At 28.4% G+C, this 115,151-nt stretch overlaps 3 protein-coding genes across 8 annotated transcripts; 1 reads left to right on the top strand and 2 right to left on the bottom strand.

Moving 5' to 3' along the window:
- Positions 1-283: 283 nt before the first annotated feature.
- LOC113552844 (alkylglycerol monooxygenase-like) lies at positions 284-5,970 on the top strand. 3 transcript variants are annotated; one of them, XM_026955824.1, is made up of 9 exons: positions 284-935; positions 1,127-1,254; positions 1,324-1,475; positions 1,537-1,640; positions 1,714-1,876; positions 1,951-2,102; positions 2,176-2,308; positions 2,380-2,492; positions 5,501-5,970. In XM_026955824.1, exons 1-9 carry the CDS (start codon positions 822-824, stop codon positions 5,744-5,746), a joined length of 1,305 nt encoding a protein of 434 aa, XP_026811625.1. In that variant the 5' UTR covers positions 284-821; the 3' UTR covers positions 5,747-5,970. The 3 variants fall into 3 exon arrangements, with proteins under 3 accessions (XP_026811625.1, XP_026811623.1, XP_026811626.1); XM_026955822.1 differs by having other exon boundaries at positions 285-935; positions 2,176-2,310; positions 2,373-2,492; XM_026955825.1 differs by having other exon boundaries at positions 830-935; positions 1,080-1,254; positions 2,176-2,310; positions 2,373-2,492.
- A 291-nt stretch (positions 5,971-6,261) lies between these two features.
- Positions 6,262-66,064, bottom strand: LOC113554197. 3 transcript variants are annotated; one of them, XM_026957933.1, is made up of 7 exons: positions 65,750-66,064; positions 43,992-44,103; positions 13,771-13,925; positions 13,471-13,640; positions 11,667-11,900; positions 9,211-9,476; positions 6,262-6,595 (listed from the first exon to the last, which is right to left on the bottom strand). In XM_026957933.1, exons 3-7 carry the CDS (start codon positions 13,831-13,833, stop codon positions 6,507-6,509), a joined length of 822 nt encoding a protein of 273 aa, XP_026813734.1. In that variant the 5' UTR covers positions 13,834-13,925; positions 43,992-44,103; positions 65,750-66,064; the 3' UTR covers positions 6,262-6,506. The 3 variants fall into 3 exon arrangements, with proteins under 3 accessions (XP_026813734.1, XP_026813733.1, XP_026813732.1); XM_026957932.1 differs by having other exon boundaries at positions 6,459-6,595; positions 13,771-13,880; XM_026957931.1 differs by having other exon boundaries at positions 6,459-6,595; positions 13,771-13,883.
- A 14,825-nt stretch (positions 66,065-80,889) lies between these two features.
- On the bottom strand, positions 80,890-105,693 carry LOC113551483 (serine protease inhibitor 88Ea-like). Of its 2 annotated transcripts, XM_026953749.1 has the most exons (6): positions 105,404-105,693; positions 86,160-86,509; positions 83,826-84,125; positions 83,564-83,699; positions 83,024-83,259; positions 81,600-81,893 (listed from the first exon to the last, which is right to left on the bottom strand). In XM_026953749.1, the coding sequence occupies exons 2-6, from the start codon at positions 86,484-86,486 to the stop codon at positions 81,600-81,602; spliced, it is 1,293 nt and encodes a 430-aa protein (XP_026809550.1). In that variant the 5' UTR covers positions 86,487-86,509; positions 105,404-105,693. The 2 variants fall into 2 exon arrangements, with proteins under 2 accessions (XP_026809551.1, XP_026809550.1); XM_026953750.1 differs by lacking the exon at positions 105,404-105,693 and having other exon boundaries at positions 80,890-81,893; positions 86,160-86,486.
- Positions 105,694-115,151: the final 9,458 nt, after the last annotated feature.

Here is a 115,151-nt window from a genome sequence, read left to right on the forward strand (position 1 = left end):
CATATAATGGTTTATAATTTGCTTATTTAAAAATATTAATATTTTCCAAGAAACATATAGTTTGTATACAAAATTATTAGTTACACGCCTATTGTTTTTTTTTTTATTACAAATTGAATATTTCTTAAACAATTCAAAAGTTTCTTAGTTCTAAAATCATGCTTACAATTAATAATTGTTTTCGTTGTTTCTGTTATTTAATTTTAAACTAGAATTCATGTAACATTGCAAAATAATATCTATGGTGAGGCTCATAAATATTACCTTTATATTTCAAAATAATATAGTTTAAATAAATGCATGAATGTATATTTTAATATTAACATTATATTATTCCAATTTCTAACATCTTTAATATAATATGTGTAGCCGGATAATACGGTTACAATTGGAATATGCCTAACAGCGTAGTAGTACGTATAGTTACAAAACTATCAACTGTTACATAACTGTGTAGTTATTAAAAGAATATAGAAAAATGTTTAAGAAGCCATATATTTATAAAAAAAAACTGCCTCTAAATATTAAATTTCATTTAAGCTATGATTTCCATTATATCAGTTTCAATTTGTTTTGTTGTGCTAATAATACGGATTCCTACCATTTATTAAACATTTCAGCTACTTAACGTCCATCTTCAGAAATTTGTTCACGACTTATGTAGATAGTTCTGATATTTGTAACCGTTCTCTCTTCTATTGGTAACATTTTTGTACCAAAGATCATCTCGAATGTGATCACCATCCCTGTATATAACATATTTAATACAATTTTAATTATTACCATTATTTATTATTGTATCAAAGTAGTAAAGCAAAATAATGAATTTTGAAACTGCCAATACAACGGTTTTACTATGGGACATGTTCTACTTGGGTAATCCTCATCGACATATGTACAAGGACATCAAACACTTACCACATATATACGCACAGGTAAATTGGATCTATAAGAATCACGAACAAAAAATGGTATTAGTAATAGAAGATTAAATTGCACTCTAAATAAATTGAAAATATGTTGTTGTCAACAAAATATTTGTAATGAATGTATTTACAACTATTTTAATAATATTTTAGTATTGTCAATTAATGAAAACTATCATTAATACCCATACATTATTCAGGCTTGGCCATATTTCTTGACTTTATTGGTGTTAGAAAATGGATTGCGGCTATGGCAAAGAAAACAAATACTTAGACTTAACGACAGCATTACCTCGATGAGTCATGCCATCTTGCAAGAGTGTGCCAAGTATATATTTAAATATTTAAGACAATTACAATAAATAATATTATGTTTTGAATGCGTTTTTTTTTATAGACTGTTTTATAGAGGATCAGAACATTGTTTATACTTTTGGATTTATAACAATTATAAAATTTGTGAACTACCTTGGAATTCTATAGCTTTCTGGTATTTTTCGGCGATTGCGGTTGATTTTTGTTATTATTGGATGCACAGAGCCAGTCATGGTAGACAATTTCAATTTCTATGGAAAAAAATTACAGTTAATTATTAGTTTATGTGTTCTAGAAATTCATATTTTTTGGGCTCAACATCAGGTTCACCACAGTTCTGAGGAATTTAATGTTACTGTTGGAGTAAGACAATCGATATTTCAAAGTTTAGTGGGAATTGTACGTAAAAAATATTTGAAATAAAATACAAATAGGTTAATTTGAAATTTATACCACATTAAAACGTTGTTAGGTGTGCTATGCTCCTTTGGCTTTATTTGTTCCACCAGTCTTGTTAATGGTGCATCAACAATTGAGTCTCTTGTACCAGATTTGGATCCATACCGAAACAATATCAACTATTGGACCATTGGACTATGTTTTAAATACTCCTGCATACCATAGGGTGCATCACGGTATAAGCATAATATTTTAAGTCTAGTGAAAATATTTTTCGACAATAACATATTATGAAATGATACATTTTTAGGGAGCAATCTATACTGTTTAGATAAGAACTATGGAGGCGTTTTAATTATATGGGACAGAATATTCGGAACGTTCCAAGACTTTTATCCGGACAAACCCATTACGTATGGTTTAGTATATCAGAAAAATGCATTTAATCCTCTATCCTTGCAAGTAAATATTCTGTTAACAGTGGTTCATGTATATCTACTCATATTGATCATGCGTTTTATTATAAATAATATAGTTTTTCTACAATTTAAATTTATATTATAAATGGAATAGTATGAATGGTTGGAAGAACAAATTAAGGTCGGTCATCAGGGGACCAAGCTGGATACCAGGCCTGTCATGGACAGGTCACGACGGAAGGCGTGCTAGTGTAATGAATACCTAATCATCTCAAGTTAAGTTTTATTTTTAAATCTTGATAACCTGGTTTAGGTTGCAGGACGTAGAAAAAAATATGATGTGAAGATATCTTATGCACTTAAGTCATATTTACTGGTTCATTTCATTGCAGTTGTCAATGGATATTTTACGTTAACAACAATTCCTCATTCTGTAAGTTCATTGAAATAATTATTTTTAATACTTTGAATACTGTAAACAGTTATTTTTAAAATATTTTTATTGATAGTTTTTTTACAGATATAAATTCACAATTTAGGTTAAATAATAAATAACAAATTCAAATATTAATAATTCACTCAACAAAAAATTTTATTACAATAACAATTACAATGCTAACCATTTAAATAAATATTATGTCAACAACACACACAAATGTATATTATATGATTGTAATATAATTTAAGAATATCAGTTATAACAACACATCACAATAACGAAATCACATATACAATATTATTGAATAAATATTTTAAAACTTACAATAAAATACTAAATTTTATTTCATAATGACTTAATATTATACTACATATATCAATAAAAATCCACAATGATTAAATTACTTACCTAGTGAAAAATCAATTAAATGTATTCGGTTCACGAAAAAAATATGTTGATTTTATTAGGTAACATATTTTTTTTTTTAATTTTATACTTTTAAATTTAAATAAAACTATTTTAATACTTTTAATACTTTATCCACACATTTTATTTTTAAAAATAAGTTAAATGATAATTCCTATTTTTTTAGTTAATAATATTATAATATTTAGTTCAAGTTAGTTTCTATTTAAGATTTTATAAGTAATTAAATTAAAAAATAAATAATTGTATACATTTTTATTTAATACAAATTCTTTAGGCTATCTTAAAAACTATTCTACTAAGATTTCGAAACTATAAGGTAAAATAATATAATATTGTTATATTTAAAAAACAAATTATTGATCCTGCATGTATTCTATTTTAAAATTTCATCTGAATGTTCTGAGTAATACATTTTTTATTTTAATCAATTCAACCAACAAGAGCTCTTGCTAGTTTAAGTTGGATTGGATTCAGTTTAAAAATCATGATATACATTTAATTTATTACTATATTATAATATTATACTTAAATTCATAAGATTTCCAATGAAGGTTATTTTACCTACTATATTAAGGAAAATGTTTTTGCTAAGCACAACTACGTTCGCGTACCAATGATAAATTTGATTCAATTAAGTTTTAGTTTTGATTATTGGTTTCGTACTCAAATATCAGACAAATCAACATGTTTCATTTTGTTTGCTAGTGATATACTATAATAGTTTATTATAAAATATTAATTGTTTAAAGGTTAAACCGTTCATCAATATTTTTCATGAAGAACGTATTCTATAATACAATGAGTAATAAATGTTATTCAAGATACATTTATATTTTTACTTAATCAAATTATTATTATCACATAACTTAAAATAACAAAAATATATGTCTTATGTAAATATGTAATGACGTCAAACATATAATAACTTATTTTAATAAATATGAAGGACATAATTATAAATTTAGTTGGGTATATTTTCGAAACATTGAGCTGAAAATATTATTTTATCAATATTAAGCAATATCAAACAACAATTAAAAAAAAAATAATAATAATAATAATGATAATAAATTATATGTAAATGTTTTTGTTTACATATAGGTACTTACTTTACTATGAAAATTACATATATTAAAAAAATTATAAACTTGCAAAAAAAAAAAAAAACATAAATTAATTGCTCACTAAGAAAACATTCTAATATTAAATAATATTTTACCAACATTTTGTAATGCATTTTATATTTGTTTATAAATTATGGACCATAAGATTGGGTGTGAGAGAACTAAAACTAATAAAATTTGACTAAAATGACAAAAATTCCGTTATTTTAAATATTTTTACTTTTGTTAATCATGAACACAATATAATATAAACCATTGAAACCGTTTGAGATAATTAATCGTTTTATTTTGTACGTGAATTGTAACTATAGTAGTTGTTAAAATATTTTATTTGAATTTAATATTTCAAATATATAAAAATGTTATTATATAAAATACCAGTAAAATTACTTAGAAAAAAAATCGGAATTATTATCATAAAAATGTTATACATTATTGTTTAATAGTATAAAAACAAAAACTTGAGTCAATAATTCGGTGTCATCAGACTATTTTTGAAATATTTATTTAAATTAAAAAAAAAGTCTGTAAAAATATATTTTAATCATAACATAATTGGAAATAATTATAATAATAAAATTATTATTTATTAAGTCAGAAATGTCGGAAAAAAATGAATAACGCTGGTATATTAATGTATTGAATAACCACCAAGTATGAAATTTAAAATTTAAAAATGTTTAAATGTTTAAATAGATATAAATGTACTAATATCTATTTACAAATAAATAACATATAGATAAACATACTCCTATCATTAAAATGATAGTTTTTCACTTATTATTAGAATAATATATTGGTAAAGCTATCTATATGTATTCAAGTGGATATATAAATAAGATTAAAACTAAAAAAAAATATAAATAAACAAACAACAATGGCCTGAAACGATAGTGCATTATCTAGGTTTATACGTTTATACTTTTATCTTCTATGATTTGTTGTTAAAGTGTATAATTTTCAAAGAAATCATTGACAGAGCTGTGAATTTAATGCATTTAATAACAAGGTAATAGGCATTACAAATACGTTTCATAAAAATCCCAATATAATGTGTGAAATTATACGAAATAGATTTAATAAAAAATAAAAGAATAATAATAATAAAAATTAACAATACTATAGTTGTATTGAAAGATAATAGGTATCTATTATACATTATACCTATAGTATACGGTTAAATTCAATTGTACATACACAATCAACAAATGTATATTATAAAAAAAAATTTTTTTTAATAATTTACATATTATATTATAATCTTTTTTTATTCAGAGTGGTAAAATCTATTTAATCATTTTGTATTTGTATCATATTATTACTGATACGAAAAATCATTCACAGCTCTGGTCATAGAACTATAGAAGTGTAAAATATAGTGTTAATAGTATTGTATAGTTGGTAACCCGTAAACGGTGATGATTTAACATTTGTTAATATTTGTTCTAGGAAATTAATATTACGTGCATGGCAATTTCTACGTTTTATGTTGTCTGGTCACTGACGAGCATAGGCTTGATGTTCGAAAAGTCATCGTGGTCAAAATGCTTTGAATGTTCAAGATGCTTAACCATGTTCGTTCATCTAATATATTTGGAACCTCAATCGTTTTTGACCGCATTAACTATCGCCATATATCAGTTGTTAATGGGTACTTCAGTTGTTATTTGGACTATTACATGTTTAATACGTTAATTTTTCCTAACTTTGACTAAAACAATTTATTGTATATTTTTATCTTTGTGACGTGTTAAAAAAAAATCTTCACTAAATATACTAATATTATGTACAGTCGTCAGTCAAAAATAACGCATGCAATAGAATAACAATTGGAGATCGTTTTATTACAACTTTATAGAATAATCTATTTTACATTTTGTGATTAATAATATACGAACAAAAGGTCAATTTTACTTGTAGAAAATTATGAATTATTATTTATTTAAAAAAAATCTAAGTATTATAAATTTATAACTAATGTAAATTATAATTATATCATTGATTTCAACAAACGTTAAGTTAAAATTAGAATCTTAAAAATACATTTAAGTTATAACTTCAGTTTAACATTTAAATATATATAAATATAGTTTTTCGGCTTACCTACAATAAAAACACAACTATCAATAATCATGTACAAATATTATTATAATATTTCAAAAACAATCATAATAATTTACAGGTTTTATCCTCTATAGAAATTATATTATGTTAAACATTCAAAGTACAAAAATCAGAAATCAATGATTGCCATTTATTATTATTTAGAAATTAACTTTTGGACGATGATTTCTTTACGCAACAATATTTACAATTGTATATAACAAATTAACGTTTTAACATATTATAAAATTTACATTTACCACAATAATATTAGTAGATACCTTAATTAAATGTTGTTAAATATATTTATTATTATAATGTTTTTAGTAAAAATATTAGTTTATTGAAGGTGTTACCTATACATGTATTCAGTGTTATTGTCTGATGGTCCAAATTCTTCTCGATCTAGTGAATTCATTAACTCTTCGTTTTTATTTCTAACTGAAATCATAGTACATATTATTTTAGTTTAAAATCAGACATTTGTATAATAAGATTTAAATATTCTGATATTACAGTTTAAGAATTTAGTCGTTTAAATAGTTAAATAAATACAGGTAATTTTTATTTATTTAACAATTTATCTTAAAATAGCATATAATATATGTGTGTAGTATATTTATTTCAATAAGTTAACTCAAAATTGCAAATATTCTATCAATAATATCACTAGAAATAGTTATTAGTATGATACTTATTAAGAATATACGTTGTCTAAATTATGTTAATTTTAGAACTTATACAAAAAACAAGTGTTGTTAAAAAAATGTCACAACATTGATTGAAAGTGAATGACACGACTGTTCAAAAAATCACTCTAATGTATAAAAGTAAGTATCTGAGATACTTGATAATTGATCATATTGAAAAAAGGTTCGTAGGCGAAGGAATTAAAAAAAAAAATATCATGCCCCAACATTAACTTTCTGCAATGAATGACTTTTATGTAAGCTAAGTCATACATATTTATATATAATATTTTATTATTCGTGTACGTGCACTATTGCATTCGCAAATAATGTTTTTGTAACCTTGCCCACTGCAGTCTGCTGTAGTCAATATAAATGCAATTACTCAACAATACATATTGTTTAATAATGTATAGTTCTTTTAATTTTTGAATGATGTAATATCTTGAATAATCATAAATTATTAATATTATGATTCATTAAATATTTTTGCTGTACAATAATATCATACATTATATTAAAGATATAGGTATCACAATCGCACATATTCGACTATCAAAAATCAAAATAAATTCGTATAGTGAATCAATTTTTTTTTTGTATACTTGTATGGCTATTCTCATTTTCTTTAAATAATTACATCTACACACTCATTGTACTCGAACACTACAGCAGCAGACACAAGAACAACACAAGTATTATAGCGTATTATTGTGATACTAATATACAGGTGAAAACGGGCGAATAACATTTCTTTTCGTGAACGAAATTAGTTTTACTTATTTTTTTTTTTTTTTATAGATACGATAAACGACATATTATTATATAAATGCTGATTGGCGATTCATATATTATTATACATATAACAACGGGTCATGTCAATCACAACTGTTAAGTGAGATAATACAAAATCATTTTACTGTAACTAATTAATTCACATAAGAGGGAAGAGCCCAAAATGTTCAAGAGAAACAACTATTATTTATAATGTATTATTACATGATATCGCGAGCGAGTAAAAGTGAACAAAGTGTGATGGTAAAAGCGATTCAATATTATATATGTCTGTTTGTATGTATGTATGAAGAAGGTGAAATAATTTAATTTATCCGACGATATGATTTTGTTGGAGGAAGTTTACGAACGGACGTTTTGACATATACGTGCCACTAATAATGTCATCATCGTCACGAGTGACCAGTCCATAATAACAAATAATATCGTAATCGTGTGCACTATATACCTAATATATACTGTATAATAATTATAGTATAAGAGGGATGTTGGTGTATGAAGTTTCACTAGAAACTGTCGGACTAGAGCGTGTGCATATATGCAATATTATTACATAGTGTGAACTGCGGACGTTATAAATGTTAAATTAATTAATTTTGATTTAAATTTAAAATTGACCCCACTCCCCGCAAAATAGTCCCCCACCGTTTTTAGAAGAAAAATGCGAGAACCAGGAACTATTTTAGGAGGTAATATTATTGTTCTGATCGACTGTTACTTGTTGTGTTGTAAATCTGTATAATGCCTAATAATAATATTATTGTTTATGTAATCGAGCGCGCCCTAGATTTATGTCAAGGGAATTCTCTGATCGTTGGAATAGACCAAATATATATGAAACACCGTGGTCAGAATTAGAATCGACCGCGAATATCGTCTGAACACGAGTTAGTCATCGCAGAACAAGCATTGACAGATTTTTGTATTTACGATGTACTTTAATGACTTGGCTAAGCATCATGGGGTCTTAAATTGGCGGAACCGGATACGCTAAGTGCCACAATCGTTGTGGGGAGGGGGAAATGTACAATGTTGTAAAGATAAAGAATGTGTTAAAGGAAATGTGTTAACTTCAATAACAAATACATTTTTAAAGATATGGTTTAGGATCAAAAAGTAACATTTGATTAAAAAATTACCTTCAGGTTAAAATTCATAAATAGAATTTTGCTACACACGATTGATAAAATAGTCGATTTTTAGTACGACAGAAAAAATATGGAAATTATTGTTTATATTATATTATATATAGTTTCAAATAAAAACAAAGTTAAATAAAAAATTAATAGTTACGAATTTTTCAAATTTATAAGTCACTATAATTGCATAATATCATACTAATTAATTATCTTATTACTTTCTTTTATAAATTACTCTTGTATATTGATGGGATAATATTTAGTAGTCAAAGTAAAATGTATGAATATTATTATTATATTTCTTCTGGCCTTAGGATTAAAAATGGAATTTTGTATCTTAATTTGAACGGATTATTTTTTAAAGTTTTATCGAAGCAATGAGCACAATAACATTCATACGTATCGTTACATAATTGTATGAAACATTACCCACCGAGTTCGTCAATTACGGGTGCCATTCTTAGTGTTACGCCCACCAACAGCATACAAGTGATGAGTAACAGTCCGGCGGTGATGATAATTGTCCATCTCGCTCTTTGAGGCAAGTCGTCTGGATGTATAGTGGGAACGGGATGAGGTCTCATTACATTATGTTTATCTTCTCCGAATCTCGTTCTACGGATTTTTTTTTTCAACCGAGTCTTTGGGTTTTGAGTCTCTATATAATGACGATTTTCTTCTGACATCCCAGCAGTGGATCTATATTAGTGTAAAAATATATTTTTGTTTTTACGAATTTAATTATATTTTCAAATACATAGAAAGATTAAAAACATCTTGACGGATTAATTACTTTTGGATCCATTTAATAAATATTATTTAGCTTACGTATACCTAAATGTCAATTTAATTTATAAATTATCGTTATTTAATGCTTAGATTTTGAAGTGTTTAAAGAAAGTAATACCTGTAATATTATATGTTATTTTATCATAATATTATAATATGCTTCATATTAAAATTGAAGTGATACATAAATCATTTTTTTTATCATAATGTACAGTCAAGTTTACAGTTTAAAATATAGGTGTTAATTGCAAATTGTAATATAATACTATATGAGAAATAAAGTTATATTAAGTACCTGCTGTACATACAATAATTAAATAACGTGTAAATATAATATTCTTTTAACACGTATCTAGATTACATCCACCTACCTTCTAATATTTATAACCTACGAAGCTATTCAAGTGGAGCAGAAGTGTAGGTCGAGCCACCACCGAGTGATAGTCCCAACTGCAGGTCATTATTATGGACGACCAGCACCGACGCTACTGACCCACGTACTGAATTAACGTTCCGAGGGACGGTTGGGCTCAACTAGTGAACGTTAATTGCCTGATTATCTAACGAAAATTTACGAATCTGACTTAACAAGCATAAGATTTTTTGGAAGTTGCACTGTGATAGCAGAGCTAAATTTATATAGGTGGTTGGCCGTTCTTCCTTACTACCTTTCATAAGTCCATTAAAGTTTGAATTTAATTTAAGTTGTTACGTTAATTCTCCCCTGCCAACTTAAGAAGTGTGAAGTACTGATTTTGTAACCAGTATCTACGAGTCCTCGGAGACGCGTGACTGATACTGGAACGCGAGACAGAGAATAACTATAACTTCTGGAATGATATCAGTAATTTTATTTTCATAAATTGTTCTGGTATTCTTAAAACTCAAAATTGCAAATGTGAAGTTCCACTCCATCTTGAATTGTTATTATTTATTTATTTTTAAATATAGTTAAACTTTGTTATTATTACTTAAACTATTTTGCCATATACCCTTATCGATGGTAAATTAAAGTCAATCGATCGATCGATATTTTCGCTTGATGATATTTTCAACAAAGAACAAATATTCGTTGACTCAAAAAGTATTTAAGTTTTTAAGTGTAATTGTTTTTAAAAATTTTAAGTTATTATACAACAACATTTAAAAAATGATCCAAATTTGTGTTATGGTTTCTTAAAATTTTACAATTTTGAACGATATCATACATTTTTGGTCTATATTCTTTTAAGCAGAATATTTTTTTAATAATTTTAATCTATATACATCGAATTTCAAACGAATTTTTATTCAGTTATACTATTTATAAGTTTTAACAAAAAGTATTTAATGTTTATTTAGGTGGAATAGTAGATCAAATTTTTTCAAGATACACTTATTGCTCTACTCCACTTTGCTCGTATAAACTTTAAATACTTAAATCTAATTCGTTCAAAATTTTTTTTTTTATAAAAATTCTCGGAAAAATATTTTTTTCGGAGATTATAATAATAAAAACATATTTAAAAAAAAGTTATTTCTTAATAACTTCAAATAAAATATATATATATATAAAGAACGAAAAATATATATATTAAGTACTTAAAAAGTTGATACTTTTTGAGATAATGAGTGTTTACTGTTAAAATAATCACTTTGTATGTAACTATTACCTTTACATATTATAACTTATTAAACTTTCGTAACTTTTTCTCATTAATTTGGTTGTTTCTTTTGAATACTAAATTATTTTAATCTTATAAGTAATGGAATTTTTAATTGTATAAAAGTAATATTCGTTTAGTTTATTAAGAAAGTTGGAATTATAATGTCTGTACCCAAGTTGACCTTTGATTTATCACATTTTGAACAATACGCTAGAAATGGTGTAGGGTTTATATAGTTGATTACCCTCAGTTATTGAACATGTTATCGTGTTTATCCTTCGAATAATAAGTAATAATACTAACAATATTAATAATAATAAAATATAATTAACATTAATTCTATGAATATTATAATTTTATCAATCTGTTAATCCCATTTAAATAGTTTAAAACAAATTATTTTTTATTCACTATTATTTATTTAAGTGCTTATGTTTGATAGTTTGTAAGATACCTTTGTAAGGCGGCGGTAAGGATGTGTCCACCTAAATAGGGTACAGTAGGTCTCTGAGTCTGAGGCCATTCTTCAACTTGGACAGGTTCTTCTTGTCTAACGATCCCATCACAATGGTGGTGATGATGGTGAAATAATTGGTGATCTAGATCATGTCGATGCTGATGATGATGGTGGTGATGGTGGTGATGATGTTTTTGACATGAATGCATGCAGCGACCCTTTCGGCGTCGGCTTTTTTTTCAAAATAAAAAAAAAAATATTATAAATTAAATATTAATTTTACACATATCTATATTTCGTAATTTCATTAATCTTTTTATTGTAGTAATTAAGTACCTATAGTAGTATAATATATTAAAATAATAGGCTACTGTAAAGGCCCTGGAGTAGTAAGGAGGATAATTAGGATAATTCTAGTTTTTTACTATAAATCTCACAAAATAGTTATAAATACAGTTATATTAATGATATAACAGATTTCAACTGTATCTATTGCCATTAAAAACTGCAATGGATGCAATAAATTTAAATTAATTTGTGTACAAAAAACGATTCTGAACGAAGACAGATTACCAGTTTAAATTTCTAAATATTTCTAATGCTATTCTGAAATAATACACAAATAATATTGGTATATTTATATAATGTATTGGTAATTTAGTTTTAGATTAGTATATGATAAGTATTAATACGGAGGTTAAACTCATTTTTGTACAAAAAATATTATAGTATCATATCATATGCATTGCATTAATATTAACCTATAAGTATATAAGTTAAATAAAATATTAAAACGAATTATATTGAGCTATATAGCAATATAATTCATTGCTGGTTTAATTAAGATTGTTATTTTTATATTTAATATATTTTATTCAATAAAAAAATGTTTTGGCTTGTCAATTGTATTTATTTTCGGTAGAAATATTTCTATAAACGTTTATTTTATCATAAAATATCTGGTATGTCAAATGTTTGTACAAAACGTGGATTTTTCTGTTTGGCGTTTTTTTTTTTTTTTTTTTTATCCAAAAGGAGATATGTCGATGTTTTTTGCAGTTCAACTGATAGATAAATAGTTTTGATTAATACATCAGAGGTTTCAGTAGCGAGCATAAGAAAAATAAAAATGTATTGATTTTCTTGAGTGGAAAAACAAAGTGAAACATTTTTTTTCTGACGGATGATTTTTTTTTAATAGGTGCTAGAAACCCCACACATAGTGTATACAAATGTGACATTTGTTACTTTATATTGAATGAAAAAAAAAAAACAAAATGAATTAAAACAAATAATTTCATACTAACTTATAAAGTAGGTCAAACAAATAAAATTTTTAATATTTTCTTCCGTTCATTATATTTTATTGGCTTTGTTGTGAATAATAATTTGTTAACTTTTTACTAAATTTATATTTATTTAGGTAATGACTATAAATAATTGCTTATAATTTTTAACGATTGAAAATTAATAACTTAAATTGTGAAAAAGTTAAAATTATTTTTGAATATGGTATTAATGTATTTTAATATTTCTACTTAAATATAGTAAAAATATCATGGTTACAAAAGTTCAACGAAGAACAATGCGTTAATATTATTTGCTCAAATAATATGAATATCGTATATTTATTATGTTGAAATAAACGTATCAATTGAAATTTGTAAATTTATGACTTTAGATTTTTAAGCGTCGAGCAACTTTTAAAAATCAATGATAAGGTCTGTAAACTTTTCAATGTCGGCTATTAATAACACTTGTTTCTCAAGTTTCTCCCTGGAGTATATAAATATATAGGTACCCTAGTTTGCGTTTGTTTTTTGAATTTTTCTCTGCCAATCTTTGCACCAATAACTTTGGTTGTATTCTCCATTTGAGTTTGGCCTCACAGATATCCGCCTTGATGGATATGACTTTTCGGTTGACTAGTGCCGCCAGGATGTGATGCACTCGGTAGTCTTCGTGGTCTAGCTAATAAAGTACGGAATCGATTAAAAAATAATAAACCATAATGATATATTATACATTTATATAAAAATATTAACGCTTCATTGAAAACTACAATACAATTAATTGTTTCACAATATTATATGGCACTCACATCGTCCAATTGCTCGGGGTCTGTGGAAACTGACTTCTCCTGTACCCGAATAATCGTACTCATTACTTAAGCTTTCGATTAATTATTACTGCCGACAGTCATATTGTAACCTGCTGTCATAGGAAATAACGCATTTAATAAAACGTAAGTGACTTCTGAAAAATAGAGTGTGAAATGTTAAAATACTAAAACTGAAAACACACATAATAATATGTACAACTATATTATAATATTAATTGTATGTTTAGTAATTTTATTCTTGTTCGATCTGGACATTTCTGAACAATTCAATTAATGATATAAAAAAGGTCTAAATAAAATATTGAAGGATTTATGTGTACGTCAAATAGCAACGATAACGATAAACGAGATTGATTTAACATTTAAAGCAGACATAGGATCATTTACAATAATTCTAGGGCGCCTTATAGTTAGTATTATTAATTTATTTTGCATATATAAATACCACTATTCATAAACTGTAATTAATAGATTATTATAAATATATAATTAATAAGTTTAACTTAAAAATTTAAAACCGTCTCATACTCATAATTATATTATAATATGTACTATGGTAATTTACTTTAAGTCGAATATATTATTAACATCATTATTATTATTATTATTATTATTATATGTGTTTGTATAGTGTCGTAATGATCATGTTTTATTTCTATATAAATAAAGTTATTCTAATTATCTAGGTATAACAGGCTATTTAATTAAAATAAATATCAAACATTTTTATAAAAATTATTTTAAATTATTTTTATAAATAAATGTGTTCTAAATAAATAACAATAAATTAACACTTAAAAAATGAAGGAAACGATAAAAGTTTAAATTAAGGTTATATTTTCAATCATATTTTGATTTTTTTTTTTATTTAAACTTGTTTATTTACAATTAGTTTTAACAGTTTCAACAAGCAAGATTAAAACACTGAGTAATAATATAAGAATTATTTACATAATTATTTTGATTTATTTCAATATTATTTGTTATTTGTATATTTTAAAAATTTTGGACTATATTGATGCATTTATATAATACAGTAAGATGATATTTTGATCATAATTACATTATTATTTTTTGTTTATAATTCATAAAGTATAAATTATTTTCGATTCTATTTACTTATTTTTTTTCTTTATAAATTAAAATAAATATTATAAATATTTTCTTATCGTGAGTTAACGAGTAAGTTTAAATTGTATTAACATTCGATTTCCGAATATTAACATCATTTTGTGTATTTTTTGTTTATAAGTTATTAATACTTACATAATAATAAATATACATTTGATTATCATAGATATAGCTTTTTATGTAAACGTTAGAGAAAAAGTAGGCTAGAGCTTTATTACTGTACAATTTATTTATGATAGCAGTTGCTGCAAGATGCACTAAATTGTACATTTGTATAGTTTATTGCATAACAAAATAATTAATAAGCACCTAATAAAACCATAGGTTTATCACTTTATCATATTTGATTTGAATTACTTAGTTATTTTAAAAATATATTGCTGTGAGTTACAGAGTACACATTGTACACGTGCATGGCAATTTAATTTACTTCAATTAACCTAATATGATTCGTGTAGATAACAATCATTAATATTAATTTGATTTGTTTTAACTTTAAATCATTTTAAAATTTCTTTGATTATAAAAGTATTCGATGATTAATTTCATAAGTACATAATATGTATGATACATATTTTTATCGACTTAATAGTTTATAACGATATAGTATGAAAGTAATAGGCGAAAATAGAAATTTAATACATAAATAATTTCTCTTTTTGTAGTAGCTTAATGATGGTTAATGGTTTCAGTAATTTTATAAAAATAACCAATAGAAATATTTACACACTTCACAGTAAGTTGCATTTAGATTAATTATTATTATTCATCAGTAGGCTATTATGTACGGTTTTATTTTATGTCTCATTTCCGAGTTCTACAAAGTCATAATATTTTATTATAGTATCATTATACGTACATATAAAAAATGGTGAACCAAGCTGACAACAGACTTAGGCACACACTACCAAGTTAAAATAAAAATAATAAATGGTTTACAATATCGGAGAAATATTATATTGTATTGGTAGTATGAATTTTAAGGACGCTTAAATATAAAACGTTCAGCGTACACACATAAAAGTCAACATGCGTTAATCAGACGTTATAAATCAATTATAGGAACTCAGTATCGGACCTAATATGGCAATATGTACAAGTCTATGCAGTATAAAAACAAACATACAAATGTTATGTACTCGACTATTGTAAACATTTTCCGTTTCTATGAATTTTAAATGTCATCAATCTATAATATTCCGTATGCGTATTGACAAGACAACAGCTAGAATCACTTACTTAACACAAATAGCAAAGAACAATTTGCCAAGAGATAGACACTAACGAATTGCTTCAGTACTTTTTTTGTCAGCTTATCATACTCGAATGATTCATCAGCTTTTTATTTGCAACTAACCGTTATCTAAACAATTATCTAAAAACCATTATGTTTTATCGGAATAATATGTAAGCCATAATCTGCAGGTTATGGCCTTTGGGTTTTGTACCATAGTTCACAATGAATCACAAGATTTTAATCCTAACGCAAATTAACACGGACAACAGAAACTGTACAAAATCCAAATATTTACCAAAGCTATATAATTGCACAAGATAATATAATATTCATATTCCATGCATACTAAATTATGGATTTTTGAAAAGCCGGACAGGATAACATAAAGACCGGGTGCAGGGCATTCGTCTCGCTTTGCACACTTTGGCACAGAATATATAGTGGTGTATCGTTATTATTATTACTAAAAATAATTCTAAGCGGAGCTTGGTTCACTATAAACATACAAAAAACATATAATAAGTGCACGATTATATGTGTGTATGTGTGTGTGTTTTAAATTTTTTCAGAAAAAATATAAACCTAAATAAATAATACAAATATTTAGATATTATTATTATTGAATAAGTAGTATTGTATTTGAGTCAAGTGTTGAAAAATATTTATTCAATAGTATTATTTTTTCTCTATTAAAATAATAACAAATTTAATGAATAATGTTTATGCAATTTGTGTTAATAATTTCATGGACTTATGTTTTTTATAGATCACATTATTAAAATGACAAGAACATTTAAATTGTATGTTAGAACAAATATGGGTATTAACTATGGGGTTATTAATGTAGTTTTGTCACTATTGTTGATTTAAAAATCAATATATACGGTATACGCTATCTAATGATAAATTATTACAATACTATTCGATGATAATGCACGATTGCTTGTGGTAAACTGTTGAAAAAGACGGCTAATTTTTCCACTTGACTGCATCATTTTCATGCTGCATTAGATATTGTCGATTTAATCAATTCAATACAGGTAGCTATTGGAATTTTTCCAGAAACTGTACTGAAAGGTCGGCAATTTCTTATAAATAAAAATTGAAAAGTAAAGTATTTAAAATAAATAGACAAACGAGAATGTGTTTTGTGTTATTAAAATATAAATATTAACAATGTGCCTATATTAGTAGTTATCAGATGACACTTCATTTGAAAAAATATTATTAAAAATTGTTGCATAAGATAAAGTTATAGAGAAAATTAAACACATAAATACTGAAGTTTAATAAATTAAACAGATAATTATATGTATAAAATTATGAAATATAAATTGTATAGTGTAGGCAACAATTCACTCAGCACAAAGTGATTGTAGCAGAAGATTGTGAATGTTGAATAATGAAACTTTCCCGTTGATAGAAAAAAATGAACTGAAGGATTGAGTAGATAAAAGAAAAATAAATAATTTATAATCCACCATGAAGTTAAGTATGAAGAATTACTTCAAAATTCATGCATTAAATTTAATCCTCATCTCACTTTGTGTTTTGTGTTTATTTATAAACACGATCTATTAATAAATACCCTACTTATTAAAGTTGTACATTTTAAATCAATTTAATACTGAGGAATTACGAGTAACCAAAGTGAAATTACTGTCCGTTATAATAGTGTCTTGATAATGCTTATCGAATTGAAGTTTTTACTATAGATATTCTATTATTTATAGAAATTACAGACGGAATTTTTATTGATTTTATAGTGGTGTTTTTTTATTAAGTATTTTGAGATACGCTATTTCCTTGTATAGATTGAGAATTCTACACCAATAGTTTATTTTCGGATTTTTATAGTAAAACGTGACATTTTATTAAAAGACCAAAGCTATATCAACATTATTGAGAATTTATTACACATAATAATATCGTTTTTTTTAAATGTAACTCGATTTGAAATTACCATTAAAAAACAAAAATTATAACACATTAATGAATGAACCGATGAACTCTATTCAAAATCATTTTTCCAAGTGATAATTTATCATTACCTTAAAAATATAATACCAGCTTGTGCTGAAGTGAGTGAAATGAGACGAGTTCCAACAGCCGTTTTTTTTTTTTTTTTATTCCGTCCGTAATTTTTAGTAATATATCATTTGACTTCATGCATGTTTTAAACGTTTGGATGAATTTTTCGGTACGATATACTAAGATAAACAAGGGATATCAGGATGATTTATGGCGTTGTGAATGCACTTTAGTGGTTATATGTTTATGTAAGAAATTTTGAGGCTATTGTTTATGCTTTCAATGGTCACGTTTCTGGAACAGACATTATTAGTTCGGGGCAAATAGATTAGATTGATTATAGTGTGTTGCTGCTGCGCAGTATCTATAAGTTATAACGTTCGAGAAAAAAACCTAAATCTATTCAGCATAAAATATAAATTATAATATTTTAAAAATTAATTCTCAGTACAAACTTAAATATGTCCTTTTTGTACTAAATGATATGAATTATTCAAATTGAATGTGTGTCTTACTTACTTCTTGTATTATTGTTGTCAATATTTATTGAAATATGTAAACATTAAACTAAAGTGTTATAATATTATAAACGTATATAGAAAGAGAAAAGGCTATTATCATTATTTTTTTAGAACTCCTTTTATTATATTGATGACAAAATATATTTTTGATAGAATTAACATATGACTTGAACATTTTAAATAATATCTTGTTATATTAATTTATGTTGGTTTCATTGATTATTATGATGAAGATTTAATTCTCATAAGTCAAATCATAATCTTTGGATCAGGAGTGGCCACAGTAAATTTTATATTTTATTTTATAAATAAGACGCAAGCCGCATCTGACAATGACAAGAGCCACATGGCTCACGAGTCGCAAGTTGGTCACTCCCGCTTTAGATAATATACATCGTATATCTACAAATAGGTTAATCAATAGGTTAATTATTTGAAAAAGTTGTATCGTCTAGTGACTAGGTGAATACTATGTTTTAGAAAAGATTTTGCTCTAGCAATAACTTCAAATAAGAAGGTGGGTACTCTTTAATCTTTATGCTTCTAAAATTTGTGTAAATTATTAGTAAATACAAATACAAATAAGGGATATTATAATACTAAGAATATTATTGTATTCTTATGACACATTAATTACTAACTAATTTATATTCAGTGCTCATGAGTGACATTGAAATTTAACACGATAATATCATAAAAAGGTTTTCTAAACAAACTACAATTATACTAACTAAATATTTATAAAAATATGAAAATTTATTTTAAATTTTTTGTTATTAAAATTTATAACATATCGATTTTTTGCGGAAGATTGGGGAGGGCCGGGATGGGGTAGCTACGCCTTGGTGGGCATTTACTTTTTATGTTTTAGAAGACCTTTAAGATAGTTGTCACTGTAAGTAACTATATAATTATAAAACATGTTCTTAAATATCTCTGTTACTTGTGCAATTTTAGAAATCAATTTTAGTTTTATACAAACTATAAAGTTTGTATAATCTTCAATTTGTAAAGAATAATAATTAAGTATTATTATTAATTCATATACAATGTACCTATTATTAGTTATAACAAAATTAACTAGTGCAAGTGTTGTTAACTATGTAGTTGTTTAAAATAAACATTATTTTGAGGTATAAAACTATAGTTAAGTACTTATTCCAAATGGATAATACTATTAAAGATTCAAGATTATGAAAGTTATAATTATATATTAATTTAGTAATAACGAAAAAAACTGCTAAGTGTTGATCATGTATTAAAAAACATATAAAAACATATCTTTATGGCTACGTCATATCTTAATGATACTATAGATAGTATAGTAACCAAACACGTAAACCGTTTAAAGTTTGGACCAATAATAATAAATATAAAAATTAGTGTTCTTCTAGAGAATCATACAAATTGGTTAGTTCGATGTTCAAATCAAATTTAGGTATTCAATATTGCAGTTAAATCTATTATCAAATCGAAATCGTACAATTTAATAGTTGATAGTTGAATTTATGGAATAAATGTAAATTATAAAATAAGCACCAAAATCATGTAAACAAAAATTTACATGTATAAGTAGTTATTGAATTTAAAAGGAAATCATAAAATGTAAAGAAATCGTAAAGAAATAAATTTATAATCTCAGTAACGTTCGTTGCACGTTTTTGAATATTAGATGAGTGGATTTATTTCTTCATCCATAAAAAAATATACTTATGAAATAAGAATATTTTTAAAAATAAATACTTTTCACGGCTTTAAACCAAAACAAATATAATATGTAAATACAAACATCTATTATAATATCATAATATATTATACTTGAACATATCAAAACATAGAATATTATGTCTGTATTTAAATTTAAATACTGAATAGATTATATTATACATATTTCTAATAAATTTAATAGACGCTTGGAATTTTTAAAATGTTATGTTAAGTTATTTTTAGTTATCTATTAAGACCAAAAACCAATTTTTATAAAAAAATAAAAGTATGCGTATGGCCGTATGGGTATACGTATTTGTGACAGTGTTGCTATCTTCAGTACAAAACATTGACTACAGTAAAAGAGAATAGTCGAAATTTTTAACTGAAGATGGCAATATTGTCATCAAAATAAACATTTTTCTTTATTCTTAATAAGATTAATACGAGTATTCAAAAATCGGATAACTAATATGTTTTGTTATTATACAATTGTAGACATACATATTTTTTTACTATTTTAGAAATAAAATGTTTAACGAGTTTCATATTATATTAATTTATTTAAAGTTATTGTAAATTAAAATAAATTTCATAAGAGCGTATTTTAGTATTGAATATTACTATTTTGAAGATTGTAAGTTGTAATGATAACGTTTTGAATTGAATGAGAATATAACTTTATCTAATATGTCATACTCTTAACGTATAGTTATTTTCCCGATTGATTTGTGTTATTTTGAATAATTTTGGAAGAATTGATTGTTGTATAGTTTAAAAATAACTTATTTAAATATATTATTTTTATTTGTTATTCACTATGTAAATTGTATATTATTTGATAATTCTAAGCTTAATGTGTGATATATTCTACCCAAATTTGTATTGTAAGTATTAAAATATTAAGATTGTAAGTCAAATCGATTTACATACATATTTAGTGCGAAATAATATTCAAACATAGTAATTCATTTTTAACAACGATTAAATATCAATATAAAAAAATAGTAATTGTCATTTGGGTTTGTAAAATTTATCGAAGAATATAATTTTAGAATTCACATTTACTGAAAATGTGGTAGTGACTACTGAAAGCATATTCGTGTTCAATGTACGATAAAACTAGTATTCAAACAATATGTATATACACATTATACATTAAATAAATGAATAATGGTTGAATAACTTAGATTTATGTTTCTTTTTTAAAAAATGTTCATATTTTTTTACACCTGATGTCAGTGCCATAGCTAGGATTTTTTTCAGTGGTAGGGTGGTTTAATTTTTGATGTCCAATTATAACAACAAATTAAGTTTGCCTGTATTTCTGACAAAATATAATTCATATAATTATACATATTATCGAATCAAGATCAAGTAAGTGTGATAAGAGAGGCGTTGCTTTATCACCACAAACGATAATTAAATTAATAAAATTATTGTCGTGTCTGACATTTTTGGGGGAGGGGGGGGCTTGAGCCTGGAAGCCCCTCTCTGGCTACAGTAATGCGTTATATTTATTATGTTTATATAAACAACAAAAATATTTTTGAGAGTATAAGTACTCTTTGTATAATATGAATAAAGAAAAAGAAAATTAAGAATATTTTACCTAAATATACGTCAATAAACTCTGTACCATTTTTAAAATGTCTCAATGGAGTTAATTTTTCAACAGTTTTATGATTAGATTATATATTGGGATTTAACAGTAAAATTATATAAGCCTTTTATTAATATATTAGATTATAACTTATAATTTATATATGAAAAAATAGAACTTTTTTTTCTTTAAATATTTAGACAAAACTTACATATGTACATAAAGCTCAAATGTATTTTTTTAAATAGGAAATTTTATAATTAAATACAATTGTAATTAGTTTTACGATAGAAACTGATTTTAAGTTATTATTATTACACATAAAAATAGAAAGAATTTATACACAGAAATAAAATACTAAAAAATACAAAGTTAGGATATAAATCAGAGATGAAATTATTTTATATCATAATAAATCTAGAGGTCAGAGATGATGATGTATAAACTAATTTATAAAATGAAATAATAGCCTCACATTAACTTTAGATCTTATCGTACAACAAAAGATGTACAATTGAGATTAATATCAAACCATAGTTTATTTGTCATCGACTTAATGGTATTTAATTTAAAATAATTAAGGTTTTATATTTCTGACAAGATAAGTTCCTAATTTACGTATTGTGTATGCATTAGGAATTTGGAGAGAAAAAGTCAGTAAATGGATTATTATCATTTATTGTTATAAGTGTATAAAGTGAATAGCGTCGTAATATTTAAAAAATATTATACGGATAGTTAATTAAAATATAGTAACGTTGATAATTGAGAAAAAAAATTGAATGTAAATAAAATTACGATATTAAAATACGTTTATATAGAAATATCACACTGTAATAGTAGAATATTCCATGATTATCGATTATTTTACGTACCTTTTTTAATCCTTATGTATTATATATTTTTTTTTTCAAAGCGACTCGAGAGTATAAAGATAAAACGAGAACGAAAGATGAATCATATCTATTATTAACTAAGGCTTTTATCGCCACATTGTTGTGGGCGCATAAGTTTGGAAAGGCATAAAATATATCGTTACTTAATCCACGAGAACAGGACATAAACGATCCATTGACTCGGACGGGTGGAGGTTAATCTGACGATGCTCGACGCGTAGACGGACATCAGATGAATATTATTATCGATTCAAGACGTGGCATATTGTAACGATGGCTGTGATGGTGGTAATGTAGGACGTGTGTGGGCACTAGATACGTGTGATGGCCAGTTGCAGTTTTCGTTCGAAACCGCCCGCGTCATCGTGTCGTCGAAGAGGGTGTGGGAGAAGGAGTCAAGTAAAAGGTGGAAGTGGAACATAAACTGAAGTAGGAATATGGTGTGCCACTTTCAGTGCTTACCCTGAGCGACCATCCCCAATCCCCATCACCTTCCTGGAACTTTTCCGAAGGGTTTCAAATAAATTGTCATTACGAGCTTACAGTTCACCCTCTCCGCCAGGTGCGTTTATATAATATGTTAAATATTATATTAAAATTAATTTTGCAACAAACAACACATACACATGTGCAAAACTCTTCAAATAAAACATATTTTGTTCCGAGTGCCTTACACCGGTACACTATTTGAGGTTAAAAAAATTAAAACATCGCATGCACACCGACTGGTTGCATTATGACGACGAACACGTCCGTTCACCTCTTTTGTGTTGCTCTTTTGAATTTAACTTTGTTCGAGGAGTTGCGATGCGTATAGCATATTATATTGTTTTGTATTTTCTCACGAGACTCATATAAAATATGGAGTAAATACTAAATGTATACAAAACATAGGAAACGTTAACATCTCGAAACTGTTCTGACGAATTATGTCCTCTCGGGTCCAAGTACACATCGTTCTAAGAATTTTATAAATATGCTATGCCTTTTTTTTATTCTCACGATTCCGCGATTTCTAAAAAATGATCAGCATTATTTATTTCACTGTAGGTATAATATTGGCACGTTTGTACATAATATAGTACAATAATAATCGTACGCTTATTTTTTATACGTATGATTTTAATACAACAAGTATATGCGATGCATTATATTGAGTTTTTAATTTTGTGTATTTTTATATCTGTAGATACTACGTAAGAGAAAGAATTAATTTCCGTTGGTCATTATTGAAAAAAGAAAAGCTAAGTACATTTAAACGAAATGTATTGTTTTAAGGACTATATTGAATAAAACGCGCGTAGGTAAACAGACTACACATCGCCATACAATATCACGATATATCATCTCGGTCGACGTTTATCTATTATTATACTGTATTATACAGGAAATGATAAAAAAAAAATAAACTTATATAATAATAAAATAAACATATTTCGAGAATCATCTTATGTAATGTAATTTATCCGTTTCGACCCGGTGCACCCGAATCGATTAATCTGCGTCTAAAAAATACCATTTGTTTTGGGCTAAAAGTTTTCAACGTGTCAGCGGGTTTGAGCGAGGTGTTTCGAACCGTAAAAAATTGTGACCTTTTTATAATCTACCGCGATTAAAGGATTATGTTCCGAATTTTACGCGGAGCATAAACGAAACTCGAGAGATCTTTAGGGTTCCCTAAGTATATTTTAAACGAAACATCGCCAACTGCGCCAGTCCACGAGGAGCACGCCGACTGTGTTTTTGTGATAAATAATCTACCTACTTTGCAGGAGTGATTTTTATTTTTTTCTGATTCGCTTGCTATAAAATCAACACCGAGACCGTTAAAATCTCATATTATTTTTTTTCCTCGAAAACATAAACAATATCCTAAGGCGATTACAATATTATATACACAGGCATCTTCTCTATATCGCGTTACGCGTGGAATACTCGAGACGGCGTTGAGACTTCGGTGTGCTAGTTTCCAGCAAAGGCAGACGATAGAATAATAATTTTTCGTGTACATAAACGAGAAACAAAAGTCTGTTTACGTTTATGCACACGCGCTTGTATATAACCGTTTTGGTGCCTTTGAACGGTCGTGTATATTTTGATTGCAATTATTCATAGTGTTCTAATACTGTACTCTAATATATGTATAGTAATTTACAGGTAAGTAATTAATAGTGCCGTATAGCCCGCACACGCGTATTCTGCAGACAGCGCGAATTGAAGTCGTTTCGTCGTGTCCGGGCGCGCTTTTAACAATGAAAAAATTTTTTCTTTTTTTTTTTACGACACAACATTTCACCGACCGGAGACTAAGTGCCGGTGTTGTGGCATTTTGATATCGGCAATAAATTTCACTAATAACCGCGGGGGTAAATATGGCCTGTTACACCGCCGTGTAAAACGATTTGTGCGGTGGGCGATACATTTATAGACGACGCCTTACCACTCCGACTAAAGCGCGGAGATATATTATGTAGGTATTTCCCTGGTCATTGGCGTCGTGGAATGGGGGAAACGTAAATCGAAAATCGATCGAATATTGATTAGATCAGCGATCGACTCCCACAAACGACCAGAAGTATAATATTATACGTTACGCCACGACTCTGGTGTGTACCACGTAGTACCACAACGTGATGGCTGGTATACCTTTTATAAAAGATTACATTTAAAATTTAAAACTACACAGAACTTTATAAGTGTGTAATGTATATATTATAACTATTAAATAAAATACTTTAACGTTGTCCGTGAACTATTTACGTATGACTACGCAGACTGCGGTGTTAATACTTGGAATAGAACGAATTTTTTTTTATAGAGGCCCTTTTAAGATTGTGTCACTTCTATATAGACCGACCACAAATGTATTTGATCTTAAAATAAATCTGCATAGTTGCGTAATGCGTACAAACAATATTATGAACATTTAATCAAAAAAAAATATATATATATATATATAAACAGTAGATACGACAAAGCGATTACATTATAGATTAGTCTTCATTGATAAAGACATTTTATAAATTAAACGATGTTTTATAAAAATGGAAGCCAAACTATATTTAACCGAAAAATAAATTTGAATAGAAATATTCTGAAAATACATTCGCGTACTGTAAAATATTATAAAAACTAATAATTAATTTGTTAACATTTTTAATTAACATATATTAATACTATAAATTCACTAAACAAATAAATTCAAGTAGAACTCGTGAACATAATATTTTTTCACGAGTGCTTCCAATTGTGTAAATTGTAGTGTTGTATAGATGCGCTTTTGTCAATTTTATCATTAGTTACCATTCTTTATTGTTCATACTTTATAAAAACGAGAATAAATTCAGAAAATCGATGTGAAACAACTAGCAAACTTAGTATTGTTATTGATATTTTCCTTTTTTATGGTACGCCTGAATGTAGAATAACGAATATATAATATTATTTTAAGTATAATGAATTTGTTAATAACAATGATATTATTGCATACCTCATCGCCACTGATTATAATTTAAAATTTTAATACACTTTTATTTATTTATACTATTTTTTTTACTATACTTTAATTATTATTAAAATTAATAATAAATCATTTCTGTTGTGAATTGGGAAATATGATTTCGAAAAAAAAATATATAACTTTTTGGAAAAATGGAATTGAGAAAAAACTTAACATTTTATGTAATTATTTCAATTTAATTGACATACGGAGTTATTCTTAATAAGTTATATATTCAATTTTTTGAGCTAAATTTGTATAAATATTTTATATATAAATTATAACTCATAATAATCTATTATTGTGTTGTTTATATAAACGTGATATGGGTAGGCAACGTTTGAAATTAAATTATAAATGCGTAATCCCACTCAAGATGAAGTATTGTTACAGAAAACAGAATAGAATATGACAATAAACCGGCTAATTAACCTTAAGTTGTACAATATTTAATAATAATCAAAAAACATTATGAAAAATATTATGAATACTTTTTTTTTAAACTCTATATACAATAAAAGTGAAAGGTATTGTGCTTTTAGGAAGAAAACTTTTTGTGTCTATACACAGTTAGAAATTCGTTTTGTGCGAATGGTGATTTCATATATGAAGTAATCAAAAGTTGCTGAAAAATCATCTGTAATCAATTTCTTTTATTCACAGTACAAATCAAGAAAAGAAAAACACTTTGTAGGGACTTCTGCTTTTCTTTGGGGTTTAATCTAAAAATGTCCCAAGTTGAGAATAAGTTAACCTTACGAACGTTATATTTTGTTCAAAAGAGCGTGTTTTATCGTCAAACACCGGATCAAACACTATATTTTAATATATAATTAACACTAACTATTTGGTTTAATAGACTCACCTACAGACACCTGCAGGTTTTTCGCGAGGAGCATAATGCAGAATGTACGATATTTTCTATCATCCTTTACGTAAAATAAATACTCACATAATGCGATGTATACCACAGAGCAAAGAATAAAAATAAAATATTCGACGAAATTCGAAGCCCTAGGGTGTTTTATCTCCTTCCTACAGGAGTTGGGATTAAACAAATTAATTTAATATAATATAAATACTTGTAAATTATATAGCTATTATTACTATATAATAATTTATTTCATAAAATACAGTAAGTTATGCGTCGTCGTATAATAAGATATACATTTTTCATTAACCCGATTGGCGACCCGTCGCACCAACGTAACAATTGTCCGTAAAAGATTAAATGGTTTTGCCTGCACAATATCAAATAGCTTCCGACAGATTTTTCGTGCGACAAGAATATTGAAATTGCTTCCAGAGATACAATTAGCTGAGCACTGAGCACCTATATTATAATAGTATAATAATAATAATATGTACTTCCACCTGCAGTTAAACCCAAACACAATAATATACACGGTCGTGCGTTTATTAGGCGCCTTGTTAACGGATTACATGTTATACAATATACATCATTCATTCATTCGAGTAACCCAAGTGAATAATATTATGAATTTAATGCTATTATACGTACACATTAGATACACTGCAGTATAATATATATATAATAAATTATATAAGGTGTAGTGTATAAAGTTCAGCGTCGTACCGAAATAACCAAAAAACAATCTACATAAAGATAAAAGAATATTTTTTAAATAATGTATAGGTACACTGTCCATACAAGTAAACATTAAAATTTGAATAATGATCTAGATTAATATAAACAGTAAAGAATCATTGTCTATAACAAATGTATTTATATATTTTAATTAACACAAAAATAAATAAACTCCAAATGTTTATAATAACGAAGAGTATGCAGTGTTTATAGGTGGTGTGATGTGCGCATTTAATTTTACATTAATATACTATATTATATATTATATTTTTATTTAATTATTACTCTACACTGTTATAATTGAGCTTGAAAAAAATATTGATGTTATTCTACAAAATTACATTATATACGCATATTAATTATTAGTATTGAACAATTAACATTTATATTATCATAAATAAATATTTGGTAATTTGATTAGGATACCTAATACCTTCTATACGGTTTTTTTTCTAGTTATCATAACATAACAATTTTAGTGTGTTGTTAAAAATATTTTTCACGAGTTTAAAAAAGTGCGTTTTGTGTGTTTAAAGTGGTTACAATAATAACGTAATATTGATTAAAATATTTCAAAAATATAATCTTTAATTTATTCTAGTTCCCTTTTTTAGATATTGCTTGAGCATTTTTTAATTTTTAATAATAATTAATTTGTTTTTTGAATAATAATGAGTTATACAAGTAATAATTATTATTCATTTTCAAAATTATGGCTTCCTAATTTGAATGATACTTTTTGGGGACTCATTAAACTCAGCACACAAGTTGGTATATTACTTTTATAAATGAGACCACACACACACACACACACACAAACTATATTAAATAAAACATTCCGCAAACGAAGCCTATAATAATTTCACTATCTAAATCGTTTTTAATTAAAACACAAGACTTAGATTTCATCCTTAAACATTTTTTTTTAATGACCATACGCTATATTTTGTTAGTACATAAAAATTTTTTAAAAGCAGAACATTTGTTGTTTTTTAAACTTTTAACTTGCCTCAACCCTTTATAACCTTAATTAACAGACTATTATCATTAATGGAAAGAAATACTAATCAGGATAGTTTTTCATCGATAGTAAAACATGTTTATTGCCTATATAAAAGTAAATAATTCACATTGAAATAAAAGTATTTGCTTTTTTTTTTAAATCTTACATGAAAAGTTTAGTAATTTAGTAACACATGTTTACAAAAATAAAAAATATCTTTATATAATGAATATTTTAATATTTTAAATAAGTGATGATAACTGTTATATTTAAAATGTTTACATTAAAAAATCCAAGAAATAAAATAAAAATGCAATCATCATAAATTTTATAACGTCAATCGAGTTTATCAGGATCAATTTACTTGTCCAAGATAAATTGAATACTCGCAAAAAATTATGAGTTAAGTTTTATCGTATCTGATAAATATTCTTATATAGTTCAACGTGATTTCTCTATTGTGACAAAAAGTTCAATTTATTTTACCATTTCAAGAAATGTATTCTTCATTTGAGTCTATGTTTTAAATTGGATTATTATTTTGGTGTGCAAACCTTTTGAAAATATATTATCTATTCTACGGAAATGTTTTAACTATAATTTGATAGTTTTTCATAGAGTTTGAACTATTTTTAAATTCCATTATATAGAACTAAAGAACCGTCTCGAAAATGTATCGTGCAAAGCTTTTATATAATTTCAATAAGGGGGTTTGGGTCAAAATCTATTTTTTACAATAAACTTCTTTAGAAAACGAATGATTAAAAAAGTTTAAATTTAAAATTAAACTACTGAAATTAGGTAACATACCTATTATTTCTCTTTTCCATTTTCCACGTTCACTTTAAATATAAGCTCAAAATTATTTTGTTCGAGTGATTATGATGTGTGCTTTTATACTATATGCACCATACGGCCTAGTATTACATACACACATTAATGATTATTATATTTAAATACACAGATAGATTCATTTCATGCAAAAGTTTTTAATATTTGTTGATTTGCTTATCCTGAATCTCTAACATAAGAAGAAAGATAAATTCTTGACCGCTATTATCATATTTTAATCAGATTTTGTCAAAAAATTACAACCGTAATCTAAATGAGCTTTAAGAATATTAATCGTGAGTTTATGTACAATATTATGATTTCCTCCTTATACTACTATTGTAATAAACCATTAAATAGATTATACTATTTATACACACTATTGCTATACCAAATTGACTGAACGGTTCTATTCATGTACGATTTTGAGATAAATGTTGATAAAAGTACCAATAAATCGAGTAGCTTTTGTTGTAAAATTATTGTTTTATAGTTATTATATGTATATAATAACAAATGGGACTATATAGGAAGAAAACATAAATAATTTTGATACCAACCCTCCGATAATTCCATTGTTGTGGGATATAAGCACGTGGTTAACATTTTGTTTAATATTTTAATGACTTGTTTGAAGACAAACCGTTTTTATATTAATTAAAATCACCGTAAAATTATGTGCTAAAAGAATAATAATAATAATAATAATAATATTGATTTTTGTTGTTTTTTTCGATTGGTAAACATTTAGTCACTTTTTTAAAATTACAAAATAAAAATTAATTAACAAATTATTAAGTAAGAATATTTTAAAATTGTATATAATAAATAATAGTTGTGAAAACTATTTAATTTTGTTGTACCTAACATCGGTTTATATTATACTACGACAATTTTATTATTAGGTTTGCATGAAATATGGTGGTCATTTATTAGAACTAACTTTTTTTTTTTAAGCAGTTTAATGTGCTCAAAGTGGTTTATAACTACTTAGTTTCGAAAAAGAAAAATGCAATTTTACTTCAAATTATACTTCAGTTTTTCGAGATCAAATTTTTATTTGGTAGGTAATACTCGAAGGTACCGTAAATTACTAAAGATTTGATATATTGAATTGCAGACCAATTTTTCCATGAACAATTTGTTATGATCTATTATGTCACACTTCACATTAGATGCTTGTTTTTAGTTAAATTTTCGTGTAATTAATTGTAAATCCCGATGAAAATTATACACCGAACAAAAAAAAATGGTTAATCTCTCAAAGATGTATTATGTTAAATTCTATAAATCGTAGATATGAACAATACATATACTGGCATGAATACAAACGCATTGCAATCAACAGAAATGAGTCGTATCGTACCACAACGAATGAGCCTCCTCTCGTAGTATATAAAGAAGCACACACATACACACATACACACACACCTACACATGTGTATATGTGTATGTGTTCTTTAACAGACATACTTGAAATCCCTGTGAAGCTCAAAACACGGCCAAGTGTTTATAGACTTACAACAACAATGACGTAACCGACAGGTGTGGTGCATGTGCGCGTGTCGCTTTTGTGTGCCGAGTGCAAATGATGAAAGTGATTTTATAGTTTTTTTTTTATCTTTAAATTACTTTTAAGTTTATAATGATCATTACCATTAAATTGAACTATGGTAACTATACTATGATTGTGATAATACTTTAATAGTATTTAGTTTATGCGGTCCAATCTCACTTGGGACATTATAGGGGTCTTGCTTCTTGAAAAAAAAAAAAATAATGTTTTGTCAAAAATGGTTAAAATACAGAAGACTATGATTACTGTGAACAATATTGTAATTAAATTAAAATAATGGAACACATACAGTACCTAGTTATGTTGTGGTACGTCGTTTTAAGTCAAAAGTACAGTGACCTGCACAATTGATTGTATATGTTGCAAAATATTGGTTTAAGTTTTGTAAAATTATTATGACATGAAAAGAGGACTTAACAAACATAGTCATGGGTAAATTGAAACGTGTACAATGCGTCAATGCACTAAAAAAATTCATATTCTACTTATGTTTGATGGTCAGTTATATGCATCTAATACTTAAGTAAGCGTATTTTCTTGTATAATTATCATTTTATCATGTTTTTACAGTAAATATTGATAAAAAAAGTGATTAATTTATTGCGATGGAAGGTCTGAAAATTATTCTTTATAATAACGTATGACTCGCAATATTTATATATTCCCTTTTAACTACTTATATGCAATATTTATATCAATAGTAAGATATTGGCTTACATATGAGCCGGGAGACACAGTGGAACATAATACGCTGTTCAATTTATCCGTTCTGGGTGTATGATATATGCTCGAGATGGAACAACGCATCGGTTGGCGACTATAATTTGAAAATGTTCCTGATATCATCCTGCGTACGCAACAAGAGCTCCACCCAGATGATACATCGACGAAGCGGCGGGTAGAGGCGTCCACAGAAATGCAGAGGTTGACGTTTGGAAAGATGGTGGAGATGATATTCGGGCAAAAGGAGGCAGCAGAGCGTGACAAGCAGCCAAGAGGTGGGAGGTTAGGTTAAATGTGGTTTAATTCTGTGGACTGAAGGCCATCTATTCACGGCAATTAAAGGCCCCCATCCATGTAAACGCATTTAAAAGTTGGTTTATAAACGATACGGGTCCGGGTGGCAGTATTGTGGTAAACGGTTCTCACTCGTTCGTGATTTTAAAAAGATAAATATTTTATTTTAGATTTTATATGTTAATTCATGTAGTATTATATTTATTGGCGATCAACTATCACTGATAATATATTGTTGCATCAAACTGATACAATAATTTATCCTAAATGATAAATTGGTACTTTTTTGTCGTCATTTTAGGTATCTCGTATAAGTCATGAGATATATTTTATAATTTATAATAACATTGTTCAAACCTGATCATCCATAATAATATAGTTGTTCTAAAATTCTCAAGTGTACCGGAATCCTTTTGTATACTTTTATAGATATCCTAAATTTTAGTTATTAAATCATTTTCACTACATTTTATGCAACGCTATGTATTTTATATTTTATATGAACACACCTATTTTAATTAAAAACCTAATTTTTAATGCACCTTTGTAATTATGTCACCGATATAATGCTCTGACTCGTATTTGATTTAAACGTTTAATTAAAACGTTCAGAAACCACATCGTTTGTAATGTGTTAGTACTTTAGTAGGTACTGAAATTTCGCATAACATTAAATATTATCATAGTATAATTATAATATACTATTACGCATAATTTTTAAATACTATCAAATTAACATGTAATAATTAATATTGATGTTAGGTTAATTAAATGCTTCAAATCTATAATATTGCCTACATATTAATGTATATTATTGTAAATTACATGGAACTAAATAAATTATATTTAAAACCAATAAAGATGACATTTTTTATTTTTTTTTTAGAAATCGTACTAAAGCATCTTTTTTTAAACCACTAGAGGTATTTAATACATATATATATATATATATAAAGAGTGTATACTGTATAAATTCTAGTCAATAAATAATATATACTATAATATATATAATATATGTTTATGATAATAATATAATAGTTTATAGTTATTTAACTATACAGGCTAATATACTATACATTAATATGTTTGGAATTATATCCTCAATGTTGTGAAGTCAAATAAGTAGGTACAAGTTCTATACAAGTAGTAAACAATTTACAAATATTTAAAGTGAAAAAAAAATTACAAAAATAAATTGTATTATATTTTTACTAAAAACATGATTTATAATTTTTTTTAAACTATACCGAATGAAAAATTATTGTTTATGCTTAGTGAAACAAATTGTTTATAACAAAGAAAAATAATACATTTTTATAACTTTATAATTTTAGGTAATATCACTTATAGTTTTACATTGTGATTAATTATTGATACATTTATGAACATTAACCGTATATAAATATAAGATGAATAAGTACATTAGTTTTTTATTGCTGGTTGAAGAATATTAAATATTGCAACCCATTTCCTATTAAGTAATAATTTTTGCGGTCAAATAAATTCCGGTAAAATCTATAATTTCCGCTAATAAACGTTTTACTAAAACAATAAAAACGCAGTGAAAAATCATACAATTGATTTTAATTTTGTATTTAACAGATAGCAATAACTAGTAACGTGTACCATCAGAATAGTTGGTTAATAAATCTGAATAATATAATCAATATAATATATATTTATTAATACAGGTGTGTTTATCACTTTTTTTTAATTACATCATGTAGTCTTTCACATGATGTATATTGCTACCAGGACATTGGTTAAGTCAAATTTACTATGATAATTACATTATATTTTAATTTATGTTAAACGTACTGTATCAGGTAAATCTAAGTGTCTATTCAAATTTAATATTAAAACTTAATGAGTCAATACGTCACTGATACGCCGTATCAAACAAATCAGAAATAGACGACAACTTCTAGTTACGGCCATGCAATAATAACGTCGGAACAAATTTTAAATTGAACTTAAATTTTATATTCATAAAGAATATAATATAATAATATGCACATATTTTTTTAGTATCGTATTTTTAGTTTGATAATTTTCTATTTAATTATATACTTAAATAAAGTAGATAAGTGTCTTCATTTTTAGAAAGCTTAAAAAGAAAATTAATTTATTCTTCAGGGTGATAATGTGTACACTGAACATGTTCACGTAGAGACTGGAGGCCTATCAGTCTAATTTAAAAAAAATATGAAAATCAGTTGATAATAATATATGTTAATGTTGCAGAGTACACACACACATTACCATAAGTTACAAAATGATTATCTTATCTGAAATAATTAATTCAAAGAAGGCACCGGATTGATAGTCTATATTATTTATTACAAATTTCCGTGATTTATTATACATAATTACATAGATGATGGAGATTCCATAGTCTAGCAATCATATTACTTCCATCATAATCATATTTAACATTCGAATAAAAATATTGTATTCTAATTAAAATTTAGTTAGTGATAGTTATTTTGTGAATAAAATATTTATTTAAAAATTAATTTGTTAATTGTATATAATTTATAAAAAGAAATCATACTTTGTAACGTTATACATCTACCTAACTTGAAAACTCAAATGACCATAAATTAACTAGTTACAGAATCGTTCTCAAACTGGTGGTAGAACTACTTCAGGTTTTAAACCTTGTTTTTAACGACCATGATCAATCGATTATAGATCAGACTTGGAATAAGACTATTGTAGCTATACAAAATAAAATGATAAATCGCACTAAGTACTGAAACTACTTTATTACAACAAACATACAAAATACGGGTCTCTCGGAAACGCAGCACACATACGTGTCTCGATCGAAACCCTGCATTGCTTCTTTACTGTGGTGCTCATATCCTTAAATATTATTCACAATGTGCTGCCTCAACTCATTTGCTCCATTGGCCTATAAATATTACTAATCTACGAGTATGATACTGTCTTTTTCTCAATATTGTTGTTTTATTTTATTTTGTATGTATTAAATTAGTTGGCGCATATAATACTAACCACATAAGTATCTATAAATATTTTTTTAAATTTATTTTAATAAAATAAAAATATTAACAATTTTTTTAAGCTTTAATTTCAATACAAAAAAATAAGTTTTGGAAACAATATAATACATTAGTATACTTAAATAAAATAATTAAAATAAATCATAATTTTTTTTTTTTTATCGTGTTTACTCGGAATGGAAAAAATTGTTTTGCTCGTTATTATACCAGCATATTACGTACCCAATAATGTTCATATATAATGGTCCTTTGAAGTTTTATATTAAATATTTCTTAAGTTGTTTAAATAATAATTTAACCTAATATACTTTCATATTATATAATATCATAACAAAAGATGACTATTTTCTAAATGTTCTGATTGTATAAAACACATAATCTTGATAATATAAAATATTGGATTAATGCACCATTATGGCAGAAAAAATGATCATTAAAATACTATACTTGAGTAAATTAATAAAATATAATTAAAAATTAAGTATCATACATGGTGCTATACATTTATTAATGCTATCTATTATAATATAAATTTGTTGAATGAATAGTAAATAAAATATGCGAATGAAATATCGCATAATATTTCTTTATTTTATATATTTTAACTAATCTAAATAATATCACATGCGTTATTCAAATATCTACTATTATTAGAAAATCCTATGACATATATTTTTTGCCTATATTTTGAGAAAAGTAAGGAATGTATTGATTTTAAAATAATGTTTTTTTTTAAATCTTTCTTTTTACGAACTTCATTTTATACAATATCAGAAGTACTGAAAAAGTTTCAGGTGTCAATTTGTATATTGAATAGAAATTGAGACTTGTTGGTACTTTCAAAAGGTTTCTCTATTTTACAATAATATTTTCTAAATGTATACTAGAACTTTAGAACAATCGACATTTACTTAAGAAATTGTGATTTACGTTTTGAATCGTTTTTCAAAAACATTGATTTAATGATTTACTATTGCTTTAAAATTTAATATGATAGAGTTGTATTTTGCACAAATGTGGAATGAACAAGACAGGTTCTCAAAATATGGGATATCTATTCTGTTAATATATTTATATTATTGATATTAATAATCTAATTTGTAAGAGGCCAAAATGTGTAGGCAATATAGGTACATTGGCCAATCTTTAAAATGTTTCAATAAATTGAATAATAATACTTTTGTGGTTTATCTACCTATACTATATTCTTTTTTCATAAAAATAGCTCATATTTAATCTTGATATAATTTGTGAACTACTGACATTATATTAATCCAAAATCTTAGTATAAATACCGGAATTTGGATTTCTTTAATTTGCATGATAATTTACATTTTTACATTTTTTATCATAATATTATAAAATATAATTTTTATATTATATTTTAAAATCGTTAACCTTAATTTTTTATAAGTGTTTAAAATTTAAATTTTAGGTATTGTACTTTATTATATAATCTTCATTGAGTATTTTAAATACTTTAAAAATGTTTAATCGTGAATTATTAATTTTAAAAGCACTTGTTCAAGCTTAAAATTGATTTATAAATGTAAACATTTTTGCTGAATTCAAATTTACAATAAATAATATTCCACTTTTATGATATGATGATGCAAATGAAGAGTAAATATCCATTAAGTCTGTGTATCAATTTTTAATTTCGATTTGGTTGTTTTGTTAAAATTTTTACTCAACAAAGAATTAATATGAGTTATGATAAACCATGCTATTAAGATCTTTTTAATGATGGGAATTTATTCCTAGATGTGATTTAAAATTAAATCGCAACTTTAGAAAATAGCATTTTGGAGTAATATAAATCTATAATAATTGGCAATTATAAAATGAGTTATAACATTAAACGTGGAATGGTTACAGCCGTTTCGTAGTAATAATATAACAGGTAAAAGATCAGAAACAAAAACTAGTGAAAATAAAAAAAGTTAAATAAAACCACTCTAAAGCGTTTCATGGGACATGGTCTCTGTTCTTTAGTGATATTGATCACGTCAAGTACATACGTTATTTTCATTGCTAATGTTGTTGTTTAAATATTTTGAGTCGTCAAACAAACGGCCACTGAATGTTAACAATATAAACGAGACCAAATATTATTATGTAAGATTACATATTTGTTCATACTGTATATTTGTGCAATTGGGCGTTTTATCAAGTAACTCACACCTAATTTAATCTTCTAACTATTTGTTCAATAGAATACAGATTCTTAGGATATTTAATATTTATGTTTACCATTAGACTTGGTTTTGGGTACTAAGATTTTTAAATTGTCCATGTCTGTTTTTGGTAATGACTCTTAGAACGAGGGGGGAAGTATTTAAAAATACGGTCTTAAGCATACTTAAATTTTACAAAAATCCAAATTTTAATATAGGATAAAATAAGAAAAAGTTTGCTTAGATAATCACTCTGTATTAATAATACAGCGTTGATACGTGTTCAGAAATTTAACAACCACTCGTGCCTATATTTATATATGACCACATTAGAATCAAGTCAAATTACATCAAAGGCGCTGTTGGAAAGTTTTCGACGTCCAGCGACTACAGCTAGCTCTACTACCATTAATAAAAGTAGTACGAAAACATTTATAGATGAGAATGTTTGTGGTTGGACCCAACCAGCGGTGGCCAATAGCCATATGTCGTTTCGGGCCATTCACAGGGTGATTTAGTATTTCCGAGAGTGCATTTACGGACAATTATACCATTTAGAAAATTAATTTTTTTAAACTTACGTCCGTTTCACTGTAAAATAACGCTGTGAGATATACTTATATCGTTGCTAATTATATTTAAGATTTTATATAATTATACGCATTTATTGTTTGCTCCAAATTTAGTATCAGTTTGGCAATAGATTGGATTATAAATTAAATTATATGAAAAGAAAATAATATAAAGTTACTGATGGTCATCATAAATTGTTGTTAATCATCAGTATGATATTATATATTTATATAGGTACATATAAATTAAGTAATATTATAGTTATTAAAGGTTATACGCATGAAAATATATAATAATATGTATAACAAAAACATAAATGTGTTATATACATATATATATGTACTGTTTCAGTGACAATCAGTTGAGATATGATTTTCTAATTGCGTTTTGATAAATATATACATTATACACAAGATCGTACATAAGAAATAATTTTTGTAATAGTATTAATAGTATAGTATTTAGACTTTCTGATACCTATAACATAATATGATTAATGTAAATAATTACTTTAAATAGGAAGAGAACAAAATATACCGACTTGGAAACCGTTAAGCATTTGGTTAAAAATAAGACTAAAAACATATAAAAAGATATATATATATATATATATTGTGACGGAAAATAGGAACATTATCGGTCAAAAATAAAGTATTTGAATTAAAATAATGTTAAATTATTAATATAATAATACACATAATATATGAAATAAAAACGTACCTTTGGAAGCTTAGAAAAATAATTAAACAGTACATTTTTGTTATCTCGTTTACTCCATTATGACAAAGTATTTAATAAAATAATTCGATGTGTTTGCAATAGTCTGGCGGACGACGGTATATTATTATAATAATATTTTTAATTTACATAAATTGATAATATATTATATAATAAAGTAATTAATCGTCGCCGAACTTCGAGCCGTCAACCGACACCGATAGTGGTCGTTGTCAATCAATAACAATCTATTATTTAATGCTATAATAATTTGCATATTATGATATAAAACAGCCAATAGCACAGATACAAATAATAATACATCTATGGTCAATAGCCAATTTAATAAATTGGAGTTTAGCCATTTATGACTGAAAATATTTATGTTGGTTTTAAAAATAGCTTTTTAAACATTTATAGACTATTTGAGAAATTCTAGGGGGGTTTCAGACCCCTCGGGTCCCCCCCTCAGATACGGCATTGAGTGTGTTATTCCCTTAACTATATTATCTATACGGCGTATTGTTCACACATTTTGCTATTATGTTATTGCGTCAAATATACTCGAGATCGATATATTATTCGGCACGCTACTCACGAGTGGACGTTTTCACAATTAACGAGTAATCTCGATAGTGGCCGGAAAATGTGTGCGCTCGATAACCAATACGCGTGCGACGTATGACAAGTCGTTGGGCCAAAGTGGAAATCTTGCATCTGACATCCGGAGACGCATACTGGCGAGAAACCTTACCCTTTTCCAGTGTGTGACAAGTCGTTCGTTCATAAAGTGATAATCTATACTATAGATTGCTATGGATTCCATAGCATCAGACATCCGCTCGCCAACGGGCTAGAAAACGTCACGACGACGCTGTTTGTCGTGTGGGTTAAAGTGTTTGAATGAGATAGTTTTTGTCTTCGGCAGTTGAGACAATAATAAAATATCAAATGTAAAACATAATAAAAACTGTTTCACTCGGGCAAAAACCTCTAGGGCCATAATACAAATTAAACGACCCAATTTTTACGTTATTATGCATTATTATTATAAAAAGGAAATGGATTGTGCAACATCGTTTTTAATTTTTAGATAACACTATTATACGAAAATGGTTCTTGTTGTTTCAAAATCCATTATTTTTGTTTATTTTTTAAACTCGAATAACTTTTTTTGTAGTTCTTATGTCGAAACAAAAAATGTTTTGACAAGTCTAGAAATATCGTCTTGGCGAGCGAATAGTCGGTCGACTGCCCGACGAGCGGGAACCGGAATTACGTTTTGTGTTTGATTGGCTACGATAATAAGTCCGAAATCATAGCAACTGGACGCGCACTAAAGTATTTGTATTTGTTTAGCAAAGGACGCTATTCATCACCACCACCACCACCACCACCACCACTTCATCACACGTACGCAGCAGCAGCAGCAGCCAATCGATGCTTATTTCCTCGCGAAAAACGATGATTCTTATAATTAATTACATTCGCCGATATGTGTACGATTTTAGAATAAAAAAAAACACCGTATTTCTATAATATATTTTTTTCGCACGCGTTATACGCCCGATCGTACGTTTCTTCCGTATTAGGGATAATGACATTTCTAATCCCCTCCCGACATCTTCTGACTCGTCAAATTCCGTCGAAGTAGTATACACATAAATGTTTACAATTTTAAATAAGTTGTAACACACGTACGAACCGCGTCAATGATGTGAATTCATTTTATTTTATGTAGCGTTATAACTCGGAAATCGTGTACTTATATATAAGAACTCGATACGATGACGCAGCGTTCGAGTTCGTCGGAAATAAGTCGTAGTTGTTAATATTATATAGTATAGTAGTCGTTACTTATTTTTTTCTATACATCTATATTACCCTTATTGGACGAGAGATGTTTGGGAATCGATCGTTACTTGCAGTAATTACCTACGCACCGCGGGTACGTTTTAAGAAACAATTGTGCACTAAAGAAACGTGTTTGTAGTCTAACCAGCTACTAAACAACTATTGTAAGGTACTGTAAAAGTTTTCCGGAAAATTATTGTAATGGTTTTTTTTTTTTAGTTTTATATTATCGTAACAACCAAGTGATTAAAGATCTACTGAATTTTACAAAATAATTTTGACTTTTTTTTTAAATTACATTTTATTACAACTTTATATTTTTTTCATTCGTTTCATGTCTTACTTTAAAAAGAATTATTTTAATCTTAAAAAAGTAATGTTATTCGTGAAGAATAAATAATTTTTGTTTTAAAGTGCATTCCAATCTATATACATATATAACTCTCATAATATACATATTATTATGTTTTAATCTAAATATATTATATCCATTTTATATTGTATCCACATACCACACAACACTTTTAAATAAATCGTCATCATACTGATAAGCCGTATTTAACAAGGAGAAAGTTGATAATAATTATTGCTTTAATTTATTAATTTTCATTTTTATCACTGTATAGTACCGATAAATCAAAAGAGTTCACGGAATTGTTCTACCATTAGACATATTTATCACGATTCGTTAGACAATGGAACTTTTTATCGCAGTTTTTGGTTGCAGACAAACAATTTCGAATTCAAAAGCGCTGTTTAACTGTCAGCTAAAAACTTATTTGATTTACAGAAATTAACTTATAAATTGCTTGCTTGAATCCATTTATTTTATTTAATAAATCCTTTTTTGCATTAAAATACGCTTTTCTCCCGTTTCATTTGTAAACGACAACATTTTACCACACAAACTTCATTCCTCTACATAAATTAAATGTAATAGAATTTAAAATTGAACATAGCATTTTGGATAACTGTTTGTGGTGAAAAATCGTTTTTTATTTTCTTAATTTAAAGTTTTGAATTTAACGAAAAGATAATAGGTGCTAAAATATATACTATCAGTGCAATGTATTCTAGTATGAATACTACGACTATCGACAAAATGTTAATACATTATAATTATAGACGAAGTGAAATTCAGACTTTTCGATTTGAATATATATATATATATATATTATTTAGCTTTTGATCTATAATTATATTATCTACATTACAATGTATAATAATTAAATTATATATTATTCTAAACCTTTAATTCAGCTTGACCGGACAAATTATCATTGAACGTTACACTTCAAAACCAGGTGTCTGGCCGACTACAGCAACATTTCAAAACGGTTGTCAACATTTATAAGCTACAACATATTTTACTTATTTAAGAAAAATATAACGTTTACAGTTGGCACAACTATTTAATGTCTAAATTATAAAATGTTAACATTTTAAGGTCAATGTCATACAATATTACTGTAAAATCACGTATTTTAAGTTTTATTATGCGTCGGAGCAATGAAATACCAATACATCACGGGTGTTAACGAAGAAGTGTCACAAGAAAGCGATTTATCACTTGATCCTTACAATTTATGTACACGCAGTTGCTGACATCTTAAAAAGCAATAACGCATTATTACCAACATTCGCCTATTCGTGCTCGTTCTCAGTGAATGTCGAAATGTAGCCGTTCGGGTATACTTAAAAATCACGTGGCACAAATAATAATATTATCAACTGAGGGTTTCGGCAACGGAGAATGATAAATTATAATTTATTAATGTCATCTAAAATACGTAAATAAATAAATTACGTGTGGTGTCTTTTAAAATATACAAAGCATTGCAAGGTCGTTAACAAGTTTGCGAAATATATTATCGACTGTACATTTGCATAGCTATGTGATAATAATTATAAATATAATTTTTAAATATTTATTGGTTGGACACAGGGGGGTAGACCGGTCCATTGACCTACTGTTCTGTAGGAGACAGTAGGTCCTATTGTGTTATGGGGCCCATCATCAATAAGCGCCGAGAGACCATGATTACCGCAGTTTCTGAATTTGATTATAGAGAACTATAAATCAATAATTCTTGATAGATGATAATATATGTACAGGTATTGTATAGTTTGTATGTTTTTAAAGTTGGTATTATGAATTAGACACAATTAAATGATATTTATTATAACTGTACCTTATTAACTGTATCACCGATTATATTAATTTATATTTTATTATTTCACAACATCATACACTGACATCATCGAAAGCTTTGTTTGATTGATTTAAATCACGATCATAGATTGAATATTTATCATTGTTCAACGTTATTTCATAAACTATACCAACTGTCAACGTAAAGTTTTTTTATTCAACTATCATTAGTCTAAAAAGTTCAATTCATATTTATTTGTTATGTATACTATATTTTAGTAAATTTAGTTTTAATTTTATGGTGCAGTACTGTATTGACTTATAATCATCAAAATGCATATTTTAAAAAGTTGTTAAATGTAATAGAATATCGTCGATATTAATGAAAAAATATAGAGAAGTAAAGAAAATAGTTTAATATAATTGTACATAAATATTGAATACTAATGTATAAAATAAATAGATTAGGGTTATTTATTAACTATAATAGGCCAACAATAAAAAATATTCAAAACAGGTATTTAAAATTTCAATTATGAAAAAGATGTTCTGTAGCGTTATATGGCCCTATATAGGTACAGATAAACAAGCGTTATAGATATTCATTTAATAATATATTAGAAATTTTTTTAGTTTACTTTAGAGTTATATTTTTAAATATTTTTATTCTCATATTATTAAAGAAATATCCTCTACCGATACAAGCTTTATTATTTTAAATATGAACCATCCTTTTTTTTTACTATAAATTATAATTAATTGATTTTTTTATTGATGTTAGAGGTTTTGATATATCCAAATGAGAATTTGTACGATTAGTTTTTGAGTTATTAAAATGTATATAATAAGGATATACTAATAATAGTTTTTAAAAATAGTTCAATGGAAATATTACATACATTTTTATTTATCACTAGTAATATCTTACGAGTTTTAAAAAAATAGGTTGTAATAAACTAGAAGTAGGTACTGACTGTAAAGTTAATGGTAAAACGTGATTTAAAAATGTACAGAATAGATTGAAAAATATAGCATACCTAGTGATTTTCCAAATGAACGGTTTCCTCCTCACATCTACATTATATATAGCGTATAATAGTGTATCCAAATGGTGTTATCGTCACGTAATTTACTTCTTTGACTGATTATCTGTAAATAGTACATTTTTAAATTAAATTAAATCAATGTTAAATCATTATTTAACAGTAAACAATTTTTAAATTTATTAATGAATACTGAATAAATATTTATTTATAATAGGTACATTTAATTATAATACTATGTACTTTTAAGTCGATATAGAAAAAAAAAAAATAATAATCTATTTCTGTATCATATTTTTTGTTGATGGATTATTTTATTTAACGAGAGTTATATGTAAATATTAAAACAGTACATGCAATCGTTACATTAACGTAATCGTATTTTAATAGTATAAAATATAAAAATATATCGTTTGGTAATACGGCGTTAAAAATATGTATTTCAGGTATACCACTATACAAAAGACGTTTTTCAGGTATCTCATATAGGATTGACCTCGAACATGTAGGAAAACATTCAAAACACTAATGACAAAATATTATGAATAAAATCAGAAAATTTATGTTAAATTGTTGAATGATAATCGCGGAAATCATAAATGTTGACCAAACTGATCATAAGTATTTATTATATCATTTATTATGTGATGTGTGTTTAAATAACGTGACCTTTTTATGTTTTTTTATACATATAATTAATGTAATATTTAACGAAAAAATTTGTTTTGTATACGTTTTCATTGTTGTTATATATAAAAAAAAATTAATACTGGTTTTTAAGCTCCTGATTTTTTACCGAAACAATACTAAATACATATTATAAGGTTATTCCATTTATTATATCTATATGAAACAAAACCGAATCGGTATTTAATATAATATAGTAACCGTTCGTTAGGCAGGCATTATATTATTTTAAAATTGAATCACATAATTAATTTCCGACAAACTAAATACCATATAAATGAAAAAGCTTCATTATCGCTCATACATAATCCGATTTGTCAGCCATTATATTATATCGTACACATATATCCATCGTAGCATCGTCCAATATAATATGATGCACGAGAATGTAATAACGTATAAAAAAGTATTGGTATTTTACTTGAAAAAAAGCGAGAAAAAGAGGTATCACACATGACGCGCTGTTGTCGCGAATCGAATATTATATATTACGAAATATGCTCATAATATACGGTGCACGCATGTAAATACGTAAATACAATATATGCGATTTCACATGGAGAACTCGGTTTTTTTACTTTGAATACAAAACACGCATATCTCGACGGATCATAAGACATCAGAGATGTCTGTTCATCAACCGTGCTGTACACGTGGGGAAAGTTTTTATTTGGATCAGAGCAACTGATAAAAACACACGAGCGCATTGAAATCCAACGGATCGAAACGCGGCGTGAAACATGTACTTCATCGCCGTCTTCGGCGGGACGTTTATCATATCGTAAAGTTTTCTCCGATCCAGTGAACACACACCCGTTGTCTTGAATTATGAGAATCTCGATTGCACAGCTGTTGTTTGACGCTACGCGGATATTGTGACGTATGCGCATAAATATACGTGTATAATAATATGAACACCAAATAAGAACGTCGTTGAATATGTGCGTTTTGTGTCGCACGTGGAGTGAATACCTATGCAATCGTCGCGAATATTTTGTTATCAGCATCACCGAGTGTTATCATATACAGTGTTCGAATCAGTGCTCGAATTGGGAAAAATTAAGTAGAGGTGCACAATCCAACGATTTAAAAACTTCGTTCCAAGTGCTCAATTACTTAACACAGACCCGTGGGGGGCTTTTTAAAAAGAAAATAAGTAGTGGGGGAGCTCCGTCCCCCTGCGCACCCCACCCATCAATTCGAGCACTGGTTCGAGTATGAAAAATGTATACAAAACGGATATGAACAGCAAAAAGTAGAAAACTGATGCTTTCCGAAAAATTATTATATTTTTAGTTCCCCTTAATATGTACCGACGACTGAGCTGGGCCAGAAGAGGAAACAAATCATGATAATGCGGAATGTAGTTGCAAGGAAAACATATTATAATCAGCCTATATCGCTGATAACGTTAAATTTGAGGACAAAAATACTATAACTAGAAATGATTATAAAACGTAAGGAACATTAAGTGCGCATTCAGAATCACTTCGTAATTATTGTTGTACGTTTTTCAGTGCTCGTTATTTTTTTTTTTTTTTGCAACGACCTTTCCCGCGCGTATCACGTAATTTATTTAGTACAAAAGAAAGAGTGGAAATTATTTGGTGTAAATACAGATCTATTCGTAAGCTCGATGATCAATTTGGAATCGGAATAACGCAATTTGCCGGATTTGTGAAAAATATATAATATATTTCGAGGTGGTGCAATGAAAACGTCACAAACGAAAAATATCACCGATATCAGAGAATGGGTGAATTGATAAAATCGTTTTAAAGTGATCCAACCACGTTAGAAATAAGAATATTACTGTGTCTGCACCAATGATTCAAGCAAAAGTATTAGTAGTTGCCAATGAATCCAAACACGACGGCTTAAACTTTTTTAATGGCTAGCTAGAGTGCTTCAAATAACGATATAAAATTGTTTTTAAATCGATCGCGGATAATCGGATTGCACGAATGTAACAGTCACGAATCGTGGAAAATATTTCATGCTGACATAACTAAACTTTTTTCTTAGCATTAACAGTCGGAACTGTGTTCTACAAAAGACAGTCATGCTTTGACGTAAAAGTAACTAAGTTTCGCTCTGAATTAAATACCGCGGAAGCAGGTGATGAGCAATAAGACGATGATCAACCAGAACACTAGAACTGTGACGTTTGGAAACTATTCAGCAGTTTTTAGACAGCTTATTTGTTTGAAAGAGTTTTAATTGAAGAAAGGCCAGGAAAAAGTTTTCACGTGTAAGTGAATTAATTACCTATTACGAACTGGAAATGACAAAATATAAATTAAAAAACAAAAACCCATTCCATTTTATTTTTTTTTTTGAAAAACAATAAAATTTGTAATCATAATATTATGTAATATGTATAATATTATATTACCGAATATTTTTAATGAAGCATGATGTATAATTCACTTTATGTGTGTACTATTAATACGTATTAACCTCTGACATTTTTTTTCTTAAAAATACAATAATAATTTCATTAGATGGTAACGTAAATTATTAAATAAATACTAAAGCCTATTTTAATAATGGTCGTTTTTAATGGTCCCTAAACAGATTTGTACTTAGCCATATAGGTTCTACTGAAATAATAATTGAGAGGTAAATTTCAGCGTTATTATAACGATTAACAACATCCAACATAACTACCATATACTACTAATCAAATATTATTTTTATACCTCTATAAATGAATTGTATAGTAAATAATGTAAACGCATTTTTTTTTCATTTCCAATAATTAAAAAATAACACAAGTGTAAAATAGAGATAACAAGAGCTACACCACTACACCGCCACCTCTGCCCTCTCGTAGGTTTAATAATAATATTACTAATTTACAATGTCCATACACATATTAACCGTACGGATTTTTGTGAGTACAGAGTACAACCATAGTTCGAACATAAAATTATATCTATTATGATTAATATCGTGTAAAATCTACATAGTCGTTGAAATAATAATGTGATAACTAGATTGAATGTTTATGCTATGTTTTATTAGTTTCCGTCAATTAAATCGATTTTAATTATTATAATAGTGTTTTCGGTAATTAAAAAAAAAAAAACAGTTCAGAAAGTATATCGGAAATAGGTCCTATCGGAAATGTGTGTGTCTAACATAGAAGTTGCTAGCATACCTAGTACAAAACTTCCAAAAGTCACGAATTGAATAATATGTGAGTACCCGGGTGCGTTTAATTGCAGGTACTGGTAGCTATTGTGCCACTTTTGACATTTTAAATCCAAAATGCGCGCGCACGCTCAACTTTTTCGTTCAAGTAATTTTATTACAACAATACCGTTCGATAAACTTTCTCTCCAGTTTAATTTCTTTTCAAAAAGACGAAAAACTTACTTGTTTTATATGGCAGTCTAAACGGATAAAAATAAAGGCACGTAATTAACTACTTAGCAAAAAAAAACGAATTTTCAATAGGTTCGTTAATTTCTCTCTTCGAGATGGTTAATAATTTAATAGATAGTATTTCAACGGCATGTTTGTGTATTATATACAGTTATACGAATACAGTTTTCGATACACGAAACATATAATAATGGATACGTCCCATCTGCCGTTTTCACATAGAAGACGGTTCACCATATTTTATGGTCATACCTTTTTTGTCCTTATATTATGTAATTATTCAAATTCTGATAATTAACATTTTTATGCGTGCTTAAAAATCATAATACTTAGATTTTTTTATGCCAAGACAAGTGGCGATACCAAATTATTTTATTTCAATCAAAACCATCACAACATTTTACTGTAAATTGTTACGCCAATGATTTTTTTTTTTTACATATATTTACATTAAAACTGTAGACGAAATTCTATGATATTAGGATTAGATGTTTTGAGGGCCATGATTTTAATATAACACATAACATACAAAATAAATGTAATTAGTCTATTACTCATAAATGAACATTTATTGGTTGTATTTTTTTGGAAGAAGGTGCATTATTCGGAGTAAAGTTGACACATTCTGGTTCTTATTATTTACCAACGTTAACGGTAAACAATCATACATACATTTGGGTAATTATATTGACATTTTTGGAGAAGCTGAGTTCCTAAAAGAAACCCTCTATAAGATGTATATGTTGATACTTAATGTGTCCAGGCAGAGAATTTTCATAAGTATAGTGGATAAATAAGTATTTGATATTACGGTTTTTATTTGCGTACTCAAAACATTCAAAACAAGAACTCGAACAAATGCATAAATAACGAATAAAACGGTGGCAAGCATGTCGGCGAATCACCCTGTACATAATATAAACATGGCTGCAGGAAATAAAAACGAAATTCAATTTTGACGTACATTTTTTACCGTATGAAAAACGTACCGTCCCGTAGCAGCTGCAGTCTGCAGTACGTGACTAACCGCTGGAATGGAGTAACGAGGAAAGGAGCAAAAGCTTTCGCGCATTATTATGTCAAAAAAAAAAAAAAAAAAAAATGAAAAATAAAGGGGAAATAAAAACAACGAAAACGAAATGTGAAATGATCTCTCTTCGGGGGTTGACAACATGACATTTCGAGCAAGTCGACTGTTTTACGAATTCGTCATATTATTGTTATTTTATTGTTTTGTCTATATACTACACATACACGTGCGCCCATTACGTGTTCGAATGTAAATATGGCACTACCGTCGACTGTTTCTTTTATACGTTTATACGACGAATCGCCCGGAAAAATAATAAAGGAAAAATAGTCCGATCGACGACATTTTTAACGTGTCGAACGCCGCGGAAAACGTGACAATACTACCGGACGAAAAGATTTATTTCGTTCGGTCTTCTAACGCACGTCGGCACTCTAATAGCGTCACGTGGCTACTGACGTCGTGCGGTATTTTAGCGTAATGCGACCTATACGCACCAGACATAAATAAATGTAATAATAATACATTTACGTTCTGGAGGAGTAACGCGGCGCACGGACTTATATATACATACGAAATATAATCATTAAATAATGTGGACTATCGCATACCGCAGTTATAAAACGCTCTATGAATTCCAAACGGTTTAATGTGTGTAGTAAATGTACAAATAAAGTATGCGCACAGTCGTGGGCGGCGTCCAGTTTTCTACGGATACTGTACGGAATCCCCGAGCACAAAAATATGTTGCATATATTCTGATATACTATATATATATATATATATATATTTGATTTATAATCCGACACATATATAAACATGACGTAATATATATTTATTGCGTATATTTCAGGCTCGAACGGCCCAAATACTCAGAGCCCGCGCGTGTACGCCTTTAACGTACATACCTATGTTTATATTATAATGAAATATTTTCAGTATCGACCGGAAAAAAAATAAATTCATCGAATAGAGATACCTTATACTCGTTTATACGACAACAATATACCGTCACAAAATGTCGCGAAAAAAAGTCGCGTCGTTATGCATATTATTGTCTCGTCTTCTGTGGCTATCAGAGTGATCTATAACACGTTTGTATTATTATAACGGCTAAAGTATGGATTTAAACGATAATGATATATTATATTATCGTAAAATACGTCGGCCGATAATTGTAGATTGAATTTATTTTCCGAAACTTATATATCTACCAACTGCGCAATCTATCATAATGTACGCGTCGGTAACGGCGAGATCGTTGTACCTCGGGGAAACGGTTGGAATTGCTGTAAAATGTCGTACTGAGTGCATTAATTAATATATTGTTTTGTACTATTTACTGTTTTCGACGGGAACGGAATATCTACTTTCAAAAAGTGTAGTTTATACGATGTCGTAATTGGACAGGCGCAATCGACGTTCTTTTAGCAGTAATGGCGCTGGAAATCAAGTATAATATAAGTTTTAGTAACAAAACGACGAAACTTTCGTAATTATCCGTACGTCTGGTGCAGCGACATGGTAAAAATATGAACGGCATACTCTTGAACGAAATATTATTATGACGATAATTTTTCACCCGCCGCGCACACGGAAATACGGCTGAACGGATCCAATGGAACACGCATTTTTAACCGGTACCTACCGCTTTTATTTATTTCTAAGTATCTGTATAAGATCGGAATAAAATAATTATGGTTATTGATCGTCTCTTTCAATTTTGATTTGTACTGTACTGCAGATGTATTATATTATATAGATGAGAATTGAGAATACCTAGAAGATTCCAGTTTTTACGAGACTTCTCAGTCAAAATGTTTTTGATTTTCATATCATTGAAATTGTCTACCGATCGATGCAAATAACACAAATTGTTATTATTCGAATAAATATTCAGCTATCAAATATTATAATTATCGTTGAATGTAAAATGAATAAATTGCAGACTAAAATACTTGATGAGCTGATTAATCAGCTCCAATAAATAAGTCTCTAAAGAAAAGACAATTTTTCATTATTTATGAAACATTTTTTTATTTTTATGAAAATAAATTTAAATAAAAAATTCATTGGTGGGAAACCAAAATTTTATTTGAGAAATTTAATAAATTATCAAACGAATGATTTTGAAATACGATCAATAGACTAAGTGTATTTTAAAAACCCGAATTTTCAAAAACGTGATACGAAATAAATAGAATATTATAAGATACAAAAGAGTATTCCAAAAATAATGATTTATGTTTTAAAATTTGTACCCACACTAAATTATTATTAGTGTCACAGAACATTAATAATACTTTTTGTCAGTTTCTATAGATATTATTATAGTTTAGTAGAAAAATACGGTTTATAGGTTAATTTTAATAATATACATTTAAATATATATATATTATCTTGGAATGATTGATCGTCTTCATATTATTATACTGGCAATCGATTTTTATTATTATTATTATTGCGATAGACTTAAGAAAGTTTTCTTTATATAATATGCTATACTATAAAATTGATTACAGCGACTTTACAAGTAAAAACGTGTACAAAAGGGTATATGTAATAGTACTAAGATTGATTACACGAATAAACTCGGGTGATCATGCATAATTCAAAAGAGAATGCGTAATGACATTTGAACAGTATATTATAGAAGTATATAATATTTTTCTCGTATTTCGTGTTCTATAAATAGAAATATACTATGAGTACTGTAAGAATAATAAGTTAAGATTTATCATTTACATAATAATATAACTTTATACGAAAGTATGATGTATATATGTAAATATAATGGTTAAGTCTTTAAATCTTTTAAATATTATTACAAACAATTTGTTTACAGTGAATTATAATATTTTATACCTAGAAAAAAGATACGTATAAATAGTTATGCAGAATTATATCTTTATAAGTTATATTAAGTTGCATAAAAAGTACACCATGTTGCCATTAAAAAGACTATAGAAAACCTCCATTACAAATTAACCGTGTTTACAGAGTCCTTTGATGAAAAAATGTTAGTTCTAGCTTTTGTTGGGTTTTTTTTTTTTATCAAGTTCTAAATAGTGTAGATAATATGACAAAGAAAAGTTACAAACATTTCAACATAATTAGAACTGAATGTGTATAAAGTCTAATAACAATCGTCAATTTAATATATATGTATGTAATATTAATTAATATAATAATATATGTGAGCAGATATGATATGTGTAATTCATTGTAATGAACGAAAATATGTATTATTATTATTAACAATCAATAATATTATAGACAGATGGAAGTTGCCAGAAAACAAAAATTAATCTCCCTTCATTATGCATTAAGGAAATATCTCAAAAAGCAATTTTTAAAACTCTTAAAAAATATATTCCTTTACTTACATAATTCATTAAAACATGTACCGTAATTATATATTTAAAACTATTATTATCCTTAAATTGGGTCACCAATATTATTGTTATTCTATAGGGTAATTCCTCAAGTGTTTTAATTTTTATTCAATAATTAATTAATTTAAATTCCATTGTTTCTCGATTTCTTCAGATTTGTTTGTACTACTTAAGGAGTGTCCTGTGCCGATATAAACTTTTGTTTTTCAAATGAGAACCTTACCTGTTTAATGAAAATTATTAAGTGAATAATATATTTCTTATTAATTTGATGTACGTAATTCTTAATTTAAACGAGAATTTTTCCGGTTATTAAAATGTATAAGTACGCTAAAAATAGAAATCCTATAGAAAAATAAAAATATATATAATATTGGATCCAATATACTTTAAATATTATACTTTTACAAATTATAAAGAATAATAAATTGATTGATATTCTTTTTCGTTTCAAAGATTATAAGTATATGAGCTACGCCACTACTAAATAATGCTATTTTTAAAACATTAAAATAAGTATACAATTATGGTTATAAAAATATGATGAAATTTAGAATTAATATTACAACTGTATACATACGCGTGTGATATGATACCAATATTACATTATTTTGATTTTCTTTGTAGAATGAATAACAAAACACAAAAAAAAAAACAATGGAGGGACGTAAAATTTTATTTTCGATTGATAACAATACAAAATTATAATTATTTATAAGAAATATAATCTACGTTAAAAGGTAGTTTTTTTTTTTTTTTTAATTTAAAAATTAAGTAATTTAAAACGATTACGGTGGTTATTTCGATGAGAATTAGAAATAACTATGATATGTGCGATGCATAATTCATATATTCATTATTCACCGTTTGCTTTATATGTATACATAATTGTTAAATCGCGATAGTCGTTCTATCGATCATCGTCAAATATTTCAACGATGACAATACAACACACAGGGCGTAATATTATATAAATCATATCATGTGATATAATAGTAATACATATTATTATAATATAATCACATACCTATACGGATTGTTACAGCCCGCGACAATAAATTATTACTTGAGGAGTTTGTATCGAATTGCGTATAATGCATGTAGGACGGTCGACTGCGGTGTTTTCTTACGGGTTTATTATTGTTTTATAATATTAGCAAAATATAAAGTCGAAAAACGAGAAATCATTTAATCCGGGCGGATTAAACAAGAAATCGACCGAGTATACGGGGTGTATCGCCGTCTATTTCTTATTCTGCCCTAATATATATCACGTGAAGTGTACGTGAAATAGCGGGCCGTAACTAAAACACTAAAAGTAACTGCTATTAAAATAATACATACACCGATATATATATATATATGTATATATATGTATGTTATACATATTATAAAGTATACAAGCATTCACCTACACACATTACGAACTGGGTCGTTATAATTATTATCCATATAGCCACTGCTGTTACCTCCACCGCGGCCCGTGCAAAGGTTTCGCAATAAGTCCGGACAAAAGCGTCCGTCCGAATGTCACTGCAGCCAGCCGGCAACCAACCCGTCGTATCCATTATTAAACAACTCGTGTTTTATATTATACACTGCGGGGACGTTCGTCTGTATAACGGTCGTATATTATTATACATCAGCACGGTTTACGGGCGCGTTGGTCTGATTTGCCATTTACGCACGTCTGTGGTGAGAACGACGGAAGATGATGATATTGTGTGCACGTATGAATGTGCGATAAGTCCATACTACCGTAATAGTTACATTCCGAAAACTTTGATTTATAATATCATCTTATCTGTGTGTGCCCGCGCATACTTGTAGGTATTTCAGTAAAAATCGTGTTGGTAATAATCGTATTTCGATCGGTTTATCCGAACGGTGATAAATATTATTTCGCCCCGTTGATTTAAATCAAATATTGAAATGAAAATTCCTTATAGCTAATAAATAATATCCTTACGATATTTATGTACGTATACGGGTAGATGAGATTATTTTTTCCGAATTTTTGATTTAAGAACCACATACTTCAATGTAACTTTTGTTTTTAATATGAATAGTTGAGTGATTTATTTATACGAGTAGAAAAAAATATGCGTATGTAGGGTATACGACCGAAATGAAAGAGTTTGGGCTTAAAAAATGTCTTAACATATTATATATTACCAATACAAAATCCACCACATACATATTAATAATATAATATAACGTATTTGTATACATAATATCTATGAGAAAAAAATGCGTACATAAAATATGTTAAATATTATATTAACATAATGTTTCATTGGAAGAGAACTGAATCATCGTACCTACCTTTATGATTCAAAATTGTATAAGTGGAATGTTTGAGCATATCCATATTGACGTCGTTTGCCATATATAATATAGCTTAACGGTAAACAGAATTTGCATTCAAAAGACTAATTTTTGAATAAAAATATCTTACGATTTTAAACCTATACCAGTGCGAGTGGTGCGGTTCAAAGGAAGGCAATCGAAAAAAAAAATAGCAAACATGCTAAAAGCTGAAACACAATACATTTTATTCGATCGATTGTTATGCCGTAAATGCATCGTTGTAAGCGTATAATAATAATGATAATCTATGGCCGATGAGACGAACATCCCATAAATAGTGTAAATAAAATAATTAAGTTGAATTGCCCAAAAAAAAAACTGTGAAGTGTATATAGTGATATTTTACATTGTGGCAATTCAATATTTCACTTGCATAACATACGAGTATATTGTAATATATAGATTACCTATAAGGTAATATATATTTAGGATATATATAGGATATATTATATTATGTGAGTATATTTTTTACGAGATTACTTTGTATTACATTACACTGCGATGAGCTGTAAGGTATAAGTTACAATACTAAATTACCATGATGTGTATCAAAAATATTTAGTCAATATTATCGTTCTTTATAAAAAGTAACATTTTTTGCGTCGGTATATTAATTAATTAACTTATATGATATAACTCGAGTACGATATCGGCATAATTTATGGGTATTTCCCGATCTCATTAAAACTTTATCGATTTTGAAAGATTATTCAGATAATGATATGTATTGTAATGTTTTATTATTCAACCAAGAGGAAAAAGTTAAAAGGCGTCATTTAATGAAAAGCAAAATATATATTCAAATTATCTATCAAGTATGATTTTTTCAAAGCTAAATAATTATTTTCTTGAAATGTATAACATTTTTGGAAATTAATTTAATTTATTAAATTAAAAGACAAGGATTAGAAGAAAAAAAAACTAAATTTCACAATTCTTGTTGTAATTGTATATTATTGTCTTTTTGAAATGATGCTTACATTTTTTTATTTACAATTTGAAACAGAATCTTGAGAATTTCAATGTGTAAGAATCGATTTTAATTTTTTAATTAGTTTTAAGTATTTAAATATCTAGTGGATAAGATTGCCAACATTGTGTGGTGTAATACTGTGCTGCGTCAACATCAAAGCTTAAAATACTATTAGTATTTTTAATTAATTAAACATTCGTTTTAAATTCAAATTTTATTTGTTGAAATTCACAAAAAAATATTTTCATTGAAATTAGAAATATATAATTTCATGCAAAAAAGAAAAGAATTACTAAGTAATAAGTAATAACGTTAAAAAATAATGTAAAATGTTGTTTTGTAATAACTTCAAACCACAGAAAAAAAAATATTTCGTAAAACATTATTAATATTTTTCGAGATAACGAGTGTCTACTGTCAAAATAACCACCCTGTATACTTGATTGGTACCATGCTATATACATAATGCATTATGATTATTGATTACGAACACGAACGTTTTGAGACAAAGAACGCATTTGTGGAGTACGATCACGATGGCATTTTATTAATACATTTGGAGAGTATTTTTGGATTTTAAAGGTTCCAACTTCTCTAAGGAACAATGATATATCCTTATTTCGAGTGTACAACAACAAACGTGTTCATTTTTTTGCGTTGATATATTATTTTATCCATTAAGTTCGTACGCCTTACACTGTAGAATACAGCTAGTACACGTACCTGCATGTACTATATATTTAGCATTCGTCTGAACGAAACATAATAATGGTGTTGTGTACGCAACGTGAGCGTGAACAGTTGTTTTACTTACTTTTTTTTCTCATTATTTATATATTATGTTGGCTTAAAATATCCTGTAGGTACATACAGATAATCGTTGTGGGTAGTATATTATTTTCATAATTTTTATTTGTATAATATCTCGATGAAATGTTTTTTATTTTAATATTATTAATAGTTTATAGATCATCGGATAAAAATCATATTAAGTGCTTATCGTTACGATTGTTATCAATTCAATTATTTAGATTATAATAACAATTTAATGGCATTCAGAACTACGGAAGTCTTAAATATATTTTATTATAACACGATCCAATGACCACTGAATGTTTCGAAGATTTTTAGATTAATTACCAGATTGATAATTATTGTTAATTGTACATAATTTTCCACGAGATACATAAAAGGATACGTAAATGCTCAAATCATTAATTAATAATTATGTACAGTACGTGGGTGGATAAAAATACGGTTTATACGCACCTATATAATACTATATCAGTGTAATACAAGAGGTAACTTTATATAGGAGGACCAAAGTTTAATTTTAAAATTGTACATTTAATATGCACCAGCTGAGACTTTATAATATATATACCTACTTCGGTGGGCTATTGTGTATCTGTTTTTCTAAATAATATTCGCTTTTTCCCTGCTGAAACTAAAATGAGCCTTTCTGCGCATCGCACCTGATGCGCGACTACGAAAGAAATACTTGCATTGATGTTGTTGTTGTTATTAAACGAAATATATAGGTAATAGGTATATTCTTCGGTTCATGCTGTCAAACAGGGTAAACGCTGTTATTACTACAGTTAAATGCCAACAGACGACGGAATGTTCACGAATTCCGATTTAAAAGGGAAAAAAGTTCCACGGTATTGTCGTGAACGTCGATATTCGGATTCGAATAAAATCGACGACAATATATTACTATTTTATACAACAAAACTTTTACATTTTTATTGAATATCGACTATGAGTTAATACATAGTAAACATCGGTAATATATAATTTCTGTCTTCTGATAGTACGCCTATTCGAGGCGACAGTCCATAGTCGGATTTAAAATGGTAATGGAAATACATACACACATGCAGTGGGTGCAAGATTTTTAAAACGCATATAATTGTACAATATTACCTATATAATATGCGTATGTCTTATATAGTTAAGACCAGTAGTTCTCAACCGTTGGTGCATATTGTATTAGAAACAGTTTCCATTTTAGTGTAGTGTTTAGCAAAAATTTTCGATTTTTCAAACCAAAACCTAAAAGGTCCGCTACAGTTCGGTTACACACGATCACAGTGTATACGCGAATGCTTTAGTATTTATCTACCAGGCATATTATAATATACAATAATATCCGTATAATATTATAAAATCAACAACAACAACAACAACAACAACAACAACAGCACCGGCTAGAATAGCGTATTTGCCGGCAGGGCTAAATTAATCCCGGACATTTAAAATTCGCGTGAGTCGTGTGACAACGAAATAGCAAACACGAACGGCAACCGCAGTACCGCACTATTAATTATTATTATTATTATTATTATTGTATATAAAGCATCTGTGTGCACTGTGTCTACATTGCGATAGTATTATTATTTTTATTATTATTATTATTATTATTATTGGATTTAGCGGTGCACTGGCACAACAGGTACTAAACTCGAGGCAATTGTATTTTTTTATTCGAGTTCGCTCGTTGTATAAATAAAAAAAACAAACAAAATTATATGTACATATTTATAATTACGGCTGAAATATGTTGAAAAAATACCACTCTTGTGCATAAGTGTAAGTAAAAAATATACAATTCCTGTAGTCTTCAGTGATGTGTTGATTGTTGTCTGATTATTCGAATGCATTAATAAATCGAATTTATAGTAAATTATATAAAGGTATATATAATCTTATTTGATAAGTGTTGAGAAATTATAATTTTTAAATCTCAATATTCAGGAAATATTAAATTATTCGTGATATTCTAAGTTCTAACTAGTGTTAAACTGAAATGCTGTGGCTTGAAATACGATCGCAAGTATTACATATTATTCATCATTAATTATTATATTTCATATTACGTCGATGAAAATTGATTTCTGACTGTTTGATAATATGTGCCATCACTCGTTAATCAAGAATAATGTGTTTGCATTTTTTTTTTTTTTTTGCGTATCCCTGTTAAACAACTCCATTATATTTTATGGATTTAATGCACGGATTTTATTGTTACTGCGGGTACTATATCATAATGTTCAAATATTTATGTATAAATATAATGTTAAAGTATAATAAATCAGTGACATTTTAAGCTTATTACCAATTGAACACTTTAAACATTAATGTTTCCCTAAACAGTAATGTACCTATTTTGCCTACACATTACGCCGTGTTTAAAAATGTGTGGTGCACTTGACCGCGTTGACTGCTGGTAACACGACTGAACGTACTATAATAATAAATAAGCGGTGATTATACTAAAACATTTTAAAATATTGACAAATTTGATGTTTTTTTCAAAATACGCGCGCACGCGCCCGTCAAAATAAAATACACGCACCGCGCTCAGTGGAACCTCCCCGGGTGTTTTTTATGTATGTATATTATAGGTTTATATATGTATACGTACGTTTACTTTTCCTCGCACAACGGCACTCAAACAATACCGAGTTCACCGAATATACACGATAAAATATATATATTTTGGTTCGTCGCCAAAAACAGTGACTGCAGATTTTCATCGATCGTCTTGGAAAAAGTTCCACCGTTTTCCTATCGAATTACGCGTTTCTCCGTAAATAAATAAATTTTTCCACCACAACGTTTCGATGAATTCACCTGCGGTTCTATTCAATATCGAATGAATATTATTATTCAATATACACAAAAAAAAAAAAAAAATGTAAGGCAAACAGCATCTTTATTATTATAATACCCGAAATGGCCTCCGGCAAGAGCTCATGCAAGCCACGTCGATAAAAGCAATGCCAGCATACGAACCTTTCTTCCCTCGAAAAATAGAAAAAATAAATCTGAACAAGATACCAACCACTCAAATTGGGGGAAATCTTATCGTTTCGCTTTCCTCAGCTCGTAATGTTAATATAATAGACTGGTATCGTATTTTACATAACACATTTAAAAGACGGCATTATATGGCATGCGGATATTTCAAAAATGCATTGAATTCCGATTAATGCATTATCCATTAAAATAAATCGAAAAATTGAATCGTGATCGTGTGTTTTTAGTGACTGTACATATAATGTACATAATATAACTAAGATCACTTGGGCAAAGATCTGCCGTTTTATGTCGAACTAAGAGGTTAGTTTTTGTCTCAGAGCATTGGAGAAACTCTACGGCAAATTTTTCCGCATTAAAAAAAAAAAAAAACTATTCCCAGACGTTTTCGATAGTTTTTACGAAACGACCGAATCCCTCCGATCGTCACTCCGTCAACTCATGTGCGTATACCTGCGTAAAATAATATAATATAGATCATTATATTATATCGTATATTCTTCTATATTCGGCACACGCCCTGAGGAAAAAAAAATCGTAATATGATGGATAAAGGACAAGGGAAAGGTTCTTACCTTATTCCAACTCTAAGTTGTCGTGACATAAGCCCTTAAGGAGCATTTACTCATATACGGACACGCACCAACCATATAATATACGATACATATTATATAATTTATTATATGGTCTTATATTTCGCACGTGTCGCGTACATATGTGACAGTGTGACATATACAGGGTCGTGTGTGGAAGTCATGACGACATATTTAAATGTAAATTTTCATTGGAAAATGAAGTATAGTCAAATCCTCTAAATACCACGCCTTACTATACATTTACTAAACTTACCGGGGGGTGTATTATATAAATATTCAATGTGTTTAAGTACTTGGTACCTATATATACATCAATTATCTACAAGCGTCTCTTATGTTATTTGAATAGAGTCAAACTGACGGTATATATATTGTTGATGCGTTTGCCATATTAGAATATCCATTGGCATTTGTAACGGTCGTTCGAGGCGTTCGTGCCAAAACAATAGTATAAAACCACACTGTCCGAACAATCGAACGGAAACTGCAGTATACAATATAATATAATATAAGTTTACTGTTAGTTCCGTTTTAAGGAATATGCCGCCTCTTACTTTAATTTTATTATAGCACAAAAAAATTCTGAGAAGAGACCACTTAATTGTATTCCCTTTTTTATATTTAAATAAAAACAAAAATTGTAAGTAATATTAAAAAAAAAACACCTTTAGCATTAAACTAAATTTACTGTTTCCAGTGATTGTGATTTTTTTTTTTTGCATTGTTTCGACAAATTCTTTATTCTATGGACGAGATTGTACTAAAATAATTAATAAGTACAAACAAAACATTTAAAACTGGAAATATGAAATGCAATAATATTAACATAATTCAATAGTCACAAGTTAGGTTTTATTTTAAATATGAAGGGAAACATATCATTTGGTATACGCGTATATATTCAAAATTTTAAAATAATACGAGCACAATGGTAATATAGTCGTGCACTGCATAACCGATATCGGTATATTGGTATTTATTGTTGGGATAAATGATTTAATTGTGCATGCATCATCATTCATCATCACTGCGGAAATAATATCATTGAAAATGCTTATGTATTATTAATAATATTAAAAAATTATAAGTGCTTCTTAAAAAGTATTATAAGTTAGAAAATTATAAAACTTTTGTTTCGCTTTCAAAAAATTACCACTTTAAAAGTGTTCCGCGGAAACTGTCTCTTTTTGTCACTCTCCGGTATTACGATACAGAGCTATTTAGTGTGTAATGTATGGGTGTAAGATATATATATATATATATATATAAATATTTACAATTCTGTTTAAAAATCAACAAATTTAAAATGTAAATCATTTTTATTTACACGTATATTTTTGTCACGTGGTTATTAAAATGCGTCCTGTGGTGTAAATCCGATTAGATTAAAATATTAAAAGTAAAAGAATATTCTCATTCTTTACATTTTATATTTATTTAATAAATAATATATACTAAATAAATATTCTAAATATTATACTAAATATATATTAAATTAATGAACTAGAGTTGTAGAGTCAATAGTCAGAATATATATATTTATATAGGTAAAAAACTTGACTTTTTTCATTGTTTGTTTAAAAGTACACATAAAATGTAGTAATAAAAAATATTAATATGTATATATTTATAAAAAAAAAATGACTAAACTAACTTGACGTTAGTGATAATAATATAAAAAGTAATTTAATTTATTTTGTTCTCTTCAAAACTAGCTCTTCAAAAACGTTTTGTAAACTGATATCCACCGTACAATGTGAAAGTTCAATAAATAATATTATTAAATTTGAAGTGTTCGAGAGAAAAAAATAATATTTGTACGGTTTTTATAAAATTAATAAATGTAAACATTTATAGTGAATATGACAAGGACTTTCAAAACTTTACGGATATTATCTTAAGAAAACTCACTTTTCGTGTTTCGAGGTAAATGAAATTGAGTTTATCTATGGAAAAATAATTAGTCGACAAACATAAATAATTGAATCTTCTATATTTTGTGTAAAACGTGATTAAAGCCCATCGAAACGGGTAATACACTAATCCATGCGCAACGATAATAATGTTACGTCATAAATCAGAATATAATTTATTGTAAATCGGTAACAGTAAAACAAAAAGGTTTCGATAAACTCGCACATTACAAGTTTTCACCTTCCACGGAACTCCCTAAGGTGTTATTAATCATCTAACCTCGTAATATTATAATATATTTTTAATTAGGCACCCGTTGCACAGTCCTAACTAAAATCGTGCGTTTTCCCGAATCCCCGTGTTATGCAATATTTATTTTCTTTCGTAAAAATAAAAACTCATTACACTTCGAAAACTCCCGTTCAACGAAAAGAAAAAAAACCCATTAAAATGATCGAAATTATAATACACAATATCACTGCACAAATCAGCGATAAATGCGCGCACCGCTGATCTTCATCGAGTCTGCGGTGTTGCTTTCGACGGCGCACAAACGTTTCAAACTTTCAATTATTTCGGTGACTACGTGTTATATAATACATAGGCGCGCACGCGTTATTATTAACACGCTTATGGTAAGCGGTGGCGATCAAAGGAATTCTAAGCGGGACGAACACATAGTATAATGTATTATAATGTGTATATATATTGTTATACAGGTGCGACGTACTAATCCAATATCGTTTCAATAATAATAAACCGTCAGAACGCAGTTCGAAATATTTTATAATTACGTGATATGACGTGCCGGAATGTGGTTACGAGTGGTGGAGGTGGCGGCGGCGGTGGTGAGCTTTTGCGTTGCATAACGTAATAAATAATTATATATCGATGGGTCCTTGCCCGTTCGCCGCCGCTTATTGTGTACAACGTAAATGTATAATTATATTAATATTACGTATAAATAATACCCACCCGGTGCAGCAGCAGCAGTTCACCACCGTGGTACATGGAAGAACCCGTGCCCGGGCCTCGGCACAAAACGTGAGATTTAAATGATTATTAGGGAAACCTTAAAAACGGGAAATCGGAAAACGCACGACTATAAATATCTATAATTTATTATTACGTCGATTTACTGCATAATAATGTACCGCGATATAAAATAACGAGAAACGGCGAATGACAAACGGAATATGTAAGCTTGTTTCTTGTTATTACGCGAAGCCGTTTTTCTACGAAGTGTTATTATTTTCGTCGTCGAAAACATCACTATACCGTAATAATGCTAAAAACGTACCGATAATAATACACCTTCGCGCGCACACTTATTACAATGCACGCGTGTGATCGTAGTTTCCTTTTACAGTACGAAAAAAAGAAATAATATTATTTATTTTATCGACTCGGAGACAAAAATAAAATAACACATTGCAACACACAATACACTAGTACGCTCTTGCACGTAGATATTGAACATAAATCTTATTTATTTGACATTAGCTTTGTATAAACATACTTCGTATAGTATAATTATATTATTTTATGGCCTCTCTCTCGAACGAGTTATATATTCGTATTATGTATTTGCACGTCATTCTGATATAAAGAACCTCGTTCGAATCTCACGATACACATAATACAAATCCACGTACACTGTTGGCATACAACGTTCAACTAAATATATTAATTATTTCGCTTTTGTTGACCCCAATTTTTTTAAGTCAAGTGGGCATTTAACAATTTAATCGATTTTCACGTCGTGATGTTTTGGAGAAATTAATCAAATTTTACTCGGCGCGTTAGAAAAACGAAATTGATATTGACAGTAACTATAAATAAAATAACAATGTAGGTATATGTTTATGTATCATCGTTGTACGTTTTACTTTCGGCTATAATTTTTTAATAGGATTATTTTTTGCGAGATGACAAACCCTAACAGTGGAAATATTCAGATTATTTTCAAAACAAAACTGCTTAGCATGCGCATAATTAACTAAAACACCCTCAAAAGTATAAATATAATTTCTGTTGTCAATTACTTATATTACGTACAAATAATACGACATTTGTTTATTACAAATAATGAGTTTCTTTACAAAAAAGTGAAAAATCTAAATCTAAATTGAAAGTATAATTTATAAATTCTAACAGTTTCCAATTATTTATTTTGCTGAAAATTCCTCATTTGTATCAGATTGTAATGTTTGTATGTCATTGTGTACAATTGATAAATAATCTTATAATATAATCAACATTTTTAAACATTTAAAATTGTATTTTTGAGGAATCTCAAACATTTTTAATAGTTAATATTTTTAAGTAAATGCACTGTATTCTTAAAAATATACGAGATATAATGAGTCAACCAGTTGAAAAATATATGGTATGTCCATTTTTACATTAATATTTACAAATATACACACGTATTTTTCTTATTTAAAAAAACCATTAGTCTTGAAATGTATACATTATATTTTTATAGTTTTTAATTCATAAAATCAACTATGCAAGCGATTTAATTACGTAAAATGTTTCATTAATAATATTTTTTACTTATCCAGAGGTATATTGCAAATGTATATTCGATTTTAACGAGAAAAAAATGTTCTTCTTATACGTAATTAATTAGTGTATAATATTGAATGAGCGATATGTATGTACGATTCTTTAAAATTGAAAAATATTTTTTGTATAAATTGAAGAAACGTAGTATATTATTGGCAATGGCCAATGAGTATTGTTTATAAAAACTGATAATATGATATGAAGAGAATTGAAAAAATTGTATGTGTTTAAGAAAATTCAATAAATTTTTAATAACGTTAAGTTTTGTTAGCCTAAAATATCACGAGTAGAAAACAACTGTAAATACATAACCTTTAAAGATTTAAAAATACTAATTGTATCACCATTGGACACTGATGTCAATATTTTTTTTTTATTGAGTGAATTTATTGATTAATTTTTTTTATATCGGTTAAATAATATCTATTGTAAAAACCACCTTACAATTCGACAATAGATATAGCACTTTCCACTCTTGTATTTATATACCCACGCCATGATCGCGCCAAAAATAACTTTTCTTTAATCTGTAGGGGTTAAATTTCAACAGATAAACGATGGATTAGTGTTGTAATGATCGTGCGTATTGGACGATTATATTGCACTTCATAACTTGTTTTGGGTTGCACTATTGCAAGCCCCGAAAATTCCTACGTGATGGTGGGACAAGAAAACATGATAATACATGCCATCGATCCACGTATGATGAAACTCGCAAATCATCGTCCACAGGAGTGTGCGTCACAGAATGAATACACGATTTTATAATATATTATACACGATAAATATGCGTGTATTTAAGATGTTCTAAAAATCGACGAGTCATTTGCAAGGAAAGGGCGCCAAAAAAAAAACATGTTTGAAATCATAATATGTTAATGATTATTTAAAAACATTATCGACTTTTAATACGTTTAATTACGATAATATTGTAACACAGTTCACGATATTTCTGTCGAATTACATGAATAATTGTAATAATTTTAAAAAAGTGCACTCACCGAAACGGACGCTGACCGCGTGTGGCAGTGGGTTTCGGACGGTGAAAACAACAAGTGGCGTTTGCAACTATGCGTTGCGGGGCGAAAAGTGACCGTGATAGCAGTCGTCGGGTTCAAAAGCATCACCAGCACCAATGGCGCACTGAAGACTCACCATTGGTACAAATAATATCAATTATTATTTTGTTCGACTGCACTCAAATGCCGAAGACGCTTTGTCGACGTGCACAGCTCAATAATATGTATATATATATATCGAAAACCAAGACGACGACGACGACGACGAACACGACGACAATGGTGCAGAGTCCTGTCTGTCCGTCCTGCCGCCGACAATGGTCCGCCAAAACTGATTCCCTGGCACACGACAACGGCGACGGTTCGTGCAGTGAGCACCGGCGGCGAGACCATCGGCATCAACCCCGTCCGCCCCGTCCAGCCACCATCCACCAACCCTCCCGCCGACACGCGGTCCGCGTCAGCCTCGACTTTACGTATATACACTACCATGCGCCCTCGCGCAGCTCCAATCCAGCCACCCCCAGCCACAAACATCCCCCCGCTAACGCCACGCGAGTGATGCTGAGCGCCCGGCGCGCTGCACGTCGTCCGCGAATAGGAGGCGGCTATGTTTAGAATTTTCCATTCGTTGCACACCCTCTCTCGTCATCCGAGCGCCGACATCGCGCCGCCGTCCGGTTATTATAAATATATGCGGTAATAACTCGGCAGAGTAATATTAATACCGGAAACTTCTTCCGCGTGTTCATACATTTTTTTCTTCGTATTTTCCGGTTTTTTCGTCGTTGTGTCACTTTTTTTTTTTTTTTGAACAGGTCCTCTGCTCCGGATTCAGTGCTGACGGTTGGATGATACAAATAAACCTATGTTTGTGGTAGTACCGTAGATATTTTAGAGAAGCGCCTCAGTTTGTAAGCGTGTAAAGACGTAGAAATGACGGGAAAGTGTGCTTTGTGAGAAATATATTATTATGGTTTTGATAACACATTTTAATCTTTGATAGAAAATTCTATAAATTATTAATTAGGATTATACATACATACGTATATGTGTGTGACAGGTGGTCGACAATGTAATTGGATATATAATATGTAAATGTCCGGATCGGATAGATTTCGTATTTGACCAAATGCATCGAATAAAGGCTTCAGCTATATACGACCGTTATGGCGTATTTACGTGATCTAAATGTCTGTAACCGACTATGCCAAACAATAATAAAAAGTATATGAATGTGCAAAAAAGAGTATTTCGAATAATAAATTTATTTTTATACCCATTCAGAAATGATTTAAAAATATACAAATGCATCAGCCTTCTCCCCTATTCATTCCATTTTTCATCCGGAAATACAACGCGTATACTGCAATGCTGTTATATATGTTTTATGATTATCTTGCATGCTATATTATTAACAACGTTTTCCAGACAAACCATCACGCTGTATCCGGGACCGAAAAGCATCAAATAGGACGTGCCAATAATATTTAATGCACGTGCTGTATAATTGTTTAGATTTTGAAACAGTGTCCTATAAACATACATGTGCTGTGGTGTTATAAACGCGCTGCCGTCATCGTGTACACAAAATATAATGTATTTTTGTAATCGCAATAATAAATTATTTATTAATGTTAGTTATTTCCAATAAATTGGTTTGTTTTATTTTATTTTCGACATAACACGTTGGTCATTATTATCACTATAATAAGGAACACAAATATATTAAATTGGCTGTAAGTTTGGTGCCCATAAATATATTGAAACCCCGATGTGTATTATTAGCAAGCTTTACACATCCAATTTATCTGGATACTAAGCCACTTTTTTAACCCTTATACACTACAATTGGTCTATAAATCATAAAATAATTAGTCATAAATATAAATATACCCATCCACTTTACAAGTGTACTTAATAGAGTAATATGAGATACCAACGTGTATTGCTCTATTGTGAATACGACAAAAGCAATCTCGATTAGAGTAATTGTAAACGTAGCATCATTAAAATATTTTTAAAAGAAAGTGCTGGATATTGAAGTTGTTGATCCGCCAGACACTGGGAATTTTTTCTATTAAAAGCAATTAAATAATATCATAACATTAGAAAAAAAAAACGATTTTGTGTGGAGCTTAGTTTGGCCATAAATTATCGTCAATTTTTCTACAATTATTTTGGAAATAATTCAAGAAAATTGAAAAATTATCTTTTACTAACTTAATATTTTATTTAAAATCAATAATCCCATGATATTAAATTTTCTGAATAACTATATTACCTTATATAAGACCCTTAATAAAATATCATTATAAAATACAGTCTATAGTCAACAGTTCTATCTAATTTATATGACTAACTACTAATTAGCCTTGTCAATAATATATCAACAATAAACGATTCACTAGAAAAAAAAAACTCTAATTATCCTTTAATAGTTCAGTTCAGATTCTGATTTTTGCAAAGTACACGTCATATGCAAACTAAATTAGATTATATTTTAAAATACTTGAGTAATTTATCATCTAAGAAGTATCCTAATTTATTTTTTATAAATTAAATCTATCCTCTTTACTGAAAATTATTTACATATTATTATTGTTTTGAGAACACTGTTACTTTTAAATTTAAATTTAAATAAGTCAGTTTTGAGTATGGAGGATAATTAAAAACCATTAATAATATGGTTTTTACATCAAACATCAAATGTATGAAATAGCCAATCTAGTATTTATTGTACTCATACAAATTTTTCAATCATAAAATGAAAATGTTAAAATATTTATGCTAATAAGCAAATAACATAATGTTTCAATCATGATTGTTATTATATCTTTAAACATATTATCATGGATTATGATTATCCTTAGTACATTAAATTTAAAACTTCAGAGACTAAACGTTTGAACGAAGATTTACATTTATTAATTTTATATCAAAAAGATTAAATCACTGAGTAAAAAATATATGTGAAACCCTAGAAATTATCTTATTTAAAACATGTTGTTACACACAGAAATTCAAAAACATAAGTAAAAGAAGAAATTTAAATAGTAAGTTAAATAGTAGTAGAAAATTACAATTTAGGTATTTTGACATGATACATATATATATATATATTTTGTTACATCGTATACAAGCTATTAGGTAATGTATTCTTTGAACAGACATAGAATAAACATAAATATATTTTAAAAATAATCTGTTTAAAAATCTACAGTAAAAGCAGTTAGGTTTTCTTTTAGAAAAAATATGTTTGTCTAGACATAAATCAATTCTTAAATAGTATTAAAAACCTAAATACGTATTTAAAAAAATAGTATTGATCGTACTCATAAATTCCAAAAATAAGAATTTTTATAAGTGCATTATTAAAGATAAAAATGGGATGGACGGGTAATCATGCATGGTGAATTACTTTGTACAACATGTAACATGTATCTTGTAGTGTATCTTAATGTTAAAATACACATGTTAAATCATTCGACATTTACACTAAGCCGTAGAAGTAGACACATGTTCTGACTGTTCATCGCTGTTATAGGTATTGTATTTGGTTTTTTTAGATAAATCGGTTTTAATATTTTTTAGCATATGCGTGTAATATTTTTGTACAAAATTATTCTATTTTTTTTTCTAAATTGATTCTACTATATAAAACATTTAAAATATGGCACCATTAATATATCAATATGTATTAAATAAAAATAAGCAATGTGTTTTGATAAAAGACAATTAATTAATTGATGCATTTCCTACAACATACAATATTATTGTAAGATACTAATTTCATATGTTAATAATTATTCTTATTACTCATATACTAAAACTACAAAAAAAAACCGAGTATTGAAAAATGTATTTTTCGAGCAAAAAATGTTTGAAAATGTCAATAAAATCGGTGATAAATAAATACATCGACACTCAGCAGCAGTGGAATTTGTTATCGTTTTCATACAAATTCAGTTCGCTAATCCATTGAACATAATCGTTCGGTTCCAACGAGCACGTTATATCGACTATTATTAATTTAATTACTGTTAAAACAGTATTCGCTTTTAACATACTTTACTAAACAAATATTATTTCTAGAACACAAATATTGAAAAACAAATTGTAATAGAAACATTCAAATGCGTTTTCATAATGTACATTCCATAGAGTTTGGCAGTTAGTAATTACGATATTATGTGTATTATGTGTGTATCACTCACACACAGAAACCTATAATCGATTAAAAGCGTAAAATTTTCTAATTTAATCGGAAAAATGGTATTTTTTTTTTATAATCATTGGTTTCCATCTTTTAATAAAATATCGTACGTACATATTAGTTTTTATTATTATTATAACCTAGATTCGTATATTCCAATAATAGTGATATTCTTTTCATCGTATTTTTTGTAATTAATTCCAATATCGATTCATTATCTTGAGTTTTATTTTTTAATTATAAATGTAGTAGTTTTTGCACAGTCAACACACACACACACACCGTGAGATGATAAAAATATGCGTACTATCATACAGTCTTGTAGATCGTCGAGGATTTAACTATTATATTTTGTACTTTTAGTGTAAAAATAATTACAAATTGTTTTTACATGTAGGAAATTTGGTTTTAAAAAATGATTCAAAGTAACGAAAACTCTGTACAGTAGCATGTGGATAATACTTTTAAAATAATGTATACTACTGCTGATCATCGTCGATCAGCTAACTTATTAGAGTGTTGAGTCTTAGCATTTGAATGCATTTGAAATATTAGATATATGACTATACAATTATTATCATATAAAAATAAAATCAATACGTTTATTAACGTGAGTCGACAAAGACAAACTCTTTGCGTATCAATATTTGTAATTGAAAATACTTGATCACTCTTTCGTCTCTTGATCAAACATCAGATATACCGCTGCTTTCTGTCTAAAACAATTATGATGTATATAATATTACCTATGTAGTGTGTAATTGATATCAGTTGTTGACGCCTACGAATGCATCACACAATAACATTATAACGCAGAAGTCTCTAAAGTTTCAAACGGAATGATAGAACCTTTGGAATATACGCTTTCAAAACCTTGAGCGTAAAATAACGTTCGAGACGCTTTTCGGGTCTTGTATTTCGTTGTACAATTTAAAACAAAAATAAGTTTACCAGTGGAAGTAAAGTGCATCGTTAGAGAACGTCACTTCAATACGGCACGCGCAGGTATAAAAAATTTTGTAACAGTGTAGACGGACACGCGTCGTAAATAATAAATTCTTAAATCGAAACGACCGCGACGATGAACAATGTTTTTTTTAACGTCCGCCATTTATAAAATAATATGCTGTATATAAATAAATAAATAAATAAATATATATATATTTTTTTTTTTGTATTATAGATACTTAGGTACATATTAGTATATAACGTAAAGTTTTTTATCGTTTTGTCATTCGAAAACGACCACAATATTTTTTTAGTTATTTCAACTATAATCTGAATTATTACATAAGTATATAAATTATATATTTAAAATAAAATACATGCTACTTTAGTATAGCACTACTTAAGCTATAAACAACATTTTCCTTAAAAGTAAAAATAGAAAAATTCTGACCATGTATATTATTGTTTTTTTTTTATTTATTTAAATGATTATTAAGCATTTTGAATTTTTATAATAAAATATATTTGACATGTTCAATTTCTGATTTTTTTTTTATAAATCTCGATAAAAAAAATGTTTTTCGATCAAAAAGTTTGAAAATTGAATACATGGTTCTTCGAATGTTTTATTTAGTAAATTAAACAAATTTAAAATCCCTTAAATACATATATAGGTATGATTTTTTTCTCTTTATAAGCATATGAAGTTCCAGCTTTGATAAAATTAGTCAATCAAAAATATTTACAAATTATTTGTATTTAAAAACTGTACGTCTATTCAGTTTTTATACCTAAAGCTTGAAAATAAATATAAAATAGTGAAAATTCCAGATAAATAACTCATAATAGAACCAACAAATTTTAAAAGTTTAAAAACGTGATTTTTATGGGTTTTATATTAAAATTTTGACAAAACTCAATTTATAAACGAAAAATAATAATTTTTAAAATAAATAACTATATAATAATAATTAATAGCAATATATGATAATAGACTGATAGAACCGTCTTCGCTCAGAATCATTCTATATTTGTAACAATTTATCATTGATTTCAAATTTAACACATAAATTACCTACACTGATCTACTCAATACTCAATGAAGAGATAAATTCAACTCATACTGTATGGGAGAACAGTTACTTACTTTCCACCCATTTAATATACTTATATAACTCAAAAAAACTTGAAATTAGTAAGAAAAAGTCTATAATATTACAAATAATGTGAAACTATTTACTTATTATTTTTCAAATGAAAAAAATTCGACACATCATAATATAATAATCATAATCATAAAACGGGCAGTATTTGTTTGTATTTAAAATATTATTACCTATTACTATACCATCACTGTAATGGACAATAATTTGTGGGGAAAAAAATTATTATTATTATTGATAAATAATATATTTGTATTCATAAAATTTTGATGTTTGTCTTTCGCTATATTACTATATACAAACAAGTAATAACAATTTGCGAGTAATGACAACATCGTTAATAATAAAAATAATGTCTTCACTAAATACACATATAACATTGCTATCACATACCCTATCTATATAATATGACCATGTTTGCATTCTATTTACACAAAACGACTATTAAATTATTTCATCACTGGCACACACTATAATGCTCTCTTCGTACATGGAACTACTAAAATTCACGTGTTTTCTTTTCAGGCTGATTCGTTTGCGACGTGTACTATGACCCATTTACGCGGATGAATGTGTTCTTTTGAAATGCAATTTCCACGGATAGCTGAAAAATGTTAAGCAATAAATTGTTTAACGTTTAAGTATTCAAAAAACTATTAATATTACAGCATTGCATATATTATTACCGTAACCAAACAAAAGTTTAAAAAGCAAATGACATGTGTACATGAACATACGCATTTCGTAAAAGAGTAAACATTGAATATGCGTCGACCTAAAAGGACGCAATGAAGTCTTTTTGCACGGCACCGATTCAAATATTCAAATAGGAGAGTATAAGATATAAGTGCATTTTTTGCACTGCGTACTGTTTTCGCATTATTTACATCTACAATCTGCATACAATACACGTTTGTTTGAACATTTAAGTATAACTTGTGATTACATTCAGAAACTTTGTTTGATAACATTGTAATATGAAAATGCTTTTAGCATATTATATACAGTGTTGTCTAATATGATTTAATAATACATAGACACATAGTATACTATTTTTCAGTCAAAACCCACAACTTATGTATTATTATTGTTAGAAATGCATACAGCAATTTAACAATTTATAGAAACTAAATAATTGTTTAATAACTCCTGACTTCTGGAAAGCTTAAAACAATAAAATTTAAACAGTTTTAAATGTTTTTTTTTTTTAATTTTAACTCATTCTATTTTCTTTGAGATCTTTTTCCTAATCATTTAAATATCATGTAGGTACTTAACTCAGACGTGAATCAAAACAATTTTTAACGAAGAATAATAACAAACAGTATACATCTTAAAATGATTAATATAATAGACTATAAGTACGGCAAAGACGTGTAAAGTGTTCTATGTGTAACGACCAAACAATTCATATTATCAAGACTAGGTTCATAATATCATTATTATTGTTATTGATGGTGATTCTAACTTTTACCAACTATACTGTAGTAGTTTTGTATAATCATCACTATACCCATTGTTTTAGTTTCTAGAACAACTGAAATTCACATTTGTTTGAAAACTTTTACTAGACGTATTCAAACTGAATTTAAATGTGTGATATTACTGATATTATTCAGTAAAAACAATAGGTCACGGTCGCTTATTATTCACGTCGAAAACTGTAAAACGTAATTACCTTAAATTATCAGCTTATCGAATTAAACATCAAACATCTCGTCCTAATTTGAATACGCAACGATCACTATCGTTTCTGTATAGGATAGTAATTAGTAAGTATTCGTTTGTACAGTTGAACATTTTATATGTTATGTTATTTGGACGGCTATTTAAATACAGTTTTTACGGTTGAAATAGTATAATTATTGCGAAAAATCTATGCAAGGTTGTGAAATTATTTAAAAAAAATTTCAAAAATCCAATAAAGTATTATATTATATTGCTTCAAAAAAAATATTTTCATACTATTTTATATTCGTTAAATTGATTCAAATTATTGCACACCGTGTGTATTCTATTTAGGAACCAAATGTTTGTTCAATACATTAACCTAACATTACTATCTACTTGATTTTCGTTAAGATCTCGACATCGCCGCTTTAAAATAGGGCACAATAAAGTAGGTTTTTATTCGAAACCATATATTTAAAGTACATTCAATTCTTTATTTGCTTGCTGCTTTTTTTAGATTTCTACGAAAACACATTTACTAGAAACGTTAAGTGATATACTTTTGAACTTTATGCTATTGTGTATAAACCATAATATTGATTAGTTCAGTGATATTTTTCAGTACCGTAACTTGAACTGTAGACCTGATTCAAGATGATATAAATAATTATTTCATAGATATTCAATCTACATTTATATTGTTGATAAAAAAAAAAAATCATAATTATAATTATAATTATAATATGATGTACCCACCTACTCCGTATTAATTATTAATGCACTATAAAGTAGAAATGTATAAATCACCTCTTAACATTATAAAAAAAATTTACCAATTAATAAACTATGACACACCTACATATAAAATGCACAAAATGTTATAATAAATAATGAAATCCTATCAACAACGCTGTCTTTACTTTTTACAATAAAAACAAAAATTTACTAATTAACTATACAATTACTGTCTAGTATATTCGCAAACTGTTCTCAACATTAAAATAAACAATTATTACTTATCATCACGCTTGCAGGGTCGTGCTAACAAAACAAGAAATACTATAGAACAAAAACCTTGTACTTGCATCTTAATAAAAGCCTCTAATATACAATACAAATGTGGCATATAATAATAAGAACACATTTTACTTAGGACGGTTCACGTCCACGCCATCCAAAGGCTAATCATATAATAGTAATTATAAAATAAAGTAGAACTGTTAAATGTAATTATTAAATGAACTTATAGGTTGTCTTTACACGTAGGCTAAAAATATAAATAGGTGTACCCGGTAGTTCAGCATTACGCATAATATCTTCCAAATAATTTAGTTTTGAATTTACAATATTGTTTGAGCAGTGCACAATATATAAAAACCGAGGAAGGTGAGTAATTTGTTGAGCGCTTTGTCACCGCAATGTATAATATAATTTGAATTGTTAATTAAGTAACCAATGATGATTGCGGTTGAAATGTATTCAGTTATCAGTGATTTTTATCACAGATTTCACTGAAGGATTGGAAAGTATCTATGATATAATCTCAGCGTGTTTTTCATCACTTAATTTAATGGGTACATACTTTCAAACCGCTTTTAAATTATCCGTAAGTGTGGCGCGCATATGGCGAAGCTGGTTGATTTGCTTGAGCCTTGAAGTAATGTAAAACTGCAGTAAATAGTAATACACGCAGCTATGGACAAAAATACTCAATAAGTCTTATTAAATGTTTTAAGCATTGCTTTTATCACATAAAATATTAATACATTTCAATAAAAAAAAATATAAATTTTTTTAATAGTTAAAAATAAATTGTATAAACTATAAATATTAAAAATAAGACTAAACAGATTATTTTCGCCATTAGTTTTGAAAATGTATTGTCAATGTATTTCTTTAAATTATAGATTTAACTATAATAAAATCTAATCTAAACTTATTTTTCAACAATAATAATGTACATACAAGACTACTTGAAATGTCGATTTTTCTTCACAATCACCGTCTGACTTATTTACTTCGTGAAAACAAAGTAGTTTTTATTTTCATTAAAAATATTTTTACTTACAAAATACTGCATTACTGCACAGTGTACATAGTACCGCCTTACCTAAAGTTCTTAATAAAAATAAAAAACTATTATGCGCGATTTATTGAAAACGTGTTTAAATATTCACGTATTATGTATACTGATCAACCAATCCTATTTCGGTACTGGCTATCAACCATAACTAACCAAAAGTGCTTGCTAAGTTGTAATCATATAAGTTGTTCGATTATATTGCTCATTATCGTCAAGTCTCAACGCTATCGTAATGTTATAACATATAACAACTGAAATAGTCAAAGTTCTGACTACATTAAATCAATAAACAATTACTGGCTATAATTGTTTTATCAAAGGCGCCTCTTATATAATAAATAATAATAATAATAATAATAATTAGGAGTTATATTAAATTCGTATAGAAAGCCAATTGGCGCAGTAGTTATTTCAATCGAAAAACTTTTTTGTTTTTGGCATGATTTTTTCATATGAAAACCGTCACTCAACAGTAAGTTATAACAATATAACACCGCTAGTAGCGATTAAAGATAGTATACTATACAATTTTTCGCGCGTGACAATCAGACGCGACGTGCATTAAATCAGTAACATTTAACTGCTGACGGACGTTACCGGTGTACAATTCAAACTATTTTATTTGTAGGTAACAGCTAACAAAACTATGAACGAAAATACGAACTCGGCAACGTTCTTTTTCTCTTTAAAATAATACCGACATGCATGGGCGCAACTAGGGGGGAGCTTGGGAGTGCTTAGTACTCCCAATATCAAAATTAGCACTCCCAAATTTTCCATACTAGTTTTTTACAATATTTGTAAAACTTTTAATTTGATAATTAATAATTTACGAGTATTGACCAGTAATATTGAATAATTTATCAAAAAATTATAAATGGAAACTTCAAATGCGTTTATTATTGTAGGCGGTACAGTATAGGTAGGTACATAAATACGTAGAACCAGTAGGTTTTATTTTTAAGAGGACGTAGTCCCGCATGTGTTGTTTCCTTCTCACACACGTACGACATAGCAAATTTTCGTTCACCAGTTTCAGTATTGTACTGTTAGTTTTGATATTAAAGTGAATATTGACTTATTATAAAATTTAAAAGTAAGATTATTATCCAGGGCCTCACGTAGCTTTTTAACTGTACATTTTAAAATGATCATAAATTCATAACTACTGTTAGATCCTTGCAGTTAACGGTTACTTGTGAAAGATCTTTTTCTGTAATGCAAAGAGTGAAGAAATGGCTTCGAACAAGCATGCAACAAAATCGTTTTAAAAATCTAGCTTTAATATATATTGAAGGAGAAATTACCAATAACATAAAATATAACATAAATACTGAAAACATTTTAAACAAGTTTGCGTATAATAATTTTGAATACTATAAATAATGGGGGGGGGGTGCTCTTATGTTGTACTATAAGGTTTACTGTTTTAGCACTCCCATACATTTTACCCTAGTTGCGCCCATGCCGAATTCGTACGAAACAATCGATTTCGTGATTAAATAAGTCTCAGCTTGTTCATATTATTTGAGTGTGATATGTATATTTTTAAAATTCATGCGCAGTGTTTAATCACATTATAAACTATACACTAGAACAAAAGCACATTAAAATATATACCTCGTCGTCTGTATGTAAAAGTTTTCAATTTTTACTTCATTCTATTATTATTTTTTTTTTAATAAAAATATGTTTAATATTATGTTCCAGAACTGAGTACGGTATGTGATATTGTGATGTGATATAATTTATAAAAGGATATAACGGACTTTATCAAACACTGCAATATCAAATACATGCATAATATATAATATATTATATACATACAATTGCACCAGTGAAATTTTAAAATCCATTCTGTTCGGATATTTATGGTGATGGGTTTCGTGATTCTATAAATCAAACGAGGAGTATTTCAGGTGTCGTTTGTAAATTATAATTATACACGTCATAATATATGTCTACGAATTCCTGATGAGAAATTTTTCGAAAACGAGTGACTTTGGAATAATTTTCAACATCGTGAAAAATATAATCTAAGGAGGTATTAATTACATTTATTAAATCTAAGAACTTACGTATATTATTAATTGATAATATTATTTGCAAATCGATAAAATATTAGAAGTAATAATATAGTGTTACGAAATCGTGAAACCTAAATATTTATATTGTATTTATTTTTTGAACGAATATTAATAAAAAATAAGTTATTGAAAATAAACATTTTAAATCAGTAAAATAATAGATTATCCACATATACGTATTATTAGCATAAAATACCCATTCAAGTATAATATTTATAGCTAGCTTTTATTATTTAGTGTATCATATTGGTAAATAGGTATATTGCTATTATATATCATTGTAATAATATTATCTTGGAAATGTTTATCGTGAAATTGTTTTTAAAGCCTTTGTTATGTAAAATAAAAACGCTTGAAAGAAATAAAATATTTAACTATTCACCATAATATATAGCTATGGGTATGGAGATTGAAAAAAAATATCTCTGGATGACGAGAAATAATAAATGACAATATATTATTATATATTATACGATCTACAAGGTCTGTACGAATAAACTAATATATTATAAAAACCATATTAATTTTATAAGTTTGTCAATAAAAATTTAGGTGACTAATTTTAAACTAAAAATAGTTTTAACATTAAAAACGAAAGAATATAATAAATCTGAATTATTAAATGAATTTAAAACTTTAAAAAGTTTACATGGTAAAATAATTAAAATATATATATATATATATGTGTATATTATACACCGTACATTAAAATCAATAACATATTAATATAAAATTATATTTAATTTAACTGGAATACTCTTTTTTTCTTATCAAAAATTTAAATTAATTTTTAAAAACAAGTGAATATTATTTTTCGATTGAAAATGTATGGAATCTTTATGATTTTATAGTAATAGATCGACGATTTCAATTAGTTTACTTTGTGTAAAGATCATGGTAAAAATTGGTCTTTTAAAATTGTTTTTCAATAATTTAAAATAATCAAACTTTAAATAAAGAACGACTATTAATTATTATAATAAACCAATGTTGCATATTATATTTCTTGGTAAGTACGTTGGATTTAAATAGTGTTTTTTCAGTTGGTTTTTAATTTTTTTTATTACACACATTTCTAAAAAAAAAAAGAAATAGAATACACAACATGACGATGAATTTCAAAAAAGTCTTATTGGATTCCGATTGTCAACGAAACGTAATATGCATATCGTATAAAATATACACACATACCGTTCTGTCACAAAAAGACTAATTTTTTTTTTTTTAATTCTTCAACAAAACATCTAATTTATAATTGTATTGATGGTCGAGCAATATTTGAGTGTACATTTTTTTATATAGTGAGCCTTGTTTACGTAGACGTCTATTGGGTAGTGGCTTCTGAAATATGTGTGGGCACAAAATTGTTATTTCGTATAGCTTATGTTCTATATATTATGTTAGTATACGGTGTTTGTGCACGATAAACCATCGGACGAGGGCCAGGGGCGGTTGATAGGGGATTTAACAACGTTCTAAAATCTATAATTTTATATTATCGCGCTTTTTAGGCACTTACACACAATGAACGGTCACTCGCATCGAACTTACCTGCAGTAAACTGTGGCGGCGTTCGTTCCGGAACTCCTTTTCGGTCACTTATCGAAAAAAATCGTGTCGGACGACGATATAGTTTATTATACTCGTACAACGCTCACCGCCGGCCGTAGTGTTGTCGGGTCGGAATGGTTTTGTACATTATTTGGCACGCGTTCGGCCGTACATAATAGCATAATAATATACGTATATCACAGTATTACCATAAACAAGCTTCGGCCGGCCGGTCGGTACAGTTTTACCGCGGTCGGTGGAAATTTAAATTTTACGCGCCGCAGTGCGTTTTTTGCAACAATAACACACGTACATACGTATATATATATATATACATAGGAACACGTATAAATATAACAACGCGGCCGGGCAGCAGCCGTTGTTTCCGGGACACAATAGGGTTTTAACTTTTCGAAATTCGTTTTTTAATTATGCTAATTACCGCCGAGAGCGGACGACGACAAGCCCATTGTGTGGAATCCACACGAGTATATTTTATAATTGGTCCGGACGATATCTTACACTCCGCAGAACACGCCGACTGTCTACGCGACGCGGACGATATTATGGTCATGGCGAATATTTTTATCTCGATATCGTCCGCGACCGAGTCGCACACAGTGACGGCGAATCCTCTCGTCCGCGGAATATCATGCGTACCGCTCTTATTACTCGGTATATTAAAAACAAACCCGGCACGCGATGCTGTGCAGCCGCGACGAGGACACCGATCAGTCCGGCTCAGTTTGGCCGGTCGCAATACGAAATCGTTTGCAAACGCAGTCGCACGAGTAGTGTTCTCTCTCAAGCACGTATACGAGGCGGTGTCGTCTTCGTGACGCGCGTAATTGTTTTTTTTTTTTTTTTTTTTTTTATCGCATCGACACGCGATACGGTTTTTCGAACATTTCATGTATAGCCGTCGCCATCGGGTGGTAGACAGCTAAGAAAAACTTTAGTTCGTTCGACTTTTAAACAACCAGTCGACTCCCCAAACAATATACGTAATTTTATCCGACGTATACCGTTCAACTCGAAACACCTCACGACGTAAATTATAACTATGTGTATATACTTTACCTATACGAACGCCGTGTTATATCGTGTGCACGTCATCTGCACGCGCACACGTTATTGTGCATTAAATGTGTAAATTATCATAGCGGCGTTTTCAATTAAATTCAGACGTTCGTATTTGAAACCCATCAGACTCAGCCGTTCTCTCTCTCTCCGTCTCTCTGTGTGTATCTTTCCATCACACTCTCACTCACTGAATACGAGTGTTAATAATAACACGTGCAATTATACTGTACATCATCATCATCATCATCATTATCGTGTAATTTATTTCACTTATTTCACTTAACGGTTAACACGCGTACAAAACATTATTGTCTAACGAATACATTGCCGTGTAATATAATATATTTGTTCACACGTATTAATGTATAATTATACAAATTACAAGTATAAATTATAACTACACTTGCATTATCTTCCGATGAACGCCATACATGAGAGAAATGTGACGTTTTATTATTAAATTGACAAAATGTTTGACTGAACAATATCGATTCGACATCTGTAAACTACGGTGCTTATCTCATAATATAAATATATTTTTTTTATCATAGTACATAAGTATATAAATAATATATTTTACAATAAAAAAAAAAAAAAAATCCAAAACATAGATTTATGAAAATATTCTCCCACTTACGATGTAATCCTGTGGGATCTCCCTCAACCTAAATCTTGGAAACTACCTTCGCGTGCCATATTTGACATGATTATATGTGTAATATAGTGTATAGGTACAGTCGCGAACGTCTCTACGTTCTTCGTTTTACAGGACAATATACCGACATCCAATTAAAAGCAATTGGCGTAAAATTAGAATACAACATAATAATATATATACAAATAATAATAATAATGATAGTAAACCTAAAACGTGTATGAATATTTACATCTTAAAAGTACGTTATAATAAGCCAACGATCATAATATATAGGTTGTCTTTTACAATTCTACACCGTGTCTCGTATTAATCGTATCCCTTAGTGCACGACACGTCTACACAACTCGTCTGACGACGTACATAACCTATAACCTAATTAGATTTCGGGGAATTGTAAACGCCCATAAACAGTACCGACCCGGTGACCTTATCAAATATGAAGTAGATAAACGGATGATTACACCGGAACTTGAAAGGCTCCACTGGCCTGGATGATCGGGACATTATGAACGCCGTTGCTGCCGCAGCAATCGTACCTTCTTCGTCTACGGATATTTTTGCCTTGTGTACAGCATCGTCGATGGTCACGTCGTTTGCGTTACCGGTTAACGCCGACAAGTCAACGTTGCCTTTGAACATGTTTCCGATTCCCATTTGCTCCAGTATCTAAAAACAATGTTCACCATACGGTAATCATAATGTACTGCGGGTTTAAAACAAAATATAATATGCTATCTAGATTTTTCTCATATGCAGGACTGTGATTTTATAAGGTTTAGATAGCCTCACAAAAAAGTTAATTTTCTCAAAAACGCTTTTGGTACTATTTTTTTTATGAAATGTATAAAACAATTTCATTCAATGCTGTGAACATTAGGATTCTACATATTAATTTAAACTTATCATGGAAGCATCAATAAATGTATTAAGATTAGAACTAAAATCGATTCTGAGATTTATTTTAAATAAAAATAGTTCAATAGATAATATTATTAATTTATAGTAGGTATATAGTAAATCGAGTTGGTTGATTAGAACTTTTTCTTTCCATCGTGATTAAAATATTCCGTCGGTTAGGTGAAAAATATTATCAATACACTCATTGTAATATACGATTTATTGATGTACTATATTATAATAAATACGATACGCAGTATAGCAAGGATAAGCATAAACAATAAATATATTTTTGAAGGATCACTTTAGAAATTCAGAGAGTTTTCGTAAACCATCAAAATTTAATATACATGTCTATTTAAAGAGAGTAAAGACAAAATTAAAAGATTTAATTCACCATAAAAAATATAAATTTCTTATCTGTAGGCTTCATAAAGTTTCAACAATTAATGATAAAGTATTAATAAAAATATTGTGTCTTAAGGATTTCGAGTAGGCTTAGTAATTTATTAATGGGCAAACAAATTAGGCAATTTGTATTACGTGGCACGATTTTCATAGAATATAGGCGATATTGCAATAAGGAAAAATTAAATCAAACTATTTCAACAACTAAAAACAAATTTATAGGAAAACGATCAAGTGATTCGTATAATCATCAAAATATATTAATCGTTTTTTTTTTTATTATTCGAGAGAAGTAATTTTTTCAGGTTGTATTGGTTTCTAATCTTTGTATTAATTTTGAATAACATTTTAAATACACATTTTAAAATATTCAAAAGTTTGCACACATAAACAAAGACGTTTATCACAATTTTTAAAAATAGAGTTTTAAAACCAATGTCCAATAAGACCTACATAAAGTCTTTATATTTTTAATTATAAACTCCACTCACCGGCACAAGGTTGTCCATACTCTGTTCGATGTTAAATTTGGGCAGAGACACCTCTACGGGCCGCGTTGTCCATTCACCTGACGAAACAATGTTTTGCAAAATTTTCGTATTGAGCCTCTTACTAAGCTGACTAATTCCACGCTGTTTGTTGAAAGGTGGTAGGATCACAAACAAACTGACATCGCCGCCTTTATATGGGAGTTCCAGTACATGTGCACCCAACTCGTCAGAGCTCACTACACATACCCAATTAAATACATTATGTAGATTATTATGAGAGGTTTAAAATATCGTTATTTAATGGTAGATTTGATATATATGTATATATATTATAATTAAAGTTGTATCAATCATAATATAAGATTCAAATCAATATTATACTATTAAAAAATCATGTGTAACGACATGGAAGGCCCTCCATGTCGATAGTTTTTTTTTTTATAAACATTTGAATTACTTGTCACTATTACCCCTCCCACATATGTTGAGTTTCAGGAATATTAAACAAATTTATTTTATTTTTTAAAATGGTATACTTACGTAAATTGAAAACGCCAGATTGCCACATCATCGGAACATACGCATTTTCGGTTGGTGACGTATAAAATACCTCATCTTTCGTACTTTCGGAGGAAAATTTCGAGCTCCAAAAGCCTTTGAAGTACGCTGCGTTTGCCTGTAAGAATACACATAGGACACTATTAATTATAATACTATAGTACCCTACTTTACACCGAACTCGTTTTTATTCAGATTCGCTCGCATATAATAATAATTCATATTGTAATACGATGATGCTTACCAGCACAAGTCTTGTCTCATACGAGATTTTTCCTTCGGGTAACAGGTCCTTGATTTGCTGGTTGGTCTGGTTGGTCACCCAGTTATTTATGTACATCCGAGCAAGTTCGGGATCGACGACGAAATCCATTTTGTGAACCTCATCTTTGAATACGTCAGCAATGCACTTTTGTATCGGAAGTCTCTGAGAAACGAACAGACGATCCACCGAGCTGAAATCGTAATCAGCGCTGGTGTTCAGGACCCTCATCGAGTGGAACAATTTCTCCATACGGTATGCTTGCATCACGCTCAGTTTGCCCTATACCAATAAATTACGTCAGTCGACATTAAAATCAGTCAAATGCAGTCTTCTAAAGTAAATTTTTTTTATATTATATTCGTATATATTCTACACAATTTAACAAAGTTTTATAAATGATTTTGAAGAGTTGCAGCATTTTAGAAAATTTCCAAAACACATTGTACTTGACGAGTTGTGTCTTTAAAACAAACTCTGTGTATGTCACAAAAAATCCCGATTCTTTGCAAAATACTAAAAACTTATTAAAAGTTCTATACCGAGATAAAATTAATCTGGTTTAAAAGCTGAAAACTAGTAAAAAGAAAAATAAAAATAATCAAAGAAGCATACTTTTTCAATGAATAGTATACGAGTTAGTATTTACTGTTACTCCAAATTTAAAGGTTATTTTAACTTTTAAGTTTATTTATCGCGTCTACTTATATTTATTACAACAGTTACAATATTTGTATTAAAAATAAAATGCTGAAAAATTAAACATACTATATTAATTATTGTAATGGTTTTAAAAGTTATAATTATAATTATATAATACTTAGTTGTGTATATAATAATCAACAAATAAGATAGGCAAATGGGTACCGCTCTATTGTACATTAGGTATCAAGTGAGTCATTGTTATGGTTGTGTTAAATTTAAATTTAATATATATGATATGATATATTCAATCATATTATTAGTATTTAATTATTATAATAATAGATTATGTTTATACCAAATTATAAAAAATTATATAACTCAAAATGTAATAACATCTTTCTGTAAATATCGTTAAATAGTTAACGTAGGTAATGTAATATAAAAAGATAATATTTTAAAATATATCAAAAATATTCTGTATAGTAAAACTCATAACAATAACAATATAATTAACATAAAAGTTCTAAGTTCCTACGAATATTGTTTTTTCATTTTAACAAAATACGATTAATTATTATCATTATCATATTATCATAATAACATTACTTATTTATATACTAAATAAATGGTTTCGTCCAAATTTGAAATTAAAATGCCTGTAAAGTATTATTATCTATACATATTTTAGGTTAAAGTACAATTGTTCAATACCTTTATCCATATCATAACTATAATCAATATATTATATAAAAAATATATATTGAAAAAAGTTTTCTTAGTTATATAATAATTATTTATGAGCTAAAACATTCCGTATCATTATTCAAATAAACTTAGGTCAGGATTTATATATTGATAGTATTTAATTCGTATCACGAAATTCACTTTTTGGTTTTACCAAATTCTTACTACAATATTAATATTATAATTGTACCTGTATAATTCATGACATTGCATTGAAAATAATTATAGACATGACAAAAAGTTGTGATAATAAATTCTTAAAACATATCGTATTGAACTAAGTATGCATTTTTATGCAATAAAAAAGGTTATCATTCATTAAATAAACGTCAAGATATAGTTCCTCCAATTATAAATATGCATAATCTCAGTATAAACATAGAAATTCCGTCTCTACACATGACTAATGAATCTGAAAACTTTGTTCAAATACTTTCTTCTATAAATTAAATTCAAACTTTTAAACTTAATTTACGATTTTAAATTGTCACTATATATATATATATATTATATATACTTGTTTTTAAAGTCATAACTTATATAATCTAATTAATTATTAAAGGCCTTTATATAGTCGTATATACCTTTAGAGGCCTGAAATTTGACATACTCCTTATTATTTATTTATATCCTTACCTATATATTTTTAACCACACAAAATGAGTGCTGTACCTAATATTTATTTTAGAATTATAGTTATAGTCAAGAGTACGTTTGAAACATGCTACTACTTTTATCCCATATTTCACATTTCTTGCAAAATTATTTTATTGTCTACAAATGGAACCCGTGGGTCTTGTTGTAATCAAATGTTGTCATTATTTTTCAACAAATTAATCTACACTTCAACTTCTTTAATAAGGTAATAGACGAGCTAAACATTTTTACGGGGCGACGAGAAACTTTCGATCACAATCATATAAATACCTGTTCTGGTGGTAGATTGAGGAAACGCTTTAAGGTCTCTTCCGTTTCATTGTTACTTAAGAAATAAGTGATCAAAAGAGCCGTGTATATGCTATGAGGCGAGAATATCAAGTTCTGCTTCGGCGAAGCAGTCACGGCGGTTTGCAAGAGCTTGATGCTGAATTCCTGTTGCCTTTCGAACAGATAAAACTTCCCGGAAAGGAAGTCGTTCAGTGACAGCCCCGGTCCGGGGGGCACACATTTCTGTGCTACGCTCGGCAGTGACGCTGACCAGGTAGTGGTGGCCAATACCGCCAAGCCGATAACACACTTACACAGCCAATGCATTTTCACAACGATCGATAGGTTCCCTGGAACAGAAGAATATGTGTGTTTTACATTTTGTTCGATACATACAGTACAATGGTTTTCATAATAATGATGATAATATTGCATCAAATGAACATAACAATTGAAACATATACATATAAGAAAAATATTGTTTATTATTATCATTACATATTATATACGTAAATATTATCAGCCCTATTTTTATTATTATAATTTTTATTTTATAACAATACCGTTTTCACGCGGATATCATATTTTAATTTCAGAATTCAACAACAACTAATAGTAACGTAGTTTCGCATTACGTATTGTATATAAGGCGTGTAGAGATTTGATTTTTAAATTCGTCGGAGTAGTCGTGTAGTACGTTAACATCCGACTCCATTACACTGTAATTTTAAATTAATAAATCTTCGTAATTCGCCCCGTATAGTGCGTATAATAAAATGTCATTATTATAATAATACAACATGGTACTTTATTACATTTTTTTTTTTTATATATCGTAACGAGTTTTTGTTTACTCTTTCTGCTTCTTAAACTTTCCATTATAAGGATGCGTTGCATTTTTCCACGGAGTTAAATATTATTAAAATATAATATAGTGGCAAAGGCCAAAAACGTTTAACGTAAATTTGCCGCGAAAAACCCAACGCAGGTAATTTAAAATCAACTTAGTAACCCGCTGTTTAATGTCCATTGTACATTTATGCACAAGAACTTCTTATCTGTTAAATACAGCACACTCGGTTGTGCATAAAGGTGTCTACTGCCTACATATTATGCATTATACGTTACCGACACTATTGCAGTAGTTTTTACAAGACTCGCGCGCGCCGGACCCTTTTAATTTGAAGCAATTTACCTGTTTGACTTTAATTACTGCGATAAAGAACAAAAAAGTCGAAATACGTTGAACGTATAATTAAAAATCTCATTATTGCGAGCAGTAGGACATTACAGCAGAGTGTATAGCTAGATTTTTCGATAAATTTAAATAACAATATTTAAATGAGTAATATTGTCAAATCATCCAGACATTTAAATACGTATAATTATATGCACGCAATAATGTGTATAATAGAAAACGGCAATATAATGACCGAACTAATTGTGATGATTTGTAAATAATTTTTACACTTTTATTGTAAAAACTGCGTAATTGTACAGTATTTCATGTGTGTTCTAGTGCATATTTTTATGAGCTGCAGTAAACGATGCGCCGTTTGTCGTGTAAACTACGATTTTGCTTATCGATTAACTTTAGTCTAAATTCTAAGTATTAGATCATTACACAAAACGATTTATTTTATAATATCAATTTTTTCCGACCGTTATAATATTCGCCAGAAAATTTTCATTTGTATTAGTGAGGCATAATGATTATGAAACATTCTCCAATACGTCTTACGTCATTGTATAAATAGTTCAAATTTAATTTAATTAGTTTGTACAAGTTCAATATACCGAAACCATTGTGTTATAATTATTACCTTAATCAAAACAATTCCAAAATTCCAAGTATCAAGTATGACGTATTGGATAACAAAACAACGTTGACGAGTTTAGTTCAACAATACTTAGTTTATCGTAACAATATACGATTGTATACTATATGGATTTATAGTTTAAGTAAAAAAAAACATGGCAAACATAGTAAGTATAATAATTGATTACTGTGAAATTTCCATCGAAATTAATATGTTGTCGTGGAAATGCAAGTAAAATGGAAAAAAACAAAAAAGAGGTAAAACATTTTCGTCCTAATGCTTTGACGAATCGGGCGGGGATGACACCTTTACTTGAATTTTATTTCTACAAAGAAATAAATCACTTTTTATGTGCCGAATTAATTCTATCATCACGAGATATTATCAATTCAAATAACGACCCGGAAGATTTCACTACATTTTCCCATCTAATTTAACGAATTGTCTGCGAGTAAAACGCGCGTGTGTGTATAGGCAGTAGGTACTATCTTTGGTAATAATATTATTAGAGCTATTACATATTATATTTTGGTCGTGTTGCCGACCGTCTATGATAGTAATATTCCTCGGTCTGACTGTGCAGATAGCTATACGCCTGATGATAATATACACAAGTGATCGATATTTTATTACAATACCGCGAGTAGAGTGAGTGCAACTCTAAACAAAACCCTGTTCAGCTGTATATATAAATATGATATTATGTACCGTGCATTTAACCATATGGTCAACGGCGTGTTCGCTTCAACTTTAGATCATCGACGTCTATATTGCAGTGATAGTCAATTAATAACGATTGCAATATTATACATATACATTATTTTATAACAAGCGTGATTTGTGAAAACTGTCGTCTGCGCAAACAGCGATTGCGTACGACCGAAACCGATCCGACCGTTTCGAAAGACATTATTCATAAAAACTTCCACTTTCGGTTAAATATCATATTTTATAAATGAATAATAAAATAGTATGTATAATAGTTGTTGAATTTTGTATCGACAAAACACGTATTATCCCAAAGAATGGACTTGTGCAATATAATATACACACAATGTATATCATAATATATCATTAAAAAGCGTCTCGAGATTTTAATAAACCTATATGTATATGAATACTATATTTTCTATAATAATATAATGCGTCGTTTTGTACTGCGTGTGCATAATGCTAATACCAATGTCAGACAACGTAAAGACTGGAAATCCCTTTTCACGAAATCGAACGTATCGGATGGATATTAATCTATTATATATATATACATTATTTCTATTATTATTTACAGCACATGTTAAAAAACGAACAATGTTCTATCCGCAATGTGTCAACTAGTATACTTTTATTATGTGTAAAATATACATATATTATAATATATATTGTGTTATATTATAAGTAATACATGGACATGTACTTGATGTACTGTCTACACGACTCCGCAGCATTAAAAATTAAAAACGTCTAACAATATTATACAATATGTCAATATTGAATTGTTTAACACTGTACCGAAAATATCTGGATAAATCCGGTATAGGAAATATTTGAAATTATAATTGTAGCTCATACGAGGTACGCCCGTGTAGTTAAAAAGATATAAGTACATATTAAATATGAATTATATGTCTCAGAACTTCTGAGAACTTTCTGAATCAGAAAATCTAGAAAGCAATTCGTGTGCCTATTGTTATTAGGATTCATATTTCATAGACCACTAATAATTAAATAAATAACAATATTTATTTATTAAAAGTATAATTATAGTATAACAAATAAATTTTTAATTTAATTAAGTCAAGTATGTAATATAGGTAGCCAGGAAATAAATAAATAAATAATATAAATATAATCAAAAATCAATCAAACATGTCGATTAAAAATTAGATTTATATTTTTTTTATAAGCTCATGTTCAAACCTTGTTATTTTATTTTCACTTATAATTTTATTAAATCTATTTTCGTTGGAAATGTTTGTAATTTTCCACTTTGAACTGTATATAGGTTATTCAGAAAACATAATACATCAATGTTTATCGTAATTTATAATATTGTGTAATAAATCACACAACATACAATCAAAGCACATGGCCGACAGGACCCCCTATAAATTCATTATAGAGAACCCCTAAAAATGAATACAAATTATACTGTATGGCTAATATACATATATATTATAGTTATATTTTAGTGGGATATAATTCTTGGAATACTTTAGAAATCGATTTGAAAGTGGGTATACGGTATACCACGATTTAAGATAGTACTATATCTTAAATCGTGCGGTATACTGAAATCATTCTTTCATATTAGCTGAAATTATTATTGTTATTATTCTAAGAATCGTACCAAAACCGGAACAGAAATGTTTTTTCTTCTAAAAACTGAAACCGAAAAAATTATAAAGGTTCCAGCTCCAGACATTAACTGTACACGGTCTCGACTCCCTTAAGGATCATAACAATCATAAGTAATCGTAACGTATATACGCACACCTCACACATAAATAGATAAATTAATATAATACTTTAATGAAATGTGAATACACCTACTGTTTTGGTTGTACCTATATTAAAAATTATTTTAATCACTGCGAAAGACACCTGGAGCTAATAACAGTCGAACGATGCGCCAGAACACGCGTCATTTTATAACGCGAACGCGCCACTAAAAACGAAAAATGTTTGCGCAACCACGATCAATTATTTCGGCATAATTTCCATTTTTATTGTGCAATACAAAATGTTCGTACACAGCTGTCACAAACAATATTGTTCTAATACAATCATCAAATAATCCATTAGCTAGACCGCGTCGACCATAAATACGCGCGTCGACATCTGTATGACCATATACATAGGTATTTGATACCTGTATCAAATACCTATACGTGATGTGATAACATACTTTTATTCCTACTTCAAATATTTAAGCGCGCGATCAAAACACGTCACCGAGACTACAATTAGCTACGTGTAATATTATTTTAATCAAATGCGTTTATCTTATTTAATTTTTTGAAACACGATTTCAGTAAACATAATTTATAACAGAGTCATTGTTGACGTTTATGCATATAACTTTACACGATATTTATTTCGTTCATAATCTACTCGAAATAAATATAATGAAGGTTTTTTAATCATTTTTAAAATCTGAAAAAATAGCAATTGTTTAGTTTTTATACTATATATATATAAATAGAACCGGTTTTTAGAAAAGTCGAGTTTTCCATGCCAAATGAATATCGCTATAGCAGGATATTATGTAAGTTTTGTTTAATCATGAAGCGGTAGTGTGTAATACCATATCGCCGGATATCAGCCAACTTTGTTTAATGCTATATTTCATTATTCGAAAAGAGTTGAGAACAAATCTATATATTTAAATAAAATATTAAAACAAATTCAAAGAACTAAAATCAATATGATATAAAAAAAGTTGCGACGAACACAGTATTTATATTGTAGACCACGCGATGTACTTTTCTTACAACTCATGTAAATCGTGATGGAAATTGTAAACACACTTTTAGTGTGTGAAAATGAATCAACAGTTAAGATTTCATTTTTATAGTTGCGTATATAAAGTAATAACAATGAATCAGTTTTTATATATTATGCGCCTGTCAAAAGGCGTCCGCGCCGTATTGCTTACATGACAAAAAATGTATATGTATAATACTATGAAATGTACAATATACACTACCTACGTATATCTGGGCCTGAATATGTAATATAATAATAATGCGTCGGGTTGAGTAGGTGACTGCTTATACTTCTTATATGTATATATATATTATTTTTATAACCGTAATACGTAAGTATACTTGAGCAAATATAATACTCGAGTGAATATTTATTTTATATTTTGATACAATGCAATAGATCGTCCAGGTTTTCGTTAAAAATAATAATAATAATATAAAAACAATAAAATTATCTGAACAAACCCCGTCTTTAATATTGAGACAAATAAAATTGTTTACCGATTCGTAGGACAATAAATTGAAGCATTTTTGATGGGGAAAAAAATGTAATATCGTCATTATTATACACGTATAACCATGTTGACTGCTGTTATGTTTTTTAGTTGTGTATTGTCGTATTGTTATGATAAATGGATATTATTTCACAGTAGCAGCTGCTGTAAGTCTGCATCTGTATCGTATAATAATAAAACGGCTCAAAAATAACTCTTGTATAGCTGCGACTATTGCGGGTATTTTTACTTTGAACATAAAACCTACGACAAACAAATTGTATTTGCTTGGAAGTTCTCATTGTCAAACAAAATTAGCATATACAATAATAATATTGTTGTATAGTTGAAAATGTGTGTATGAATCATATGATATACGAATATGCGTTCCTATAATTGTATTTAACATTCTATTACTTATCGTATACGTCCAAAGTAGTACATAATAATACGTTGTCCTTTATCATTAAACACAATGTTGAATGTAAATTTTAAAAATGTCTAATGTGTAGATATTTAATAAACTTCTTTAATTTATCAACAACAAGGATATAGTTTTAAAAAAATTATTACCAACAAACAGTTTTTTATTTTATTTTTAGTCGAAATAAATAAAAAATTTAAATTCATGAGTTATACATTTAATATTTTTCTATTAACTATATTAAATATCATTATTAAACATCCCTTATTTAAAGTTGATTCATTTTGCACGAAATATACTTGTTCAACACGAGTATCCAAACAATGAGCATAAAAAAATGTTAAATTATTTAGAAGAACATATTGAATTATGCTCAAATAATATTATTCAAGTCCTCTCTCTAAAGGGCCAAAATTATCTATGTACGTTTTTTACAAATTTTTATCTAATTTGTTTTTTAAACAGATATCTGATAATATTATTATTTTTTTTTTCGGAAAACAAAATTTCAAAATATAAAACTTTAATATAGACAAGTTGAGATGAAACAAACATTTTCTTTAATTATTGATAACAAGTCACGAAATTTGATTAAAACGTAGGCCCGAGGAGGGTTTTAATTTTTGTAACATTGTTCAAAACAATAGTAATTTATTTATCTAAGTCAAAATTATGTATAAAGGCGAATAATGTTTGTTTTGAAAGTGATCGGAAACCATTTTAAACTATTTATTATAATTAAATTAGATTCAAAACTTTGAGATCTGATGCAATTCAATAAAATTGTATATAAAATTATCTATTTATATTTAATCCATTACGTATAGTGCTATACCACAACTGTTCTACGGGTAATATTGAAATCAATGTTGAAAAACTGGATTAGATTTTGGTTTAAATTTTAGTATAGTTAATGTGATTTAATTAGTATTTAAAGTTACAAAACTAATTTGTAGTTATTGTTTTACATAACTTAAACGTAGTATTATAAATTATAATATTCGAATAAAATAAAATAAATTATGTATAGGTAGATATACTTGTTTTATCAGTAAAAAAAATATATTAGAGTTGATAAAAACAAATAAAAAATAAAAAATTTTACTAAAAAAGGTATAAAACGCATTTTAAATAACTATTTTTCCTCTTAAGATTGTTAAGTGGCAAAAGTATTATAAATATGACTTATTTATAAGTTTTTTTTTTTAATCTAAAAACACAACCATTAAAATTACAACTTGTGCACGTATAATAATAATTTCTGAGCTGTAATTAATCTAAATTTAATAATATACTATGTTTACAATATATTTCGTAATTCGTGTATAGCTAATATAATAAATGTTTTTTTAATATTATTACACTTTATTTAATTATTGCGTTTGTAAAAATAGAATGGTGTGTACCTACATATTATTTGAGTACACACACCTGTGTGTATATAATATATTGTTTTCATTTAGACGACCATTAAACGGTAAGAGTTTTCAAAATAATGTGGTCCTATAAGTTAAGCATATTAAATTAATGATTATCGAATTGATATTTTTTATATAAATGAAACAACTGGAGTACCTATGTGACAGCTCTATAAAAAATGATTAAAAAGTGACAAAATAATATATACTAACCTGTACGTTGGTTTACCGTGTTAATTTTAAGTGGACCCAATTATTAAGTTATAAAAAAAAAACAATCTAATGCACACTTTATTTTTTGTAGAAATAATAATTAGACTTTATCTGTATAATAATAATTTTGTAATAAAAACCCTCTCGGCTTTAATTCTTATGAATAAGCAAAAACATAAAACAAAACAAATAAATGTATTAATTAATATTTAGATACTCATTAAACGGATTAAAACTAAAATATTAAGTGAAAGCAAAATATTGCTAAAAGTACTGTATGTTAAACATATGCTCGTATATTACGTAAGACTCACGTCATTAAATTCATTCGCTTTCAACAAATATTTTCAAAAATAAATTATACATATATCGAGTATAAAAATGTACTTATAAACATTAATCACTTTTTTTTTTTTGAGAAAAAAACTGAACGACTAATTGATTATATTAAAATAATTAAAATGAAAACATGTCGCTGAATATTTTTTTTTTTGTGCAACAGCCAAGAGAGACGTAAAAAACTGACCTATTTTTTTAACGACCTTTAATACAGACAATTTCACAGCAGGACTGAACATTGCAACGCACGCAGTCCATAGTGTACTGTTATATAAAATATAGTTTTTGGTCAATTTGGGAAAAGAAAATATATCAATAGTAATAATTTACTCGGACAGGGAAAATGATAGGTATTTATGGATGTAAACGGTCAATTTTTCTTCGAACTTTTAGTCTAATGCTCGCACCATATAGTTGCAAGCGGTATAAAAGTACAGTTTCGACAAAATAATGTGATAAACGGGTTAGAAAGAGTTTGGTAAAGTTGTCCCCTTTAAAAAGGCGGATAAACAATAAATTCTCGGACTTAAACTGCAGAAATTCAGTTTTGGTGTATTCGTCGAACACTATATTCTCGCACCGAATGGACGCTATTGGCGTATTATTATTGACAAGCATTTTAAAAACGGTGATAATTGATCATCGGTTTTAAAATAAGAATTCTTAACAGATCATGTTCTGCTTATACACAATAGTATACAGGGTGATTGAAACGTTTTTAGCGCACATAGTAACAAATAACGAATAAATAGGTACTTATCAACTATTTTCATAAGAAATAACTTATAGTCATATCATATTATCATAATGATGATAGACGTCGCAAGTAAAGACAATACGTCGTTTAAAAATAAGACAATGTCGTGAATAATATAAGTTAAAATGTTCGGAAATTTCCGATCTATAGCCTATAGCAGATTTACAACTGCTGCGCAAACATTTCATAACTACGCAATCCGAAATATTATTATGAAACGAGTCGACGACTGAATAAAACAAGTACATCAAAGTAAAGACTGAAAGACTACTCGTCGCCGGGGCCATATTTACTATTAGACGGGATAGGCAACTGCCTATGGTCTCCGTTATTAGAGGGCCTCAGATTTTTATTTATTTTTTTTTTTTTTAGAGTATTACTTTCATTATACTCGTATAAAATAAATGTAAGAAACATATGATATTTCAAAAAAATTTAAAATAATTAATCCTTATATCAGCGTAAAATGTAAATGAAAATAATAGGTACAAGAAATCTGTACTCTGTAGAGATAAAAAAAATGCGTAACATTATAATTATGTTTGTGAAAATGTATAAGTGAATACTAAAATGTAAACTGTTGACAATAAGGGGCCACATTTTTTATTTCGCCTTTTTGCCTAAGGCCACAAAATGCCTAAATCAGGCCCTGCTCATCGCGCCTAAAACGTGCGCACTCGCACAGTTGCACTATAATACTGTACAATAATATAATCACATCATTAGCATATTATAAAATATTACACAACAAATTACAGTATATAGGTGCAAACGAAACGGCTAACGTGGGCCGTGCACACAATGCGAGCGGCGGCGCGGAGCTATCGCGGGCGGGGAGATAGCGAATAACGAGCAGCTCTACGGGCGTCACGTCATCGAGAGTGACAAGGACGCGCGCGCTTTATGCGACCTATACGACAATAACAATGTTATGGTCCGCGAACTATCGGTATAGGTCGCCAGTGATGTGCATTACGCGGCACTGCGATAAGTATATTATATCGTATTGTGTGAGCGCGACCCGGTGCGAATGAAATTGGGTTTTCGGCGGGAGCAGCGTGTGGGAGGAGACGGCGCTCGGCGGGACGATATAGGTACCTACTACCTATGTATAATATATGTATATGTGTGTGTGCGTGTTGCGCTATAATTTTATGCCGTTCGCGCGGTGTGTGTAAATAGTATGGAAAAAAATAAAAAAGTCATTTGTGGCGCGTGCACAGCACATACGTATGTGTGCAGTGGCATAGGTATAGGTTATTCACGGCCGAACCGGGCGAGAGGAAATCGTCGAGACGTGACAAACTCGGGTTTCCCATTATTATATTAGAGTTTTTTTCCATTATTTTTTCCCCCCGATCCCAAAGCGCTATTCCGATGTTTTTGTGCCATTTCCGATAACGCGACGCCACCGCCATGACGATGACCTCGAGATGGCAACCGGAAAACCCACATGAGCCTGCAGACAGAAAACACTTAAAGTGTACCGTGTACCCATAATATGCAATAATCTTTGAACGTTATACAATGCGTTTAGCGTATTATTATATGGCAACAATATTATAATAATATTACATTGTCGCACCGTACATGGCCGCTCACGCGTGGCCGAATAAGAACCGATGGCTTTTTTCATTATTATTATTCGGAATGCGCGCGCGTTTTGTAATTCGACTAAGACTGGGTACCTACGAACAGTGATAATAATGCATTATCTAAGTCCGTGCACACTCCGTAGCTTTACCGCGACATCATAAACCATAAGTCGCGCGTTGTCCCATTACATGTATTACAGGTATACCACATTACCACGTGAGACGCGTCATCGTTGCGCATTGACGAAGACAATTTTACCATTACGGCACTACCTATTATTATCGCTGTCCGTGACCGAAACGACGTAGGCACGAGATACCTATGATATAATATGGTATTATTACGCATGTATGATGCAAATATTAGAGTATATTTAACATTACCGTACTCCGTAATCGCCAATCGGACGTTAAAACAGATGTGCATAAATGGGTTGAATGACATAACAATAGGGTGGCCATAGTCGAATAATTAAAAGAGAGACTTATGCTCCGACTCAAAAATAATCACACTCGCGACTTACTTTTAGCAGAGAATCTTATTTTCTTTTTCAATAATATTTGAAAACGTCATTTTATAATCCGATAATCGGAATTGAAAATACACTTATTTAATTTTAAACGTTTAAAATTTTAATTTGTGAAAAATGTAAAAAGAAATAAAAAAACGTCTCACTACTTTTATGGACAGGTGTGGGTTGAATAATTTTAATTTTCCTTTACCTGTAATCACTCGCACTAACAAAAAATCATGGAATAAAATAGTTTATCAATTTACTGAAAAAGCGACGATTCCGTTTTAATATTGTGGTCACTCTAATTTAACATAATATTTTTATATTTATATGTGTAAAGATCCCTGGAGGTTCTCGATTTTCGATTCGCGTCTCAATGTAGTAGAGAAGTAGCAAAAGTACAAACATGCGTTGTTGCGGGGCAGGGCTCCAGGCGAGAACAAAACATAAAAGATTCATTATTGTGTTAGCTGGTTTTAATGTAGATTATACATTTGTACCCAAACATACAGAAACTATAGACTTTTGATGATAAATTAATTAGTGCATGTATCTTTCTACGTGTGGAAAAAACTACTGCGTGGTAAACTACATCGAATTAAAAATAACATGGGTAATCCTGACAGTCACCGTCGTTTAGATAAATGTATCAAAATACATCATTTATTTTGTATTTTTCTCAATGTCATTAACTATGACAAGTTGTCTCATAATGAATTATATTGTTATTTTCCGATTGATCATGCAAAAAAAAAAAATCACCACACTGATATAATATATATTTTTTTCCAGTGCAGTTTTTCTTTATTATAGAAAAATTATAAGATATAAAATTAATTTGCCTGTAGCCTACATAAAACCAAAAAAAAAAAAAATAATAACACAACAATTATTATATTAAATCCATTGACACTGCAACTGTAGTTTATCAGAAAGTATGATTAATCTCGATTTTATATAATTTATTAATGCTTTAGAATTTATAACCATCTCGAATAATGATTATAAATATGTAGGTACTACGTGTAGGTACACGTGCATTGGCATCAAACGTAAGTGATAACCGGTGAGCGTATAATGACATTATCTTACAGGAACCTAAATGGTATGTATTTTGATGAAAACGCTTCAAGGCCTAGTGCTAAAACCTATTGTGGTAACCCGCCGGTTTAATAAATGTGTTCAATATCATTATAAATTTATAAAAGACTGTGCCAGTCGACACATGTGCAGAATATTCATAATAATAGTATCACGACAGTGGGTATAAGCAATACATTATAAATTATCATAAAATGATATTAGATTGTTATTCGATAGTTTAGCTCGCTTCGTTACACGGTCGTAATATTATTGACAAGCGATGATAGATCGGCGCGAGAAATTTGAAATGAAATCGTTACGATAATTACATATTATTAAGTGAACCTATCATTTTACGCGTTTCCCGGAGAATCGCAAAGATACACTTCCGCCATAGTAATACAATAAACATCTGCACGCCCGTCGTATGTTATAAAATAATATTAATATTAACGAAATTAGATTATTATTACAGATGATATTGTATAGTGATAAAATCATATAAATATTAAAGTATAGCTATAGGTGTACGGCGCCACATACTATTGCGGACGCGAAAACGTGTTTCGAGTTTCTGAGTACCTAACTTGCCCCTAAATCTCGCCGAGGAATTTCGGAGTCGTCCAAAGTAGATTAATTTCAAACTCTAATAGTATACACGACGTGTTCGGGGCAATAACATTAGTGCGCAAATACCACCTGACACCAAGCCAATTTAATTAAAATACATTGCGCATCAATCAATTATTGCACAGCAGACTTAAGAGGATTTAATCGACAACGGCAAAACAGAAATACCAACAATATACAAAATATAAAAACATTATAAATATAAAATATTTGTACTGAATGATACGCTCTGGTTTTAAAATGATGAATGTATGTTGTATTCTTTTACAGCGTTTCAAACACATAATCACATAAGAGCTGTATAAAAATTAAAATTATTCATAAACAAATGGTGGTATAATATTGACGAGATTCCACGTATCGGAAAATTAGGTTGCGTCAAGCTAATGTCGGTGACAAGCTATTCAATTTTAATATATTAAAATCGTCCTACTCTATTAAAATGTTGGTACAAAAAAAAACATAATATTAATTCAATTAAGGGCTCTCGTATATTCTATTTTGTACGCGGAAGCTTGTCCTTCATCGTATTTCACCTGTAAAATTAACTTGTAGCAGCACACCTGACACCTTTTCTGGATTACGCGTGTTAGTGTGTATTGTATCCAAATTATATCCATTATCGTTTATACTAATAAAGGTGTTGGTCCAGGTTAATGTCTTAGCTTAATCTTTTTTCAATAATATTGACGAATCTACTCTTAAACCTTAAACAAAATAAAAATATCACTTTTTTGCTTAAAAGCGAAAATAACATCGACGTTTGAACTTTTATCGTGTATTGTTTTAGATATCAAATACAAATCGATATAAGATAATTTTAATGAGCAAAATATCCAGCGGAGTGTAGACAAATATTACTCTCTCTGTAATATGCTTTGCTACGTTTAAGTTTTCATAGAGGCTTTTTCGTTTGACGGGTACTTGGAGATTAAAGTGCATAAATTATTAAAAGCTCAGATGAACTAAAATAGTATTCTCCAGTTTCCTCTAAATATTTAAAGTTGTAGCAAAACATTTAAAACGATATACATAAAATATTGTATGTTCTTTTATATATACTGCGTCAGAAACTCGTTGGATCGACCTGCAGTTATGCAAGCGAAAGGGTTTCAAGTCTTGCGATTCAAAGTATAGTGCCAAAATGTTAATGAGCCAATTTTTTAAATACTCAACACGACGAATAACTCGAAATTCAAATCTACGGTCACAATAACGTGAAATTATCGGAAGACATCAAACAACAATAAAATGTTACAACGGAAATGCCTAAATTCGGCTGCTAAATAATATATGTTTATAGTTATTAGTTACGTTTGAATGTGGAATTTGCCACAACAATTAATATATGTGATGCGTATGGCTGCTAGTATATGTAGTCATTAATTTCGACCGAAACACAAAGTCAGAAATGTATGTTCAAACAATCGTATGCAAAATTAGGTCAAAATATTTAATTGTTGAATTTCCCGAAAATATAATACAAAAGCCACGTTTCTTGATTAAACACGTAACGAGTCGAAATAATATAATAATAATAAATCGTTTCTTTCGTATATGACACAATAAAACTATAAAACAAAACGGAAATCGAAAGAGACGTGTTCGGCCCAGCGGGCTTCGGGTGCTGCGCAATATGATCAAACACGTGCGATATTACGACAACGACGACTCAAACAAACTTCGAGTAGTACGAAGTATGACTTGTGTTACGATAAGTTCGAAAAGTTTAGATTTTTCTTTTCTTTTTCCAGACAATAATCGTAATCGTTTATTGTTTCTGAGTCCAGATTACTGGGCCATTTTAAGATCACAGTGTCCTGGCCGTGCATTGTAAATTTGTAGATATGTGTCCGTGTGTTGTGCACTGCATACCTATAATAATACTATTCGATACGTATTGTCGAAAGACGCCGATTACGCGACGGGTTCGCTGTCGCGACGATTTCATAGATCGCCGTCACTCGTCGCCGCGCAGAACCGATGTGTATGCTGTCTAATGTGTAATATAGGTAATATGCCTGCGGAGGAAGACGGTACAGTGATACACTAACGGATGATATAACATTTTTATGCATTTACGCGCATAAAGTAATAAACCTAATAATATGGCGACAATATTACCTATTATGACAGGTCGTGTTTGTCGAAAAATCCGAGAGAAAGCAGCCGAACAGCACTTGCGGTGCGGCGGGGAAGTCGGCGCGGTAATAGACCATAATATGCAACAACAACGACGACGATAATAATAATAATACCTATAATATATGTTGTGATATTATATTGTTATTATTATTAGCTATGTATTCGATTCCACCCACCATAGATTTGTTTTTAGCGACCGACACGTTGCGTACTCGCGTTTTATATAAATAGTTCATATTATCATATTATTATTAGAATGCCGTCTGCAGCAACGACAGCTATCAAAACCGTTACGTGCGCACATCTGACGTTTTCTGATTATTGCGATCTCCGGCGCCATCAAGAAATATTACGGGGATCGCTTTCGCGAGCATCCGGTCCATATAATATATAATATCAGGTAATATATAATACATCGACGAATTGGTATACGATCCCGATAAACAAATATTATAGTAAATATATAACGTAGTTATATTATATTATGCTCTCGGTTCCGAAACCGTGTATGGCGCCGAAGATCAACTGCGGTGTACGGATCGCAGGTCGTGGTATAGGCTGCGTTGTCGTTTTTATTATTAATAATAATAATACTGTCATAATCATTATTACGCGAACGGCGCACCTAATTATTGCATACAGATAATTTAAAAAGGGCGGCAGTAGGAGGCGTATACCACGTCATAAGTACTCGCATACATAATATAATATAATGGATGTGTATAGTCAATAGTGTATACATAACAACCATAATACCATAATAATGTACACTGTGTCGGGTTTCTGTTCACCGCCGAAATGCTATCCAGTCGTACGTCTCATGCACGCAACGATATCGGTGTATAGTATAATGTCAGATGTAAACACATAGGTATAATATAGTGATGCGTAACGACATTAATTCAAGTGTCCGCCAATTCATAATATCTGTCTGTGACTGTGTGTGTATGTTGTGCACACGACAGGTTGGGTCTTGTTCTTGCAATACATCCTATAGTTATCCTACATAATATTATTATGTGTTATTATTTTGTTGTCGTTATTTTTCTAGAGAAAGCGCCATTCCGGCACACAATTTTTCTCGATACGTCACCGAAAACTGTTTCTAAACTTTTCCGTCTTGTGAATAGGTATATAGGCATATAATATATATATTATATATATAATAATCGGTTGTATAATAATCAATCACCAATTAAAGCACTTCGATCATTTTTTTTCCTACTGATAAACGACACGATCCAAATTAATTTCCACATTTACTTTTTAGTTTTTTTTTCTTTTAGATCGTGTTTTAATATTACCAGAATTAACTGTATCGATTTAACAAATCGAAAACTTCGTAATAGTTAGCGTAACTTGCAAGAGTTTAAAGTGTATTATTTAATCTTAAATATCAAATTTAACTTTTATATATATTGGTAGGTATATAGTTTAAAAATATCACATCATACGAATAAAAAACACACGCCTCGTTATATACATATATATATATATATATATGATATATCTAATATAATATGTCATGTTCAAGGGTCTGTAAAATAGCGTGAATAATAAAGTTCTGACAATAATTGAAAGTTATATGTCTTTAGGTTTAAACTGCTTCTATATCGCAAAAAAAAGTATATATGTATAGACGAACTTTGTAAGTAATCGGTACTTTACTAGGTAATTTTTCTCTGACGCGCAGAAAACTTCAAAAACCTTTTTAGTCTGATCGATCACTGTGGCAACAAACGGTTTAAAAGAGAAAAAAGTGGTCTCATCTTATTTTATTTTTTACAACCACTCTAGACCCGTAACATCCAAATCAAATTTAGGGTTAAAATCTTTTACCTACAAAAACGCATATAATTTCCCTGGTTTTATATTCTGTTGCCGCATTTATGTTATGTATTTAAACTGAAATATTGATCTCAAAATATTATTATAATGATACAAATACAAACACTAAAGATTTTATAAGAAATTCCTCAAATATGAATCTAGCGCATGATGTGCAGTGTAGATGAGTTTTATAAAAATTGTATCAGTGCCATGTTTACATCTAAACTCTAAATTTTAAATTAACTTTTTGAATACAATTTTTCGTTTTAGTATGATGATTCAATCAAAATATGTAGGTAACTACTTATTACTTGAAATAATGATGTTTTGTACATCAAAATAAATATTATAGTATACCTACCTACATTGTGTAATTAAAAATAAATTATTTTATTTTGAAACGTCTGTATTGCGTTCGCTTCCTTGTATGCAAGATAGAATTATTTGCAAGAGTATAAAAACATTCATTATGTATACAAGATTAGGAAATTTAAAAGGCGCTTTATTTTTTTTTTAATCAATGGTTTGTATCTACTTTAATTCGTATTCAGTGTGACTAGCAATTGTATAAGATGTTTAAGTGGTAAAATTAATGTTCAATAGCTATAAAATACAATAACAAAAACAAAACGATTTCGCAAAATATAAATCGATATTTAATTAACTCGTCAACAAGAAAACAGTGCTCAAGTTTCATTGGTTTATTTTGTTTAAATTGTCTTCAATTTAGGTATTAATAGATTTTGTAAGGATATTATGAAAATAATACTTATGGACTTTATGGTCGAGACTATACACTTACTCCGCATATTCCACGGTGTTTTTTTATTCAATTCAAATTCATTGTATTATTAGCTATACACAACGAATATGATACGCATCGTTTTCATCCGCGTTGAAAAACACGGATGAACTTGTATTTTAACGGACGAACGTCAAAAAAATAAAAACGCCAACTCCTAATTTATATTGGTTTAAATTAGGAGAAACTATACTTATAACGAAAAACTCCGTCCAATAAACAATAGAAAACGCTGTATACACAGCCCCGGCCTAAAGCTTATTCGGTTGTGCAAATATTAATTAATATATAAAATAATATATTTATAATAATATTGCTTTAATTTATAAATAATTTAAAAAAAAAATTACAACGTAACAAAAATAACGAAATATTAATTGTTTAACTTTTATAGAATATTGAATTAAATTATCGTTTATATCAAAACTTTGAATCTCGTAAAAACATACTCAATACTTACGTATTACGTATAAGATGAATAAATGGCATAATTTTATTTGATTATATATATTTTAGAAAGTGCTGAATTTATTTACATTAAATATATTATAATCCGTTAATTTGAATGTTAAGTTTTATTATTACATAAAGTCGTAATCACATAGCTGAATATATCTATAACCAAATAAGTGCATTTTATACACTATCATAATAAATTCAGTTCATTGTTAAATATTAAAAAATATTTAGCTATTAATATATTATTATTTTGAGAAATATTTACAATATTTGTAAATAATATTGTTTATTATTCATATTATAATATTATACAATATATGTACATTTACCTTATTTCATAATATGTTGGCACATGATGTTTATGATCATTACAAATTAAGTCAACGGTTTACTTAGAACTTATACAAGTCCAATATTCAAAGTAACTAATACATTTTTTCCACGTAAAAGTATACACGCGGTTATAAGTAATATTTTCGTATTTTAGATATGACTTAATATATTAAGTACGCCATTACACGTATATATGAAATTATCTGATCATATAAATAATATTAAACATACTATTGATTTGCATTGGAAAACTGAAACATATTCATAACACTAACGCTATAATGGTTTAACTTTGTAGTTGAAAAAAAATCATCCAATAACAGGTTATTCTTTTTCTAATTAAGTTATTCCAAAATAATTTTAAATCATTACTAAACAACATTAAAAAAATATATATGATTAACTACTTTTTATTATTATTATTTTTAAGTTTTTACGTTTATAAATGACTGCGTACATTTTAATTTTATATTCCCGAGCAAAATATCTCTTAGAGAACTTCAATGTATTAAATGGAGTTTCAAAGAAGTTCTTGATTATAGTTACAACTTATAAGTGCTTATTTAAAGTTTAGTTGAAAGGGAAACTCCTGCGTTACTACATTCCGCTTATCTAAACATTAAACACTTATAAGTTAAAAGTTATAAGTTTTAAAATGTAACTGATAAACTATGCTCATTATAGTCGTTGGGAATTTGATTTTTATACATTGAAATTCTCAGAAAAATCTCATGTGTTAGAATATGCAAATAAATGCGTATGATGTCATTCAAAAAGAGAAGCGTTAAAAATTGTAAAAAAAAAAACATTCATACTTTTTGAAGTAATGAAAATTGAATTTCAATAAACCAATCGCCCCGTATGATATTGAGCGATTAATAATAGATAATATCGTGACTTACCTATCGTGGTTCGGATCGGTGATGATCTAGAGATCGTGTATCGGGCGTAAGCAGGTTTGTGAATACTTCGGAACGGTGGCGACGAAGTTCGGAAATCGTAATAAAACGTCGTCGGAGCACGTGTGCGATCGGTTCGCTCGTTTTATCACTACAACGGACGTGTCTTAACGAAACGTTTCAAAGCGCGTCCGGTTCGGTGTCGTTCGGTCGGTCTTGTGGTAGCACAGCAATAGTAGCAGTCGTAGTAATAGTAGTAGTAGTAATAGCGGCACGGGAATGCGGTGTCTGTCTGGTAAATCCCATGGCCGGCTGGACGCACGCGGCGGCGGAGGCTTGCAATAATATTAATATTACAAAACCTTCGGAAACACTTTCACCGGGAACGTCATCGCAGCCGACGCGTTCCCACCAATCCGCGAACCGCCGGAACCGATAATATTGCAGTCAGGTGGGCCAGGCGAGCAGACGCGTTATGGGCATGTGTATAGGCAGGCGGGCAGGTGGTTTACTGGTATACATTATATCAAAATACCGAACTGGTAAAAATGAGGCATGTCGTAGGATTATAGGCCGCCCGGGTCGTCATCAGCTCGCGGTGTACAGTGCGCATTATGCACATAATCGTAAGTCGCCCACGCAGACCCGAATGACGTCACGCCACGGTAGGGTATTCCCGCGCGCAGCGGCCGAACTTGACGCAACAAATAAAAATATGATCAGTGTCAGCAACTCCAACACATACGTTGTATGTACATGCGGTACCGAATTCGAGACACAAACACTAACACGACTTCGAGAAACTCTATAAATACGTGAAATTTTCGCGCCCTCGACTAGACCACGGTCAATATAATATATATAGTATACTATCTTGTAAAATTTATATAAATGAAATTAATTGGAAAAAAATGTAATGATTACCATGCGATCGCGGCTGACGTGCCGATAAAGTATATAGTATGTAATACATAAATAACCGTATACGTATACGCACACTTTCCGAAGAAAGTGACGAGAGTCATCGCTGCGGTTTATTCTGCCGCCGTCCTCGTCAAACCTTGAGACGGTTTTGGTGGCCGCCGCTGCAGAGATCCGTTGGACGATGAGTCACTATTACAATACCGACGACGAACGGTTTACTAGCATAGAGCTTATTTGCCCGGACGCACGGCTCCCCGGGGCACTGAACTATGAATAATGCAAGCGAAACCGCTATACCCGAAGTTACTTCTCAAAGTCATGAAAGTCGACAATTGTATACAAATAAAATCGGCTATACATGAGTTATCTCACGACCGCGGTACTCTAAATTTTATTTTATCGTGTAACAAAAAATATTTAGTACTAGTTCTCTCTCCTTAGTCCTTAGGCAGATAATAAATTTTGAAGTGGTAAGTGATTCTTTAATGACTCAAAAATTGTTTGATATTAATAATTAAATATATATACTGTAGATCAAGAAGCCAAAAGGCCATTTGAAATAATCAATACACCACTTCTTCAGATCACAATTTATATTATGGACATACAAAATCAAATGATAAACAAACCGGCGTCAAAAGAAAAGAAAAAATAATCCTTTTAAGATTAGGAGTCAGACACACTCAATACATGGTTTTCTGTTATCAAAAGAAAATCTATCTAAATGGGCTAAATGTGAAACATGCAGAGTAACAGTAACGGTCAATACCTACTGACAAAACGTCGTGAGTAAAATGAAGAACTCGAAGAATGAAAAATTCCCAACTTCAGCGCTTGAGCTCAAACCTGAAAACAGCCTAAACTTATTATTATTTTTAAGCAAAATTAAACTAGGTACGAGGTCTGTTCAAAAAGTGCCAGGATTTTATTTTTAATAATTACAAAAATGCAGTTACCTACATATTATTATTTAAAGATATCGCCTTCAAAATACTCTCCTCCACACGATATGCAGTGGTTCCAGCGATCTTGCCATTTTTCGAAAGTCCTGTGAAACTGTTCTAAAGTTATAGCTTTGAGTTCTGTTGGCGTATTCACTTTAATTTTCTCTACATCTTGAAACCGTTGGACTTTAAGCGCAGATTTCCGGATCGTACCTATGAATCCATATCTCGTTCCCTGTGATGATGTTTTTTATGAAATTAATTTCAGCAGATCGATTTTTAAGGTCTTGACAAATCGTTAAACGATTTTCCTTTTTTTCCGATGACAACAACCGCGGAACGAATTCGGCAGCTACCATCCTTAACTGTAAAGTTTCTGTTCGTATAGAACTATATAGGCAATATGATTTTAAAAAATAAATAGTTAAAAAGCGTACATAACTATAATGGCTTATTCAGTCGATTTTATTTTAGACCATTAATTAAAGAATATTTATATATTTACAATTTTAATTATCTATACTATTAAATATTTTTTATTGACTAGTTATATTATTATTTTTAATAATTACTTTTATACAATTACATATAATATATTATAAAACATCATCTTAACTAACACTTTTTTCGAAAATAGATAATAATTTTTCCACAAATTTAGTTATACGCCTTGATTCAGTATTATTTCAGACTTCAGTATTTCCCACTAAAATAACAGTTTTTTGATATCACGTATTTTGTTATGATATTTTATAACATAAGACTATAGATACACATATATATATATATATATATATATACACGTATAAAACATAATATATGCATGATTCATGTACCAATTTCACGTATTTACAACATAATTATGTATTATTACTTAAAATTTTAAATAACATATCTCAATCTTACAACACCTTGAACATCATTGTTTTCCTGGTTTTTTCTGTTATATATGTATAAACAACATTATATTCGTTATATCAGAGTTTGCACGTAGCGGACTACAAACTTCCCAAAAGTCACATGCAGTCATCTCAATTTATCGTATGCGCTTTATCCATTTTTATGCATATAACACCAAATATATACATAAATTTTATAATTCTTCTACTTAGCCTATTTAGGTATATAAATACACTGAAAAATTAATTACTTTAACAATAATAACAGACGGTAATATCAGCAAACAAAAATTTAGTAGTTTGGCGTACATGTCATAATATTACCAAAATTTAATTTAAACTATAAAAGTTATTGTTAATAAAATATACTTAATTTTAAAAAACTTGCGCCATATATCTTTTAAAAAGCTATTAAATGTGTAAGTTTTATTAAGTACTTTTCACTACATGTTTGTGTGTGTGTGTGTGTGTGTATTATGATCTGTATATGACGTATATTATTATGCATTGCAAATTATTTTATAATACAATAATATAACATGTGTGTACGTTAACGGCGAATCGAACACACCGAGTAATCGATTAAAACATGTCATGACGAACAGTCCTAAATGGCCATAACGCGTAATCTTGGACGTTATCTATACGCACGAGGAATATGCGAGTATATTATAGTTAACAGACCGTGAACGTCAATACCTGACATTATGTTAGTTGGGTTAGTGTTCCGAAATCGGTGCATTTTTAATAACTGCGGGAGACAGCCGTCACTAGTTAACCATAATATTATATTTAAGTAGAGTTAAAATTACGTAAATAAAATAAACAAAATTATCGTCGTTTCATGATTATGGGTAATACATACATAATAATAATAATATTGTATTATGGTTTCAAAAACATTTTCAAAATAAATATAAGTGATATTATATTTTATAACCATACTTACTGCTAGATCAATGCTTTTGTTTTATTTTCACACGCCTATATTGGCTATATTTAGTAAAATAAAAAAATAAGTGTTTTAGATTTTTTTTTAAAATCAGCACTACATATTAGGTTAGCCCAATAATCAGAGTCTATCGTATCTCGATATGTTTAGTAAAATACCGAGAATAATATTAATTACATATTCAAATGATCCTAATTACATAAATGTTAATTTTATTTTAAAATTTATTAAACACTAAGAACGTGTGTGATTATAACTCTGTAGAACTGTACAAGATCCGTCAATATGTTTGTTCAATCATAATATACTTAAATAATCTTCCTAACAGTGTTTTAACCGAAAGTGTCGCAAGTGAAACTGTAACGATAATTTGACCGCGGAAAACGTCCAAAATACGCAGATCAAAACCACCGTGTCAACTGTCAAGCTGACAGTAATTTTAAAACTGATGAATCTCGTAATTTATTGTGATTTTAACCAACCACTATCGAAAGCAAGGAAACGTTATTTTTTTATTTTTAAGCTATAAATCGACTCGGTCATTACTTTTGATGTACACCTAACCGCATTTCAGTGAAAATGTACTTTCCATCAATATCCGATGTCAGTTGATAATTTTAATTTCGACGAAACGAGTATCTCTCAAGTCCTATATAGTATTTTATACATCACGTCATGTTCAATAATATCGTATATATAATATTTCATAATATTATGTGTTACAGTATAATATGCAATTGGCAATAAAACAATATGGATCTTATGAATATTGTATTAAGTTGCTACCAATAACACTTTTAATCGTTATAATAGTTCATGGTTGTATCCCTCAAACATTAAACTGTGTTTTGCACTTTTCAAACTGTACGTCTCAAACAGCTTCTTATTTTAAATAAATCCATAAAATAAATTTGTATTTAGTAATATTTAAAAAAAATGTATACTCGTGCTATGGAAATATAAAAATATTTATGTTCTATAGATATACGGTTTACAAGTTTATAATAAAATAAACATAATATTTTAAATAATAAATAATAATAAAATAATTTGTAATAATATGTATTAAAAAGTGTGTTCGTATAAATTTATTCAATAAAGTTATAATTAATAATTTATTTGTATAAGTAATTGAATTTATGCTGATCATAAACTGTAAACATGCAGCTAATAACAAATGTATTAAATTTAAATTACCACCTTATCTATTTATATGAATAAATCACGATTAGTATAATAACTATACTGCATGTAAGACTTACATTGTAAGTACTGTAAGTAGTTAGGTATTACGATTAATAATAGGCATTACAAATTAAATTTAAACATAGACATTGACACATTGTATTTATAAGCCACTGTTTGGCAACAACAGTAGCACCCTAGAATTTTCAATAGAACCATATTGGACTGAACAAGATTGAAGTTATATCATAATTGTTATTGATCACATATTTTGTATTCTAGTGCTTATTACGCACTTCATGTCAAGGCCATTAAGCGCTATTTAGGGAGTAGAAATTATTCTTTCTCCAGGGGGCAGAAATAATTAAGCAATCATCTTGAAACACTTTACATTCATCAGCCAATTTTAGACACGCGTGCAGAGGTCAAGTGATGAACCATTTAAGAATTTAACTTGCCCATAAGTTATTTATGTTTATTCTAGATTTTTTAAGCTCTAATTAATAATGAGTCAATTAAAAATTGTACTTATGTTTGTATAGATTTATTGGCAAATTTACTAAATTGAGTCAGCCGTTTGTAATATAGGTAATTTACACTGGCTATAACACAAGCATCATAGTGTATAAAGTGATGTGTCGATACAGTGTTGCCTTAACCTTGAATATAAGATCCGGGAGAACGATTATTAGTAATAATAAAAATTATTACGTATAACCTATAAGTACTAAAAAACTTGTATTATTAGCCAAACACGACAGATGCGCGTACCTTGAAAAATGTTTAACTCTTTATAAGACATCAGCTTATATAATATTAAAATATGTGTTAAATACTTTAATAATGTATTATTAGTACCCTAATAATAATAAAGTATTTAGAATAAAATATAGTAAATAATATATTATTATACCAACAAAAACTATAGTATTTAAATACCTATTCGATTTTAAAAGTATAATTCAGCATCACATCCAAAAGAAGATACTAAGCAAATATATGTTTCCAATAGATTATGATCATTTATTTTAATACTGAAATTCATTCATAAAAAACGTGTATGACGAATATACAAAAAATCAACGATTTTAATTAGTTGAAGGTGTAGGTAGTAGGCTTTGAGTGTATGTAAAATTTGGCATTCAATAATAAACGACTCTAAACGAAAGAGAGGGGCGGATTGCCATCTATTTCTTATAGTATACATATTTTATAATATATTATATTATATTATTATTAATATTTGATTAATGCAGTTTGTTGAGCTAATATAATTGCTGAAAATATAGCACATAAATAAGTCAATATTGATGTACTAACTGTACGATGATGTGAATATATTAGTCATGAGTTATTTTGAAAAATGCAATCTACATATAAAATAATTATTATTTAAAATTATTTAAGTTTTTATATGTTTAGGATAAACATTGAATTAATTAAGTACAACAAATTGAATACAATTGATGGAAGAAAAAATTACTATTTTTTTGTTAAAATTTGAATTTAACTGCTATAAAAAGAATATGTGACTGTATTTTAAATATTTTTAAACTGTTGTAATAAAAACCTATGAAAAACCTTGCATTGCATTTTTAAGCCAAACGACGAATACTTTAATATTTTAACAACATACATTTGAGTTTTTTTTAAATTTTGATCTCCTTGAAGTAACAATAAAATCAAATGTGCTACCAAAAATTACCCTAAAATTTGAAGATTGAAAAGATCTTTTGATTCAATACGTAATGATTGTTGTGAAAAAAAACATAATACGCACCATATAAAATCTAAAATATAATAAAAATACTATTAAATGAAAAATATATTCATTGATAGTAGAGTCATACACTTGGAACAATTCTTCTATTGAAAAAACTTGTCAGGAATTAAATAGAATATATTATTATTAATATTAATTTTTAATATATATTTTCTCTTAATAAATTGAAGCAGCTACAAAAGCATAAAATATGGTTTTTTCTTTTATTGTTGGTTTTGAAGTAGACATTATATATTCATAGCTATATACATATATAAATCGTGTTATATTTTTGAATAAATATTGCAATATTTACATTTTTTAATCAAACTGACGAAAATACAGTAGGTTGTAGCCTATAGGTATATAATATAGGTACTAGTTAGGTAACAGGTACATCGAATATAAAAAAGAAATAACATCGTTGAAGTTAAAGTGTATAGTTTGAACTTGTTTGTTCAAAATTTAAAATGTGTAAGTCCACTTTTTAGGAACAAGGACGGATGACGATAGAAACTTATCATGGTGAACTCTCCAATAACTATATGAATGTCGTGACAAATACCTGGCAAGCATACAGATTTATAAACAATATAATGAATGTATTTTATCCGTATCCTTCATTATTCATTCAATAAAAATGACTTGGAAATTCCTTAATATTTGTAATGCAAAACCAAATAAACTATATTATTTTTTATTGCAAAATAAAGACCGTGTCATTAACCTTCAAATGCTTTTTAACATCTATATACCTAGTATAAATTTTTACTTTTTAAATCAAAAAGTGTGTATGGATTATCCCGACGTTGATTACTCAAAACGACCTTCTCTATATAATACGATGGTAAGTACAAAGATTCAAAACATAAATTATTAGCCTCGACTGGTATTGTTTATTTCTGTTAAATACAAAAAATATTATATACATAGTATCACTAAAGCAACTATAAAGACTATTTTTGACCATGACCGACCTTGAATGAAAACAATTTAGGTAACAGTTGGATATTTTAATTTTTCAAGCAGAGATATTTCCTACCTATTAGTATTATTATTATTAAAATATAAATTACCTTGACCAATTGTTTTAATCAATATAATCATTTTCATTTTATATCAGTAACCCGATACATTTCGAATTATTTTTATATTTTACAATCAATTGTAAATTTTTGTCTTTATTAATTCACAACAAGTGTTATTGGTTAGGTATGTATGAAATCAAATATCTATTAATTTTATATATTAAATATTTAATTAAATAGCTTTACTATTGAGTTATTTTTTGCAATGTTACATATATATATATAAATATATATATAATACCTGAGTTTTAATTTACTTCTAGCAGATTTTAAAACTATTTTTAAGTAGACAATAGTTCCATAAGTACAATGTATCTTACAAAATTCGTAACAAACTCAAAATATTTTCACTGATTAAGAGTCCTAAAATAGTATAATATATACATATCAAATGTGATATGCGTGTTTATTGAAAAATCGTGTTTTCATTGATCAACTAAAAATTACTGTGATAGCTGAATTTGTATTGACGAAATCAGTTATATTTTACAAGATTTTACAAAATATATCAAAGGGAAACACGAGAAAAAAAGTATAGACATAATCAATATGAAAAAAGTATTCACATATTAAGTTTAACACACGTGAAACATATGTAAATCAAACTTCAATGGTAAAACGTGTTGGTTCATGTATATGTCCAGTTATTAGTGGTAGTATTACGGCGATCTCCCGACCATCCTCTCGACCAGTGTAAATACGTGTACACGAAGTAACATTAATAGCCATCATATACCTACTGTAGTAATCAAATAATAAAACATTTATGATACATATATGTATACAAAGTATAAAACATAAATTTTCATGTTACTTGAGTCATGTACTTATGAACGGTCAACGGAAAATAAAATGTTAGATATATGAATGTAAAAAATGTTCACCTCCCTCTATTAGAACTGTAAAGCATCATCACTGCATATGTTATATTGCATCACAAATTCATCAATTTATTTTGAAATATTTAAAATACGAGTAGGTACAAATAAATCATAATTCATACATATTTTCCTTATATCGACCTTACCATCGCTACACTATAATAATCATTTGGAATAGTACTCGATTTTCGAAATAATTATTCAGAGGGCGTACAATGTACATGCACAATTGATAACATTTAAAACACATTATGATTTAATTAAACCAATTACTGATGCTATATTGTACTTTAATAGTTATTCGGACATCTTATACTACGCTTATATATATAGTTATATCTTATATCTGATGTAGATGACAGAGGTTTTTATACATTTTTTCGTGTATCACATGTATGATATATTATAACGTATACTATGGTGTAACCAGGAATCGGAAACTTTCAGAGCTGTAGCTTTTTAACGTGCAATCTGCTACTCTTAGGAGTATGCATCAATATCCAGATCCGTAAAATATAAATTAAAATTCGATAATGTTATATTATAACAAAATAAATGGTTTCTAAATTTTAGACTTAATTATATGTTTTTAAAGCCTGCCAATTCCCAATGAAATAAATTATTTCATATTTGTAATTTTTGTACTATGGCATGTTTTTTTTTATCCTAACCAATGTGGCTTCTTGAAAATTATGACTTTGCGATTTTTTGTTAAAGTGGCTATGTATACAAAAAGTATCCGAAATCCTGGTTTAACAACAAGTCGCAATCATTGAGGACTTAAAAGTTAAAACGATACCTACTATTAAATTTTATAAATTGGCAATATACAAAATAAATATACAATGATTATTTATAATATGTCTGTGTTTCCCACACCAAAATTTAGGATACTCTATCCTGTCTATACATAATATATAGGTATACCTATATACAAAAAAAAATATTTATCTACCTACTTTACATTGAATATTCAACAACTATTTTCTGTTCATTGAGCAATCCGTTTTGAAATAATATTTTCTTTGTATCAGTCTCTTACTGGATACGTCCGTACTAATTCTAGATTCATTTGTTGTTAAACAAATTACATCCAAGTATTCCTAACAGAAAATT

This window comes from Rhopalosiphum maidis, chromosome 2 (genome assembly GCF_003676215.2).
Source record: "Rhopalosiphum maidis isolate BTI-1 chromosome 2, ASM367621v3, whole genome shotgun sequence".
Classification (NCBI taxonomy): Eukaryota; Metazoa; Arthropoda; class Insecta; order Hemiptera; family Aphididae; genus Rhopalosiphum; species Rhopalosiphum maidis.

Excerpts from the sequence above, each read along its gene's own strand:
- LOC113552844 (XM_026955822.1), top strand. The coding sequence starts at position 822 with ATGAATTTTGAAACTGCCAATACAACGGTTTTACTATGGGACATGTTC. Across the intron at positions 2,103-2,175 it reads TTAATCCTCTATCCTTGCAA|TTTTTCTACAATTTAAATTT; the intron begins GTAAATATTCTG and ends TAAATAATATAG. Across the intron at positions 2,493-5,500 it reads TAACAACAATTCCTCATTCT|GAAATTAATATTACGTGCAT; the intron begins GTAAGTTCATTG and ends TATTTGTTCTAG.
- LOC113554197 (XM_026957933.1), bottom strand. The coding sequence starts at position 13,833 with ATGAGTACGATTATTCGGGTACAGGAGAAGTCAGTTTCCACAGACCCC. Across the intron at positions 13,641-13,770 it reads ACCCCGAGCAATTGGACGAT|CTAGACCACGAAGACTACCG; the intron begins GTGAGTGCCATA and ends GTACTTTATTAG. Across the intron at positions 11,901-13,470 it reads AAAAACAAACGCAAACTAGG|CCGACGCCGAAAGGGTCGCT; the intron begins GTACCTATATAT and ends TTGAAAAAAAAG.
- LOC113551483 (XM_026953750.1), bottom strand. The coding sequence starts at position 86,486 with ATGCATTGGCTGTGTAAGTGTGTTATCGGCTTGGCGGTATTGGCCACC. Across the intron at positions 83,260-83,563 it reads ATCTGGCGTTTTCAATTTAC|TGAGCTCTGACGAGTTGGGT; the intron begins GTAAGTATACCA and ends GGGTATGTGTAG. Across the intron at positions 81,894-83,023 it reads GTATGGACAACCTTGTGCCG|ATACTGGAGCAAATGGGAAT; the intron begins GTGAGTGGAGTT and ends CATTGTTTTTAG.